General features: G+C 41.6%; 5 protein-coding genes across 9 annotated transcripts; 2 read left to right on the forward strand and 3 right to left on the reverse strand.

Moving 5' to 3' along the window:
- Positions 1 to 165: 165 nt before the first annotated feature.
- Positions 166 to 3,912, reverse strand: MPST (mercaptopyruvate sulfurtransferase). Of its 2 annotated transcripts, XM_054270576.1 has the most exons (4): positions 3,841 to 3,912; positions 3,362 to 3,435; positions 1,348 to 2,000; positions 166 to 734 (listed from the first exon to the last, which is right to left on the reverse strand). In XM_054270576.1, the coding sequence occupies exons 2-4, from the start codon at positions 3,400 to 3,402 to the stop codon at positions 436 to 438; spliced, it is 993 nt and encodes a 330-aa protein (XP_054126551.1). In that variant the 5' UTR covers positions 3,403 to 3,435; positions 3,841 to 3,912; the 3' UTR covers positions 166 to 435. The 2 variants fall into 2 exon arrangements, with proteins under 2 accessions (XP_054126551.1, XP_054126562.1); XM_054270587.1 differs by lacking the exons at positions 3,362 to 3,435; positions 3,841 to 3,912 and adding an exon at positions 2,437 to 2,496.
- On the forward strand, positions 2,620 to 11,295 carry LOC128933646 (thiosulfate sulfurtransferase). The gene is made up of 2 exons (XM_054270639.1): positions 2,620 to 3,227; positions 10,914 to 11,295. Exons 1-2 carry the CDS (start codon positions 2,642 to 2,644, stop codon positions 11,210 to 11,212), a joined length of 885 nt encoding a protein of 294 aa, XP_054126614.1. The 5' UTR covers positions 2,620 to 2,641; the 3' UTR covers positions 11,213 to 11,295.
- Positions 11,296 to 34,696: 23,401 nt separating this feature from the next.
- Positions 34,697 to 49,198, reverse strand: CSF2RB (colony stimulating factor 2 receptor subunit beta). Of its 2 annotated transcripts, XM_054275629.1 has the most exons (14): positions 48,671 to 49,198; positions 47,678 to 47,851; positions 45,414 to 45,543; positions 43,255 to 43,448; positions 42,793 to 42,941; positions 41,739 to 41,910; positions 41,526 to 41,658; positions 41,266 to 41,426; positions 40,230 to 40,375; positions 39,955 to 40,129; positions 38,460 to 38,550; positions 38,124 to 38,193; positions 37,238 to 37,341; positions 34,697 to 36,959 (listed from the first exon to the last, which is right to left on the reverse strand). In XM_054275629.1, the coding sequence occupies exons 2-14, from the start codon at positions 47,745 to 47,747 to the stop codon at positions 35,756 to 35,758; spliced, it is 2,799 nt and encodes a 932-aa protein (XP_054131604.1). In that variant the 5' UTR covers positions 47,748 to 47,851; positions 48,671 to 49,198; the 3' UTR covers positions 34,697 to 35,755. The 2 variants fall into 2 exon arrangements, with proteins under 2 accessions (XP_054131604.1, XP_054131613.1); XM_054275638.1 differs by lacking the exon at positions 48,671 to 49,198 and having other exon boundaries at positions 47,678 to 47,899.
- Positions 49,199 to 51,043: 1,845 nt separating this feature from the next.
- On the reverse strand, positions 51,044 to 90,952 carry NCF4 (neutrophil cytosolic factor 4). Of its 2 annotated transcripts, XM_054274543.1 has the most exons (10): positions 90,155 to 90,952; positions 59,051 to 59,135; positions 57,750 to 57,903; positions 57,373 to 57,443; positions 55,869 to 55,996; positions 54,832 to 54,889; positions 53,164 to 53,262; positions 52,292 to 52,422; positions 52,136 to 52,201; positions 51,044 to 51,361 (listed from the first exon to the last, which is right to left on the reverse strand). In XM_054274543.1, the coding sequence occupies exons 1-10, from the start codon at positions 90,169 to 90,171 to the stop codon at positions 51,133 to 51,135; spliced, it is 1,038 nt and encodes a 345-aa protein (XP_054130518.1). In that variant the 5' UTR covers positions 90,172 to 90,952; the 3' UTR covers positions 51,044 to 51,132. The 2 variants fall into 2 exon arrangements, with proteins under 2 accessions (XP_054130518.1, XP_054130527.1); XM_054274552.1 differs by lacking the exons at positions 59,051 to 59,135; positions 90,155 to 90,952 and having other exon boundaries at positions 57,373 to 57,459; positions 57,750 to 57,892.
- PVALB (parvalbumin) lies at positions 88,816 to 98,797 on the forward strand. Of its 2 annotated transcripts, none has more exons than XM_054274564.1 (5): positions 88,816 to 88,881; positions 89,322 to 89,389; positions 91,315 to 91,447; positions 91,902 to 92,011; positions 97,217 to 98,797. In XM_054274564.1, the coding sequence occupies exons 2-5, from the start codon at positions 89,329 to 89,331 to the stop codon at positions 97,243 to 97,245; spliced, it is 333 nt and encodes a 110-aa protein (XP_054130539.1). In that variant the 5' UTR covers positions 88,816 to 88,881; positions 89,322 to 89,328; the 3' UTR covers positions 97,246 to 98,797. The 2 variants fall into 2 exon arrangements, with proteins under 2 accessions (XP_054130539.1, XP_054130548.1); XM_054274573.1 differs by lacking the exon at positions 88,816 to 88,881 and adding an exon at positions 88,996 to 89,014.
- Positions 98,798 to 105,947: the final 7,150 nt, after the last annotated feature.

Here is a 105,947-nt window from a genome sequence, read left to right on the forward strand (position 1 = left end):
CAGAAGCAGAGAGCAGGATTATGAGGCACAGTTACGTAAGTATGACCATCCTGTGAATGAGCATGATTGAATGTTTTGAGTCAGGGGCTTGGCTTAACTCAATTAATTCCCCATGCTGGCAGCAGCACTCTCTGCCATCCATCTGATAAGGTGAAATGGTCACAGAATCACAGAGGTTAGAAGTGACCTTGAGAGGACATCTGTCCCACCCTATCTTCTCAAGCAGGGTCACCTAGAGCTGGCTGCCCAGAACTGCTGTCATCTTCATCCTCCTAAGCAGCAGCAGGGTAAGGAGAAAGTGCCGAAGCACCGTGTGCGCATGATTGTTATCTAATGCCTTCATCTCAAGACACTTAATCAGGAAAGCTAAACCCATCTTTTCCAAATCCCGTTTCAAGGCAAGCTACGTGCACAGCTGGGAAACAATGCAGCTTATTACACTGTTTTCCCCTTTCCCTCAGAAATAATATTTTCAGGCTGTGCCCGCATGTACCATTCCACCCAGGCCCCGTCGTACACTGCGACATCTGGCTTGCCACAGAGGTAGGCCCCCAGAGCCACATGGCAGGCAGTGACCCCAGAGCCACACGTGGCTACCACCGGCTTCAAGAGGTCCACCTTCTTCTCCTGGAACAGAGTGCGGATCTGCTCAGGGGTCTTCTCTAAGCCAGACTCTGTGAGGAAATCAGTGAAGGGGATGCTCGTTGACCCAGGGACATGACCAGGCTCAATTCCTAGAGAAAAAACAATACAGACAGGAATTGACCTCTATTGTCTGGGACAAGTCTATTGCAAAGCCTCTTCTGTTTCACTGAGAGGAATATTTATTGCTTAGAGTATTTTGTTAAAACAAGTACATTTATTTTTGTTACACTTTGCTTTACTAGATTACTGATTACTCAGGAAGGATGGCTCTATGTGTAACCTTCATGTCACCACATGGGCACAACCCTGCCAAGTTCCATTCTTTCCCCTAGTTCCCTCCACATCTTTCTCCCCATCAGAGCAACCTACACTGATGAAGCCCCTCCATAGACCATTCTGAAGAGAAGAGTAGCACCAGTACTTGAAGAGACCAATGAGAATCTTCGGGGTGTATCAAAAGCTATGTTCCTCACCCCAGACCCTCATGAGGACAAAAAGATACATGACCTCCCTACTGCTGAATTTTCAAAGAGTAGCACTTGCTAGTCAAAAGGGAAGGAGGACAGGTGGACGCACTGCCTGAAGTCCCATCCCATAAAAGACAGCCACTATTTCCTAGCATTTCCTCCACAGGAGTCAAAGTGATGGGCACACTAAATGAAACCCCTCTTTATAATGCCACTGTCTCAGAAGGCGCATTACCATCTCGGGGCTCTGGCTCTACTCCCCGGAAACGTCCTGCAGCACGGGCATCCACTAGTTGGAAGCGACGGGAATCCAAGTTATCTAAGACGTCCTCATATGTTTTCACCAGGGACTTGTCCAAGGAGGCATGGAACTCAGATGGAGCTACCTGGGTTTTCCCAGAGCTAAGTGCATTCCCCTCTCGCTGCCAGTTCTTCAGGCCACCATCCAGAAGAGAGACAGCTTCGTGTCCAAAGACCCGGAACATCCACCATACCCGAGGTGCTGAGAAGAGACCTTGGTCGCTGCCATCATACACCACAACATGGGAATCATTCCCCACACCCAGCTTCCCCACATACTCGGCAAAGTCATTAGCCTTGGGCAGCATGTGATCGTAAGGCGAGGTTCGGTCACTGCACTGGTCAATGTCGAAGAAAACCGCACCAGGGATGTGGCGCTCCTCAAACTCCCGCTTCGGATCACGCTTCATCTTTGGCAAATACCACGATGCATCCACGATTTTCAAGGCCAGGCCAGCTTGCTGGGACTTGATGGCTTCTGAAAGCCATTTTGCAGATACCAGAGCTCGGTAAAGGAGTTGTTGCGACATCGCTCCTGAGTCCTGGCTGAGATTAGTCAATTTCTGGATTCTGCCGGAGTCCACCTGACTGCAGAAGGTAGAGAGTCACAAATTAGAGACCAGTCTTTCAAAAAGCAACTGGACAAAGATGCATTTTGAGATCTGTGTCTGCACCGATGTGCTGGCTAAGCCTACAATGAGGGGCTTGAAATGCTCCAGCCCTGAAAGTAGTTTCCCAGAGCTCGTCCCAAACAACGCCCCGAGCGGGACAGCCACGGCAGTCGTGCCCTGCGCCCGGCCCCACGCAGTTCCTCTGGCCCCATGCAGGGACGCCAGCCAGCACCAACAGCAGCGAGAGCGCAGCGGGGCAGCCCAAGGATCAAGTGCTCGGCGGTCAGGCACGGCCCCACGCCTCTGCCCGCACGGAGAACACCGGCAGCCGGGGCCTTGCGGGGCCCCGCCGCCGCCCTCTGAGAGCCCCCCCGGCTCGGCGGGGCCGCGATTGCCGCCGCTTTGCCCCGTACCTCCGTGCTGGGCCTCGCTGCCCGCCAGCCACGGCCGCCGCCGGAGGGCGGGAGCGCTCCCAGCGGGCCGGTCCCGGCCGTGCGGCCGCCTCCGTGCCGCCCCTCGGGCCGCGCCTCCCGCCGCCATTTCGTGTGTCGGGCCGCGTCGGGCTCTGTGCGCGAGGGGAGCGCGGCCCGGCTGCGGCGCCCCCGCCGGTGCCCCGAGATGGCGCGGCAGAGCCTCAGCCGGGCGCTGGTCACGGCCTCCTGGCTGGCGGAGGCGGTGCGGGCCGGGCGGGTGGGCGCCGGCCTGCGGGTGCTGGACGCCTCCTGGTACCCCCCCAAGGAGCGAAACGCCCGGCAGGAGTTCAAGGAGAGGCACATCCCCGGGGCGTCCTTCTTCGACATCGAGGAGTGCCGGGACAAGTCCTCCCCCTACGACTTCATGCTGCCCAGCGAGTCCCACTTCGCCGACTACGTGGGGGGGCTGGGCGTGAGCAATGACACCCACGTGGTGGTGTACGACGGGGACGAGGTGGGCACCTTCTACGCCCCCCGCGCCTGGTGGATGTTCCGGGCCTTCGGGCACAAGGAAGTCTCTGTGCTGAATGGCGGCTTCAAGAATTGGGTGAAGGAGGGGCACCCCGTCACGGCGGAGGTCACCCAGCCCACCCCGGCTGTCTTTAAGGCCAGGCTGAACAGGGCCCTGGTGAAGACTTTCGAGGAGATGATACAGAACGTGTCGTCCCTAAACTTCCAGGTGGTGGATTCCCGCCCCGAGGGCCGGTTTCGGGGGACAGAGCTGGATCAAGGTAATGGAGGTGGGACTGGCACCTGCCCCAGAATGGGATGAATGTCAACTCTAGACCGGGAGTAACAGCTCCTGACAGCCATCAAAAAGATTTTCCTAATGCAGAGGCATGCCTCAGCCCGACTCATTGATTACCTTAAGGGATCCACAGTTGCACGTTCAGACCCCAGTGCCATCACTGAATGCTTTTGTTGCAGTTGGCTATAAAGCTGCAGGAGGAAATAGCAGAAAAGGGCTGCAGTCATTTGGTTCCAGGATCTCCCATCCCACACCCTGCAGAAGTTTATCAAAATGCAAACATGGGAGGTGAGAGCTCCCAGGGGTTTGTTCAGGGGCCTATCTAAAACCAGCAGACACATAAAAATATCAGTATTCATACAGGCGCCTCTCACCATAATGAGTGCACAAGCAAAAGCCAAGGTTTTAGGTAATACAGTAACCCAAGGGACATTCTTCTTATCGCTCTGACTTCCAGCAAATAGAGAATTTGCTTGAGCTGATTTTTGTTCTTTTGCTTATGTAAGAAAAGTCTGAAGCCTTTAGGAAATGTGTGGGGTGTCAGCCTCTCTCTTTTAGATGCCCCAAGTTAGAGGAACAAAAACTGATTTCATTACCTCGGTGAAACACTGGACACCCAATCAGCAGGGGTGGGAGAAGTCCTGTGCAGTGGGGACAGCAGGTACAGCAGTGTGCCTGAAATGAAATTGAAGTTGGTTAAAGGAGGCCCTTGCTGTGTAATTTAAGCCTTGATGTATCCCAAAATAACCTCCCTTCTGAAAGGGTGTAAAGGAAACTTTCCTGACTGACCATTCAGGAGGCACTCTGGCAATCACACTCCCACCACTGGAGACTTTAACCGCTGGGACCAAAGCCCCTTCTCAGCAGGCAATTCCACTAAACTGATGGGTGCCCCACTTGACTACCTACACGCCCCCATACACACTCAGACCAAGTTTTCTTACCGTCTCGGGCCTGGGTTTTCCTTAGCAGAGCCTCAAAAGTCTGGTTCCTTAAAGCAATTTATTAACAGTACAATAACACAGAAACAACTTGAGCTCGTGCCTCCAAGGAGGGACCTAAACAAAGGAAGCACTGAACTTTTATGCCCTCCCAGTCTGTGTGTGACAAAGTCCTGGCTCTTCCCGCTGAGTCCTCGGCTCCTGCTGTGTCTCAGTGTCCGGTCACCTGGCTGTGCCACAGGTCCTGTGCCCTGTGCTGTGCCAAGGGTCAGCACCAGTTCCTGGCCTCCTGCCTGGGGCTCTCCCAGCCCAGAGCCCAAGCTGTGGCTGGCACTGCAGCTGCACACCGAGCTGCCAGCACTGAATGCGTTCCTCAACAAGGGAATCACAGAAATGGTTGGAAAAGAAAGAGTTTCTAGAAGAAGGCACGGAAAAGCTCAGCAGCAGCTGTTGGGTCTGAGCAGAGCCCACCCTGCTGATACGTGCAGAGGGTTTCTGTGGTCCCCAGGCTGGCTGCCCTGCTGCCCCACAGGTTGTTCTCATTCTGTCCTGGCTGTTCACATGTGTGTGTGTTGCTGTATGGCCAGTTAGTGTGACAGCATGTCCTGAAGTACATTCCTGCATCCAAACTTCAGGAGCATTTGGCTGTAAATGACTGCACACATGGGTGGCCCAGGTGTCTACAGGGAGCCCCTCAACACATTTGATCTGCAGAAAGACAATGTGGAACATGGGAGAGGTAATGGGAGTGATGGAGGAGACTGTGGCTGGGGAAAGGGAAAGTTAGGCTTATCACTCATTCTATTTCTTCTCCTACCACAGCCCATCAAAGTGAAGGTTGAATTTTAACCTCAAGATGTGACTAAAATGCTCCTTGCTGGGAGCTGGTAGATTTTGCATTCTTTTCCAAGGTGAGAGTTGTCACAAGATGACAAATACCACAGACCCAACAGCATCTTCAAAACAGATTTTTCCTTTGAAATGAGTCAGCATGGAACAGCTTATTTGTGGTGGTCCAGTTTTGCTTCCCACAGCAGATCCAGCAGGATAAGCACTCCAGCTGCAGCTGCTCATTCCACAGGAGCTTGACAGCTCTCTGAACCAAGCTAGCCAGTAGCAGCACATCAGCCAGCAGTGGGTAAAAGACAGTGCTTACACCTAAAAGAGCAATTTGAAATCAATGCTGATTAATTGCAGGGGTCATCCAATCAGGAGGACGCAATTTAGAGAAGACTAATGGTCTTCAGGTTAAGGAACTTTCTGCCTTCTCAGGTGATTTCAGTTTAATTATTGCTTCAGTTCTTGACTTCCTAATTAAGTCAATTAATCTCTCCTGTTCTGTGAACTTCATCTCTAGAAGAGGCTAATTGCAGCTGACTCTTTTGCCTCTTTAGTTTTTCAGTTCTTTGTGGTAAGAATTAATTGTCCCCGTTTTACTTTTATCCTTGCCGGGATTTAGACCTCTGTACTGGTTAAGATAAGCCATAATATAGTACTAATTTTTATTTGGTGGGCGAGGTTCACCAAAGTTGCCAGAGTGGAATAAAGTGGGCATCTCTATAGGCCAGGTCTCCTAGGTCTTAAATGCAGGTATTGCTTTGGATGCAAATCTTGGATGTTCATGCAGAGTGTGCAGCAGAAGCCTGACAGATGTGCAGCCCTGACCTATGCACTGAGTAGTTCAAGGTGTCCCTGCACAGTGCTCTGTTTCTGCAGGAACTAACTGTCCAGGGCTGATGATAAAAATAATTACATGATGGTTGCCAGTGCTGATCCTCTCTGGCTGTCGGGCACTGAAAACTGATGAACAAGAATTATAGTTAACCAAATGCATACAGAAGAGTTGTGAATTTCTGAATTCTTTTGCAGACATCTGAGAAAAGAGGTAAAAGTTGCCAGGCAAGGACTCTATCATCTAAAAAAAGAGAGCAAACCCAAAATCATTTAATGAGCTTGCAGGTAGTTTTCTTCTCTTTCTCAACCCTGAAGTAGTCCTTGTCTCCCTTCTGCATATAGAACTCTTCAGATTTTGCCCATTTTCCCAGCTCTCCATCCTGCCTGCCTCAAACATAAAGCTTTTGCTAATCTTGAATGTTCAGTGGAAATGAGAATGAAATGTACATTTTTCTTTCCCCTCTCCTCCAAGTGGATTCTGCAGCTGGGAGTGGACTGGCTTTGCTTTGATCCTGTAATAATACTTGGGGCACAGGAATGGAGAGTGAGAGACTTTATCAAAGTCTGTTTCAACCCACAGGAACCTATGAGGACTTTGAGGGAGCTGGCCAGGACCAAGCTTAAAGTGTTCCTTACAATGTGTTCACGGTAGGTTAGACAAGATCAGTAATTGTCCCTTTTAAGACATACCATTTGAATGGAAGAGAGAGATAAACAAGGAGGCAACAGAGGAGGCAATTGGAAAAGAACTATCTGCAGCCAGCACACTCCAAAGCCACAGGGAGTTAAATATGGGCTGAGCAAATCTTTTATCTTTTTGACATTAAGAAATTCCATCTGGAGCTTTCATCGCAAAGGGAAGGCTAAGAGAGGAGGGGCCATGGTTTTAGATAAATAGCCAACAATAAAAACAATATGTAAGCAGAGAATCAACAGATGTGGAAAAGGGGATTAAGTAGTGAAGAAGATAACATATTACAAGTTATAAATTGTGAGGAAGGATTGCCAGACACCAAGCTGAGTGAGACTTGGCAAAAGGAATTAAATAACAAAATCTTCTGGAACAGAGTGAACAAAAGAGAACAAGGAGAGAAAGAATAAATAAGGTTGCTGTGCAGTTAGCAGGGGTTCCAGGTGGAAGATTATTTGTGTGTGGTCTTGGCATTATACTGAGCCCTGAGTCTGTGCTACCATGTTTTCTTCTCTCCTACGGATAATTCTGCAGAGCAGGGAGAGGGCTAACCAAGAGATATTCCCATGCTCAAATCAGTGAGGCAGATGAGCTCGATCCCAAATATGTGTCAAAAATCAGTCATGTGATATTGGAACTTCATGAAGCAAGAATTTGATACATTTATTCAAAGCATGGTTCTATGGGACAGAAACAATTGTAAACTTCATCTTTAGAATAGGGGATACAGCGCAACCTAGGCAGCTGCTGGTCTTCTACCATGGACAGACTGGGAAACTTTCAAAAAACTCTTCAAGAAAAATTACTTTAAACAAAGGCAAAATTGAGTAAAATATATTGGTAGACTTGCACTTCACCTAAGGGCTTTATTTCCTTGCCAACACAATTGGTTGGCCAGATAAGAGAAATGGAAACATGCATGTCTGGAAGTAATGTCTGATCTTTTCTTCCACCCATTGGAAGCATCTACAAGGTAGAGTTGTGCCATTTGCACTTTATTCATGCTTTGGGCATAACATTAGAGGGGCATTTATTAGGTCAATATGAGGAGAGGGCAAATAGCACAAGTATTGTTAGGTTTTAAAAATTGACTGAAAAGGAGATAAGTGAGATGAGAACAGCATGTGCTGAAAGAAGATCTGTGGGGTTGTAAGTTGCCAGCACAGTCCCATCATTAAGCTTACGTGTTTTGTTTTGTATTTTCCTGAATCATCAAGGCTTTGAACATAGGAAGTTGATACTAAAATGTGCTGTGGGACAGCCATGGGAACGTCTAAATGATCACATGGGGAGAATGATGTGAGGTGCCACCTGCAGATGTATGTGTGTATAACAGTACAGAGAGCAAACTCAAGTGCTTAGTAGCCCAAAACTGAACTGCTTGTGTTTCTCCTACAAGCCAATAATCCACATTTGGAAGCAATAGAAGAGGGTAAGACTTGGGTGAATTGGGTGCTGGAACATTACATGTGATTTAACCTTGGCAACAGCCTTGGCAACTCCTGTTTGCCAACTGTGATGGTAGGAAATGCCACTTCTTTGTCCAGAAGCCTGCTGGACACCTAGAGCTGATTCTAGGGTGGCCAAGACAGAGAAAAGTGTATCTAATTGGCTCTTACTGGGTTTAGGCTAAGGACATGAGGTTGTTGGGAGTGCTGAGGGCTTGCCATCAGTCTGTTGGAGCAATAGCAGAAGGGCAGAAAAACTATTTCGGCCATAGGGCAGTGTTAGCTCAAGGATAAATGGTGTATGGACTGACTGTGATGATCTGAACACTGGAAATTAATGTTCCTCCTCACATGAGCCAGGAGGTACTTCAGTGGGAAGTTTCATGACAAGAATCCACACTATTTCTGAGATGGATGCTTTTTTGAAAGTCATATAAAATAACTGCTGAGGTAGCTGGGGCCCAGGCTCTGTAGTCCTAGGGTTCCTTCCTGGAGTTTCTGATGGTGACTGCATGAATCTGGTGTGCAGTGTCCTCTGTTTCATATGGGACAGGAGCAAATGTATCCTCTCCCCTGTTCAGATTCCAGCTGCATCCAGCCTTGCCTTCCAGTCCTATGTTTCTCTGCTCTTGACCTAGCAGAGAGAGATTACAAAAGCTTCCTCAGCCACTTGAGAGCTCTTAGGCAGTCCAAGCGATTGTGGTTGTGCAGTTTCAGCTCTTTTTCTCAGCTGAACACCCACATATGTGAATAAATGCAGTTTCTACAGAATTCTCCATCTTTCACCCACAGAGTGCAAACACTGGTCTCTGACTCCAGCAGACTTTTGAATCTCTGGAGCAATAAAGTCTCCCTAAAGATCAAAGTCCAAACTGCTCTAAAATGAGTGGGTTTTTTCAGATCTGCTCAGCTCCTACCTGAAGAGTTGTTTAAGGGTGATGAATTGTCAGTCTCCAATAAGAGAGGTACAAACCTATTTTAAGGTGTGTGAACAGTCTAGAGAAGCAATAATGGTCATGATGCCTGGGACACCTAGAAAGTGAATCAATGGCCCAGCAAGCCTCTTTGAGCAAGAGTTCCCTTCTAGTTCATCCTCCAGGAGTTCCTGGTCTCAGTATACTTCCCAGTGCCCTAGGTGGCTCACAGACTTTTCTGTATTGGGGTGATCACCAGGACTGCAGCAGAGCCTTGCAGAAATCCTTTGCTGGAAGCGTGCTTTTCCATTTACTGTGGGAAAGTGGTAGCCTAACCCAGGCATGTAAGAGGCTTCAGTAAGCAGCTTCGCAGTCTGAGAACCATATACAAGGTTTTCTCAGCTTTTGCTTCATTTTTTATTTCCTCTCTGTCATACAGACACTGTATTGATGAGTGAGTTTTGGAGTTCTCTGTACTGAAGTGATGAGCTGTTGTCTTCTGGAACTGGAAAAAGTATGGTGAAACCATCAGTCAAAATACTGCCTCTTTTATTTTTTCTTTTCCTTTTTAAACGTTAGTCCCTGCAGAAGTCAGCAGTTTTTATCCCAACTTCTCTCAGTAATGCTAAACATTTCTGAAGGATGCATGAGGTGACTCCTAGACAACTGTGCTGTATTTTTAATGCACCCGGGGAGGATTAATCAAGAGACAAAGAGGGTCCATCTGGAACAGGAAGAGGACTTGTGAAGCTGACTCAGGGCAGCTTTGATTGTCTTTAGGCTCTGTCTTTGTTCAGCAGAGCAAAAATTCCCTTCAATTCCGTGCCAAAGCCATTTTCCCCTTATATCTCACCATGTCATGTTACCACTCTGCATAGTGATGAAACTGCAGTGTCATTATGTATGATGTCAGTCTCTGCCTAGGTATACTTTAATCATTTGACTGTAACAAAGTCAAATGATTAAACTGCCCCAATCACTCCCATCTCCCGAGACCAGTTATCCCAATAATTTGGGCACATAGATAGCTACCAGTGAAACAGATTACTATTCGTGTGATTTTATTTAGATCTGTCTCATTGGAAGTTCAAACCTAGCAAGGAAACATTCCCTGAAACACATTTTCAGTGTTAATACATAATGGTTTTGGCTCCAGTGAGGCTTGATCCAAAGCCTCTCAAAATGATTGGAAAAGCTTCCATTATTAAGCCTTAAGAGTCTGAATTTGAAGGGTGCGATGCCAGCCTTGTCCATTATATTTTTATATCTGCAACTCTCTAAAGACCTTCTTTTGACATGCAGTTTTGAACTTGCCTGAAGTGGTCAGATACACCAGCAGAAAAACAACCTGTGCTGATTTCATCCATGGAGTAGATAAGAAGTGATACAAAATTTAAATTTTGACTTCTCTAACCCCATTGTCCCAGGATAGCTGCCTCAGAAGTGATGTGGCTGACTTAAGGTTGCTTTATGATTTCTTATTTATTTTTCTGAAATGTGACTTTAAGGTGATGCAGGAATAAACTGTGAACAGATAACCACTTTCACAAATTCCACATACAGGCCACATTTCCTGCTTCTGAAAAAACGACAGTGTGTCACTACACACTGATGGCATACCTGGGGAAGGTTGGAAATGCATTGCTTTATTCCTCTTATCACAGGTGCCCTTAATGCCTTTGTTAAGGCATTGTCTGTGGAGGTTCTTTGATTTCGATCATGTCTAGGGTTTCTTCAGATTTCTACATCTCATTGCTTTCAGCAAGGAAATAGTTTGCTAAATATTCTGGAAGTTTTGACTTCAACAAAGTTGAATAATATTTGTCCTCTTCTTTTTAGCCTAATACCACTTTGCATCTTCATCATCAAGTGGAGCAAATGAGTCTTCTGGAGGGAGTGAGACTATCTGCAGTGATGTTTTTAATGTCTCTTGTGGGTGTCTTTCATCACCTATGTTAATGTGTCCTTGCTCATGTTTCATTTTCTGGTTCACTCTCGCAGGCTTGGAATCTGGCCACATCCCTGGTGCTGTGAACATACCCTTCCACTCATTCCTATCAGAAACAGGGCACGAGAAGAGTATTGAGGAGATCCAGGAAATATTCCGTGAGAAGAAGGTGGATCTCTCGAAGCCGCTGACGGCCACGTGCCGCAAGGGCGTCACGGCGTGCCAGATCGCCCTGGCCGCCTTCTTGTGCGGCAAGCGCGATGTGGCCGTGTACGACGGCTCCTGGTCAGAGTGGTTCCACCGAGCCCCTCCGCACTACAAAGTCACCGAGCTGAAGCGCAGCAAGGCCTAGAGGGAGGGCTGGGTCTGGGGTAACGCGGTCTAGCAGCTGTCTCCAGCCCAGGGTAAAGCAAAAGGGAGCAGGTGGAAGTAAAGAAAATAGCGGTTTGTTCAGATTTTTCCAATTTTTTAAAAAATTATCATTAGGTTTCTATTGAACTTTTGATTTTTGACAATTAATAAAATCTTAGATGATGCATCTGTGAGTATTTCTAATTCTCTTCTGTTGCCTGCGACGTGCTTGTGTTGGGTGGGAAAAGCAGCTCTGCAGCATGAAAGAGAGTTACAGTCTGTGCCTGAAGACATGCAGAAATTCCAGTGTCCTGGTGAAAGATCAGGGGCAGAATGAATCAGTCCAGTGTTAAAATACAGCACTGGGTATTGGACATGGGAGGGCCAAGCTGTGGTTCTGTCATTGACTCTATGGAAGATTTCTTGCCAGCGCACCATCTCCCCATTTGGAATGTGGAAAATGGGGGTACCTTCCATATAGCAACTTGACCCAACCCACAGGGAGGTGCGTTGCTTCCCTGGGGTCCAGGTAAGGGACATCAAAAGGAAATGTATGCTATCAACTGGTATGGCTCACTGATTATTACCCTCTGCTGCTGTTCCAGGTAGGCAGCAATAAGGTCCCAGCAAGAAGGCTGAGGTCAGAGAGCTCATGTTCAGCTTCAGCATTTGGAGATGCTAAAAGATCCATTTCTGCTGAAATACAGTCTTGTTGATTATCATGACTACGTTAGGAAAGTCCCCATGAAATCCTTTATGTGTGACGAGGACTTTTGGGCACAGGTATTTCATGAAATATGAGCCTTTTACTCTGCTCCTTGTGTGGTTTTCCATCAGCAAGGATAACCCTTCTGTAAATGCGTGAAACTCCATGTTTCCTATGGAGCTGGAGCCCAGAGCTCATAGAGGGAGGGAACATTGTTCCCTAGCAACCATCTCTACTCTTCAGCCTTCATCCCACCTCCATACCTGGACTTCAGCAGGACCTCCCCTGCTTCTACAAACCACCAGTCACCACACCAGGGATGATGGACCAGGTGAGAGAGGTGGTTATGGAAGAGGCTTTGCCTCCTGGTACACCACAGATATTTGGATTTTTTTTAAATCAGTTAAAAAAAAGAAGAGAGAGAAATGTCATGTTCACATCCATGGGGCTCTCAGGTTTGGAAAGTCACTGAAACCTCCTCACACTTTGGAGACCCAGTCAAAGGTGGAAGACCTATGAGACCGCTCTTGGCTGCTGGCTGGTGAGAGTGGCCAGTTCCCACACGTGTCTGAGGAGGTTTTCTGCCTGGGAAGAACAGCTCCCTCTTTCCTCAAAGGCTGCATGTCAGGAAAGTCTGTGTTAGGCTATGCTAAACATTTCCTTCATAAAGAATGATCACGTTTAACCCTTCTTAGCTCTTTGATCAAGATATATATTTTCTGATTGGTTGTCTATTGTCCCTCACAGAATTGGTTTAGCAAAGCAATAAGTAGACATACTTCTGTGGTTTCTGTTATCCAGGAGAATGGTGGAATGGCCTTGAAGTCCTTCTTGACCTCAAGGTGTGGAATTCTCTGAGCAGTGCTTTGATTTTGGACCTTCAGAGTCAGAAATAAAATAAAAAAAAAACCAATCACATGCAGTTGCAGTGTTTTTATAATAACACTGACAACAACATCATATACAATTACAAACTAGAAAGTAGGAACAGTTGCAGGCTTTGGTGTCATTTTGTCTGAGAGGAGCTGGGGAAATTATTGATGAAAGGGATTTGGGAAATGAAGACATTGCCTCATTACACAGAAAATCTGCTTTGTTGGAAGAAATGGGAGAGGAGGAATTTCTGCATCAGCAGACTGGAAAGTTCTTCCTACCGAATATAGTAATAATAACAAACAGACATGTTTTTGTTTTAAGTAGGAGGTGGGAGTTAGCACAGCAGTTTATTTAGCAGCAGCTTCCTGCACTTTGATCATGTGTAAGTGTATGGCTCTTCTTTAAAAAGAAAGAAGAGTGATAGAGAAAAGAAGCAGATCGTTCCCTGTGAGTCAGGACTGGCTTCCTCTCCTCATGCCTTGTGGCTCTGTTCTTTTTGTGGGAGAGGTTCTGCAGAGCATGCAGCACTGACTACTGGAGTCTGGCTGATACAGTTACTTCAGCTTCAGGATCCCAATACTGTGTAAAGACTTGGTGCTGCAAAGACTTGACTCAGTGTAAAACCCAAGCTGCTGCTGATTCAAGGCAGCCCTGGTGAAGCACTAGGTTTCCTATCCCATGGGCTGGCACCTTCATTCCCACAACTGCCTCAAGAGCAGAGGGTAAGCCCCATGTCATGTCCTGAGCTAATCTGGCGAATCCAAACATGCATCCCTACCTGATCCAGATCCCATTTGTCCTGCTGCTAGTGCCAGCAGGCTCACAGTTACTGTATTCCACCACTCTGGCGGTACCAGTAGTCAGTTTCTCTGGGTCTGGATTGAAGGCACTTCAGACAGTAGTTCATGTTTGGACTCAGGTGTTTATTATTTTTTATCTGTAAAACAAACACTGTGAGTTTGGCAGCTTTTCATTAGAAAGCACAAAATGGCTAACAATCTCTTGTTGTAAGGTCTTTTAAGACCAAACTATCCAATTAAGAAACGACACCTAGATTATTTTCTCTTTTAACACAATAACTGATCCCAAAGAGCCCGCAATGCTGGCTTTCCTGCCCAATTACAAAATGCCACCCAAACCCATGCCACCCAAGAGGAAAGAAGCAGCATGAAGAAGAAGCCCAGGATGACACCCTGTGCCCTTCATCTTGCTTCCATCCACAGCATACTAAAAATCCTAAAACCTAAATTTCTCACCAGGTGATACACCTACACTACTCTCTACAATCTATTTCACACTTTTCTGGATTCTAGTCTATCTTGAAGTCGAGGAAACTTTCTCCATGAATGAGGATCAAAGTCAGTGCTCCCCAGGGGGTCAGGGCACCCCAGAGCAGACAGAGAAATATTCTCTGTGCCCTGGGTTTCCACACACCACCATGGGCCAGGACTTTGGTTTTAACTTTTCACAGCCTTTGCATGGGCTAAACCTGTCAAGTCCTCCTGGGATGAGGAACACATCCACAAGCAGGACATGACAGAGGGTTACACAGATGTTCCCTCTGCCCAAAAGGCTCTTCTCATCCTGTTTGTCCCATGCAAATGCAATGCCTACAGAAGCTGCTAAGGGAGACTCAAGGACAGATCCAGGTCCCAGGGATTAGTCATAGCTGAAAGAGCTGTGCAGGGGTGGAAATGCCAGGAGTTTGCTGCACTTTGGGAAAGTGGATTGACAGAGTTTCCCTGTTGTTTGTATTTCCAGAAACATCAAGCTCAGGCCAATGCAGCATTAGAAGCAGGACAAAAAGGACCTAAAAACTGTACTGAAATGACAAAAAACTCCTTGGCCTGGGCATCTCTTTCAGATTACCAACAGCTGGATTACAATTTGAGAGTAAATCTCTTCCAAGGTGAGGGGACACACCACCTACCCCTGACTTTCAAAGCTGATTCCATCTATGCTTTGCCAGGGCTCAGGCAGCCACATTGCTGTGGGTAGAGATTTGACCATAGGTAATACTCACTTTCCCTTCTTATTCCTTCCATCCAAAGTCACTGCTTTTCCAGGCTGTGGTACCTGAGGAACTGGAATCTAGACACTCTCATTTTATGTATTCTATCCCTTTCTTTTCTTTCACTATTTTTTCCCCCACAGTGTGACAAGTGAACACAAATCATAACCTCTGTCATCCTGTCCAGAGTTGTCCAAATGGACACCATTTGCATTTGTCCAAATGGACACCAATGGTCCCTGTCATATCCAGTTGTTAGTTACCTCCAGTTCAGTTTCAACGTAATTTCTCTTCCAGACCTTTAGACGTGTGGAGCTCTGAAATATCTTTCCCTAACCTCTGTTTCCAAGGCTCCCCAGGATCCCTCCATCTAAGCAAATATTGGAAACTGAGAATTCATCCAAGAAATTCTGAAATAATTGTCCCTGGTCCTAGATTCTCATTTACCAGCATAAGGCAGATTCCTTTTCCTTATACAGTATGTTCCATGACATACTGTGGGTATTGAGGACTGCATTGTCCTGGGTTTGTGTAGTCACACGGAAAAGAAGGACATCTTTCCTCAGGGAGCTCAAAATCAATATTGTCAAGACAAAGGTGTGATTAAAAGGAAGGTGAAGAGGAAAGGGTTAGAGATTAAAATAAAGAATAAAGCCCCCTCGTGGCTAGAAGTAAAGAGGGGATAAAAAGAGAAGTCACAGTTGGCAACTCTTTGTTAAGTAATGTGGCAGAAAATGAGATCAAGAAGGCCTGGAGTGGTAAGATGGTGGTGATTTTGTGGAGCTGCGCTGCTAGTACCTGCTAGGAAGCTAGTCACATGGATGAGGAGATTCAACAGGAGGTAAGCGGGCACTTGACTGAAGAAAGGGCACCGGGATACAAATAAAGATGATACCTTGCATCACCCTTTGTGTGCATCTCATACTTGAGAATGAAAAGCAGATAACTTGGCAAACACAGGCAACCTCTTGGGTGATGATGATGAAGCTATTTTTCAGCACCCAGCCTCAGACCTGATAGAAGGTACTGCAGTTATCACATGCCTTTTCTTGAGCCCTGGAAACTGCTGGTGTTGCTCCCCTGCTCAAATCCAGGACTGCAGTAGGGTGATTTCTACATACAATTCTTTATTTGCTGTTCATTACAGGTGGCCCACTGAAGATCCAAAGCTTGATGAAAGATTCCTACACCCCTGACATATTTCAGAAGGCAGTCATAGATCCCAGACATTGGCATGGAAGGAGAATTACTGAACTAGGTATGACTTCTCCCAGGAAAAGTACATTGCTGAATTCCTGAGATGGGTGCTGCCGCTGCCAAGGACAAAAGATGAATTTGGGCAGAGGCACGAGGGGAGTAGAAACTGGCATTTTAATAAGACAAAAGCTCTACATCTAGAATAATCCTTGGGGTATGATAGCACTAGGAGGGAAGCTGTAACTGAACTACGATTTCCCTTCTTTTCAGGGAGATGGTATGGGAAATATTTCCTAGAACTTAACTTGCAGAAAGAAATGGAGAAACATGAGGAGAGTAAAAAAGACAAATCCTAAACGATGAAGGTTGAAGATTGGAGTGCATTCAACAATGAGCCTTTTTCTTCCACCATCTAAAAAACCTGCCTGTGAAACCTGAACCCATTGCCTGCTAGCTGGCAACAGCAGATTTGTTCCTGTTGCTTTCTCCCCTCTCTATTGTAAAGTGTTTCTGGGGAGAGCAGTGTGAGATAAGTCTGAATATGTAAACAAGGAAAAAAATCACTTTGTTGTTTCCACCACTGGTACAGTGGGAAGGACTAGTGTGTGATGTCCATACCCTTGCAGAAGCATATGGTGTTGAGAGGAGCCCACACAGAAATTCAACTGCTCAGCTTGTAAGTTTGAGCAGGACCTGTGAGTGGTGTAAGAGGGCAGTGGAGGAAGGGGTGTGTGTTTGTAAGCAAACTCATCTTTGTGAGAAGATTCATGATGCTTTGACAGCTACCCCAGCAGTTCAGAGAGCACAGAGGATGCACTGGGATCCAGCCAGGGTTGTCCCAGCAGCAGAAATGTGCTAAAGCTAATGGAAATTCACCTGAGAAGAGGCAGCATCAGGCTGTTTGTGAAAGCTCATGCTATTTACAGGCCAAGCCAGTGAAAATAAAACCAAAGAAACAATAGATTATTCTACCTAAAGGGAACAGGAAAGCTGCAAGAAGCCTCAGGACTCCTCCAATGCACAAATCACCCTGCAACATGCATGTTCCCTTACTGAAGCTCTCATAAGCCCCACTTGCCCCTGACAGACCTTTACCTAGCTCAGAGGTAAGTGGCTCTCAGAGAGAAGCGTATGTGGCGTGCAGGAGCGTATGTGGGCAGTAAGTAAGGACCACCCAAGGGTTGAATGATGCAGGCTATGCAGGGTCTTTAGTGCTTCCTGATGTGTTTTTCTCACAAATGTAATGGTCTTTATTGCAGACTCTGCCTTCCAGCTCCAAAGTGTAGCAATTTGGTGCAGCAATCACAAAGTACGTTTCTGGGAATAGCAATGCCCTGTTCTTCCCCATCTGGTCCTAAGCTCTCACCATTTCGGAAGATTGATGCTTTGCTCAATAATATGAACTGTTTTGGGACAGAATTAGGATTATTACTTCACCATTGGCTGGTGATTAGATAACAGTATGCTGACTTTGTTAAAGTAGTGAAGGAGGTTAAAATTTAACTAATATGATAATCAAGTGATAATCATTCTCCACCACCAATAATTAACGGAATATTTCCAGGCAGATGTCCAAGTCTTTCCAATTAAGGAGACTGGCCAAATTGCAGCTTGTAGAAACATCCCTGTGGGTTTGCTTTGTACATCAGTACTGAGTGGCTGCTGTCTGAGCACACACCACTCTGGCCTGCCCTGAACAGCACAGCTCTGCAGGAACAGCCGGTTCTCTGTGCTGCACCCAGCACTGATGGCCAATATAACTCCAGGTACATAATGAACACTGTCCTCTGAGACCACAGCAGGTCCTAGTCCAGAAAACGTGGAGCTGAAGAGAAATCTATTGATGTTATGGGGCATATTGGAAGCAGGCAGTTCAGGGCACAGTCAGCTAATAGGCAACACATAATGTGGGATGAATCCATGCATAGATGTAAAATTTGTTCCTACTAGACATTAAAAATGCCTACAAACCATTAGAAATGGACATTAGGGCAAGCAGGCAGACTGCAGGATTATGGTTCAGCTGGAAGCAAATACCCTTTTACTATTCATGAAGGGCTCATTAAGAGAATAGATCAGAAGAGAAATGGACTGAAAGGTCCTGTTGGTGCACCACTGGGCCCAAAATGGGGTATTTGCCTCTTGCAGTGAAATGAAGGCACTGTGTATACCTTTTACAAATGAAGATATTTCATAACCACTTAAATACTATAAAATACTTGGTGTTGTATAAGGCACTCAAATAGGTGACAGCAGTTTGATGATAAATGAACATACCTGTGTCAATCGCCCTTCATCTTCTTTGCTTTCCCAAATGGTACAGCTCAGCCAGGAAAAACCACTTTCAGACAGGTGGCACATGAAAGCTGCAGAGATAACTGAGATTATAGTTTTCAGTAAGGCAGCACAGCCACTAGGGACAATCAATACCTGAAGTCTTTGAGTGCTGAAAAGACTAATTTAGCCACAGCCTTGGCAAGGAGCATTTTCCTGTGTGGCAGAAGTGTTTTAGAGTGCTTTGGATTTCCAAACACATATATGGAAAGCCAGCCTTGGAAGCTCCAGGTACCATGTCAGATGCAGTTAGAAAAGAACAGAGTTGAAATAAGTGCTCATGCTCACAGCAGCTGAAATCTCCCTTCTATCCATTCTTCAGCTCTCAACAGTTCATTCCTTCTTGCTTGTTTTGTGCTGGTGTTGTTCAGAGCATGGGCACTTCCCTACCCATGCTCTGAACTGAGTCAAATTGATAAACCAGCAGAAAATCAATACAGAAGGAAAAACAAAACAAACCAGAAGTTAACAAGTTAACCATTAAAATTTCTAGGAAAAGGACCTTGTTGCAGACAAGGCAATGAGTGATGGGATATGCAGATGTGGGGAAAGAGGAGGAGAAGGAGAATGGAGATGGAAATGGCCTTTCACTGCCTTTTTAATGCAGCAAGAAATTAGTTTGCCTCCACTGTATTGTGTCATAGAGCGCAGTGCCTTGCCACGCAGGTAGCCCGTATTTGAGTGATTTTACAGGGTCTGATCATTGGGTGGCAGCTCTGAGCCAGTGTTTTTATCCGACAGCTCAGAAACTGGGGGAAAAAAAATGAGTTCTTCTCTGGTTTAGCGAAAGCATTCACTGAAATTGCTATTAAAGAACTGTTTAGGTCACCTCTAAAGAGTCGGTGCACTTGAAAAATAATCAGACTACAAGGACTTGAAGTAGAAGAAGCTGGTTTCACCCCAGCTTCTGCAGCACTCTCCTCACAGCTTTTTCTAGTAGTAATGGCTACTTCCCAGTTCAGGTTTATGCATCACTGCAGTTAAAGCACAGGTCATTTTGCACGATATCACTTTCAATAAATATTTCCTATTATCCAAACAATATTTTATTTTTCTTTTCATTTAACCCTCTCACCTCTGCCTATTTCGTGCTTTCCTGAATGATTCCAACCTTTGGTATCTCCACTGTGAATGACTTTGAATGGCTGCAAAAACTCCTTTTAGCATCTTCAGCCAGCTATTTGATTCAATCCTTTGTGCTGTAAACTTGCATGGAAGTAAAACTCAAATTCAGAGCTACATCTATCCTGAGGTAAGCCCAGTATTCCTAAAAGAATGGATACTTACTGCTGATCCTGCCCATAATGGGATCAAAGAGAAATCCAGCACTGCTTGAAGTGACAAGAGATCGCAACAAAAAGGGAGCAGGTGAATTAACTTCAGTGGATTTCACTCTCAGGCAGTTAAAAATACAATTGTGTCTTACATTTGAAGGTATTAAAAACTCTTATTCATGAAGAGAGAATGGTGATTTGAGGGTTAGGAATTACCTGTGGTGCTCCACTTGATAGGGGTAGAGCAAATGAGCCAAGGAGCAAGAAAGGTATCAAACAAAACCAAAATTCAAATGGTGTGTTCCTCAGGGTTCACTTTGTATTTTCCTTGCCACAGACTCCTCTCTGACAGAGCCAAAACTTCCTGGATTGAAGCTGGAAGAGCAGTGACCCGGTGTCAGGGGTGGGAAACAGTACAGGAGGTTTAAGAACAACAACTCCTTACAGATGGAGAATAGGCTCTCTCTATTTGGGCAAAAACAAGGGTGAGGGCTACACTGAAAAATATGCAAGAAGGTTCTATTGCTGATTTTAGCGAACAGGCCTAGAATTTTTATGCTGAGTTGCCATTTTATCCCTCGTAATAACATTCCTTTTCTTTTAAACCCTTGGATTCATTGCTTCTGAACAGGAAAACTGATTATCCAAGCTCATTATGTGCCCAAGTGAAATCATTTTCTTTTCCTATAACCCGAGAGCCTTGAACTGAAATTGATTAACTATTTTTAGAAAGAAGCTCTAGCTAAATCTGACTTCTTCCCCTGCCAATCACACCTATCAAGGGAGTGCAAAACCAGCCTATCTGAATGCAGGTGCCTAGGAATTATGGCCTATCCCTTTTACCAAATACATTAATATGACTAAGAAAGAGCTGGGATTGTTTGAGATCTTTCACCACCTTGAACTAGAAGCTGGAGAGGAGAGGTAGCATTTTTGGACAGAAAATGGGATGATAGTGGTGTTATATTTCAAATTTTTTGTTTGGTTATCTAACACCCCTGCAAGGGGTTTTCTGAATCTCAAGGCTGACTACTTTCATTTTCCAACAGCTTTCTTTAGTGTTCTGAAGACCCTTGCAGTGTCTTCCTTGCTGGATGAAAAGAAGCACAGGACTTGGCTGCTACTAACAGCTCTCTAGCTGGCAGCTCTCTAAGGTGCTAACAGGAGATGCTCTAAGGTGCATGCAGACAGGAGATGACCTAATGGGGTACATTGCCTTCCAGGAAGCCAGAAGGAACCTCTGGCCAAATCTTTTGTACCTTCCTCAGAAGTTGCAAGCCTCAGACTTTTCTGTGACCCAGGAAGAGGTCAACTGTCTACTGCCAACTACAAGTGTCCCAGTTCCAAGATATGAAAGCACAATTCAGCTTTTGAGAAAAATCTATGTTTTTCCCATAAATAAAACAGGGGCAGGGGCCATTCTCTGGCTCTCTGGTAAAATGGCACAGGCTGGCTGCATCTGCAGCCTTGCTGCTCTCCTTGGTCTCCCACAGAGCCTCTGCAGTGCAAAACACAGATCAAGTTCTGTGTCTCTTTTATTCAGCTCAAAGTGCCCGACACACTGTGTTACAGCTGTACTCTGAGTGAAAAAGGATGTGCTTTGCCCAGCCTGGGTGCAAAGCCTGCTGGAATGCTGCTGAAGGACACTGCCTACAGCCTCAGCCAGTACAGCTGTGTCCATGTTGCCCAGTGGGAATTGTTGCTACCCTGTGCTGTCTCCCAAATGGTGCCAGGTTGTTATCTTGGAGAGCACTGGTTGGCACAGGCAAAACCATGGCAGGAGGAGTGCTGACAACAAAACAGTGCAAGCAGTTGCAAGGCAGTGTGTGATACTACATCTTGGCCCTGAATTATTTGGCACTAATAACTCAGGCAATGTGACTGCTAGCATCAGCATTTATGAAGCTCACGAGCTTTCAGGGATATTTTGCAGTCAGTTTTTTAAAATAAAGGGCCCTTGTCTCTTACAAGCACTGAGTGTGAGACTAGACAAAGGGAGAAGACAACAATTTCCAAGAAGCTGCAAACAGCCCCAACTTTCCTTCACATGACTTACAAAAGTACAAATTAAAAAGACCTGACCCTCACTCCTATGAGCCAGATAATTACCATGAAACCCAGGAGTCAATTTAATTTGTATCAGTTTCCCTAACTGCTCTGCAACCTAGGATATTTTCCCAAAGAGAGTGTTCTGGTCACCTTCCCACTCTGTCATAAATTTGAGGCATTATGGACCATTTAGAGCTATTTCTGACCAGCCACACACTGGCTGGGACCAATGCAGCTGTTCTTTGTTTACATTCCACTTTCAAAGTCAGACTTTGCTTCAAGGAGCAGAAAGTATGTCATTTCTAAAGGATGAGGGGGGGTAAGGGAATATCTGGGTTTTGTGAGAGAGAAGTTGTGTTCAGGCAAGCTGGAAGGAATTCAGCCAACAAGGTTTCCACTGCTTTTTATTGAAACCTATTTCCAAAGGAAATGCAGAAGAAGAAAGGAAGCAGTTTTCTATCCTCAGACTTCCATCCAGGGAGATCAAGGACTGCAGCTGCAGTAATTCCTTACAATTTTCATAGGTGTTTGGAAGGTGACACAGGAGATAAATGGGTGAAAATTCTTTGTCCCCCCCATTGCAATGGGTGATACCCATGTGCAGCCTGCTCTTAGCCTAGAGCTAGTAAGGAATTCAAGGATTAGCTATTCAATAATATAACCTGAGAATGTTTTAAATACTCAAGACTAGAGTATTTAAAACTTAGTGGTTCACCTTTATCATTCTGAAACAAGTAGATATTTATCTCTGCCTCCACTATCAAGTCAAATTAGAAGTTGTGGTTTTCTTGATTATATCCATGGATGTGACACACCCAGGATATTGTGAAGTTCTGGAAGTCAAGGTTGTTTTAGACCTTTGTGAGACCTTCAGGTCTATTTCTTTGTTCAGAACCATTTATTTGTTCCTGGTTAATCAGAAGGAAAAAAGCATGACTATCTCAGTATGATGCTGCTGCACTGCCCTATGCGTGGTTGCTGAATCTTTCCCCACTTATATTTTACTCTGTTTCTAAATCAATATTACATTATGCTGGCATACTCCTGTAATTCTTTAAGTGACATGAATAAATTCTCTAATATCAAACACTTCTGCTTTACTCTCTCTTTCTTTTCTCAAAGGAAGATGCTCTCAAAATAACTATTTTAGTTTGGTGGGTGTCTGGGCCCTGAGCACAACTTTTTCATGCCTTCCCTCAAAAGGGGTTTGGCTGCTCATGCTCAAGGCTATCTAAACTGGAATCATCCTGGCTGAGGATCTCCCCACCTTCACTTAGAAGGTGCTTGTAAATTCAGGCCCTTGCCTGAGCTATAGCACAGCCATACTGGTGCCTGGTGATGCACATTGCTGATTGTGATCCATGAGATTGACTTCCTAGCTTGACCTTAGGTCTGGCTACTGGGTAGGGACTTCCTATGGGGTCTGGATTGATGGCTGACTCTCACTGCTCTACATTTCCTGTTACTGTGGGATCACACCATTGTCACTGAGGTCAATGCCTTGCTGTCACCCTCAGCTCCCAGCTCACCTTCCCTCAGCAAGCAAAGCTTGTGACTTCCATAGGATTGGCATTTTACACGTGTACACACATCTGTTGTGCTTGCTCAGGCTAGGGAATACAAAGGAGGGACAAAAGAGAAATGTAACCAGCAGTTGAGAGAGAGGTTTTGTAAGGACTGTGGGACTGCAGAGCTCCTGCAAACAGAAAATTATTTCTGTGCAGACCGTGAAGTCCTTTATGCCTCAGGAACACTTCTGTGGTTTGAGACTTCAGAGCAAATTGCTAATTTTTGGAATGTAATTCAATACCCTAGGGATTGTTAGAGCTACTTTCTCCATTGGCTTCACAGCTGTCAAGTCAATTCATGAATAAAATCTACAGCTCTTTCTCAAAATTAAAACCAAGGTAATTTCTTCCTATTCTTATTTCATGTGTTTTCTTTCCTGCCAATCTCTTTGCTGGAGAGAAAGATCATCTCCTCATTCACTATTGAACTTTTTCTCTTTCCCCTATCTCTTCTTGATTCTCTGTTCCTTTCTCCCTCTCATACTCTCCAATCTGACTGTTCTGTTCTCTTCCTGAAAGGAAGCAGAAGTAGCAACAAGATAGTGCAAGACACATCTAGTATATCTGGGAGGAAACATAAGTCAGACAAACACGTACAGCTTCTGTTTTTCTCACAGTTTGTTTTGCAGAAATAATTTCAACAGAGCTATGCTCTTACTGACATAAGGAAGAACCAGCCTTCTTTGCCAATCTGATTAGTTGTTATCACCACTGTCTCTAGTGTAACACATTATTCTCCACTCAAGTGCAATTATTAGCAAGTCCTGTTACTAAATGTGCTACAATGTGTCTGTGTGCTCTCACAGCAAAAGCTGGGGACAGTGATTGAAAAGGTAATGAAACCAAATGGATCAGCATGCTCTGCTTCCTGTTCTTCCTCATCCTGTAGAGAACCAACTTCCTCCCTTGTCTGGACATAACACTGGTGTCTGCAAGCTGGATACTATGCTAGCTGCAAGACCAGCCCATGTCCTTTTGCCCAGCTCCATCTCTCAGGTTCATCAACAAAGCCTCTTCAGGCCCTTCATGGGACACCAGCCAGGAACTTTGTTTTTACAGCAGATATTAAAGCTCAGAGACACATTCATGATTTGATGAGCCTGAGAACACTCCACCCATGCGCCAGCTGTAAGAGGTGTAGTCATTGTAAGGTCATATTGTAGTCACTGTAGGGTCTTCACCGGGAGGCTTTCTGAATAGAAAATGGATCAGGCTGAAGAACACAGCGGGAAATGGTAAAGTGAACATGGACTGGAGAAAGCAGAGACACAGAAAGTGCTGGGTGATGAGAACTGCTGGGAATAACCACAGTATTGATCTGTGTTTATTTCACTAGTCAAGATTGGCCCCACATGGGGAAGTGGCAAGAAGTCTTCAACATCAGTTGCTGCTCTTAGAACAGGCTGGAGTCTTTGCCTTTTATCAGAATTTTATCTGAGTGTTAGAACTGAAAAAGTCTCAACTGCTTGATTCTGCTTGTTTGTAAATCAAAATGGTCATGCAAGAAAAGTAAGACTCTGGTCTGCAACCTGTGAAGAAAAGTTGGAATTGTTTTCTCATAGGTAAAATTAATTTTCAATAAATATGCTAATTCAAAAGATAGGTCTAAAGGGTTAGGTTTGATGCTTTTAAGCCTCATTAGGCTTCATGCCTTTGGATCAAAAGGGCCTCATAACACTTGCTAAATTTGCAAATACATCTTTCCCTTTCCCTCTCTCACCCCTCAAAAGGAATCACAGCCATTCTGACATAGTGAGCTATCACCTAAGACTTGTGATGGTACCTTTGTCTCTCTTCCTGAGCTGCAGAGGCCTGGTGCTCCATGAAACCCCAACACAGAAGGAAGGCTGGTCAAGCAAGTGTGAGTATAACACAGAAAGCCTAAAAGAGCAGCTCTCCCCAGTGAGAAACCTGTTGTTGGAGGAAATGAGAGTACCAACACCAACTGGGTAATGCTGAATGGGAATTCATTTAGCTGAGCACTCACATCAGTATCAGTGTCCTAGGATAAGCATAACTCTGACTCCTGGTAATTCTCTGCATAGTTTTGCAAAAAGTAAGGGTCTAAGCTGAATGAGAGGACCCTCAGGACCTAAGCAGTGTAGTGTTGACTTTTGTACCCCTTAACAAGACAAAGAATGTGGTAGACATTTAGAAAAACAACTAAGAACATAATTACAGATTTTTTAAAAGCCAAACAAATGCTCTCAGCAATCCACTGCTCTTCTAGAAGTCAAGAGAGATCTCATTAAAAAGTCAGCAAGGGCAAGATATCAGTGAGTGATTTATTGTTTAAGGCAAAAAACTAGATGCCTCGTTAAGCAAGACATTCAACTTTGCCTTTGTGGGTTGTTTTTATTTGGTCAATACATTGCCATGCCCACCAAATAAGCCCACTTGCCTTAGCAAGAGTTCTGCCTCTAGCAAGTCATATGCAAAAGTGAGAGACACCCACTCTGTTTAGCTACAAAGTCACAGAAAGGAGAAAGCTTCCTGGCAAGGAAAACACATTTCAAAAACCTAGCAGCTGAAAACCTCGTGTCCCTCTATCAGTAAACAAACATTTCTCACAGGTGGATTTGCAGAGAACCCGCTCTTCCTTTTTCTTTTCTGAAAAACCTCCATGCAAGAGGGAGCTGAGTCTGTGTTGAGGAAAAGTCACTGTTAATCAAGAAAAATGAATGTGCCCTTCCCTGAGAATTCAAACCCCAAGAACAGGAGCTGAAGTTGTCTCTGCTGTCATGAGAACTCCTGGATCAGCTTGGTTGAGTGCTCTGTTTTTCAGAAACAGCAGCCAAAAGATGGCAAGGAATGATTTTGTCTTTCCTAGCAGCCCAAGGACAGCTTAACCTTGCAAGAAACATCTGTGTCTGAGCCAAGTCACTGTCAGGTCCAAAAAGTCAAACAGGCTGCCAAGACTGGGCTGTTTCAACTCTTGTAGAGTTACTTACTGCTTGAGAGACCACAAGTCCATGGCATTCAGTACTGTGAATCATATGTAAGGCAAAGGATCTTCCCAGTTTGTGTTTATTTCTGGAAAGTTCAGTGCAATGATGTGCTGGTTTGGGCTTGGATAGAGTTAATTTTCTTCACAGTAGCTGTTATGGGGCTGTGTTTTGGATTTGTGCTGGAAACAGTGTTGATAATTCAGGGATATTTTAGTTACTGCTGAGCAGTGCTTACAAAGAGTCAAGGCCTTTCTGCTTCACCCCACCAGTGAGGAGGAGGCTGGGGTGCACAAGAACTGGAACACATCTGGAACAGCTGACCCCAACTGACCAAAGGGATATTCCATACCACATGGCATCATGGTCAGCATATAAAGCTGAGGGAAGAAAGAGAAAGGGGAATCTTTGGAGTCATGGCATTTGTCTTCCCAAGTCACCATAACACTAAGGAAGGATGGAGCCCTGCATTCCCAGGGATGGCAGAGCTCTTGCCTTCCCATGGGACGTGGTGAATGCATTCCCTGGTTTGCTTTGCTTCTATGAGCAGGTTTTGCTTTCCCTATTAAACTGTCTTTTGCTTTCCCTATGAAATCTTCTTTACCTCAACCCACAAGTTTTCTCACTTTTATTCTTCCTTTTTCCATTCTTTTTCCCCTCCAACCAAGAGGTGCTGAGTGGCAGTTGCCACCTGGAATGAAACCACAAGCATTTTCATCACCTTTTGTTCCAATACCTTTTTTTGAGCACCCCAGAATCTCCAACACGTATGAGTAATGGCTGAGTTCCTCTCTCATACAGATGCTGTGCCTCTGCCTTGCCAGCTGTGGTACTAACTACAATTTGACTTTAGCGTAGGTCCAGCTACTAGGTTCCTGATGAGATGTCATAAAATTAAGAAGAACAGGGAAGTAAGTATTTTCAGCATTACATTTTGCTTAACCAATTTCTCAGAACTGTGATATTTTTCTGCTAGTGAGATGTAATGATCTCTTACCAGAAGCTGAACTTTGCTGTTTGTTCCCTTTTCTGTTAATCTGCACTCAGAACCTGTCCTTTAAATCACCATTCTCCTGGTGTGCAATGCTTTCTGAAAGGAAAATTCATTTCCATAAATTTAAACAGTCATGAAACAAAATATTGGTTTTACACAGTGAATGCTGTCTTAAAGGCACATTGTTGTTGCTAAGCCTGATGTGTATAAAACTGTCCCCATTCAAATAGTAGCACTACAGAGTATGTAATGGCACTATTGAGTACTTCATAGTAGCACTACTAAATATGGATTCTACTTAAACCAAACCCACACAGCTGAGGGATTAAAATTCAGGCCACACTCTGATTACATATTTTAATTTAAGTGATAATATCACTCTGCATCAATAGAAGTGAGGCAAATACACTCGAATAGAGACAGTGTAATGTAACATATATTTATCTTTTTAATCTTTGGGGGAAAAAAGGAAGGGGCTGGTGGCATCTAATGAAGTGAGAGGCAGTGAAATCTCTTACGATTTTCTCTAACCTGGACTGCAGTCTCTGTGAAGAGAGTTCTGCAGGTTTGGGCACTGCCTTCAGCAGCTGAAAGGAGCAGAGCTCAGGCAACTTTGGATCACATCCACCACAGCTTCTTAGGAATCAGTGACAGCTGGAAGTGCATCAGAAATTTAAAAAATTAAAAGCTAAAAGACAAACAGAGTAAGCCAAGGAGTGGAATAAGAAGGGAAAGCTACTTGACAATAATTTTCAGAGCATACTGTAAAAATGAACGTTGTACACAGTACATGGACATGAACTTGAGAATGGAGACTTTTCATCATCTTCACATTTCCCAAAGGGCACACATGTACACTTCTCTCTTCATGCTCCTTTCCGAGATTAAAAAAAAAAGGGGGGGGAAAAAAAGAAAAAAAAAGAGGTATGTAAACTTATACTTTTAGTTTCCTCTGAACAGGCAGAAGAATTTTCCCACTTAGATGGAGAGACCTCAGTGGAGAAAGATGAGAACTGGTTGTGAATACCCATGTACTTTGTCTCTTGAAACTTCAGTCACTCATAAATAATTGGCTTTTCTCTTTTTCATGCTTGTTGAACACAGTCGCACTGTGTGTGATTCCAAGCAATACTTTGTTACTCCTCTCACTTAATTTACTCCAATTAGGTCCTGGTGTCCCTAGACACCAAGGATCTGCCTATCAGATGGAGTGTTTCTGCAACAGAGCAATGCTTGGTGAACAAGAGATTAAAGTTCCCTGGGGTGGAACTGAGGCATCTCTGTTCAGCAAACTTGTGCTTGCCTGGAATGTGACAGGATCAGTGACAGCAAATTCACCACCCTGGTCTCATGGCAGAGTCTGGCAGCCCCCTTTACCTTGTTAGCTTGCACTGAAACAGCAGCCTCACTGTGTCAGGATGTACCTGTGCTGGAAAGGCCTGACAGCTCTGGCTGGGAAGGTTGCAAGGAAACTCCCTCTGCAGAGCCAGGCTGTGAAGTGGTGCCTTTCTTCTTAAAGGTCACCCAAAGGGAGTTAACTGGTGTGTTAATTCCCTGTTTAAAGTGAAATCCAGTTAGAGCCTTTAGCAGCATCTTAGGGTAGAGGTTTGAGAAAACTCTTCAGATATAAAGAGCAAGCAGGAGAGATCAGTCTAAATCCCAGAATTTCTCCTTCTCTATTTGCTGAACCTTAGTGAAAGCAGCTTTCATGGGTATATATGAAAAGCAGTGGGCAGATTGTCATAAATTCATAGGTAATCTCTCCAGGGCTACTGGGATGGGCTCTTCAACTAGAAATACTTCAGTAAATCCTTTCAGGAAACACAGAATCATGAGCTGACAAGACACCAAAAGGCCATCTGTAAAGCAGTCAAAAACTTCCATCCCAAAGTGGGACATAACCTGACTGAATAGGTAGACAAGTCAAGCCTTTTAGCTCCGACACAGGACATGAGGATGAAGCCAAATCATTGTTTAAATATTGTGTGGGCATTGCCATATCTGTACAGGCCTACAGGCCATCCACAGCCTCTCTTGCACACAGTGGAAGCTTTGTCAGGCATGTGATGTCACAGACTGAGATCACAGCAGCCAGGTACCCCCTGCTGGGTCTCGTCTCCACCCCCCCCCCCCGAGGATGTCACCTCCCAAAAGGAGATCTGAAGTTACATGAACATTACCAACACTGCACCAGGAGTTATTCCACAGGTACCATGTGCAAAAAAAGCTGAAAGGTGTCTTCTTAAGTAGGATGGGCTCCCTTCAGGAGGAGAAAAAAGGAAAACATCTCCTTCATTTCTCATGACCAAGTAAATACTAAAATGGATAAATGCTTTTACCAGAAAAGACACATGCAGTTGAAAAGATGACAGAGCACAAGGTATCTAGACATTCTCTCAGTATGTGCCAAGAAAAACCCAATGGTTGTGGCCCAACAACAAAGAAACAGCAGGTGAGAGGTTCTGAAAGCAGAGTTTAAACCAGGAGGCTGAAAAAAGCAGTCCTACATTGTAGCATTCTCCAATGGTCCTGCTTTTATACACTCTGTCAGATAAGAGTCTCACTGCATGATTGATTAAACTCTGTGGGGGAAAGGGGATTATATTTATTAGTATCTGGTAACATTTTGAAGCAGATTAAGTTTATATAAGATGGATTCCACCTAATCAAAACAGAATCAGTTCTGCTGACATTTAAGATTAAAGACACTATGAGGCAATTTTAAAATGAAAACCAAGGAAATGATGCCAGATGTGGAAAATAAATTGTTCGGATTGATCTATTTGTGTGGTCTGAAATCACAGAAAGCCTGTGACATAGAAAAAGGGATAGCATAGAAGGTAAGAAAAATACAGAGAAAAACAATAGCCTGGATAAGCAGAGCGTATAAAACTATGCAACCAAATCAAGACAAATGCTTTGGTTTTTTTTTTTACTTTATTTGCTAGTATTAATCTAGCCCCAGAGTCTATTTTTTAGCCACTGTAAATAATTGCTTCTTGGAGTTATTTGTGAAAGCATTCACAAGAAAACAAACAGATTTAGTCCTGAAACATATACAAGATGGAGTACAAGCTGAAACAATGAAAGGCACAAGTACAATAATGTTTTAAGGAAAAACTGGCAAAAGTAAGGCTAAGAAGCTGTTAAAGGATGAAATGTTTTCAGTGGACAAAGGAGCTGTTTAAAGCATCATATACAAATTTTAAAAGTGAACTTAGGCCTTTTGTAAGTCTACCCATGCTGTAAAGGTAGAGTTATTGTAGCCTTAATATTCTGAAAAAAATAAATAAGGCAAGACATGTAGAGAAAAATGACAACTTAGAAGGATCCTTTGCAACTAAATTTTACTGTTTAAGAAAACATATTTACTTTCTTTACAAGCCTTGCATAACCTGTACTATTACTCAATTGGTTTCTTATCATATAAATCTGCAAAGGAATTTAAACATTCAATTGCTGAACAAGGAATTGAGGTAAATAATAAAAGGCATTAGCAGGCCTCAGCATCAGAGTAAAAGAAATAGCAAATACCAAAGCTTTTGAGGAGTACTCAGAGAACTATCCAGGGAACCACTGACCAGTCAGGCTGGTTTTTGTACAGGATGATACAAACTATAAAGAAAAATAGAAATAGTAGAGAAAAAATGTTCTGGAGAAGTATTAGCATCTCTGTGTAAAAGAGACTTGTTTATGCCTCATAAAACTGATAGAGTTCTTGGAAGAACTCCAGAAGCAAACATGCACAGGGTTATCCAATTAATGCCTCACATCTAGATGTCTAAAGAGCTTGAAGTCCCTCAAAAATGCATTTCCAAGAAACTAAGAGATAAAAGGCAGGTTATAATGTAGATTGAAGTCCTTTAAAGACAGAAAATTAATGAGAAAAATTAATGGTTAGTTTTCATATTGGAGAAAGGATTTAAGTGTTTTTTCCAGGAAAATAATAATTCTTAATTATCTGGCAGACCAAGTGGTGAGAGATCTCTTACCTGAGAGATCTGAATGATTGAGAGAGACAATGGGGTACTCCAACCTAATGATGATGGAGAAAACACTAAGCTATTAGGTACAAATGGGATATGAGATTAGAATCATAGAACCAGAGATTCACAGAACGGTTTGGGTTGGAAGGATCCAAACCACCTGCCATGGGCAAGGACATCCTCCATTAGACCAAGCTACTGAAAGCCCCATCCATCCCGGCCTCGAACCTTCTAATGAACCTCTCTGAGCTGCCAGTTTCTTTGTCTTGTCTCTACTGTAAAAATTTCTTCCTTATGTCCAATCCAAATCTATCCTGTTTCAGTTTAAAACTGCTGCCCACTGTCGTGTCACTACAGGAATGAAACCTTGGGATTCCAATGAGGATCAACTGGGCAAGCTTCCATCCAGATTCCTGCACTTAATGCCATCCCCATCCACTTTTATTGCTTTCACTTTGATTCAGAATTGTCTCTTTTTCTCTTAAGCATTGAATATCATCAGTTTCTTCTCCTGTCTCTTTGTTTAGCTTTCCTCCCTGATTTGGGGATTTCAACGAGAATACTTTTGGCCAGTTTTCAGTCCTTTTCACTGCACCTCTTTTCATCTCAGTATACTTGGCTGTAGTCACTCAATTTCAAATTCTCTGGGTTTCTTCAACCATATTTTATTGGATCATATCTCTCTTCCAGAGAGTTTGTTCCCCTTTCTTCCCTAATTTGGGAACACTGCAGTTACAAATGCCATGCTAAGGGGAACACAGGACTACCACAACAGGGCTCCCTCCACACCTTTCTGCTTGGCACCAGCCTCAGCCCAAGGCTGCTTGTACTGCTGCACCTAGGGTTGTGGTTACACCAAATATTCTGAGATGAGTAGAAGTGCATTGAAAAGGACAGAAATTTGCCAAAATTATTCTAATTAAAATCCCCAAATCTGTGGCTAAAGGAAAACAAAGAGAGAAGTCAAGGAATGCAAGGATTGAAACTGCAGTCCACAAAATAAACTCAAAAATGTGTGTCAACAATCTGTAACTTTGAGTGCCACAGAAGGACAAACAGCTTAGAAGATTAAAACGTACTCATCCCAAACCTTTGCAATGTGCACACTGCAAGCAAGGAGCTGGAAAATTTTTTAAAAGGTAATAGGAAAAGCTGTCTAGTTGTTTCAGATAGCTTTACAACTACTTCTCTAGACAAACAAATCATCCTTCAAGAATGATGACCAAATGGTTCCCTACCAACAAGCTGAAAATTACACAACCAGCTTACAAAGGTTTTGGCCTAAATCTGGTTCATGCTGTACAAATTTTTAGAGGAGTTTGGGTTCACCCACTGAACCTCATGGCGAAACATCCATTGTGTTGTATGAGGAGTTGTTAGGGTCAGGGTTGGTACATGTGGAATCCTGGCATTCACCTGAAAGGACTTCTAAGGGGCAAAAAGAAGTATGAAGTCATAGTGTTACTTATTCCCCATGTACAGAATGGGAATTTTTTCAAGGAAATTCCATCTCCATAGTGAGAGCAAAGGGAGCATGTAGGGAGTGAGGAGAAGAGACAGAGTGGAGTTCTATGGGAATAAGATTGTGTGTACAATGTGCTTGTAAACAAGAAACTAGGCAGGGACTGCAGGATGGGTGGGGTTTTTTTTTCCATTTCCCAGCAGAGGTACAGGATTCTCTGAAATTCTCCAGCTACTGTTCTTTGAGGTTTTGGAGGGCTTTCCACCACAGGTTTCTTTTTCTAGCAAACCATTCAGCCCCATTTTCCTTCCTTACACAAGAGAGCACCCCCAAGCCTACAGAAATACAGCAGTAGACCAGTTCAGCATTGACCTTAATTAGAACCACTGAGGTCACAATAAACTTCCTACAGTAGTCTCATGCAAATTCAAGTAATATGTTTCTGGTTAATTAAGATTATGATAAGGGAATAATAAAGTGATTACTTCAGAGCAAGGAAAAATGCCTGCTGTTAAAACATGGGCACAATCTTTTATGTTTGAGTATGCAGTAAGGAAAGGGTTGCAATCATCTCATAACTCGTTTTTTGACTATGTAGGAAACATTGGTGACTCATCATGCAGATATACAGGCTGAGGGGCTGAAGTACTTAGTGAGAAGCCCTACAGAGAGAAGCATGTCATAATTGGCTCCTGAATCATCAGAATGATGATTCCCCTCCTGCTTATCAGTACTTTGCACTGGGGAAGGGAGCAGCAACTTGCCTTTGCACATAACTTTGTGGCTCAAGCTAATGATCAGGAAGTTGAAGACCTGGGACTCATGACTGCTTCTAAGTCTTGAATCACCAGGCTACAGGATTGTAAAATTCTTGTCACCACCCTCACCGCATCTGGACTTCATGCAGAGGAGAATGGAAAATTCATAGGATCAGCAACAGGTGAAGTTTATAGAAGTTTTGATTCCAGTAAGAAGTGGATTCCTCTGGCAGAGATGAGCCATGGATTATGAGCTCTGTTTCCAACGTTCATTGCATATTTTATTTAATGATACTTAGGTGGATATTGAAGTAAGTATCCCGAGAGCAGAAACTCATTGTGCTCTAAATGAATTGTTATAGCTGGAAAGCAAACCACTGCGCAGCTCCCCTATCCTGACAATGGCATGTTACTCTGCAAATTCCAGGCTCCTTTAAATGATAATATCATCTCTGTGGGATCATAACAAATGTGCTTTTATCTGTAAATCCTGTCTCCAAAATCAGCCTCTGCAAATGCCCAGCCAAGTGCAGAGGAGCAGAAGGAACAGAGAGCTGTCAGAGTACTGATCACATCTTAGAGTACTGATGACAATGCAAATGGGCTTTATCCAAAAGCCACTGAGCTGAATAAAACTTCTCCCACTCATTATTCTTCTTGATTATTAAACCCCAGCAATTCAAGGCCCAGCAAAGTGATGCATATCTAAGATATGAATTCAGATACAACATTTACATATGAATTTGAACAGCTCCTTTTAGGATATGCTTCGGTAGAGCACAATTATACAGCCTGGAAGAAGCTAATTGTGCCACTTATAAAAGGCCAAAGAAGAAATTTTAAAAAAAAATCCATTGATTACAAAAGGTCTAAGTTGCAAATCTCTCAAAGTGTTCATCACTATTCTCTATCAGAGGCTGCAACTGCCTGCTTTCTGCTGCGAAGAGCACCAAGTTCAATTTGCACACCTTTCAGATTTAAAATGGTATTTACAAGGATTAAATTGCCAAAAACCCAAATAATTTCACTGTAATTTCTGAATCAGCACAGTCCCATTAACCCAGCAGGAAGAATCAAGTGGCACAAACACAGAACTACTTTTCTCTGTCAAGTAATACAGCAAAGTCAGGAGAAAAATGTCCTACCTCATATCTCGCATAGTTGAACCTGTAAAATTTTTTGAGACCTGAGCAAATGAGCTGATAGTAATTTTATTGTAAACACAATATTTTTAACATATGAAACAAAATACTCATAGGAAGAAATTATATGTTTATTAATACAGATTTTATATTTGAAAAAAGCTATGTTTTTTGGAAGCCAAGTCTACCTTCAGGTCTGAAACCAAAGCCTTTTCACTGATTGCAGAGTAGCAGTTCTGAACAAATGCTCTTACCTTGCACCACTTTCTATACAGCAAAACTGGGAAAAAGGTCTCCTCTTTCTCAACTCTCATTTTTAAGGGAAAAAAAACCAAACTAAAAATCAATTACACTTTAGGAAGAAGTATATAACGCATAAACAGTCAATGAACATAAAAGAAAATCATATAGTACTTCAACGCTTAGAAGAACCACAGCAGTTACAGGCTTGTGCACCTTCCCAGCATCTCTTACCTACCATTTTTTGTTATCTGCCCCACTCCCTCTCACTGAACCTTAGGAGCCTTTGGGTCTTCTTTCAGTAATATTTCTTCTTCCAAATTATTCTCTACAACTTGCTTTATGTATCCCAGTAATGTTTCCTTGTTATCCTCTGAATCCACTGTGATAGACTGGACATTAACCTTAAGAAACTTTTCTTGTATTTCGACAATCTTTTTCTCATTTTTTATTTATGCTTCTATAAGCGTCTGGGTTTTTTTCACCTTAGGCAATACCTATTTCATGCCATATTGGAAAGGCAAAGATACAGAATTTCCTTGATGACTTCTAGAGCTATTTTATAAGTGCACAGAAATTAAACAAAATGGCTTTTAAGAATAGAACTTTTCTTTCCAAGTTTTTCAAGCTTGTCTTCTTCTGATAGTTTTTCAAGCTGTTAAGTCTGCACTTCCTGCCACAAGATTTGCCAAGCAATCTGATATAATTGCAAGATGATTGTGATGTATTACAGGATCATGAGGAGGATAAACTGATCATCATGGATAAGCCAAAAAGTTTAAAAAACACTACACTGCAATATTTGTGTAGTCCTTCAAGCCAAATCTGCGAAGACCCCCGAGAATGACATTGAGCTACTTCAAGTTTTTTAACATGTTAGACTGAAAGCCTGAAAATGGAACTGGTGTTTATGTGTTCCTAGGTTTGAGGGTTCATTTTCACCAGATGGTTGCAACCTCTTTCAGTTACCTGTCTCTTTGGTATTCATTAATATTTACCCATTTAACAGATTTCTTTGATCCTCAAAGATTGCTGCCAGGAAAAGTAATCATCCGATTTCAGGTTTTTGAAGAGCTGGATGGCCTGTATTTTTTCCCTCTTCCACACATCCTTTTCCTTCTCTGTGATGGATTCATCATCACATACAGGCTGCCCAAGTGTTGTCTCATTTTCAGAAAGTTTCATGACTTGATGGTCTTCCTGACTATTATCCATCTTCACACTGGATTTTAGGCTGTGGAAGCAATAATCACCAACCTGGCAAAGGAAAACTGGCTCAGTGCTCTCAGGGTTTAACACCACCAAGTTACCTTCTGACAAAGGCTGCTTTCTAGGAATACCATTTTCCTTCTGTAAGACAGGCAAAGAAATCTTTGTGGGCTTTGAATTTTCACTGAGACCTTCAGGCAGAGTAAGATAGTCACCAAAGGTATCCAGGTGCAATTCAGGAGATGAGGCTGGTGCTTGGCCTGAAACTGGGATCGTGACACCATTTTTCCCCTGAGAAGACTCATGGCAAGAGTGGTCACTGGGAGGCTGGGGCTGCTGTGAGCCACAAGGTGATTCCTCAGCTGTGACAAGTGGAGGATGGGTGGAGGTGCTGGCCGATGGCAGTACCAGGCCGTCCGTGGTGATGTACTCCAAAGGGCACTGTTGAGGAGATGTGGTACAGCTGAGAGCCTTTGGAGAGTTCTGCTCCTCTGTTCCCTTGTTGGTGCCTTCCCCGCAGGATGGTGAGGCCTGTGAGACCTCTTCCTTGTCACTGAGGTGCCGCATCATTTCCTTCTGATCTGGGAGCATGTCCCTTGGAGGAGCTGCTTCTGGCTGCTCCTGGCTCTGTGGGGCCTGGGGAGAGTCTTCCCTTGGGAGAGTCACATACTGAAGGGAAACTGATTTCTTACTGAGTCCCACAGCCTCCATTTCCAGGGTCTGGTGTATGTCAGGGTTAGAGGACACCACTGGGCTGTACAAGTATGGACCATTGAAAGCAAAGCAAGGGATTGCTGTGTGGGAAGCAATACTTGCATCAGCACTGTTTCTCCTTGAAATGGGAAAGGAATGACCAGCTCTCTGACTTGAGCAGGCAACTGGGGCATGCTCTGACTCATTTAAAGCATGGTATGAGTTCTGTAGGTCAGGTGTAACAGGGGAAACATCTGTCTTCTTAGTCTGCCCTTCAAGGCACTCAGCCAAAGTCTTTGCCGGCCTGAATGTGGGAAAGTTAAAAGTTGTTCATGAGAGAGATTATTGTTTTAAACACAAAACATAAGCCAATCTTAGTTGAAAACACACATAGCTACACACAGGCTTAGGAAAAAAAAATTCATGCAGATGCAGCTACCCCTGTAATAAAAAATTGAATCTCCTCCTCAAAAGCAACTTGTATAGGATTTTTAGTGACAGAACATTTGATTATATTCTGCCATGATGCAGTGAGGTCTTAGAAACCATCCACAGTGTCACCATCATGTGCTGTTTACTCACTTGTCCAAAACTTGAAGGAAGCTAGCCTGCTCCATCTTCTCTGAAAGGTTGTATTTGTTGAAGTCCAGCTGGTTGCTTGTTGGCCAACTCCCCAAATGTCCTTTCTGAAAATGAAAAAGCAGACATGACCAAAGAGCAGTATCTTACTGGCAGTAGAAACAGGAATTGTACATTCCCCATGGATGAAGAAAACAAATAGAAGAGCCTATAGCACCTGGTAACAGGGATACAACTTCACTAATACAACTCAAAGGTATGTTCTCCTCTCCAGAAGATGGTTTCTTCAAACCCATATTGCCTTATCACTGACCTGACTACAAGTACTCAGTAAGCCAGCTAGGAAAGATGCCCTCCTAAACTTGATATTTGTGAATGGAGGACCTAAGGGATTTGATAGCAGGTAGTTGTCTTGGCCAAAGTGATCATAAAATGATTGAGTTTAACATTTTCAGAGTAATGGGAAAAAACAAAAAGGAACAGTAGAGTTACTACTCTGGTCTTCAAGAGAGCAAACTTCAAGCTGTTCAGGGAGCTACTTGGCAGCGTACCCTAGGAACCTGCTTTTGAGAGTTAGTGAGCCCATACGTGCTGGGCAGGTTTTAAGAACCCCCTTTTAAAAGCAAGGCGCAGGAAATTTTTAAGTACTGAAAATTTTTCTACATTGATTTTAAATCACAGTTGTATTGACAAGCACAGCACAAGGAGGTCTGCTAAATATAAGAGCACTGTTATGTTGAGTAGGACCAGAACTTGTAAAAACAAGTAATAGATAAATGAAGGTATCTGTTAATTGTGGACTAGAAAACAAAAAGAGCTCTTAAGATTATTGGAAGTCCTGAAAAAGAAAGAGAAATAATTAATCCTTCAAAGTACAGTTCCCTCTTACCCCCAGATAGCCCTGGATCAGGAGACTCTTGCTGGGGTTTGGAATCTTTTCTTCCCACATTTTCTTCTTCCTGCAGCAAGAACAGTTTTCAAGATTTGCTTCTCAATTTGCTGCTACCAGAAAAGGCTGCACCACACAGAGCGTGCTGCTCAGCACAGCAGGGCACAGCCAAGGCAACGCCGCAGCCCCACCCAGCTCTCTTCCCTGCACAGCCATGCTCAAGGCTGCCCAGCAAGGCCCATCTCCACACAGACCTCTCCTGGGGGACAAGAAGTGCCTCAGACTTCATGCCACCCACATGGGATGTTAAGTCTCCCTGATGCAATGCAAGCCTACCTGAGGAAATACTTATAGCTGCAATAAGCAACTATCAGTGAAGCGATGATGAGAGCTGGGAGCATCACTGGGAGAACCACAGGTGGCAGAACTGAAACAGAGAAAAGAGAAAAATCTATCCACCTGCAGAGTGACTATTTCCTGCAACAGGTTTTTCACTCTGGCCACTATTCAGGGAATTTGATATGGGGAGGAACGGGATCATAGGGCCTTCAAACTGTTGGAATATCTTCCAAAGTGGGACAGGCCAAATGTGCCCTGAACAGCACACTGCCCAAAGGAGTTCATTGTTTCCTTTACTGATTCACTTCTTAGCTTCTACTAACATCAGAATTAAACATTTTAAGCTAATGAAATGATGGTTATGAACCTAACTCCACTATGAACAACAGGCATGGCTTCAGACATCTTAAGCCTGCCTGACTCTGCACAGTTCTGAGGAAATGGGGTCTCAGAGATTTTCTGAGAGCTCCCCCTGCCAACAGCCACAACAGCACACTATTTTCTTCCTGAATACGTGTATCAAAATTTGCTCACAGTATAATCACTACAAGCTTCGTCAGGACAAATCATGCAAGATCATATTACTTTGGGCAAAAGACTGTATGATGGCAGACATTCTGCCTCCAAGTCCATAAACAGCAAAAACATGTAAAGATTTTATCTCCAACAGACTCCATTGTGTGTTTTACACAACCTTACAGTCACTCTGCTAATATAAAAAGCTGATGTCTTATCTTCTATCTTCTTAAAGTATCAGGCTCTTTAGTCACTGACAGCAGAATGGATTACTGGAATCAGAAAATAATTATAATCTTTTGGGCAGGATGTCTTTGATTCATTCTCCACATGGAAAACTTTATGGTTAGTTGTCACAGACATCTTTTCATAAAAATCCTTTCTTTAGGATTTTTCCCTCTTCTGGGAAGCTGAGACCCCAGAAGAAGAATGTAAACAATGGTTATCTGCTGCTGTGAAATGCAACAGGTGCACCTGTGATTGGCCCATGTTGCTTGTGTACAATTAAGGGCCAATCAGAGACTGAGCTTTCTCTGGGACAGAATCAGAGAGAGCTCCCTTTTTTATTGATTCCTTTTCTATTCTTAGCTTAGCAGCATCTGAAGTTTTCTCTCTATTCCTTTTAGTATAGTCTTAATGTATTATATATCATACAATAATAAATCCAGCCTTCTGATCATGGAGTCAAGATTCTCGTCTCTCATTTCACCCTGAAAAACCACTGCAAGCCCAGTAACAGTTAGTTGTACTCACCTTATGAAGGCAATCAAGAAAGAAGCTTAAAAGGTCATTCACTTCCTTCCCTAGCATTGTTGATGTACTGCAAGGATGCAGGCAGGGTAGCTGCCTTGGTAAGTGACTCCAGCTAGGCCATGGCTGCACCTTACTCCAACCCCAGCTGAGACGATGTGTTATACTAAAGAGCCATCCCAGCCATTAGCAGTCCACCAAAACCTGACAGAAGCATGGAAAGTACCATTCTCAGTCTTCCAGGTGAACTCCTCACTCCATTCACTCCAAGGTCCCTCATAGTCTGGAGACTTATTCACCCTTGCACGCATTTTCCCCCTATATTCTGTAGATGCTGCCAGCATCTGCAGGGTGAAGATGAAGGGAGGTTCATCATTGCTGATATTTAACACTTGGAGAGTCTGGGGAGAGGGAAGAAGCACAAATGACAGAGGTGAGAAGAACTGTCTTTCCATTTAACCAGTGAAGAAATATCCATGACTCCTGCACTTTGTAAGTTACCTTTTCATATCGGTTGTTTTCCCAGTACTTGACTTGGTATCTCTGTGGTATGAAGTTGTACTTCAAATTGTGTTTTTTCCACCTTAGTTCATACTCTTGGTTCCCTGTTGCTGTTACTGACACATTTGCAGGCGGCAGCACCTGGACTGAAACACACTGAATGTCTCAGAGCACTTACCAACCTACTGGTCTCTTTCCACATTGTGAATAATTTCCTGGGACTGAAAACAAGGTTGTTTTGTGCAATGTAAAATGGCTCAGCTTTTTAACACTTCTTAACTCTCTGCATCTTCATTTTCTAGTCAAATACAACAATATTAATGGTATACAAGAGTATTAAATAACAGAAAATCCATACCCATGAATACTGAGAGTGCTCCCTGGGTACAGAAAAGCATCAAAGCGATAGTTGAAATATCTGTACTTGTCCACCACATTTCCAGAAATTTTCAATTCTTTTGGAGCTACCTCCTGATATTTTCACCCACTGCAGGAGCTGCCCTAGTTTTAGAGTTTGAGAAGTCACCCAAATACCTTCAGATACATGTGGGGCAGAGATAACTGAACTGGTACACCTCAGTGGGAAAAGGATTCCTACCTCATCCAGGGTTCCAGGGGCCATTGCACAAACCCACAAGAGCTCACTGACTTCTTGAGAAATCACATAGTGACACACTCCTACTCACTACAGATACCTCTCACCACAGTGCCCTGTCACCTGGGACACTCATGAATGTGAATCACAGAGAAGTCAGCAGGATGGCAAATGCTCACTGAGAAGCTCCAGGTCACAACCTGGACTTCTGCACAACAGTTTCCATCACTGTCACCTTCCTCAGAGTAGCAAGTGCCACTGAGGAACTCCACACCTACACTCCAGAGCTCTGACCTGATACAGTCCCTTTCTTCATCACTGATTGTTTCTTCCACTTCCCACTCACTTTTCCTCAACACCATTGTCCTCAGCCCCACTTGCTCGGACAGGCATCTCTCCAAGAAACAAGAAGGAGAAGCAGGAAACAACACAGGAACTCACTGTTTTTGTGGGCTTCAATCATCTTTTCCTCTGTCTTGGCCCGGACAATTACATGGTACTGGCTCTGGCTGCTAGAATTGCTAACAGGGATCTCACAGCTCTGGACCACATATAGGGTGTTGGGCAAAGTCTTCTCATGCACAGGAGAGCACTCCTCTTCTCTGAGGAGAAGAAAGAGGATGAATGGGAATCAGGGGAGTCGGACAGGCAGAAGCCCCATGGGAGAGGCACAGATACACAGACATGGACAGAGCACATACTGTGATTCTGGGGTGGCCCGGAAGAACAGGCCAAAGAGGACAGAGGTGGTGATCACTTTCTTCACTTCCCAACTGCACGTCAGACGATCTCCACCATTGAAGAGGCAGCGAAGGTTCCTGGGCTGAAGGCCACCTTCAGAGAACACAAGTGCAAGGTTAGTGACAGGAAAGTTCTGGCTTCTCAGTTTCCAGTCCCATTCCCTCCCATGCTACCTTCAGGGGTCTTCCATGACACCTCCGTGCTCCACTCGCTGTACTGCCCAGAGAAGCTGCTGGCCTGGCCTGGTCTGGCTCGCACACGGGCAACGTAGCTGCTCCCTGGGACAAGGTCCTCAGGTCTGAGACTGCACTGGGTGGTGCTGGAGAGCAAGAGTGAGGCAGCTTCCTGTTGTTGGGAGAGAGGAAGGGGTGGAGGAAATTGGGACATTGGGGATGGAGAGGTGCAGGGAAGACAGGGAAAGAGTGAGAGGAGGAGTGGACTGCCAGGCTGCATCTCCAACAGTCCCACAAGTGCGATGGTCCATGCACATGGTGCCATGCACTTTCTCCTCACTGCCTCACAAGAGGGCTCCAGCGTGTGCTGCAGCACAGCTCAAGACAGGTGAGGCATGGCTACTGTCAGGCACAATCTCCCCCCACAACAAGTAGCAAATTCCTGCAGTTTGCAAAGTCCAGACTGTCTTCAGCTCCAGCTACACATGTTCATAGCACTGCTCAGTGCAGAATTATGTGGGAATCTGGCCAAGATAATTCCCTTAAAATCTAAAGATCAGTCTGACAGGTACAGAGCAGACACATGTGCAGATCTAGGGAAATGATAGGGCAAAGGATATGGACTCCTAAAAAACCAAAAAAAAAAAAAAACCAAAAAAAAAGAAAAACCCAAAACATATCTGTCTCAAAGGGGGAGCATCTTCAAATGTATTTTGCTGCTTTCCCCATTGGAACCTACAGCCTCCTGTTTGAACATGATTTAATTTAGTTTAAGAGGGATTCAAATACAACTCAAATCCAAGTACAATGGTTGGGGTTTCTTTGAGTGGAGAAGATATCTTTGCATTCAGTTCAGGAAAAATGGCATTTCACAGGACAAGTCACTTGCTAACAGAAAGAGAGCCCCTTCCACCTGACCCAAAACAACACTTGTATCTGTTCACATTCATTGAAGAATGGAAAGACCATTCATTTGCACAACTTTTTCCACCGACTTTGAACTGCCCAAATTGGTGCAGCCCAAATCAGGACAGCTCAGCTCCTCTGCTCTTACCTCCCAGGACTCCCACTGCCGCTTGTAAGTGACTTCATAGTCCAGTGCACTGCCCAGCCCCTGGCTTCCATCAGCTGTTTGCCAGGTCAGCAAGAAGTCCCCTGATGTCATTGGGCTGACTGAGAGGTTTTGAGGTGGGAGGGGCTGAACTGGAAGGTGAAGGTACAATGCATGAGAGGAGATAATGAGGAAATGACACAAAGAGGGGAAGAAAACATCTAGGTAAGCTTCCCCATTTCCAGAGTATCTTATCCCTGACAGACCAGGTACCTCCTGCTTTACTAGCTCCTGAGATGATACCACATCCAGCTGCTCTCACAAACTTGCTGCCTTCTCTCCCTACCCAACCCTCGCAATGTGGAGCTCTTTGGCAGTTTTCACAATTCCAGATGAACAGCAAATACATTCTCAAAAATCCTTAAAATTCATTGGGAAACAAGAATTTGGTATTTTAAGCCTTACCGTTTTGGAAAAGATCAACATGCAGTTCTGTTTGATTAACATCTGTTCCGTTTTTAGGCCTGAAGCCATAAGTATCCTTTATCCCTATTCCTAAATAGTCTGTAGTCCTGCGGCAGACCCAGTGCACAAACACGTCTGGAGCTTCATGCAAGTCATTTTCTGTCTGGCATTCACAAGACATGTTCTTGTTCTCCCTGTGAACAGAGAAAGTGATCTATGAAGATCGGATCCAAAAACCTCTAGTTAGTACAAAATTAAAACCTGAAACCAATTTCAACCCATCCTGTTGTTATAATTCACTAAGGCACTTATATCCTCTTCTCATTGTTCCTATTAGTCCTGGTTTGCATCAGTTAATACAAGAAACATTTTTTACACCAGAATTTTGCTCCCCATTTCAAAGTCTTGCAGCAGAATGTTACAGTACCAGTTAATTTTTGTTACTTTTTAGCCTAGCTCTATGTAATCTCATATTTTTAGGTGAGAAACAGTATGATGAAAATTTACGTCATCTAAATATACCTTTTACTCAGAGTTAAAGGCCATAAAATTTCTGATGATCCTAAGCTGCTTTAAGACTTTCATTTTGCAGTACCAGAAAAACACTTAGAAAAAGACTCTCAACCAAAATGTACTTCTGTATCCTTAGTGGCTCTGTTCTGCCAAGGGACCTTAAGTATTCATTAAAGATTTCATCCACAATGTTAATCCTCCTTTCAGATGGCCTTTCTCCAGGCCAAGCAGCATCATGAAAATTAGAAACATTTTTTTAAACTAGGCATGAGAGGATAATCTTTGTGTGGTTGCAGTAGCCTTAGCTGCTGGAGAGATGCGTTGCTTCTTTATGCACCCTGTGGAATTTTGTTTGTGCTTATGGCTTCATGCCCAGTATATTATCTTGTTCCAGCTCAGATGAGAAATATTAAGTTGTGAATATTTAAGGCCAAATAGTCTCTTCCAGGACAGGATGGAGTCTTCTAGCCAACTATATGTCAGCAAGCATTATTCAGCACTATTGCTATTTTTATAAGTTGGGTATTAGCAAGGAAACCAGGGACATTGCTGAAGTATGGATTGGACACTGCAGTGTGTGTGTAGCCTTAAGTAAAAGAGTCAGTCCAAAGGGTGTGAAGCTCTGAAGTTATTTCTATCTACTCACCAGCATTACCTTACAGTTTGGGGTTTAGTCAACTATTCTTCACCTATGAGCTGATCTTGTTTAATTGTTGGCCATTTTGATTTCAGCTGTGTGACTGTCCATGTTTAACACCTGCTTGTCTGATTCCTTCACCTCAGTTATATTTCATGATCCACACACTTCATCATGTAACAATGTTTTAGAGAATCCTCCAAAAGTTCAAGAAACTTTATAGTAGTATTTAGCCTCAAAGTCCTGTTCCAAAGTTCTTTCACTGTTTTCATCTACTTTTAGGTCTATTAAATTCCTACTTGTTTGCAATAAAATCAAGAGTTCTTAATTTTTTCTTTTCTTCCTGTATCTCCAGACTCTAAATAATTTTCTTCTCAACTATCCATCTTTGCCTTCCTCTCTCCCTTAACTATTCCTCCATTTCTGTCCTTTCTTATCCTCACCAATAATCCAGTCTGGTGATTTGGTTCCCTTTTGAAAAGGAAACAAGTGTGACAGAGAGATACTGTCATAAACACACCAGTATCTCTTGGAGAAAAACTGATGGCAGAGATAGAGAACATACCAGCTCTCTATCTCATAAATATACAGTCTACACATATTTCTCAAAAGTTATCAAAACCACATTCTCGATGCTCCTAAACGAGCAAAAGGACAGGGGGAATATCTCCTCCCTTTAGGGTTACAAACAATACTCACACTTGTTCTGATACCTCCTTCTCCCCTAATGCTGATTATTAGCAGCCTATATGCCCCATCTTATTTCATATCTATGATCCTACAATAAAATTATGGAAAATAATTGTAAAGGTGATAAAAATATCTCCACTGGCATAGCTTACTCATTCCTCTCTTCTAGATGAGGCTCAGAAGTAGGTATAACTTTTGCTTAATTAAAAAAGAGTGTGGATGTGCTTTCTAAAAACTTGACTGCATGTCCCCAGGATTCCAAGTTATGGCAATTTTCCCTTTGGACTTTTATCTAGCTCAGCACATTTCAGGTACTTACATGTCAATATTATCCCTTTGGTAAAGAATCATAGGAATGAGGTCATGAGCCTCTGAATGCTCCATCCATGTGCAAGTCACCTGTGAGTTGTAGTCACTGTAGCACTTCAAGCTTTTCATTGGGATACTCTCTGGGAAAGGAATTCAGACAAAGAAAAGATGCAGTGATTAAAAATATAAATGGTGAGAGATGAGATACAGAATGCATGAGGCTCTGATAACAAAAGTCTCCTCTTTGCACCAGAAAATCCTAGACTCATAGAAATGTTTGGGTTGGAAGGCACCTTAAACATCATGTAGTTCCAGCCCTCCTGCCATTGGCAGGGACACCTTCCACTGCACCACTCTGCTCAGAGCGCCTTTCAATCTGGCCCTGAACATCTCAGGGATGGGGCATGACTCCATGAATATATGTGCAGAGTTGGGACCGCTCTGCACATCTCCACAACACACAAGTGTCCAAACCAGGCTACAGCTTACAACAATTTAGTGAAATCGTTGTGCCTGCAAGGCATACAGTTCTAGCCAAGGGATCACTTTTCAAACACTGAGTATATCCAAGGATTAGTAGATACCATGGTCAGCAGACATACGGTGATCATTTCCTACTTATGTGTTGCTGTGTGAACTTTTTTGCTACTAACTTCCCAGTAAAGTTTGTAATGCTAGAAAGGTCTATTTAAAGGTGAGATACTCTGGGAATAGCCTTGCTATGACTCAGAAGAATGTCCAAACTAATTTGTTGGAACTAGATTTATGATCCAGAGATGGCCAGACCTCTCATCAAGGATATTTTTTTTTAAGTTCACAACTGTGAAGCTGAAAAATACAGACTATCTCTGGCACATGCACTTTGAAGCAAGCTGCTTTCTTATCCTTCCTGATTTTCCCTGAAGGCAATATCCATGCTGCACTATTGGGCTATTGCACCTTCAGGTGACAAAGGTGCATACATGAGTGTGCTCTCTCAAATAATATTTCTCGATGAGAGCTATAATCAGCTTGTTTGAGGGGCTTTTTACCTGCAAAAACCCATCAGAACAGAATGCTCTTAGGAAGCATAAGAGGGACCTTACTTTGATCTTCTACTGAAAACCAGTACAAAGTTCTACTGCTTTCCTTGTGCAACCAGAAAATGGAGCATCCCACATAGAAAAGGATGTGGAAGTGTCAATGTGGGGGTAAGGCTCAGAATGCCAAGAACCCAGTCTGACCTACACTTCAGAGACCTCAAAGGAAGATATCTGTAATTAATGCTGGGCCAGGCAGCACAATTCCTCCAGCCACTGCAGACATGAGCATCTGCATTAGAAAAGGTAGATGTCCATGGAGCACAACTCCTGATAACACTCTTTTTCTGCTGTCTCTAGGATGGCTATAGGCCTAGTCTTGTGGCAGGTATGGTGTACTTCCTATTCCCAGCTCTGTGAAATCAAATTTGGAGGCAGGGGAGAACAGAGCGTGGGAGGAAAAAGGAAAAAGGAAAAAGGAAAAAGGAAAAAGGAAAAGAGAGGAGAGGAGAAGAGAAGAGAAGAGAAGAGAAGAGAAGAGAAGAGAAGAGAAGAGAAGAGAAGAGAAGAAAAGAAGAGAAAAGAAAAGAAAAGAAAAGAAAAGAAAAGAAAAGAAAAGAAAAGAAAAAAGAAAAGAAAAGAAAAGAAAAGAAAAGAAAAGAAAAGAAAAGAAAAGAAAAAAGAAAAGAAAAGAAAAGAAAAGAAAAGAAAAGAAAAGAAAAGAAAAGAAAAGAAAAGAAAAGAAAAGAAAAGAAAAGTTCTCATTGTGTAAGAAAGGAAACACAAGCAATGGATATGGCAGATGGTCTCTTTATCTGTCAGCTATTCCAGAAGAAGAAAATCAGGTCATCTGGATTTTGCTCTTGGTAACCCCCACCACACTGTCTTGTGTCTGGCCACATGTCTCTACTCCTGTGCACCATCTGAATTATGCACTCATTTGCAGTCCTTCATTTTCCTATGTTTTCACTAATTATCAGGGTCTATCCCTCCTTCCATTCACTCATTATCCAATCAGCTTGTTCATCTCATCCATTTATATAGTATTTCAACTGTCCATACCACCAACATACAACTGATTTGGCTGCACATGCACCTGCTACATGCTGGTTTTATCAGGATGTCTGCTCTCTTACAGCTTAGAAAACAGGAGAGGAAAGCAGAAAAGGAGGAAGAGCATTAGCTGAAAGAAGGAGACATTTTAAAAGAAAGGCAATAATGGAAGGATGAAAGAGAATATAAATTTGAATCTCACCTTGAATGGCTTGAACATGGAAGACCAAATACAGATACAGCAGCAGGATGAAAATCTCTTTTATGTCCATATTTTATATCCTTGGCACACAGGCTTGATCCTAACTCAGAATTTCAGAGTTTTCATTGCCCACTGGCCACTCTCTTTCCCTGCTTACTGTGGAGCTGTTTGTTTCTGTTTCACATAAAGAGAAGTAAAACTGAATAAGGGAACTTCTTTAAGATCATGTTGAAGTGACATTCAGGAAGAACTTCTACCAGGCATTTCTTGTAGGACAAAATTCACGTCCTCACTGTGTGTTGTTGCAATGCAAGCAGAGAATGAAGTAAATGTACATTTCCAAGGAAGTGCAGGGATTTGGTCAGCTGAGCAGCAACAAGACAAAAATCCTGATTTGTGATGAGAACTCATCCTTAAAATTAATTTCATTCTTCTGCTCTTTATGCTTAAAGCCTTCCTAATGAACCACAACAGTGGCTAATTTCCTTAAAAATATGATCTCAATGACACAGTTCCTAGGAGCTATAGTGGATGAATTTCTATATTCATTCACTTTGAGAATTTCCTTGAACTTTTCTCAGGGCCCCCAAACAAGTTGCAAATTGTAGACAAACTACGAAAGAAATTAATTTAATTTTTTCCTGGTGATTGTAGAGACTAAAAGTAGATTGAGCAGTTCTAGGACCATGGACCACACTGTGAATTTAAGTAATTCTGGTCATCTCTCATCACTCTCTCAAAATCATAATACACACATCTACTTAAGTACGTTACAGATCTGAGACTTTTTCTACTTTAGGGGAGCATGAAAAAAACACTTTTCAATTCCTATTGACTTTCAGATTCCCAAAAGCCACCTCCTTGGACTGGAAACAGCTGGCTGAGCCGTTGAATAATCGTTACAGCTAAGGAATCCCCCAGTAACTCACAGGTCCTTGTATGAGAGCAGCCTCTACCATTATGCTTCCCCCAGAAAGGAAGCCATTCCCTTACCTGAATCCAGGGGTGTCTGTGAGGCAGATGATTCAACCTGATGGGGAACTCTCCCTGTCCGGCACCATCCCCCAGCACCAGAATCCTCTGATGCAGATATCAGCAAATCCACACTTGCCTAGAACTGGAGACAGAAGTATAAACCAACCACAGGATTTTCTTGGCAAGTAAGTCTTCAAATAACTACTACATCTTTTATGAACCTCAAATGCCACTTTCAGAGAAGCTAACACCCCCCTTTTCAAGGAAAGTCTGTGCAATTGCACAAAATAGGAAGTCTGTACTTCCTATTTTAGCCCCCAAAGCACGCACTTAGATGGGACTGTTGGGTTAACTGGGAAGGGAGGGAAAGGAAGTTTGTCATTGCCAATCTATGTGTTAGTAATTACCAGATCATGAGACTTATGTATTTTAAGAAAGATACAGGACTGACTGCAGCAGATGTGAGAGAGATGAAGAAAGAATTTTCTGTTTTTCACTCCAGTGTTGTTTCACTCCAGTGCTTTGCTCTAGAATAGACAATCTTCATGGCAGGGATCTCTCTGGACTCTTGTTTGTACATCTGTATTGGGGGAGAGTGAACTACCTTTATCTCTGTAACTCTTTAGTAATATTTCTAAGTCTTACCCATTTCAACAACAATTAATAATAAGTTATAAGTACTGTAGTACAAAAAGAAAACAAAAGGAAACTGGTGAGAGTAGTTGATCTGAAGTTATCCTACATCCAAGGCAGCCTGATCTTTTAATCCAACCATAAAACAGCCCAGTAGCCTTCAGAAATAAGCATTAGGAAAGTTAGGCAGTCATAAGGGAGAGACATGCTCAGGTTTGTGTTCTCAGGGATAAACTATGGAGGCTTATATGAGTTCCCAGACACAGAATATAACTGGCAGAGTCTGTCTATCCTGCACTGTTACTCCTCCTCTCCATCCCCATGGTACTGACCAAAACCACAGGTAGCACAGTTATTCTCTCATCAGAACTGCATCAATAAACAAGCAAAAAAAAAAAAAAAAAAACAAAAAAAAACCAAAAAAAAAAAAAACCAAAGAAAACCCCCTACTATGTGTGTGAATAAGGGAAACATGTAAAGTAAGACAAAGAAAATTGAGAATATCTGGGGTAACTGTGTGTGAGAAGGTGTCCATATAAAACCTGCAGACAGTTAGGGGAATATGTAACTTGGCTGGATGGGAAGAATTTATTTTGCATTGCAGTTTAAAGGCAGAGGGGGATCATCCTGCCCTGATTTTCAAAGGCCAGTGTGCTTATGTTCTTCCAGCACCTTTATAAAAGAGGACAGTTGCTTCCTAGCAGACATTTTTCCTCCCTATCCCTTCTCATTGAAAATGTTCCTCCATTTTGAGACAGACATGCTGAGTTGCTGGCTACATCACAGGATCCAGCTGTCACTGAAAATCCCTGAGTGCCACTTTCTCTGTTGAACTCCAGGAACAAGTAACAAAGAATACTGCACCCCAGAAATTTTGCAGTCCATACCTGCCATTAGGCTTTAAACTTACAATGCATTTTCTTATGCATCACAACATGTAATATCACTGACAAAATCATTGCTGTTACTTCATCGCCTTTCTAAACTGCGTTGCTACAATACCTCTGAAGCAGGAAGTTACATTTTGTAATATTTTAATAAAATAATGTCAAGAAGCCCACCCCACCCAAAAAAAACCCACTTGTAAATAAAAATGGACAAACTAATATTTAACTTTATTTGTTGAAGAATCTGATACAGTAATTTCTTGTTAGTTCTACTTTGAATGCAGTGTCAGAAAGCAGAAGATAGAAAAGAAATTGCTGTTTCAGTAGGATATCCTACACATTTTCCTAAACATGAAAATAAGTAGATTGTACTAAGGTCTAAAAGGAAAACCACAGGTGTACTAGGTTTGATTCACAGAATTCAATATACAATGATCAGTGGAAAAGAAGAAAGTTAAGATGGGCTGCAATTTCTTCACTGAAATCCAAAAAAGTTTTATTGATCCTCCTAGGACAAACTCTGAACACCCAGTCAGACTCCAACATGAGAGATATAATTACACAATGGCCCACAAAACTTCAGATCAGCAAATGAAGAGAAATTTATGGGAGTCTAGAGAAAAAACAAAAGCTTATGAAGACATTCTGGACAAAAAAAAACTAGTCTTGGGAGTGAGAACAGAAACTAGAGCAGGTCTAAGGGCTCAGGAGACCTCTATTGCAGGCTGACACTGACTTGCTTTGTAAACATGGCCCATGATTTTATTTCTCTATTACTCACTTTCTCTGGTCTCTATGTAGATTGTCTGTATTGCAGATGTGTGCTAAAAAGCTGAAGAAGTTAACCAAGTACAGATTTTACACTGAAAGGTAATATATCACTAAAAATTACTCATTTCAAGGACACTTCAAAGACATTTTGAAGGAAACTGCCTGCAGAGAGGGATATCTATATAGCACTTATATTGCCCCTACTGCTTGAGCAGCACCTGTTCCTGGACTAGTGTTGTAGACACCCAAGTCATCTTTGTGAGTGATGTGCAACTTCCAAGGGAAGAAGTGCTTCTCAGAGGGACTTCTTCTGCTCTGAGACACCATGAGTTCAACATCCTGATCGGAGAGCAAGCGGATCAGGTCGCCTTCAGGGTCCCGGTAATTCAAAACAATGTCTTCTTGGTTAAACTCCTGCCTGGGAGAAAAGAAATGGATTGATCCCCAGAAATCAAGGAATGCCTGGGAGGTGCTACATGATGAATAATATACTGACAATCTAATTAATTTTAATAAAAGTCACACAAAACCTTGGGTATCTTGGCCTTCTTGATACAGCAGTACTAGAAATCATATAGCCACATTCATGCTGTGTTGTGTTTAAGCTAAGAAATCTACCAGAACCAAGAACCATTTCCAGTAACACCACATAAATGGCACAATTACTCTGTGTGTTTGGTAGAACTACCCTGCAAAAGAGCTGACTGTGGTTACCACCCACTTTTGCCTACTTATTTTTGCTCTTTCTGAGGAGTATAAGAATATTAGAACAGGTGTTCTATTACCAATATTTACTAATATTTAATGTTCTAAATTGTTGATGTTCAACACCAGATTAATCTAGTTTAACAAGTATTAGAAGGCCATGTCCTACATCCTGAAGAAATGTACTAGACAAAAGATGCTTTTATGGGGGTATGGCTCTTATCATAGTACAAGAAATGGAAATTTCTACCCATCACAATTGAGTCAGAAGTGTGTGTCATTCCTTAGTCATTGACAATCCCAAGAAGGACTAGTGTCTGCACAGATGACCCTGGGCCAAGTCAAAGTGTAACTTCTTCAAGACACTTGAAAAGTATTTCATACACAAAACATGGTGCTGACCAAGTAGAACGTGGAAAATCTCAAACCAGAATGAACTTGACAAATGTTTAAGCATCAAATATACAGCCAAGTGCTTGCATTGTACCTCATCAATTCCATTAGATCTTTGAATGATGGAATGCTGCTCAGATCCTCTTCCACTGAGATATCCCTTTATATAGAACACATATAGTCATTACATATCATGACAAGAGAATTGGTGTTTCTTCATCAGCAAACTTGAAGGCTATTTTGTTACTACCTGATGGTGCTCACAGTCTCATCATAGTAATAACAGCGAACTTTATTAACCGTGTCTTCCTGCTGTGGTAAATCTTTTATGATCTTCACAAAAGCACATGGGAAAATCCCAGTGGCACCATCAGCAGTTCCCTGGAATGACAGGAAATGTTAGAATCAAGAAAACCATGCTATGTTGGCCACATGCAATAAGTTCTGGAATTCGATTAGTTTAGATAGAAACAACAGTAAGAATTTTTCCACTATAATCAAGAAAAGAAATTCTATGGAAGTGACCTGATGGCATCCCTACAAAAAGATTATACAATTACATAGTCAAATACCAGGCAGGGGAGTGAAACAGTGTGTAAAAAATGCAAGTCAGATGGTTAGCAAGGAAGGCTGTGGTGTTTGAGCAAGCAGAGATATCATATCAGCAAACACACAGTATGTTCCCCTCATCCTTTTTTCAGAACACTGCTGCATTACCCAAGTTCTCTCTAATCAGGCTGACGTGTGTTGTGGTACAAAGCATGAAGCATACATCAACTCACCCTGGGGCCAGAAACCAATTAATCGCTGAAATGGAGTTTCCATCTCCTTTCTGTGGCCTTTCTGTGTTCTAATCACTTCCAAAGAATTTAAAAACATTCCAGCAGAAGCAAATGCAAATGAAAACTGAAGTCTGGAGGGCAAAAATTTTGTAAGCTAAAAACCATCAAGGAACCAAACAATTACTAATTTGGAATCAGGGATTTAGTTTTGACAGTAAGACCTGATTATGATACAGTTTCTCCTTGAAAGGAAGAGGCAGGTCACAAGGATCAGAAGAGCCCTTTCTACTCATATATTTCAAGGTATGCTAATAATTCAGTACTGCTATTGCAGTCTTACCTCCAACCAGTCTTTGTTTACTTTGCTGAGTAGATAGATCAAATCTCCTTTCTGGAATCTGAGTTCCAGTTTATTGGTTCCAGGAAAATCAAACAGTGCCTATGGAAAGTAATAACCTCAAAATTATTAATTCACAGAATTACAAAAGCAAATCTTTCTTGTGTTGTGTTCTTGAGGAGAAAGCATAAAGCAGCAAGACAGCGTGCACTCTGTCATCACATATGTATTTCTGGGATAAGGTCACATATATTTGACCGTAGCTTGCAGTTCTCACAATCTCTTCTCCTACTCAACACACACAAAACTGCTTTGAAGAAGTAGTGAAAGCACTAGGATAAACATGGCCCTGAGAGAGCTACATAAAAGGATTCTTAAAGTGACAGAACACTGAGCACCAGAGAGATCAATATACATAAGTTGAAAGTACTTAAGAGCAAGTAAGGCAACAGAGCTAAAGCCAACTAACAGCTTGAAATCCTGAGAACTCAAAAAATATATTATTTTTCATTGCAACTTTTAGATTTGCTGCAAAGTACCACAAAGAGCCTTTAAAATTGCAAAAATGTTGTGTCTTAATTTAAGGGTAACTAACTGTTGCTTTTACATCTAGCTTCCAGGTCTGGATGCTGAACTGGGAGATGTGGGAAAGCTTAGGAAATTGACGTGTTGTTGAAATGGAACTTAGATGACCTCTTCAGGGGAAAAAAAAAAAAAGGAGGCAAATACATGCTTATCATCCTAACAAAAGGTTGGAGAGTTAAAGTGGTTGTGTTACCAAAAATACACATCTCCCCCATTGTGCTTAGGGAAACATGGTCATTTAAATGGTCTTAGAGGAACAAAAATGAAAAGGTGCTCTTTATTCTGTGTTGCAATTTTTCTTTTGGTCTTGTTAATGCCAAGAGTTCTCTTAATAAAAACAAACAAAACAATGCTTCTATTGTGCTAGTGTCTACTTATTAGTCCTTTCAAAAGCCTTTTTTCACCTATTGAAAAGTTCTGGTAGGTATATTCAATACTAATAAATTAATAGATAAAACCCAAGAGATATGACTGTTCCAAGACCTGTCACTCTCTGTGTAAAGAACAAAAGCAACAAAACTCAAAGCAGATGCCTGGGGATTTTAATCTTATATGGCAAATCACATGTTTCAGGAAGCAAAACCCTGCTCAGACAAATACTGGTTACAAAGCAGTCTCATGTGCTTAATACTGAGAAAATATACCACAAAGACAAGAGTAAGGGCATTTATGTTACAGAAAATACATTTATGTTATAGAAAATACAAAAATAAGATGCCTCCCCTGCAAAGCTTTTAAACATATGCTGAAGACACTGAGGCTGAAGCTTATGCCTGTTTTAGATTTAACTTATGGGTGGCACCATGCAAATGTGGACCATTTGGCAGTAAGCTGTACATGTCTCAGTTTTGAATCTCCTGTCATTCTGATTTCACCATAGACCTTCTTATTACTCAAGAGATGAGGAACAGGACACCTCTTTCCATCCTTTGTTTCATTCTCTGTTGTTAAAATCAATTGTTTTTCTCTGTTTATTTCACTTTCTTCCCCCAAGCTCTAATTGAAAATGGCAACCTGATGGATGAGGTACCACAGTAAACCAGAGTTTAATCTCCTGTCCTGTGACAGGTTGTGGAGAGTACTCACCTCAGCCCGCGGAGCTGCGGTGCGGTCAAAAACAGGCACTTGATCTGAAACACTCTTACTGCAAAGAAATGAGACAACAGGGAGGAAAACATCTTTCTAAGTCATTAAAAATGCTACACAATCAGTAGTGCAGTGTCTGTGTTTTTACTATTTGAGGGGCATGTAAGCCATAGATCACTGGAGAAACTGCATGAGAATCTGTGTGCAACGCTGAAGAAAATAAATATGGATGCAATGACACTGCCCTAGTTCTCTCAGTTTCAGTGCAGAGCAGCAGCAATCTGACGGTGTCTGCTCCTGAGAACAGATGGAATTTTCAATACAGTCAGTATTCTGGACCTCTCTTCCACAGCACTGCTCAGTCCCCCTACTCTGCCTTCTGGGCATCATTGTTTCTAGCATTTATGGCATTTAGTTCAAACTCTGCCATCATACACACATGCAGTTTTTGCACTGTTTGAGGTACGTGAAAAGGAAGCACGCCCACCTTTGTAATGCTGAAAGGAGAATTAATTTATCTGAAGGATAATGAAGTATGACATCTACTTAGCAGTTCTCCAAAGGGGTGTCAATCTGCTATGTAGGACAGGCCCCTGTTTTGACAAAGGATGGGAACAAATTAAATATTCAGTTTCATTTAGTATCTGAACCAGATCTCACTGAATTCAGTGCCAAAACTCACACTGACTTCAGTGGTGCGAGCCTATGTCCTTAAGCTTGGCTTGGATATTCTGCACATTGTAATAGAGATTACCGTTAAAGAAATACGGGCAGATAGAGCTGGACAGTATTTTTAAAAACGCAAATACTGTCATTTTGGAATTTTCCTTTAATCCAAGTACCACATCCACTTAAAAAATCTGAGATTACTGAAAACAAGAAATACTCTGTGTTCACTCCACCACAAAGACCCTCATATTAGGGATTCATGGATTCACTTGGAAAACACAGTGGTGATCCTCATCTATCTCTCCCCCCAAAACTGGACGGCATCTCTTCCATCAAGCAATGCTGCAAAAAACATGTCAATCACTTACACTCGGCGTGTCCGTGGGCGAAGCCGTCTCAGTCTGTGAGGCACCTGCTCGCCATCAAAGGTTGAGTGGTAGAAGAACAGCCGAACGTCCTCATCCATCAACACCCAAGCAGGGAGGCAGAGCAGGTTCTGTGCCAAGAGCAAGCAGGAAGCAGAGTGTAACAGTGGGAGAGACCAATTCTCTATTTATTTACATGTAATAAATATGCCTCTCTGACCTACAGGATCATGATGGATATTCATTACTGCCAGAAATCTCCCTCCTCTCCTTTCTCACTCAGCAGGACACAGCTGAACAGCTGACAGTCTTTCCTCTTTACTCCTGGAGTTGGCCAATGTATTGCTTCACGCTTTTTGTACCTGATTTACTGCAGGAGTAAATTGCTTTTTGTTTTTCTTTTCAGAATATGAATGACTGTGGAAAGAAGGCAGTCTGAGCCAGTGCTTCAGACTTTTACTGATTTGAAGTTCAGGTCTTCAGTTAACCTGCACACAAAGAATATCTCTCCTTGATGTATGCTGCATCTTCACTGTAATTCAGGTACTCTCAGAAGCCCACCTGTCCTGATTCTGGCTGGGAGAGAGTCAGTTTTCTTCTTAGTAGCTGGTACAGTGCTGTGTGTTGGATTTAGCATGAGAATAATGTGGATAACACACAGATGTTTTAGTTGTTTCTAACTACTGGCTTACTTAGTCTAAGCCAAGGGCTTTTCTAGTTCCCAAGTCCTGCCAGTGAGGAGCTGCACAGGAATCCAGGAGGGAGCATGGCCAGGAGAGCTGGTCCAAACTAGCCAAAGGGATATTCCATGCCATAGGACATCATGCCCAGTATGTAACTGGAGGGAGTTGCTCAGGAGCCACAGATCACTGCTCAGTGGGCACTAGGCATTGGTCAGCAGGTGGTGAGCAATTGTAAGGTACATCATTTGTTTGTTTTCTTCTTTAGTTTTATTTCTCTGTATTTTTGGTTACCTCCCTTCTAATTACAATGATTTATTAGTATTATATTTCACTTTATTTCAATTATTAAACTGTTCTTATCTCAACACGTGGGTTTTACCATTTCCCAGTTGTCCTCCCCATTCCATTAGGGAAGGAGGGAGTGAGCAAGAGCCTGCATGGCACTTGATGGTGGGTGGGGTAAAGCACAACCCACCCACCATTCTCCTAATCCCTTGGATACACACAACAACTCTGTATTCATGCAGCACCTGGAGAGTCACCATTTCCTCACACATTTTGGGGGGTTCTGGTAAGGATGTCTATCTGTATATGAAGACAGAGAGTGACCCTTTGTGAACTGCATACTCCAGCAGAGCCTACAGTCTGAGCAATCTGGGGAAGAGGACTTCAGGTTGTATCACAGTGTAGGCACTTTGTCTTCAGAAAAGCAGAGCAGAGAGAAGCAGATACTTAGAACCCAAAAAGTACTGTCTGCCTTAGCTGATTTCAATGTAAGTATCTGCAGTAATCACTGCATTCTTTACTTTAAAATTAAGTTTTACCTTCATATAGACATTTAGGATAGGAATCCTGTTCTCAGCAATTTCCTTTTTGGCACCAACAAAAACTTTTCCTGGAAAATATAAAACCTGTAACAGTTATTGAAGAAAAAAAAGCAAAAAATAGGCTATCAGAGAAATGAAGCTGTTCAGGAGGAAGTAGAAGCTGAAAATAAATTTACATCTTTTCTAAAGGATTTTAGGTTTCTAAATGAACTTTACTACAAGTGAAGGGGCTGTCAATGGAACATGACTTCTCTGGCAGCCACAGCCAGGAATTAGTTCCTTGTCACAACTACTTCTCTCACTGCATTGCTCCTTAGGGCAGCCTGGAGCTGAAAAGCTGCTAATTGTGCAAAGGTTTGGTACTGACAGCTTACCTGGCAGTACAGGGAGTGTGCAGGTAAATGGGCTGTTACTGCTGTCTGGCCCATATCTCTCCTCTAGTTTGGTGTGCAGGGCATAGAACTCACGATAGCGCCGGAAAATCAGGTATCTGCCACCACCTTTAAGCTTTACTTCAATGACAAACATCTGAAACAGAGAAGAGGGATTCAGGCTGATGTTCATACTTCTAAATACTCACCAACTGAATGTGAGGAATAAAATAGAAACATAAGATCTGTGCTCCATTAGTGGGAATATTCTCTTAGGAGCAGAGAGGAAAGCAAGCCTTCAGTTAAGCATCTGCCAATTCATGAACTAGGATATAACAAGGTATTTGTGTGGGTCACGCTTGCATATCAAGCATGTCCCTGTGGCTAATTTATATTATATAATCTTAAAAGGAAACATGAAATTACTAGATTCAACTTTATGCTTGCATACTTTGCCTCAGTGACAAGCAAAATACATTACAAAGACAAACACAAATATTTTACAATAAGATGCCTTGGACATCTAAATCTAAAGACAGACTGACATTTAAATGAATTGATTTTCAGAATTGAGGCATTCATACTTCTTTTTTGACTTTAATGTACACAGTTGCAGAAATTATTGTCTGACCTCCTTCAACCACTATTTTATTTCTCTTTTGACAAAATTGCTTTGCTCTAAAGGAACTCAACATTTCCACGCACTGACCTCTGAGTCACATTGCAGCCAGATCCTTCAGAAAACATAAAGACAGAGCAACCAAATATCACTCTATTCCAGAGAAAAACCTGAATTCTGCAGTGGGAAGGGTTTTAAGAGCAATGTCTCCAGAAGTCAGACTGAGATGGGCATATTCAAACCTTCAGAAAATCTTAGTGCCTTTCCCTACTATTCCCTTCCTGTGTGCTCTTTCGTGTCTTAATATGCTTCCTCCTGTGAAGATGGGAGCATCCTAACTTGCCAGTACCGCAGAATAATGAAGCAAAACTCTCCCTTTCTACCCTCTGAGTTACTTTCCCACTATCTTCACCAATGATACAGCACTCCAACAGGAAACAAATCAGATATTAGGAAAAATTAGGATGTTAGAGGATATCCCCTATACTTCATTCAGAAAATAAATTTTTAGACTGAATCTGGGATAACTATACTCCATTCCTGAAAAATAAAGCACTGAGAAGTCTTCCACATGGAACTACTCACACCAAAAAGCAATTACACCAGATTAACTGCATTTTGCTTCCCACAACCAAACCAGTCACTGGTGAAGGCATGTAGAGGCAGGATAAATCTCCATTCTTACATAGTAATTAGTAAAGCCTTTCTTCTCTTCAATATCTGCAATATTAGCTGAAACAGGTACATCATCTGGAAGCTGGTCAAAATCACTGTGAAGCAAGAACAGAAGATTTAGGTTACTGATATTGGTAATAGCCTTAGAGATGTCCTATGTCACACAGAACAAAGATAGGCAATATTACATTTTCTAATATCAAAACCAAGATGTTAGAAACTCATGGTGTCATTCTCTTCCTCTGGAGGTTTGATCTTAAGATGTCAAATTTCAATAAATTCAGCATAAAGCAGTGACCATTGAGAAGATTAATTATGCCTGAAAAATATCCCTCTCATTCCTAGGCTTGCTCAAGGAACAGGACTACAAAACAAACACTTGAACTGCTAAGCTTTTCCTGAGAAATGTGATCAGCTGTGGATGCATTCTTAATCCTTCCTTAATCTAGGAGATTTACAGAAAGAACTCTGCATCAGTGGATCCTATCTTAAGGAGATCATTATACATCATGATTTATGCTGCTATTATTACTGCATTACTGTAAAATATAGGAAACAGTTCTGAGAAAAGAGCTTGTTATGCAAGGTGCTGTAGAAACTGACAGCACAAAGCTAAATCCTAAAAACTTTATACTCTGTGCAAGATGCATAAAAAATACCACACACATATAAGAAAAGAAATAACAGGATAAGCACAAACAGAAAAAGAACAAAGAAACAAAAGCATAGTATTGTTCTACATCAAAACTATTGGTGCCTACACCAGCTGTCAAAATGTTGTCAAGTTTTCTTGACGACATCACAATAAAGCAAACTCTTAAAGAGGCTTGAAAAAATAAGGCTAGGCTATCAAATATTTGGAGAGAGACCTCCCAGTCACAGCAGGTAAGGTTCATCACAGAATATTTGGAGTTGGAAGGGACCAACTTTCAAAGATCACCAAGTACAACTCTTAATGAACGGCCTGCACAGGGATAGAACATACGACCTTGGCATTTATCCCCCAGTCTCAGCAGATAACCTGAAGCAAGCACAAAGATACTTGTTTGAAAATCTCAAAAGTGTGTGAAGGAACTCATGTTAGTAGGCAAGGTTAGAATAAGCTTGGCAGATCCTAGAAAGAATTGGATTTGAAGTGAGAAGAATCTCTGCAGGAACAGAGATTACTAACAAGCAGCCATATGACCACACAGTCATGTTACTGGTCTATACTGCCCACACTACAAAAAATGCATGGATTGGCAGATGCTTTTTCGTCTGTGACCTTCTCCTTGGTGCAACAGCTTTGACAAGCAGCAGACAAATTCACCTTTGCTTCAGTCCTATAACTCATATTATTTATATTAACAGCTGAGTAAAAAGCATCTAGAATGGGGAAAATAGAATAACAAATGAGATAAAGAGAGACTTCTAAAAGGATCATCTAAGAAATCCCAAGCTGACAAAATGTTAAATATTCTGATAGTACAAAAAAAAAAAAAAAAAAGTGGTAGCTGTCTCAGTTTATTCTGGTAGGAGAATATCCCAACCAGGGGCTTCCACAAGGCGTAGCCCATTTGAAATGCTGAAGCAATGATGCAACATCTTGCAATAGTTTGCTGTACAAGGAAAATGCCATGAATCAGCACCACCCACAATACTGTAAATACTACCCCTTACTGTGAAGAAGGATGTGGTTATGGAGAGCAAGAGATATAATTAGTCATATCACAAACACTCATCATAAACTCCAGTAAAAGGGAAACTTGTTTTGCAGCTATAAAGAGGACAATGACCCACTATGTCCTAGGTTGTGAATATTTCCCACAAAAAGAAGAAAGTCCACACCAGCAAAAGAAATGGTCTACTTGACCCTAAGCAGCCTAATAGTGCGTAAGTTACACACTGTTCTGATAACAAGAAGCCTTTTAGAATCACCAAAGATGCTTGCATCCAAATTAACCAAACAGATCAGGAGTTACATGAGGCTTGTGGGGAGGCAGGAGTAGGCTATATAACACATTACCTCTTTTCTCGCAGCTGTCGGGGAAGAGACATGGTTCTTCTTAAATCCAGATGACTAAGATCTATTCCTCTACTTCTTGTGCACTTCCTGGTTTAATAGGATGAACACAAAGTCAAAGTAATTCTCCCTGCATGAAACAAGACTCCTTTGCAAGGCCTCAGAGATCTTTTTTTAATGTTTCAGTGTCAGACGATTTCTGCTGTACCTCCCCACCCCCATGAGTTTGAGGAAGTATCAGGGGGGAAACAGTAATAAAGAGAGACTGCTCTGTGATGTCTGTCATGTCTCAAAACTGCCACAATTGAGAAACTGAAAGCCCAAAAAAAAGCAGAAACTATGAGCCACATATTCCATTGTCCACTCTTCACCAAAACATTTGCCTCTGTTGAAAGCCAGTATGAGTGGGCTCAGCAAAGTCTGTTTTGCCTCAGCTAAAATGTCCCCATATATACCTCTATATTAATATTTGTAAACTAGGATGAATACTTCTGATCCCTTCTTGAGGCACTGTGATTTCCAAGGATCCTCCTTTTCACAGACCAAGAGCCAGGAGGTGGAGCTAAAGAATAAATTTTAAAATGGGAGCAGAATGTATCACCAGAAAAATCAGCCGTGTCAAACACGAGGGCATCGGGCACAGGAGATGAGATTTGAAGGACAGATCAATGAAAGTAAGACAGGAGTCCTTTAAAGGCCAGAGATCTTTTTGGCTTCATGTGCTCAAAACAACCCACATTTGCCACATACAAAGACAAGGTAACGGCTTGCCCTGGCTTTTACTCAAACTGTAGTGACAAAGCATTTATATAACATTAGTTGACAATCTTTCAGGAAGAAAGTGATGAGGAAACCATGATTTCTTAACAATATGGCTAAGTTGTAACACAGCTTATCTGCCTTAGTCAAAAACTGTTATGTGCATCCTTGCCTCTCCATTTCAGTCTTTGACTGTCTTCCATTTTTGTGTTCAATATATATTTGCCTCTTTCTCCTCCTTCCGCTGCCAAGAACAAAAATTCCCATCTGAATGGAGCAAAAATCAACCAGCATCCTTCAAAATAAAACTCTATTTACAACTGTAATCATCAGCCTTGAGAGTAACTGCATTGCATTGAATTTTAATGAAGTAAATCCTTCACCCAGCTCCTTTCCATGGCACCATAATAGAATTTGAGAGGGGATATAGTGTCTCTTGATCAGAAGAGACCAGGAGAACAAAATTCTGAACTGTATTTTCTGAGAGATCTGCTACTCCACTACATATCATAGCTTTGACAAGAAAATCATATAAAGGTTATCCTATTTTTTTTTTCAAATGTCCTGAAAGATAATCTAGATATATTGCAGGTACATCTTTTAATAGACAGAGGATATTGCACAATCCAAAAATATATTTTCATTGTTTATCTAGGGATGTGACTTCTTGAAAACAAGTTGACAGAAACTCTCAGACAAATTGTCTATGCAAATGTTCTGCTGTAAGATGAGTACAGCAAACTGAAAGCAGCTCAATTCCACTACTCTCCACTAGAGATTACAGGTAGGAATAATACTAACCTGACAGAATAATGCTAAACCTACTAAGAATGTTTATGGTTCTGCAGTATTTTCTTGTTCTGAACTCAACCAGAAAAAGGCCTTGCTTTTCTGACAAAAGGCAGATTTCTACCTCAGATGAGTGGATAACTGATTTTTTCGAGGGATCACCAAGACTGTGAGACTAAGATTGGAAACACTGTTTTGCCATGTTCTTCTGTGCCAAATCAGTGCGTCAACTACCACATGCTTTCTTTCCATTTCTACTATCGTGCTACTATAGTAGAAATAGCAATTTCTTTTATTTGGGCTGAGAAAATAGGCTGTCTCTAATCAAATACACATGCTTTCTCTGTTCAAATAATTATTTCATGAATGAAATAAATATCCATTACAAAACTGATATCCTAACAGTACCTATGTCAAGAGATATGCCTGCACTAGGAAAGTACCAAATTTTATCATCTGACATGGCCAGCTCTCAGTTTTGAGAAAACCCATCCACACACTATGGCTGGCACGGTCATTGTGGTGCTGTGCACCAATCCAAATACATGTGCAAGAGAAGAGAATGCAGGAATTCATCCAAGTGCAAGGAATATAAAACAAAAATTGGTTCATTAAAGGAGACTACTAAGAGAATCCTCAGATGACTGAATCATGACCATATGCTGCCACCACTATATGCCTCTTCACAGTTCACAATCTTCTCTATTATTTTGGACGTGCCTGTGAGCTGTGAAACTGTGGCCTTCTGTCCAATGCACCTGTTGTTAGAAAACACATGTACAAGGATACACAGCACCGTGGAAATCTGACAGTATCAGCTAGAACCAAACAACCAAAGCAAGTGAGGAATTCTAGTGAGAAATAGGAATGCAATCCCAAATCACTAGCGATACATGAACCACCAATAAAAGATAAACCAAAAAATGTAGCAGAAATACTCAGCTGAATCAAGTTTGGGTGACAGCACTACATACCATGTCTGCTAGGGCAGCAGCAACTATATCATTTTGCTTATCTCTATGGAATAATGGCTTCTTTCTGATGCACCTGATCTTACAAAAGTGCAATGTACTTATGCTCAATCACCAGCCATAGAATAAATCTTTTAAGTGATAGGAGAAAGTGAACAAGAATAATATGGTTAAAAGATTCTGATCTCATCACAGATTAATCTGCAAAGGAAGTAACATTTAGCCATAACTGCAAGGAAGCTGAACATCAAATACAAACACATATGGCAGAGTTGGCTTTCAAGATACTTTCACTCAACCCATTGTTTTCAAAGGATATGTGGAATATTTGTTTCTGTAGCATACACATCATTAGCAGTTGGATGCCTTGACTCCTGTGGTTGCTTGAGACTGAGCTACAACTGTAATAACACTGATTTGGGAAGTGTTTGGGGATCTTTTCCATTTTTCTTTAATAATACTTGTACAGACCACCAGCTTTATGGAATGCTTTAATAGACTTTTACAATACTTATTTTCAAATACAGCCATGTATAAGCTAGCAATTATTTTTATTATAGTTCATGAATAATTAATTACAGTTCTGTAAAATTTCTGGACAAAAGTTACATTTGATGAGCTATTAATGTCTGCCTTGTAATCTTTGGAGCACTTCTGCAGGTAGTGCTACAAAATCCTTAGGATACAGTTGGCACAATGGTAACTAATAAGACTGTTTCTTTCCTCTATGCTTTCAGGACAGTTGAAAAAAAAATTAAAAAAAATAAAAAAGCTGAAGTTGTCCTATCTTTCTGAACTTGAAACTTAAAAAAAAAAACAAAAAACAAAGAGGGCATAGGTTGAGCTAATTTGTTTTGTATTCTTAATTTGATAATGGTTCAATTAATAGTGTCTGGATGTATGGATAGTCTCCCTGTCATGCATTATGTTGGGATTTAAAAAGTCACAGGAGTATGGATTGATAGAATTTAGAAATGTTCTTTGAATTAAATCTGGACAGTGTTTCCGTGATTGCTTTTTTAGGGTGAAAAGTAGCTAGTAGGTATCTGCAGAAAAAGACTCTTTTCATGCCCTGCTGATATAAACACAACTAAATAATCCATCTTGGGCTGAAGAAATTTAAAGGTCAGCATCTACCACTGTTCCTGACAGTGAATTTAATGGTGTCTTTTCCAGAATAAATTATTACTCAACACGAAAGAGGTTTATAGAACCAAATCTTAAGGAAAGAGCACCATTTTTTAAAATTACATTCTTCTCAGAATATGAAACTAAATCATATATCTGAATCCTGGCTTTTTCACCTCTACTGCTTGAGCAAAATAAGGATTTCAGGGGAAAAAAAACAACAACAAACCAAAAAGTGATGTTTTTCTTTTGACATTATCAGTTATTTTGGAAATATGCAACCAACAGTGCCATTCTGAGATTTGATAGTTCATTATTTAATAGGCAGATCTCTCCAGCTTTTCTTATGCAGAGCAGTATGACAAGCAGTATTATGATCTTCGTCTCAGTGGAAAACAATTCTTCTTTTAAAATAAACCTGCTTCCTTTGAAATATATACAGGATTTCTTCCTGATAGAATAGAATCACTAAGAATGGAAGAGTTAGAACATGTTCATGTCCTTCATGAACAATGGACATTTTGTTCTTGCAGAGCTCAGGTGGATATTTGATACCCAGGACTAGACAAAGTGAGAAAAATGGAAGCTCAGAAACAACAAGAGAACATTTCTTCATCCAGATCATATATGATTTCCTGGATAAAAGAGGTAAATAAGGAAGAAATAGGGCAGAGCTTGTCACTGCTATTGTGCATGACAGATGTGGGCTGGAGGTGGAGCCCTGTGCTCCAGTCAACTTCTCCAATGTCAAAATCTGGTAACTCGCCATTGCAGACAAAGAAGCAGGAAAGTTCCATTCAAGCACTCCCGAGAGAGTTATGCCTACAACCATCCCTCCAGAACTTTAAAATCTACTTTTAGTGCACAGCAGCAGTGCACCTTTGTGGCAGGATGGTTTTTGTAATTCTTCTAATCGTCTTGAGAACCAAAAATTTGTGTAAGTGATTGCTACTCAAGGCAAAAAAATTCTGCTTCATCTATTTCACAAGTTCAAAAGACCTGTTAAAGTTACTCAAAAAAAATTTCACTGAAATTCCCCAAATGGCAAAACAGGGCTGGGATTTGCTAAAATTTGTACAGTGATGCATTCAAATCAGCCTACACTGTTCCTAACAGTTTAATTTTCCTATCCATTTGAAGAAATCCTGTGACCAAATTCCTTTTTACCTTATTTAGGAACTTAAGATAAGTGCCTGTAGTTAAGTGAAGTTTTCTGAAAAGTGAAGAGAGACAGGCACCACTGGCCAGTAAACAAGACCTCAAGCGGGCCAATTCTCCCTATGAAGGTTTTATGTGTTTCCAAGGAATATACATGAATTATGAAATGACTATATTCCCAGTTTTGTCACCTCAGGTTTCTAAAGGTAAGGTAATAAATCTGTCCCTTGCTGTGGACCTAGTTATTACTGGTACAAAGGTACCTTCTCATTCGGGACTCAGCTATATTTGGATATGCACTTTTACACTGGTATAATTGTCTTTACCCTAGGGGAGTTGTACTACTTAAGATACACTGATATAGTAAAAGAAGCACAATTTTCTGGTGCAGAAATATCCAGTCTGCTCCTTATAGAGAGTTTATGGCTCATTTTCTAATGGTTCATAAATTGGGACGATATTCCTTAATAAAATCAGGAGGCAAGAGGGCAAGAGATTAGGATAGGCAGGCAAGTAGCAAACAGAGAGGCAAAAATAGCAAATTTTCAAAGTTCTGTTCTATCTATTCCTCACAACATATACTTACAGCCTGCCTCACCTGCTGCCTCGTCTACTGGCCTTTTATTATCTCAGCCTTCATTCCTTGAAAGATAAACTCATGGAATTAATGCACCAATTAACATTTCAATAAGCAATTAAATCCCCAATCAGTGGCTGAACTGTGCATTTCAAGTGTGGAAGACTGGAGTTTATGTCTCCCATACCTCAAACGGCAGAAGGCTGCCTCTTTATGTGAAACTGGGTCTGAACAAGAGACCTCTTAATTAACTGCCATAGCAAGTTCAGCCCCTGCCTTGCTGTGTGTAATTCCTTCTGTCCTAGCTTTGCCATCTGTAAAATAGGGCTGACTAAGACTTTTCTCATGAGGGGGGAGGTGAGAAGGAAAAATGCTCAGCAGAGGTATAATTCTTGGGGAAAATCAGGTAAGAAGTGGCAAACTACAACCATTATCCTTTGCAACCCATCTGCACTCAAAATCACCTGCAGTGCAAACAGAAAACAATACAAAAAGGTTGCTCTTTAAAATGTGCCAGTAATGCTCTGATGCCAGGCCTTAGAACAGATTCTCAAACCTTCAGAAAAGACTGTAGTAGCTAAATTATCACATATGTTAAACAGCAGTAGCCAACAGGCCTGTCCTACTACAGAAAAGAACAAGGAAAGGTATGAAGAATAACTTTCTGCCCAGAGTGCTATTTAATCTTGGAATGCATCATCGTGCTTGTGGATTGCTTCAATAATCTGAGCCAAACAAAGGTACCGAAGAACTTTGAAGCTGTGATTTCAAGAAATCAGTATATGGAAATGGTAACAGCTTAGGAAATTCTCTGTCTTCACATACTCTTGCTTTTTTCCTGACTCGCAGGATGGCACACCTGCAAAATACATCAGCTAACTAAGCCAGCTGTAAAAACAGTTTTTTAAGCCACAGATCAATTTCTCAGCCCAGCTCACAGCACAGACATCAACACGATGAGGAGAATGAATGGGGAAGAATACATTAAACAAGCACTGCCTGATAACTTTGTCTTGCAAAAGCATTCTGGTCTGACAACACAATGAGTGCATGTGTGTGCATGTACAGCCCCAAATGACTCATTTTGTCTCCTGACAATCCATCTCCACATGCAGATACTAATGCAGCCTCTTTCACCCATATGCTTCAGGGCAATCTAACAATGGTGTGGCAAGAATTTTACCACTTCTATGATGTATTGAAGAAGCCAAAACACACCCCCAAACCATGACCTATGCTGTAATAGTTTTTCTGAATGAGACAGCAGCTACTGAGTTAGTATCTACAGAACACAGCTCCTGAGTAGCTTCTCCTCTCTCCTCTAGTGCCTTAGCCCTCTTTGTCACCACTTTATTCATTTGCCACCACTTTATTCATTTTTCCAGATTTCACTACAAACAACTTGTACAAGCTGTTGCACGATGTGAATGCAGTGCCATAACAGCGGGTTTCTCACCAGGAATCATAACACAGGTAGGTGGAAAAGAGGGTAGAAAACTGTATGGCAACAGCACTTTTTCATGATTGGAAAGTGTTTTCCTTGTGAAAAGGCAAAAATAAAACCTCAAAATAAAGGAAAAGGAGGAAGTGAAGGGTGGGTGGGTGGGGGGGAGTAAAAACCAAACATGCCTGTGACTAAGACATACAATAAAATCTATTTACTACCCAAATAATTCTTAGTGCAAACAAGGTGGTTATGACACTCTCAGATATGTCAGCTGAAAAACAGTAAAAGGTAGAGGGGGATTGATGTCCTGTTCCAGTTCTTTCTGTTCCACATCTCGCCTCTTGAGTTCTGCTGAATGTGACATTTTTCCCTGGCACCTAATACACAGAACTCTGCTGCTAATTTTGTGCACAGAGTTCTCATGCTGTGTAATTTGAGGCCAGAGACTCCTCCAACAGCCTGCCAGACGGAGTGCACACCCTTCAACACTGCTTCTGCTGCAGAGAAAGGGGGGATGGGACAAGGAAATGAGCCAAACAAGAAACAAGAAACAAGCTTCCAAACTTGTCCAAGATGTTTAGCCAATTTTTGGCTCTTAGATTTATCAGGGATCTATCTCCAGCTCATCCTGTCCAGTTTGTCAGAAGATGCATCCAGGGGATTTGCCAGCAATTGCAAATACTCAGCCAACTTAGGATGCACACTTTTCCTTTTTTTCCCCATATTAGATTCTGTCTGGCTGCTCTAAAACTAAATCAGGCTGTTGGCCACAAGGGTCTTTCAGTACTGCCCTGATGAGATAGTACAAAAACTGATTTCTGCAATATTATAATCAAGGATTTGAAAGAGAATCTGTTTGCTCTTTCTCCCCATCTTGGTTAACATCTTTGCAACTCACAGAGATAGTCTTTACTGTAATACATTCTACTAAAATGAGAATGGTCAAGTAATCTTCAAAAGATGGGCTGATGTGATCAGTAGGGGATTGAACTGGATGTCTTCCCATTAACTAACCAGAAAAAACAGACTCCCATCTTTGCCTCCAGTGCCTTTTAGTGGGATCATCACTTCCACACTATTGAATTAATCCATTTTCAATACTACTTACTTCTTCCTTGGTGCTGATATTGCCAGAAGGAGAACACTCCACATCACTCTATTTTGTCCACTCCAATCTTCTTTCTCTTGACTGTATCACAAACAGACAGTGAGGGGACTGCTGTAGGATTAAAAAAAAAAAAAAAAAAAAAAAAAAAAAAAAAAAAAGAACTTCCCTAACAGAATTGTATCAGTAACTTCTTTTACTGTAAACACTTTATGTCAGAACAAAAAAATATAATCTGCACTGCCTAAAGATTTCTTTGGATGGTACAGCATCATCCTCACTAATGCCTCTTCTCTGGCAATTATTTTGACCAGCAGTATCGAGCACAAACCTAGTCTGAAAAAAAAAAAAAGGAAGGACCTCAGGTCCTGCTGTACAGTGAGTGCTATGATAATCTACAGACCCATCTGAGACCAATTTAAATCTTTCTTTAGAATTTGAGAAGAGCTAGGACATCTTCTGCTGTTCACCTGCAAGAGAGCATCATGATCTTTGACACCCAGAGAACTTTCTTTGAACTTTCTCTGTAGTTCATCTCATTGTGAAGTACGTGCCTCTGGAGAGAGAACAAGGAAGGGAAGGCCGGGAAGAGGAACACAGTCCTTTATTGTACATCTGGGAAGTGGGATAAACCAAAAATTATACATAAAAGTCAGATAACTTCATAGACTGATTTACTTCAATCACTAACATGCTCCACTGAAGAAAAAGGATGGAATGAGGGAAAACATAGGGGCAATGCACAGCTGACAAAAAGAGTAACATAAAAAGTAAAAATAGGGATGTGTGGAAACAATCAAATGTAAGGAAGAATTGGGAAGAATCTCTCCTTTCTCTAAAGAAATGCAGTACATTTCCAAATTTGACCCACATGTGTCTGGCTATCTAATTTATGAAATGTGAAGCTGACCACCCAGAAGGTTGGCTATAAATTAGATCTCTTAGATATGCCAATATGATTTATATTAGGAGCTAGGAAGGGAAAACTGATGAATCCTGACCTTACCCTCTGGGGAACTGCCTGGAATATACTCTGTTGGTACCTGAAAGTCTGTAGATGCCCTGAGGTAGTAATATTCCTTGCCAAGACCTCTGCATCATAATAGGTAATAGATCAGAGCCTTTTTTCCTCTGTCTGACTGCATGGCTGCCTAGAACAACTACAGTCTCAGATCCACAACAGTTGCAATTCTGCTGACTAAGTTTTACTCAAATCCTTGCTTTTTCCTCTTCTTTCATAGATCTTTGTTGTTTAGCCTTTGCTTCTCTCTCTATACTTCCACTTTGGTTTGCTGGGGATTTTTGCAGTAGCAGAACAGTAGCCAGTAGGTCAAGAGTAATTATTTTTCTTGTCTAGTAAATGCTTATCAGGCTGTATCTGGAATACTGGAAGACTGTATCTGGAATACTATCACTCAAAAACAAAACAAAGAATGGCAGTCTGATAGAGCTCAACCAAGGACAAATAAGGCTGGAGCACACAATATTCAAGGTAAGGTTGAAGTAAATGACTTAGTTTAGCTTAAAAAGGAAAAGACTGGGAGGGAGATATAATTGTTACTCCAACTAAACAAAGTGAGATTAAAGAGCAGACACAGCTCGACTCTTCTCCTAGGTGGACAATGAAAGGACAGGAGAGAGAGTTGCACAAGCAAAAAAATCTCAGTGGAGATAAGAAAAAATAATTCAACATGACACTGGAACAAGGGCCTAGAAAGACTGTGGGATCTCTATCATGGGAAATGTGCAAACTTTGACTAGACAAGTTTAACCTACCCTTTATATTAGGTCGTCTTTGAGCTATTCATTGCATATATGACATCTGGTGGCCCCTTCTAACCTTACTTATTCTATGTTCAGATACCAGATGCTATCTTCAGACAACCAAAGCCTCCATCAGAATTACTGGCCAGCCAAGACAATCTGCTTGACCTAAATTAAAATCTCTCAGGCATTTGGCAACCATGAATGCTTCAGACAGTTTATGATATGGTGCTGTAGAATTAAATTTCTTTTATCAAAAAAAAAAAAAAAATTAGATGTGTTGCAGTGTGTTGTAAACTGTTTTAAACTCCCGGGTCCCTTTCCCAGGTGTGCCTATATGCCTCTCCCTTCCCCCTCGCCCCCTTGCTTAGTGAGTCCTGTCAATCAGGCTTAACATTCCAGCAAGGCGTCGTGTGGTTGGTCAAGTTCAAAAGATGCCCCTATGCCCAGGGGTCATTGGCCTATCTAGGTGTCATCCCCCCCTGAGACCCAGCCCCTCTCACCTGGTTGGGTGGCTCACCTGTTCCCTCCCCTCCTCCTGCCCCGGGAGCTTAAAAAGGTAATCAGACCATGCGGCCGAGATTCTGTTGGAGCAGTTGAGAGATTTAATGGCCCAGTGGGGTGTCTCAATTGATATTCCAGACTCTCCACAGCATTTTTGTGCAGCAGTCATTGAACAACAGCGCCCCACCCAAAAACTGAAGTGGAAAACAGACAAACCAGTTGATGTGAAACAGTGGCCACTCAGTAAACAAAAAATAAAGGTGCTTGAAGAACTAGTGCAAGAGCAACTAAAAAAGGGCCACATTGTGGAGACCATGTCCCCATGGAACTCTCCAGTGTTTGTCATCCAAAAAGCTGACAAAAAGAGATGGCGACTCCTCTGTGACCTCCGACAAATTAATAATGTAATTGAAGATATGGGTTCTCCCCAACCTGGTATGCCATCCCCAACAATGCTTCCCCAAGATTGGAAATTAGCTGTTATTGATATTAAAGACTGTTTTTTCCAAATCCCCTTGCACCCTGATGATGCACCGCGTTTTGCATTCTCGGTTCCTTCCATTAATATGGAATCCCCTATGAAAAGGTACCATTGGACCGTTCTTCCTCAGGGACTCAAGGTCTCTCCAGCTATCTGCCAGCGGTATGTCTCTTCCCTGCTTTCCCCAGTACGTGCAGCCACAGAGAAGGCCATTATCTATCATTATATGGATGATATCGTTGTGTGTGCCCCCAATGATGATTTACTCACACATGCGCTTGACCTAACGATCGATGCATTGATTGTTGCAGGGTTCAAGCTCCAGGAAAAGAAAATTCAAAAGATGCCACCTTGGAAGTATTTGGGTTTGGAAATTGGAAATAGGACCATTGTTCCTCAAAAACTAGAAATCAATCCAAGGATCAAGACCCTTGCGGATGTCCACAAGCTGTGTGGGTCTTTGAATTGGGTAAGACCATGGCTCGGTCTGACTAACGAAGACCTTGCCCCTCTTTTCAATTTATTGAAAGGGGGAGAGGACCCAGGTGCTCCTAGGTCTATTACCCCAGAGGCACGGAAAGCTCTAGAAAAGGTTCAGATTGCAATGTCCACAAGACAGGCCAACCGATGCCGGCCTGACCTGCCATTCAAATTTATCATCCTAGGTAAGTTGCCACACCTCCATGGAATTATTTTCCAGTGGGAGGAAAAACAAACACCTAAGGCAAAGAACACACCAAAAAAATGACCGGGACCAGAGGGACCCTCTCTTGATCATAGAATGGGTTTTCCTCAGTCACAAAAGGTCCAAGAGACTGACAAAGCCTCAGGAGCTGGTAGCAGAACTGATCCGGAAAGCAAGGACCCGGATCATGGAGTTAGCAGGATGTGATTTTAAGTGCATTCACATTCCAGTTGAGTTAAAATCAGGTCAAAATACTATGAAAATACTGGAACAATTGTTTCAAGAAAATGAAGTGTTGCAGTTTGCTCTGGATTCCTACTCAGGACAAATTTCAGTAGCGCGGCCTGCTCACAAATTGTTTGAACAAGATGTTCAATTTACTTTAAAATTGAGACGTGCTCTAAGTAGGAGACCTTTAAAAAGGGCTCTGACTGTCTTTACAGATGCGTCCAGGAGGTCCCAGAAGTCCGTTATGACTTGGAAGGATCCTCAAACCCAGCAGTGGGAGACGGACATTGCTGAGGTGGAAGGTTCACCTCAGGTTGCTGAATTGGCTGCTGTTGTTAGGGCTTTTGAAAGGTTCTCAGAACCATTTAATCTGATTACAGACTCTGCATACGTGGCAGGAGTAGTATCCAGGGCAGATCAAGCAATTCTGCAAGATGTATCTAACATCGCACTTTTTGAATTGCTCTCAAAACTGGTAAAGTTAGTCACTCACCGAGAGCAAACATTTTATGTGATGCATGTCAGGTCACACACTGACTTGCCAGGGTTTATCACTGAAGGCAACAGAAGGGCAGATGCTCTTGCTGCACCTGCAGTGATGGCCACTCTCCCAAATGTTTTTGAACAGGCAAAAATCAGCCACCAGCTTTTCCACCAAAATGCACCTGGCCTGGTTCACCAGTTTAACATCACTCGAGAACAGGCCAAAGCGATTGTGGCCACATGCCCAAATTGCCAACAACATGCACTCCCTACAGTGAGTACGGGAGCAAACCCAAGGGGACTGAATAGTTGTGAACTGTGGCAAACAGATGTAACACACATACAGTCTTTTGGACGGCAGAAATATGTTCATGTTAGTGTAGATACCTTTTCTGGAGCGGTCTATGCTTCTGCCCACACAGGAGAATCATCTATTGATGCTATTAAGCACCTCTTACAGGCTTTTTCTTTCATGGGCATCCCCAAGGAGCTGAAAACTGATAATGGGCCTGCTTATAAATCCAAGGAATTCGGGAGCTTCCTGCAGCAATGGGGAGTAGAGCACAAAACTGGCATCCCCTACTCCCCTACAGGTCAAGCCATTGTAGAAAGAACTCACCGTGATATTAAAAGGGTCCTGGACCAGCAACAACAGGTTCTGAAGGTGGAACCTCCCCACATCCGGTTATCCAGGGCGCTATTCACAATCAATTTTCTGAATTGTTCTTTTGGCAGCCTGAACCCACCCATCCTACGCCACTGTGGGGGGAGCAGTCATAGGTTAATGAAAGAAAAACCTCCGGTTTTAGTAAAGGACCCTGAGACTTGGAAAATGGTGGGACCTTACAAATTGGTTACTTGGGGACGTGGATATGCCTGTGTGTCCACCCCCTCTGGTTTAAGGTGGGTTGCTTCCAAATGGGTAAAGCCCTATGTTCCCAAGGTCTCAGAGAAATCTACAGAAGCACCCCAGGTTGCTCATGCTGCCTGGAGAAGAAAACGCCGCACGCGTTCTCTGGAGGAAATTCCATTTAAGCCTCCTATCTGGAATAGTTTGTAATATATGTTTGTTTCAAGTTTTTGTACCAGTTTAGATCCCACTGTTCGTGTGTAGCCTCGAGATGCCATGAGACCGAGCCTGCTTCTCGTCCTACTCATGATCATCCCACCTGCGATCTCCTGCATAGTGCTGCAGCCCAAACCACATATGGACTACCTTGACAAAGGTTCTCAGACATCAACAGAGAAACTGACAACTGGCTGAGTGGACTGTTCAATGGCTGGGGACTCTCGGGCTGGTTGGGATCTATTCTGAAAACTGTGTTTTAATGCTGTTTATTTTAGTTATAGTTATTGTAGTTGTTAGCATTGTTTTTGGACTAATCAAACGCATGGTTCTCAAGTTAATTTCAAGCTTATCTCCCCCTCCTGAGGTCTACCATTTGGAAGCCCTTAGTGCTCCAATGGATGACCTGGAAGCCTCAGTGGAAAACACTGACCCTCCTGTAGAGGAAGAACTGATTTACCAACCATGGTTTGGCAATCATTCTGCACCACAAACACAGCCCTCTTCTTTTTAAACAAAACTAGGGGGAGATGTTGCAGTGTGTTGTAAACTGTTTTAAACTCCCGGGTCCCTTTCCCAGGTGTGCCTATATGCCTCTCCCTTCCCCCTCGCCCCCTTGCTTAGTGAGTCCTGTCAATCAGGCTTAACATTCCAGCAAGGCGTCGTGTGGTTGGTCAAGTTCAAAAGATGCCCCTATGCCCAGGGGTCATTGGCCTATCTAGGTGTCATCCCCCCCTGAGACCCAGCCCCTCTCACCTGGTTGGGTGGCTCACCTGTTCCCTCCCCTCCCCCTGCCCCGGGAGCTTAAAAAGGTAATGAGGCCATGCGGCTGAGATTCTGTTGGAGCAGTTCCCCACGTTCAGACCTCTGTAACCTTGGAATAAACTTCTGGACATCAAACCCTCCAGCAGAATCCTCTCCTTTTTCTCTTCACCATCGCCAGAAGCTCTTTCTCTTGAGGTAAACGGAGTTCACAACAAGCCTGGACTTGTTCAGTGCCCAGCTGCAATCTCCAGCAGCCAAGGTATCTCTGGGGTGGTTACACCACAGTTGCTGCCTTTGGCCCAGCAGTGAGGGTCAGACTGGCTCAGGCACCATCTAACTGCTAATATTGGGATTATTATTCCAATAGAGATGAACACACGTTTCCATAAAATTAATACTTCTAAAATCATTACCTTTAATAATATCATAGTAAAAAGTATTGATGCATATTCTCAGATTGGAAAGAAGAAGAAATCCACTGATCTCCATGCCTTGCTCATACTTCCTGTCTCGTTCATCTGCAAATTCTTTTCTCCTTGATCACCAGCTTTTCCCACCTCACCATTTTCCCCTGGAAATGGTGACATTTTTCATCCCTCCCCAAGCCCATCTTCCTCCTCAACTTACTTTTCTCTTCACAGAACCTTTTATTTCCTTTATTGATCCCAACCTTTGTCCGTCTAGCCTTGAACCTCTGAGCTGGAAAATAATTCCTCAAGGCACCTCCCCTAAATAGCAGCTAATTATTTGGCTTTGGGCCTGCACCTGCTTCGTCAGCTCTCTTGTCATCAAGTCTATCAAGTGTGTGGGGAAGCTTTGGAATGACCAAGAAACCTATAAACTGACCTGGTAATCCCAGGGAAAACCTGGTCTGCATTAATGATACTTGTAAAATAATCAAGAGAGCTTGAGAGATGCATAAAGTACCTTTGAGCAGCCTTCCTCAAATGTTCTCTAACACTTCAAGTATCTGCACTAATTTTATTAGTAACTAACACATTTCTTTGGGTTTTCTTTTGCCTTAGTAGTTTGTCTCCCACTACTCTCAGTCTCTTTATTGCTCATGCTGTGGCCTTTAGACATCATGAGCCTTAGTAGAAGAAATAAAACAGTTATAACATTCACCATGCCTGGCATGCTGACACAAGGAAACAAAGGATGAAGAAACATTTACACAACTTGAAACTGGGCTCTTTAGGCTGTTAACTAGTGAGCAGTCAGAAAGGCTGTGGAGTTTTATAAATAGACCTGATTCAGAGAACAAGAATCACAGAAAATAACACTTTCACTGAAGTACATAACTCCAACTGGTATTTTAGAGATATAACTTGAAAAGTCGGTGACATTTTGGTCTCAGTTACAGAAAAGTTACAGTTCACATATTTTGAATGCAAGACATGGGGCTTACCAGTCCACCTACAACATCATGAAAATATACAAAGAGTTTATGAACATAACAGAAATTTTATACTAGAAAAACTGTTAATTTATCTCCTCTTGAATCTATATTCCGATTCATCACAGCAGACCTGTATTTCTAATCTGAATACTTTCTTTTCAATTGTTGTTGCAAAACACAAAAAAATTTGAAAACAAAACACACTTGCTTGACTTGGCAATACAGTTCACATTCTTACAGATGACTGTCTTATGCTTTCAAAGTCTATCAGATTTAGCTAGGCTAACAACAGACACTGCTTTTACATATAATCCTTCTGCAAATCTCAATAAACTCTTTGCTGAAATAATAGCCATCCAGCTGCTAAACCCACAAGATAATTAAACACTCTATGAAAGGACATTTCTTTTTAAGCAGATTGAAATGTTATCAAATTATGACTCCCTCTTAGTTTGAATAATAATTATTCAAATACTTTTTTCTTTTTAACCTTTTCTCATGTAAGTTCTCTCTGAGGCCCTTGGGCAATAGAAAAACTAAAAATGTAACTGTGTGATAGCAGAAGGCTATGTGAAGAAGGCAGGAAAAAAAGGCATTAAATAGTTACTTCATTCTCATTTAAACTCCAAATCTAGCTTCAGAGGGACTGTTCATAGTCTAAAAGTTAAGGGTAAAGAAGACTTTATCCTTAACTTATCCAAGTGCAAGATCACACTGCCTTTGGCATAAGAATTGTTTCTTGCTATGAGACATCTAAGTACAATACTTATAAAAGGCTCCATTTAGAGTGGGATCTAGAAAATTTGATGCAGTATAAAACAAGAGAGAAAGAGCATCTAGGAAGAGAAACTTCTAGTAATTTCCAATAAGTCTATTCTCCAAATAAATACCTGAATGAGTTTTCTTGTACTGATTTGGTTCGAGTCTCCATTTTGACTGGACATATGAAATACTGCTTAATACGTTATTAACCACAGAGGAATTGAAGAAGGTGTGGTAGCCTTGCTTAAGAATGTACACTTAAATTTATGCTGACAAGGAAATCCAAAGAGTTACAAACATGATAATTTATTTTAAAAAATCAACAACAACAAAAAACATAATGGGGAAAATAAGTCAACAATGGCTATTTTTAAAGGACTAGCAGACTATGTAGAACCACAGGAGAAGGGTGTTTGCTATATACTACTGACTGCAGTCAAGATAGCCCCTCTTTCACTTTGGAAAGGGAACTCCCTTAATCACACGTTTGGCTTTCTTTCTCCAAGTGTCTATATCTACAAAAATCACTTCTTGCCCAAAATCTACCTATTTATTTCTCTAAAATATGACTGTATGGTGTGCTACCATTCTAAGGGAGAGTCTAGCAGATGTTTTTGTTTTGCTGTCTCATCTTCAGGCTCCTTTTAAGGAGCTATTAGTCTTCCCAAATCCCCCAACTAAATTTATCAGCAGTTGTTTGCAGCCAAGAGTTAAGCTAAATTAAACTTTGAAATCCCTGTACAGTGTATCAGATGCACTTCTCTTAGGGGAGCAGAAAGTTCCAAATGTTCCGCTTACCAAAATGTGCAAGAACTATGTTTTTCTCTATAGGTTTCTCAAAGCTTCTACATATTTTTCACGATGACCACAATTTCCCTGATTTTATAAGAGCAGGAACTCAGCTATTGAAACAACTTTTCATCTAACTCTGCATCAGGTATGCACTTGCTCTTTTCACATAGGTACATACTCTCCTCTACAGGTCTAGATTATGTAGGGAGGAGAAATGTACATATACACACACACACACACTCTCTCACTCTTAGGTTAAGGCTGCAGGCGTGCTTGAGGCATCTGTTCCAGGAGACACTCACAGTGAAAAGGTATTTATCTACACCTCTCTCTCTCAGCATGTATGTATCCATTCCCCAGCCTTCATCCTCACACAATCATTCCCTTGTTTGCTTGTCTCACATACTCATAAGTACTTACTAGAACAGATATTTCTCCTAGTCTTAGTGAGTAATAAAATACACAGTGCTTTAAAAGTTTGTATGTCAATACTTGGTTAGCTTTGGTGACCATATTTGATAATTCCTCATTCCAGAACTGTATTCTTCTGTGGTTCTTCCATGTCAGAAGATGGACAATTATGTGTCCTTACATGCACGCACACAAAAAAAAAACCCCCAAACCAAAGCAAACACCACAACAACAAAAAACCCCTCAAAACAAAACCACAAAACAAAACATAATATGACAGTCCAGTATGTACTCTTTCTTATAAAAAATAAAAAAGCACATGCATAGAATACGGATGCTTAAGAAGAAACAGCATAAGAGACAAATCTTCTACCTGGTTTTGCCTTTAGATTACAATCTAAAACATCAGTAGTTTTCATCAGTCACTGATATCTAACAAGAGATCAGTACCCACATAGATTTATAGTGTCAATGAAACTCCTAACCAATTGGCCTTCTCTCTGCAAAGTAATTATTCAGTGCTACTAATTGATCCCCATCACATTGCAGTTCCTGAGAAAAGCTCTAGAACAGGACCATGGTGAAATCTCCATTAAAAACACCACAAGAGTCTCAATGACAACTGTGGAAAATGGCTCAGACCCTCAAAAGACATCTGAGTTGAAACTGCAGCTCTCTGGATGTAAAAGCAATTCTTGCAAACCAGGTTACATTAAACTGGTGAAATAAAAACAAACTTCCTCTCCCGAGACTTCATAGCATTTGCCCTGAGGCCAAATCAAAGATTTGTTCACAAAATCATTTGTCTATCTCTTACACCAGTTTTGGGGTTTATTTCAGGAGAGAAATTGTCTGTGAAAAGTGTGATTTCTGCTGTCTTTATTCCCATGGCTACTAGAAACTGCTAGAAAGAGAATTGGGCACATCACACAAAATGTCAGGTTAACAAATACCAACATAACAGCTCAGAGAAAGAGACACTTTATCACACCTTCATCCTCCCATATCACACTAAAAGAAAAGGGAAAGGAATCAACAGAAAACTAGCCAAAACCATGAAAGGCGATCAAATACATCCTTCAGAAACGTAAGCTTATCTAAAAATAGTATGAAAGGTTAAGCAAGTTTTACTTAGAGCAGTAATAAAGGTCTTTGTAAGGGATTTGCACAAGTTTTGTGCTGTTACAGTAGCATCTGTCTTCTCATTGCTGGAGAAAAATTGTGGCAAGGATTTAGAGCATGTATAACCACAGAGAGGAATCATCTGTCATTCCCTCATAGGGCATTAGCAAACTTTTGCTCTCCTGGGAGAAGGAAGAGCCCCACTCTTCCCCCTGTCTCTTGTGAACACAGCTTTAAGCATTTTTTCAATATGCTTATGAATACAGGCTTATGAATAATGTTAATAATTGGAACAAATCTAGTTCTATTTAGAAGGGGTGAAAGAAGCCCAGCTGAAAAGAGACAATGTTCTGTGCAACAAACAGGGTGAATATGGTAGTAAAGAAGGAGTCAAGTAACAAACAAATCCTCTGTGTGAAAGGAATGATCTCTTTGCTCCACCCAAGTGAAACTGCTGTTACAAGCTATACTTGTCATCAAAAATAAAAGGATGGTCCATTTTGGATGATACCACCCCAGGACAGGATGTAACATGCAATTTCTTGTGCCACTATACTGTGTGGTCTCATGTAAACAGTTGATTTGTTGGTGTTTCACTTGCCTGCCCTTTAACAGGAGAAAGTCCCTAGGCAGCCAGGCCATAGTAACAGAAGACACAGAAGCACATCACCTCTGAGATCAACAAGGTTTTTAGTATGCCCTGGTATTTGCTTTTTCCTTCACAAATTACAGAACAGAATTGTCAACAGAAGTGCACAAAAAAGAACTGAGATTATAAATTTCAGAGGAAAAATGCTGCCAACCAGCACATCACTTGTGTCTTACAAGTCTCTGCAACATCCACAAGCTAGTTATTAATGATCAATTTTCTGAAATATCTCTTCTTCTTCAAGACAGAAGCTTCTGTGTCCAGTGAAATCAAAACTCAAAAGGCTTGGAAGGCTATTGCCTCTTACAAACAACCATCAAAATACAAAAGCCTGAGCCTAAAGTGATGATGCATCTCTACCAAATGCATTGATGCTCTACTTCTAGATTACAACTTCTCTTACCTACACAAGGCATATACACAAAATTTCAAAAGCAGGAATTCAAAAAGGCCCTGCAATAGGATGATTTCTGCAAGAGATTACCACCATGAACCTTTTGCAGAAGGAGAAACAATACAAACATCCAAGCAAAAAAATATGCCCATGATGAGGATCAATTCAGATCCTCAGATGTGCAAAATATAAAAAAAATAAGTTTCTATAAAAATGGTTAGTCCAATAAATCTATTTCCTTTTTGCAAATCATTTTTAAGTAGTAGGAATAAACTTTTTCACTTTCATAGGAAAATAAAGAAAACCCCATACATAAAATTATTAACAATGTGATGATTATCAGAAGGAATATCTAAAAGGAAATTGTAAGTTGAGATACAGTGGAAATGGCAGGGGAAATATACTTCCCTTAGGAATATGCCTGTGACTCTTTCTTTAGTATTTTTTTCTCCTGAACAAGGGATAAGGATTTTAAAGAGATAAACTCAAATTTTCAATTTGACATTTACCTGAGGGGATCCCAGGTGAGTGCTGCTGGATGAGCTAACACTTGAATGTCTGTCCATTCTCTTAAGAAGTTTAGAACAGGTAGCCCGAGCAGAGATTTCCTTCCTGTAGCCTTCTATTTAGGCAACCTAAAGATTGGAGAATTCAGTGTTTGGGTCAGATTCAGACCGTGAACAACATGGAGATATTCTTTTAGTGCAAATAAGATTGTTTTGTGTGTATTTGTTTATTAACAACTGTACTGATGCTGTTCAACTCATTTCATCAGAGTGACTGAAACAGCATTTCAGAATAATGACTTTTATTTACTGTCATTCACCTTAGCTGGATTCAAATCATCACTTTAACTTAAGAGGATATCTCATTTACCAATTGTCTAAATGGAAAAACTGTTTTCTAATGAAATATTGACAATAAATAAACAGCTGACACCACAGTGCTCCTGTTCTGGTAATAGTTATAGACTTCCTTATCTAGGAATTTACACTTGGGATGTGTTAACCCAAGTTAACAGCATGGGTTAACCCATGGGTTAACCCATGTTAACCCATGTTAAGCCATGACTACTTTGCAAACCTTTGACTTTTAAATCCATCTCACTGGGCACTAATATCTTTGAAATTAATTGCAAGTGCATTAATTATTTTTAAGGGAAAAAAAGACAAGAAAAAGAAAGGAAAAAATAAGAAAAAAATAAGAAAAAAGAAAAAAAAACCCAACAGATTAATCAAAGAATGACTATCAAAATTTGGGTATACCATAGGTTTCCAGCTGCTAAAACTGAAGTCCAATTTCCCCAAAAGCTGTTTACCCTGATCTAAATACTCTGACTGTTCTCCTACCAGCAGCCTAGTATAAATAGGAATAAGTAATGAAACCATCTTTCTGCTGTGCTGGTTTTTCTGGAATATAACCCCTGTGGTAATAATTACATGGGGCTTATCCATCCCAGTGTGAACACCACCCAAGTGTCAATTATGACAAATGTCTGATACCCACAAGTGTCTGTTGTAAAGAAAACCAACTGTTTCCATTCTCTTAACCTTGGGGTCAGGGTTTCCCACTGGGACTAACAGCTTTTTTTCCTGCTGTAAATATCCATTTGAAGTTGCTAGGAGGTGTTATGATACACAGACCTACTCTTTCAGCACTTGCTTTTTTCTTCTTTGGTAATTTGAGCCTAACTCTCACCAGGGGTTTACACCTATCTCTGGGTTTTTATTTGTATTATCCCCTCTGGGTGAGACATTTCACTTTCTTTTCCACACCATTTGCAATACAAGCTGGGGAGTCCCCAAAGCCCATTGGTAGCATGGACTAGTAGTGACCTATTTCATACCTCTGGGGTATCTCTTGCAGCTATTTGCTATCTTCAGCTTTTGAGACAATTATCAGAGGAATGGAAAAATCAGTAAAAATGGAACCACTGAGCTTAGATCCTTGGAATACAGACTTTCCTCAGGCAAAGCCAAGAATAGGCCATTGAAGAGGAAATTAAAATTAGTATGTACAAAACAAAGGACATTTTCAGTAATGTAAGCAGTGACAGTGGACATGGATAAAAGTGTTTGGAGGAATGTAATCACAAGGCAGTCAGATTACACCTTCCCCTTATCCTATCCCAAATCACAACCATTTTGGCTTAGAAACTTCACAAGCTGGATGTGGCCTGTACGAGTTTCATAATTTTCAGTGGACCTCTCTTCCATGAATTTGTCTATTTTCCTCTCCAACACATAAAAGTGCTTATCATCATAATATCCTTTGCAGACTAAAGGTTCAGGTTGGTCATTTGGAAGAATTTCATCCCTGGAAGGGTGGTTAAGCATTGGAATGGGCTGCTCAGGAAAGTGGGGGAGTAACCATCCCAGGAAGTATTCAAAAAACAACTGGATGTAGCACTTAGAGCGGGTAATGTTCAGTCAAAGCTTAGACTTGATGATCTTGGAGGCCTTTTCCAACTTTAATGATTCTCTGATTCTCTTATATCTTTAACAAATAAGGAAAATCTATGGGGAGCAAAAGATGGCTGGCTGCTGTCCTTGAAGACTGAAGTTGCTCGTCACAACACAGCAGACATATGAGATAGCAGCAGGTCAAGCTTCCTGTTTTAAGGTGCTATGCTAGTGCTGTGAATATACCATCCCAAATTTTGGATACATTGGCTGATAGGAACCTGGAGCACCTTATTGCAGTTATTTATATGCGGTGGGAAAAAGAAAAAGAAATTATAATGGATGAGCATCCCCCACTCTGCACTATACATGTATCCCAAAGGGGAAACCCAGCCCTAATCTTTTTCTGAATGAACCTGACTGAGATGATAGTAAATATGCAACCACATTACCAAAACTGACAAGTGCAGTAACACAAACTTTCTCTCTAAATTCTACCATTTCACGTAGGTGAAATCTCAGGATCTCAGTGAGCCACAACTCTCCACACCTTCCAGCTTCAGGAAGATTTGTACGAATAACCTAGATGTGTCAGATTTTGATTGTATTCTTCTTACCAAAAACAAAAATCGCAACAACAACCCCCATTTTAATTAATTAAATACTTGACACATAACAAAGACCTCACTATATGCCAAATGTCATCAAAAATCTGCTTCACTCTTTGTAAATAAGCCTTAGTAGGAACTAAAAGGATAAGAAAGGATTTCCACTAATCAGGATTGCTTTCACATGGCTGAATTACACAGTAGAATCTCAATGACTGGCCCTGCACTTGCTCTCCTTTCACCAGTGGACAAATGCAGTCATTCCAGTGGCACAGACAGAGATGGAAGTCACAGTCCATTAGCCAAAAAGACAGTCCTACAATCCTTATCCTCTCTAAGCTGCCAAAGGAAGGTTAAAAAGTTGTTCTGCAGCTACCAAATGGAAATGAAGCATGCAGCTAACAACCATGAGATACTGGTATCTCTAAACCAGAATCTAACCCTGGTACTACACCAAGGGTTTATAATATGAAAAAGGGGGATGCAAACCCCACAAGACTGAATTTAGCAAACAGTATGCGATGACTTATACTGTTCCAAAGGAAATGAAACATTTGGTTGAAACATCTGGACCCACAAGAGCCAGCTACTTCACACTGTAATTACCACCTGCTCTGAGCCAGGGCATGCACACAGTGTTTGTGAGAAAATAACAACGCTGCTGAAAAGTAGCATTACTTCCCATACTACTGCAGTACACTGAAAATGCAAAAACCACTACAGGAAGTGTAATAGGAAAAACAATAAGAGAAGACAAATGATTGAATTAACCTTTGTCATGTTTGATTCAATAAAGCTGCCTCTTTAGAAATTATCTAAAGCTGATGGAGTACTTCCAATTTATCACAGAACTCAGCATCTAAATTATATGGGCAGTAGAGAAATGTTTTTAAATACTCCTATCCTATACATACCTCAATTATCTTTCCTCACTTCTAGGATCAATTAATCAAGCTAGAAAAATCTGAGCTTTTGCAGCACCTGCCTTTCCCAAAAGATGATTTCCATTGTATCACAAAACCTTGGTTGCTTTTTACCTAGGAAATGTTGGGTTTGAGTGCTGAAACAGAAAAAAAACTTTTTTTTTTTTTACTTATAAATGTACTACAGATAAATGTAGTGCGTAATCCTTTATAAAATGTTTTCCCTTGCCAGAAAAACATTAAATATCAGGAAACACGTCCCCAAATGGATTACAGAATGGCAAATACATTTCATAGGCATTTTTATTGTTGTTATTATTGCTTGGCAGAGTAAAAATAGAAGTATCTTCAAAGGTGTCTTTCCCTAGAATAGGCAATGCAGCATAAAGAGAATTTATATGCTGAAAATGTTACAGTCAATGTATTATGGCTGTATATATAGGATCTTTTCATTTATAATTCCCCATCTCTCCCAAGAAAGCTCAGGCTGTAAATTTTTTAGACTTTTACAGCTCCTTGCCCAATGGGGCCCTGGATGCAGATTTTGCATGCCCCTGTAAGTATGAGCAATCAGAATTACACAATTGAGTTTGTTGTTGCCTGCAGGAAAAAAATTTCTGACTTTCTTCAAGGCCAAAAGGTAAAGCTGAATGTTGTAGCTGTAGGTGCAGGAAGTAATTTAGTAATCTTCTGTTTTGTTTCAAGTAGTATCTGTCAAGGCTAATGAAAGAAAAGGGCAAACTCCGGAGCCTATCTTTGCTTTCCCTCATGCCAACGAGGGGGTGACATCTTCCTATTCCCTTCGTCAGCAGAGTCCCATCTCTCAAACTGAACTTCCTAATGCATTGTGATCTCCCCGATGCCACTTTTATCCAATGTATGATTCATGGGCCTCTGCAAAACGTTTTCCCTTGCCAGAAAAACATTAAATATCAGGAAAAATGTCCCTAGATGGATTACACAATGGAAAATAGGTCTCAATGGCATTTTCATCGTTGTTATTTGCCTATTTGTCCCCTTAACAGCTCACTTGTACTGCTTGTTTCTCCCCTTAACATTCAAGTTTCATGCAGACCATCAGTTTGCCAATGTAATGGGTTTTCACAGCCAGGGGAAGGTAAGTGCCAAGGATTATTAATAGCGTTCCTCTGTTAGTTAAGGGAAAGATAAATGTGACACCACCAACAAAACTCCTGAATATCTGATACCAGTGAGGAGTGGGTATCACCTGCCGAAAATAGAAAGAGCGACAGAGATTATATAAGTGGGGTTCCTACCCCGAGTTCCACCTCTTTTTGACCACCTCCCTATCTAACACCTTTTCAAGCGTGCTTACAAGAGATCCAAGAGGTAAGTAGCAAGAAAATGCTCAAATTTCCGCAGCAAAGGTGGATTCACCAGCTTCGGGCAAGAAGCGGGATCTGATCTTCGCAGATAAGGGTATCTTCTATCACTTGGGCATCATTCCCCTTTCCATAAACAAAAGCCCAGAAACAAAGAGATGCAAATCTCTCAAACATTGAGGAATCGCTTCCCTCAAAGGAGACTCCAAATGAGAAGAATAGATCATTAAAAGGAGTACATAGGTGAACTCATTGAAGGGGAATAAGAAGAAAAGCAGGGGAGAAGGTGGAAATGACAAAAGTGGGAAAGGGGAGGAAGAAAGTGAAAGAGAACGAGAGCAAGGACTCCCGAAGAGGTTTTACTGAAATAGCCAGCTGTGAACCAAAGACAAGCAAAACCACAAGATCCAGAACACGTCTAGAAATGGCACCTCTCTTTCTGCACAGATGACTGTAAGCGATGGGATGAAGTTGCTCTCTTTGGTGTGGTCACCAGGAAGCTAAAGGAAATGTGTCACCCTTTTTGCAAAGGACCGCCGCCTTTCTGCTTCAATTGTTGATGTGAGGGCTTCGTGCTGTTCAGGAAATTCTCACTGGTTTGCTTTTGGCAAGGGTGGGCTGATTTCTACTTAATTTATTTGGTCGTTTACTTAGTAACAATATCATCATTCTGGTGTTGGTGGAATGGGGAGTTGATCTACACAAAAGTTTTGGTGCAGACAACTTGGAAATCCACGATGTGTATGTTGCAAATAGTTTGGGCAGGAAAATTGGCAAAATCTCAGAGATAAAGGAAAACGCGTCATTCATCTCGCAGGGATGATGAGAAAAAGATGAAGGGTCGAGTGAGAAACTGTCAACTCGTGAAACACCTTTTTTATTAGAATAACAGTGTTGACTGCAGGTTGGTGGTTAAAAGCTTCTGTAAATTTGCTAGCTGTCCTTAAAGAGAGACACTGCTGAGGCTGGAGCCGGGCCTCAGCCGCTCCTCCAAGGCAGATCCCAGCTGTCCGCTTCGCAAACCCTGTGACGCTGCTTTCACCTTTCTGGCTGTGGAGGGTAGACACGGCTTCTGAGCTGGGGGAAATGTTATTTACGCTCTGCAGATGGCTCCACCTGATCTGAAGCCTCATTTTTCAGACACCTCTCACTTTTCGCCTCCACAGCATGATTAGGCCGTAGAGGGCTGACAGATCCGATGACGGAGGGAAAGCGGGGCAGTTCGCGCATCGTTAGGGATGCGGAGGGAGCCGCCCGGCTCCCATCCCCAGGACACAGACAGGGAATGCGCCTCTGGCCGCTTTGCTTGGCATGAGGCTACTTAAGCTGATCGGCGTCTGCTAGCACAGCGGGCAGCGCTGAGCATCGCCTCTGCCAGCCACCGACTCGAGTTACCCCCGAGGGCAGCCGTCCAAATGCGCTCTGCCTTGTCAGCAGAGCGGGGCTAACCCCGAAACACGAGTCACCCGCCAGGAGAGCATCTTCACTGGCGGCTGGGCAGGTGCGTTCCTGTTTGTAGGGACCTAAAAGGAAGCTCCTGGCTCAACAACGGGTTTGTAAAAGATTCCTAAGAAAGGGAAAAAAACTGCAGAAACTGAGGCCCAGCTCCTTTTCAGACCACGCCGGTGCCGCACGCAGCAAAGCAGGGAAAGCAGAGGGCGATGTAGCATTGGGCCGGCGGGGTCTGCACTGGCAACAAGAAGAGATTGTCCTCTCTTCCCTCAGTTAAGGAAAGGTAAAGGGACGTCAATTTCATAAGATATGGCACGCTGATCTCGAGCAAATGGCTGCATATATTGATAGGTCTGCACTCATCCTACGTTTAAAACGGACTAACAATAGGGTCCTAACGCTGAACTCTGCTAAAGCAGGAGACCCCGATGCTCCGAGTGCGGCCTTTACCACACCCTCCCACCTCCAGCTCCAAAAAACCGGGGGCTGCTGAGTGAGAACGACCCTTGAGAGAAGGTGCGCAGAGCTCTTCTGAGGCACTGCTGTTTATCTCGGTCCAGCATCCCAGCTCTCAGCTCCCCTTACCCTGTAGAGCAGGGAAGGATGCGTTCAGCCTAGGGAGAGGGACTTGGCTTCACCATCCATCTCCTTGTTTGTCCTTGGAGAAAACTAAGCATCTCTTGCATCTCGGGAAATACACGAAAAAGGGAGGCCGGGGGCGGGGGGGAGAAGTTCCAACGAGAGAAAAACGTCAGTCCCTTCCACAATGAAGAGATGACCTTTAGGAAAGAAAAGGAGAAGAAAAAAAAGCGGGGGAGGGGGGACACCCCAATGTCACCCATTATAGCTTACCCATTATAGCTGAACTTGGGCCATGGAGGAAAAAAAAAAAAAAGGAGCAATTATATTGACAGCACAACCCGAGGTTCTGCACAAGCCGCCCCCTTTTCGAGGCTGCTCTCCGGCGGCCCCATTCAGAGGAGAGGTGTGATTGTGGCAGCGGGACCGGGCCGTACCCGTCGATCGCGCCCGGGGATGTCGCTGCCACCACTCTGTCCTCCCCCGTCTCTCCTGGAGCAGCGATGCCAGTACTCCTGCAGAGATCTGCCCTACTACTGGGCCCTAACCTTGGCTACCTCCGCCTAATGGCTCCTGCCCAAACTCTGAGAGCAAGTTGGACTTCTTGCCATATTTTATGTGAAAAATGGGCACAGATTCTTGGAGAAAAAAATAACCCTAGAAAACACATTACAAATCCTAAATGCTTTCTTTTTTTGATGCTAACGGGAAGTGCCCGGTCCTGCCTGAGAAACCCACTACTGCACAGGAGCTCCTCACGAGTGCGTTGTCACCTCGCATCTCGTTGTGCCATACCCTATCGCGGAAGATGCTGCAGCATATTGTGCATTACAAACGGGATCTGTAGGATTCGCTGGGATGTGATAATTAATTCAGTGAGGAAGATGCTTAATATGGACTGGCCTGAAAGAAAAAAAGGTCTAAAAGGAATATGTGTGTGAAGGGGAGGGGGAAGGGAGAAGGGGGAGACGTTTAAAGTGGTTGAACGATAAGGCAAATGTTCAAAAGCTACATAACATTTGCTTCCCGACCTCAAGAGTAGCTTGAAGCTTGGCATATGCTGCAGTTCCTTACTCATCACCGAATATAACTGGTAAAGCTCATTCTGACTTACTAAATGAAAAGGCTCTGCTCTGCACCACTAGTTTGTCCACTGCACCCGAGGACTTGACCTTGGCAAAACTCTTTCTCCAGCCGGTATCACAGCAGCCCCTGGCACCGCTCCAGTAAGGCTTAGGCTCCAGCCTCCCAGGGAGCGACCCCCACCTGCGTCCTCCCCCACCCCAGACCCACAAAGGCAACCCCCAGTGCCCCCTCTTTAGCTGAACCCTCGCGTCTGTGGACTACTTGGTGCTCTGCAAACGGGAGAGCGACAGCCCACAGTACTTATCCACGCAGAGCTATAGAGCTGGCACGGGTCCAGCCTTTCCCGGTGTGCCATCCCCACACAGCACTGCAGCTTTGGTCATATGAGCAGAAATGATGAGAAAAGCACTTTTTAATCTTTTCGCACTTGCTTCCCTGTTCAAACAGTTGCAGGATGGCTATGACTGACTTGCTCAGCGCTGAGGATATCAAGAAGGCTGTGGGAGCCTTTTCAGGTGAGTGCTTTTTTCCTATTTTTTTTTCTTCTCTCTTTTCCTCCTTTCATCTTTTCAGGTTAGGATAGCTGTGCATTTATTTCAGCTATGGGAAGATTAGAGGAACTAGCTAGACAAAATTTCAAATGAGGATGTGTTTTCAGATGTTCAATGAATGCCTCTGACAGGTTTATAAAGTACAAGGCTGCATCCTCAGCAAAGTTGTCCTGCACGTTACAGAGGCGAAATATTTATTTTTAAGGAAAGTAAGCAGTAACTGCGGAGAGACTTTGCTTCTACCGAGAGGATACTTTCAAAGGGAAGAAACCCCTCGCCAACCAAGCTGCATTATATCTTGGTGTGGGATAGAGAAGTCAGCAGTGGATGTCAGCAGTTTCCCACTCATTCCTGAAATTTACTTTCAGATGTTACAGAACTGCTGTTTCCCATTTCAAGGATTTATGAAACCACTCTGTACTTTCTATGCAGAATCCCCGGGTGGGCTATGCTTTTCGGGATGGACAGAAGGCAACAGTAGAGCACGGGTGCGGGTGCACTGCTCGACTGCAGGGGCTCCCTGCAGGTCGAATGGCTGCAGTGGTCCACACTCCCCTTTCACTCCTCCGGGTATCAGATGTTCCCTACCCCTCTCTTTCATCGCGACCCCCAAAACTGACAGCAAGCCCTCTTCGTGTTTACAGAGATTCAGGTAGTTAAGGTTGCTCTCAAAGAAAGCCAGAAATCCTGCTCCGGGATGCACGTTATCCCCCCCCCCCCCCAAACTACCTGGCTGACCGCACCATCCCGGAAGCCGCCTCTGTCAGTCCTGCTCTGTGCGATGACCTTCCCAAACAGACAGAAGAGCAGGACCCGCTGAGCCCGCCTCAGCTCACAAGCCGGAGTCAGAGGGAGCGACAAATTGCTTTGCTGGATCCAGCAGCTGTTTTACTCATTAGCTTCCATTGTTCTATGGCCATCCCCAAGTCCCGCAGCAGATGCAATTAGCAGCAACTAATGACAGATCTCAGGCAGATCACGGAAGATTGAGCCTCCTTAATTTTATGTAATAGGAAAATTTAACGCGGCGGGAATAAGAATGCATGAGGAAAGAAAAAAAAAGTCCACCGCACGTTTTGGAGGTCACTGTATAGTATTTCCAATCCACATCACAGTTGTTAGGCTACCTGGGTGGGACAAAAGCGGGTGCGGTGAAAGGACAAGGGAGGTGGAGCAGGTAAACTCGGCTCCGATTTCAAGGGCTCTGGGTTGTTTGTTTTTTTCCTCCCCGGAGACAGCTCCTCACAAGGTCTTGCAGGCAGCGCGCCGCGCAGCACTCCCTTGCAGTGTCTGAGCTCACACACCACGATTGCACATTCCTTCAGCGGTTAAAATGGAACACTGATTTCTAGTAAGTCTCCATGAAAAAAACCCCACCAAACAAACAGTCAAACAGTGCTCTGAAACGCTTCTCGCCAATGCTTGAGCAAGAGCTTTTTTTTTTTTTTTTCCAGGGGTGGAAATGTTAAAAAGTGACAGCTATGTAATAGTCAGTCTGTTGTCAGATGTCTGTTCTAGTGTAAAACTTAGCGGGGGGGAAAAAAAAAAAAGAAGGCTTAAGGCACTGAAATGAGACCAAGCACGTTAGACCTCAGCTCCCAAAGCTCCCAAGTCTATCACAGACTTCTTGTGTGACCTTGGGCAAGTCTCATCCTTCTGTAGTTCAGCTCTTCATCTGCAAAATGGAGACATTGCCTTTGTTTATTTCCATTAGCACCTGTGAAGCACGCACGATTACACTGAGTACACTCAGCTCCTACCGCAGCTGGGCTCCACTGTTCCTCCCAGGGCAGGAAAAACAGCAGCATGGAAGAAAACCACGGGTATGTGTTGGTGTGTGTGCTTCAATGACTTTTCTAAACAGTTTTCTGCTTCTTCATCTCTTATAGCGGCTGAATCTTTTAACTACAAAAAGTTTTTCGAGATGGTAGGATTGAAAAAGAAGAGCCCAGAAGATGTGAAGAAGGTTTTCCATATTCTTGATAAAGATCAGAGCGGCTTCATTGAAGAGGAAGAATTGAAGTAAGTAAAGTTACATCCTTTCTCAAATATCCCTGCTTTAAGACTCTAATTTCCTGTGGGTTATTTTTACAAGACTCTGGGCAGTAACATACAGCTGAAACTCTTGAGTATAGCATTTGTGTGCTATGCCAGTTTTTTGCTGAGCACATGAGCTGAGGAGTGTTGGAGATAGCTAGTTGCCACTTGGATTGCAGGATCCCTGAAACACATGAATGATCAATACCTTACAGGTAGTTCTTCAGCCAAATGCAGTTTCAGAGTAAAGCACTTCTGAATGTTAGAGAAGGTCAACAACAGAAGACACAACGCCAGATTCCAACTTGTGTCTCGAATCAGTGGTAAAAATAGATGCGAAGTGTAATTGTTCTGTGGGAAAAAAAATCCAAACTAAAACCAAACAAACAAGCAAAAACTCCAAACAAACGTTCTTTTACTTTCTATGCCTCCTCCTTAGGTTTGTCCTGAAGGGCTTTACCCCAGAAGGAAGAGACCTATCAGACAAAGAAACGAAGGCTCTTCTGGCTGCTGGAGATAAGGACGGTGATGGTAAAATTGGCGCTGATGGTATGTAATTAGAGGAGTAAACTTTGACAGTAACCATCGAATATTACCCTTACACACAAGAACTGAGGAAACCTAGGAATCACTGTGACCTTCTGAAGGGCACAATTTGGGTTTATTGAAATGCCAAGTCCCGCTCCATTTGCTGCACCTTGCATGGAAGCGTTAGAGGAAGAGGAGCCGAGTTGTGACACTAGAGGGGGCAGGAGCTCACGGAACCCGGCTGTGGGTCGGGCACTCCGCAGAGCAGGACTAAGCACCAGCCAAACTCCGCTCCACTTATTGTAATTTGTCTCTTGATAGCAGGGAGTGAGAATCAGGACACTGCGAGTTCAGAGACCGAGGCTTGACTATAAAGCATGGAAAGAATAAAAGCTCAGCGCCAGCATTTTTGCTCGATGTTTAGTTAGCAGGAAAGTAATGACTTTGCATGACTTAGCAAGGCAATGCTCTTAAAATTCAAAGTACACCCATTTGGCTACAGAATTTCTATACAATAACAGTCTATCCAGCTTATGCTAGTGTTTACGTGGGTCTTAACACCTAAGAAAGCTTGTCAGTCCCTTTTACTGCATATGAGAAATACAAGAAAAGAACAACTTTTCCTCTCACAGCATTGCTTAAAAAGCTAGTGCTGTTTTCTATTCCCCCTTGGGATGAATCAGCTTAGCCCACACACAAAATTTCTCCTTTTTCCTCTTTTTTTTGGAGGTGACAGTGAATGAAACACACTGAAGGAGACAAGAAGAGATGCAATTCTAAACTAAAGCTTTCCTCATTGAAGGAAATACAAGTTTGTGGCCCGAGTACTAAATCACCTAGAGAGCAGGCAATTGCTAGGGTTTTGACATATCAATAAGCCATATCATAAGTAGAAATCTAAAAAATACCTAAACCCTCTCATATCTCTCTGTGTTACTCAATCTCAGCAATTTAATAAAATGTTATCTCAAAAAATAGGTCAATTAAAAGAGAAATAAAAAGCAAAATTAACTAACACAGTCTCCCAGCTTAGAAGACAATACACAAAATCAGCCATTGACATATCAGTCAGGAGATGCACACTGGCATATCAGTGACTATGGCCATGTCCCTAGACCAAAGCCTCTTAATTTTCTCCAATCATCACTTTATAATGGTTTAGGTGAAGCTTCTGCTAAACTTCAGCACTGCTGCTGAATCCAGCGTGGGTGTCATTTCTTGAACCTTCATATTCATATTTATTATACAGATCTTCTTTATACACACTAAAATTAGTGATAGTAGTACTAAAATCACTGAGCAAGTTTTTCAAAAGAAAACTTAATTCAGGTAAGTAAGCTTACAGCTGATCCACCTACCTCATAGCAGATACATTTTCAGCTATTCCAGAAGGCTGCAAATCAAAACTAGTCTTAATTGGAATAAAAGAACAATATTGCATAATGATTTTGGCTTGTACAAGAAAATACAGCATTAACCTTCATATTTAAGACTACCATAACTTTTTCTTTGAAACAGTGCCTGAAACCCAGTACATTGTAATAAAGCAATATGAAATGCCTCTTCTCCTTATCTCTTTCTTCTGCAGCTTTTACTGTTCCCTAACTTTGAAATGGAAATACTCTCTGTTTACACTTTATAATGAGAAGAGAATGATGTGCTTTTTTCTTTTGATTCTTCTGACCATATCCCTACCATACAACACTAGCAGTTTCTTTTCCATCTCTTAAATTGACTTTAACAGCCAATTTTTATACCAGAAAGGCTTGAAATACATACAAAAGTTAACAGCTGAGACTGTAACCAAAGGACAAAGAGGACAGATACTTCCCAGCTTTTCCTTTGGCCCAATCCAATCCAATAATATAACTGCATATGTAAATAAAATGTAAAGTCACAAATGTACATCCCATTCATATGCAGTATTGTGATGCTGTATTTCTGTTGCAAACCAATTTTGTTTCCCTGCAGCTGAATTGTCAGGCATCACCTCTACCCCTTGTTTCAAACATCAGCTTCCTAAATAACTAAACAATTGCAAACAAGCAGCCTTTCACAGAGGTTAATGTTAATTCTCCTGATGGCCCTTGAATGCTGTCCCTCAGGAGCCTGCAGCAGTTGTAGGAACTGATCTTCAGGGATTTTTAAAACCACAGAGACAACGAGCTCAGATGCATCATCACAAATATTAACCCAACCCAATCAGCCTTCTTCTAGCTGGGGTCTCACATTACAAATTTTCTCTCTTTTCTTTCGATTCTTCTTTAAACCTTTTCTCATTCCAGCAAGACCATTCGGCTCTGAAATAGTTTCAGCAGTTTACCTCTTGTCCAATCAGTTTCAACTTGAGACCATGAAGCAGTTTCAAAGAGCTGAAAACTTGCAGCCATTTCCTGTAAGACCTGATCATCTTCTGTGCAGTGTCAGACCCCCTCCACATTCCACCAATGTGGTCAGAAGATGATGAATCTGAAAAAAATTGCAGGTCAAGACCAGGTTACCTCATAACACAAGCAACCTTAGCTTCTACATCGGGCTGAAAAAGGATGCTGAAGCAGCTCTACTAGCTTCAGGAAAATATTTATAAGAAAGATGAGAAAAAAAAGAGAAAAATTCTAGTCATAATGTTGCTTTAAATCTATTTTGTGTATTAGCATTGGACGTGAAGCTCATGCCTTTTAGTTTCCTGATATTAATAGACTTGAGAAAGTACATAGAGAGCTTTCAAAGATCATGCACTGTGAGCAGCACAATCCAAATTTTTATCCCTGTAAATCAGAATGTTGTAAAACTGTGGCATTAAACATGCAAAATAACAACTATTAAGTCATGACCTTGCCAGATGAAAGCCATAAAAACAACAACAACAAAAAATATTTGGAATTCCTTCTTTTCTTATCCGGCTTTGTCCTCTTCAATCTTCTAAAATAAACTAGCATAAGTCATTACTTATAAAGTTTCCTGAACAGATTTCTGTTGTAAAGAAAATGTAAAAACCACAATCTGATGAGAGAAATCACAAGCCTACAACATGTCCTCTGTAATCATGTCTGTCATTTCAGTAAAATACTAGAGGGCATGCATTAGGCTGGTATATAGTACTAAACTGTACTGAACACAGTGTCCTCTCCTTTTAAGTCAGAGCTCTGACACAAAACAGCTAGTAAATTATTTTACAAGACAAAATGGTCTAAATCCTTGCAATTTAAAGCCACTATTTGTTCAAAGAAAGACATAATTTTGTTTGGAAGGGTAACTCCAACTGGAAACAAGGATGTAGTAGATCACAAGGATTCCCTCACTAACAGGCCAGAGGCAATAACCAATTACAAGGGACTGATATACCCTGCCCTATCTCAGAAGTTTTGCATATATGAGGACACTTTGTAACAATGCTTCTACCAGCCACCTGTGGTTGGACTAACCTTCATACAAAAATGAGTAGTGAACTAATTTAGAAGATTATTCAACTGGAACATCTTTGAAATATTTAAAATACATTGAAAATCCTGGGAAAAGTGAAATTGTTGCAATTACTCAAGAAGGAGTATTTTATGGTTTGCTGGCTATCATAAAGTACCTGTAAAATATATTGCTATTAGGTGATAATGACACATTCAAAATGTACTATAGAAAATATTTGGCTGCAAGTCTGAATAACCTTTTCCAAATATATTCTGTAGATACAAATTATCATAAAAGGTATTTAATTTGGCTGTAATAAGTATGACAACTTGTTTTAACAGTATATGCATAGTTAGTTTTCCCTTTTGGAAAGGTTTGATCCATTGCAGTTCATGTTTCTCTCTGCAGGACATATTGACACAAAGATTTATTAATCATGGCCTTTCTCCTTTTCTGACCAGAATAGCTGGGGTTTTTAGCACAAGCACTTCATGTTATCTCTTAAATTCAGTTTGCAACACTTTCAATCTACGTACTCACCATGTACAGGATTTATACGTGTTTTGTGTTAAGTAATCTGCATCACTAATCCTAATTTGGATTTACATCTTTCAAAACGATGGATAAATTTGGAATTGATTTAAACCCTCTGACATTTTTTATTTCTCAGTCTGGTTTGTCTGCATTTGGCAACATATTTTTTGGACACGCTATCACAAGTGCTGTTTGCACACAACAGTCAATTAAGATCTCACTTGGTTAGAGTTAAGCATTTTTCAACGGAACACCAGAATATTCTTTAAAATGCCTAGTTTTAATCTTCTATCTTTTTCAGTTGCCAGACTTTACTCTTCATTATGTCAAACTTCAGTATTTTTTTTCTTGAGCCTTACAGATGACTCCCTCTCCTATTTGCCATTTTCCTCTCAGCTGATTATGTTAAACCTATAAACCACTCTCTCTGCATATCCTCTAATCCCTTTATCATCTTTGTTGCTCTTCTTGGGATTCCCTCCAGTCTGTCATTTTCAGTGCTCTGAGGCACATACAGCTGTGCAAGGCATTCTCGTGTGTTACTCTTCCAAGGTTAGATGGAGTTAGGAATTATAACCAGTCAGCCATTCACCAGGATACAAATGTGCCTTTTCCACGCTTTATCTCCCTGCTGAAATGCAGTATATATACTAGAGCATAGAATAACCCTAAATAGCAGATAGATATGTTTACGTAAATATTATGGATGTATCACTAATAAAAGGCACAGGGTAAAATCCTGGCTCTCTGACACCACAGGAATTTTCCTCATTCTTACAACACAGTCAAAATTGCTACATAGGTTGGTATTAGCCTTCTGTTTTTGTAATCTGTCATTTTCACTCAATTTACAATTACAAAATTGAGTTTAAATGCAATATAATTATAATATGGGGCACAAATACTTTGAAAGACTCATTAGTGATTCTCTTTGCCAAACTCTGATATAAAAGAAATTTATCTCACTGCAAGATTAAATTTCTAGTTCTTGCCTTCATCCCATTGAGATTTCCAAATAACCGAGAACTAATCAAGTTCTTTAGATAAATAGTGGTGGAAGTCTTACAGTCTGGCATGTATAGCATTTCTCCCTTATTCTCAAAAAATCCTTTCATTTCACTGTAAGATTTCCCAAATCATACTTTCCCTTTAATTAACTTGGATTTCTTTACTCTTCTGTTATTGTGACGTTTCTGCTGCACCAGTGACTCTGTATTCATTGTAATATGCTTCCTCCTTTAAATTTTAGTTTTTAAAATATTTTTAAAAATTCTTTCTTTTCTCCAGAATTTGCAACTATGGTGGCTGAATCATAAAGGCTTTGACCAATGCAAACCCTTCACCCATCCTTCACTGCCCAATTCCAATCACCTCCTGCTGACTGCTTTGGCTCCTGTTCTATTTATTTATGTTATTTTATACTCCAGCTCTGTTCTCCGCAATCCTGCAACTCTGTAATTGTGCTGAAAGACACTGTTAAAATAATAAAGGTCACATCAATCTGGGCTTTCTTCTCTCTCACTACAACTTGTTTCTTATTTCATGTAGGCTTGGCACACGCTGAGAGAAAATGTTACTCGTTTTTTTGCTGACATCCCTGCTGCTTTATCCCTAGCCAGGGTAAAGTAGGAAGAAATTTTAAAAATTATTATGGATAAAACACGCATATAATGAGTCATTCAGTCCAAGTCCTGAACTGTGGCAAAACTGACTGCATTATTTTTAAGCCATCCCTGCTAAATGGATGCATACTCATAGCCTGGAAAATCTCTAGTGATGGAAAATCTCTAGTGATGGCAATTACCCAACTTCATTTGGCAGTTCATTCTTTCAACTTAATCAGTGTTATAGCTAAAAAGTATTTCCTAATATTTAAACTATATCTCCCCTGCTGCATTTTGGTGATCAGTAAATTGATTGTCATCTGTATCATTTGTTAAATTTGCCCAGTGCAGGGGGATTTTTGGATAAAATCTTTGACAGGAATATCAGCTGGTGCCAATCATACATGAAGATAACTTCATAAACTATTAAAAAGCAGTCACTTCGGAAACACAGGGTATGCTTACTTGCAATGTTACACAACTATCTAGGACAGGAAGAATGGCATACTCACAAGAAATAGCAATATGAATTTCAGGAAAAAGAGCACCAAGATTCAGGTGTGCCACTGCAGTTGATAATCCCACTGTAAAAACAGTAAATCAGAAAATCTCATCCAAAAAAAATTATTCTAAAACTTTACCAGATAAGTGAATATCTTCTTTGGAGTTACATATAGGAAACTGACAATTATGCTAAGGAAATGATTAGACAAGAGTAAGCCTATGACAGAGCTCAACACTTATTTCCCAAATCCTGTTCAGCCACTTAGGCACCAAGCTTATACTTTTTAGCTGTGTTATTGGGGGGTGTTTTGCTTTTAAGCAAAGACAAAAGCAGGGGGGAAATCTTTTCAGGCAACATCTCCCCGACATCTTAACAGAACATTGATTATTACTGCAGTAAAAAGGAAGGGTATTTTCCATTTCTGTATTCCAAATTATTCCCTGCAGCAATAATACCTTATTCAATTAAGACTTATTATCACCAATTTAGTGGAGACAACAAGATAAGGCTGAAGCCCTGTCATCATCACACTGTACAGAATACCATCCTCTGCCCTAGCGATTACCCAATGCTACTCGGGAAGCCAATAAACGTTCCTAAAGCCATTTTAGATCCTCACTCTGTAGTAACTCGCAAGGAAGACTTTTTGCTGAAAATGCTGTGCGTTCAAAAGAAATCCTTTGGTTTTGCACACTGTATATACGGTTCTGAAGGATGTATTGATTTTTAAGTATTCTAAATAAAGCAAATGAAAACGGATTGCAGTGGAGCGAGTTTATTTCCTGCTTTTTCTCGGCAGCTGCTGACCTCGCGTGGCAATAAAGCCTCATTACAGGAGCACACAGGGATACCGAAAAGGCATCCCCGCTACTGCAGCAGCCAGAATGAAGGTCCAGGGAATTCGAGAACCACATAAAAGCTGCTGTAAAAACAAAGCCCTTTATAGTCCCTTTCTATTCTCTGAAGCTGCAAGGATTTGTATTTTAACGCCTCACTGGATGGCACAAAAGCTGAGATTTTATCCAGGGCTTTAGCAAAAAAAAAAAAAACCAATTAAAAAAACAACAAAAAAAACAAACAAACAAAAAAACCCAACAACAACAACAAAAAAACAATAGAACAAATAGCAAATAAATAAAGCCACTAGAATACCCCAGTGATCCCTGCTTCAGTCTTTCTTCATGTTGTTACCTCAATCACTCTGGAGCAAGCAACACTGAGTGCCTAATTTGGCCTGAAAAATTTCAGCCATATAGTAATGGAGAAGGTGAAAAGAAATGTCCTTTATTTTCAAACTGAAAAACTTGCAATGGGTAGAGAGACCTCCAAAATACTATCTCTACTTTTCATGCTGACAGTATAAGATATTCTAAACCTGCATTTGATTGGTTTATTCAAATATGCAACTGGTATACTCAGATCCTGTATTCTGACATGTTATACTCTGAATTCTCAAAGTCTCTATTTAAACACACTTTTTTCCCCAACTGCATTTTCAATTAAAAGTTCAAATTTCAATATGCATCTATCACAGAAAAAAGAAAACTCAAATACAAGTGTAATATAAGTAAATTTCTGCCCAGAGACAAAATTACTGTTTTATCAATTGCCATCAAACTACTACTTTCCTTTCACTGCTGGATCTTCAATGTTTCTCTTAGACTCTTATTTTCCCACACAAATTTCTTCCAAATCCTCTCCAAATCTTCAACTCTTTCATTTCGAAATTTTTAAAAATTCATAATTTTCCTTTTTGTTGGATGTTATCTAGACATGACTCAAAACAGAACAAACAAATGCAAAATTTGAAGTTACAATAAAATATAAAACATTTCATATACAAAATAATAAGTTATTCATTCTCATATTGCTCTTGCCATAATGTCTTTGAGACTGTCACAAAACCGCTGTAGGCCCAAAGAAAGCAGAATTTGCTACAAAATTTAATCAGGCTTTCTGCACAGTGTGGATTACAGTATGCTTGAGAAATACAAAAATCCACACTACCCTGCAATTTACTGTTTCATGAAGAAAGATGTTTTAATTTTCAGATGCATAAGCAAAGGAGCAAAATTACATTTCTCCAAGAAACATTTACCTTAAATCTCTTAATTGCCATCTTAAATCTTCTCTGCCCTGAACAGTAAGTGCTCCATAATTTTCTTCCCTGTTGTAATACAGTAGAAGTTATGAAGAAAAAAAAAAAATACTTCAGCCATCCTGTTGAAGACAAATTTTTAAATAATCAGTACATATCCTTTACTTAGATTCATATCCAATGGTTTCCAATGAGACACAATTGAATGACAAAAAAAAAATAGGCACTGCTTGTTCAAACTGGTATTTTGTATTGCTAGAGAAGAAATTGCTTGCTCTGAGCTACAATTCAAGAGGAAGAGGAGCCAAATCCTCAAGTCATAGCTGAACCATCACTTCCTGACAAATGGCATTAGCATTTAACAGAAAGAGTTTGCATTAGCAGACTGTCACCAACTCTTAATATTTCTCCAATCACCATTACTAAATCCTTAACCAACAAATGCATAATTGTTTGTGCTTTAAGGGTCCTGCCAAGCTCTTAATGGAGTTTCATGGATCAGCAATTTTCCACATGTCTTATTTTGGGAATCAATGGACTGGAGGCCATAACACCTGTTCACCTTGCAGAAGCTGAGCTAGGATTTATATTTACAGTCTATCCACCAAGTCCTGAGATCAACACTGCCATTGCTTCCACATGTCCTTCACTTTATCAATGCAAAAGTTGTTTGTTTACTTCTTTGCCTTTTCTAACTAAACAAAATGTTTTTGAAGACTGGTAATAGAGTTCATGTTTCCCTTTCCTGCAACACACACACAGTTTTAGTAGAGCCTCTGTGCTACAGTAGCTAAACATTAACAACATTCTGTTCAAAACAGAGTTAATATTGTTATGGAATTACAAACTGCAGCATTGCACAATATTTGCAACAAGTCTTGTCTTAACAAAATAACATGAAAAATTGTGCCTAAAGGTTCACTGAAGTCACAAACTAGCCCACAAATTTTTTATTAATGAGCATAATGTACATAATAACTTCATTTTACTCTAAAATCCTAGATTGAGATTTAAATGGCTGGCTGATAGAGAACCCATTCTTTTAATTGTAAAGCAACTTCAAAGAGAAGTTGCTTTACAAATAAGAAAGAGAAATTATAAGGCATGCAATAGCACAGCAAAATCCAGCAGTGGTTAAATTACATGCTGACATTCTTGTTCTAACCCCACTCAAGAGCCACAGCTAGCACAGAAAGAAGAGCAGTGGCTTTAGTACAGGCTGGTGTTTAAATACCTCCTCTAAGTCCCAGACTCTCACTGCTAACATGGGCTTGAACCTGAGTTCCTGCTTCTTCATTGCCAGCAAGCATTTTACCTGATTCCCTTTCCCAAAGAAATCCCTTCAGAAATCCCAACACTCTCTAGGGCAACAACATTTAAAATTACATTTCTCCTGAACACAGGAAAGTGAAGCCAAATGTGTCTAAATAGGGTTAGCTGTCTGCATAACAGATCAATCATTAAAACTTTTTGGACTGTAGGATCTCCTAATGTGGGAGAATTACTTCACAAGGGAGAAAGTGCCTTTCTGGTTAGTGCTTTTCTGGTCAATAAAGCAGCAAAGCTTAACAAAGGTTGATGCACTTTTAAAGACAGAAGTTAATATAAATACGAATACTAGAGGCCCTTCTCCAACCACCAGAAAAATAGAAGGAAGTGCATGAGCTACCCCAGTAAATGGATTAGATGACCCAGATATAAATACTGAAAGCCTATGGAACTAACAGGAAGACCTTTGCTAATAAGCCTATAGAATATGCAGCTAGAAAAGATATTTCTTTCATAAATTCATTCAGTCTCCCACCCAGGAAAATCTAAGTGAAGAGATCTTGTCAGTGTCTGAATCAGCTTGTTCAACTCCTACTGCCACAACAGTTTTTAACTCCAGGAGATGCTTTGTGAGGTTTATGTACAGAAATACAACAGAAATACAGTTGGTTTCGCTGGTATTACAGTAGCACAACACTGGCATTAACTTGGGCCTTCAGGTGGTAAGAACATGGCAATTCTCTATTACTGTGCATTTAGATAAGACATCAGAGGAAAATTCTTTACTGACACAGGCTGCCCACAGAAGCCATGGATGTGCCACTCCTGAAAGTGTTCAAGGCCAGGTTGGATGGGGCTTGGAGCATTGTCTAGGGCCATTTGGGCTGGAATGGGATGATCTTTAAGGTCCCTCATTGCATAAACCATGCTATAACTCCAGTCGGGTCATAAGGGGTGCAGGACCAGAGGCCAAAGGCTTAACCATTGATTACTGGAGGGAAGGCCCAAGATGGCTGAAAACTCAAATGGTTCAGAGACATTTTCAGGTTTTGGAAACACTGCCTGGTAGGATTTTTTAAAATTATAACATTTAAATTGTTAATAAATTCTACTCCCTGTGTATTCACAATGCAATGCAGTTTTAAAAATGTATCACTAGAAAGATACTAAAATACATAAGAAATAGCAAATTATCTCACAGTTATTACTGCTTTATAAAGAGGAATAAAAATTATGAGGCTGTGCTAATTTTATGCTTCATTCTGCAGATGAATGAAGATTTTCTGTCTTAAAAACATTTGCATTCCTCTCCTTTAAAGCAATTTTCAATTTTGCTGGATACAGCACAATTGCATCTACTCTTTCAGCTGCAATGGGTTGTTGAAATTGAGCTATTGCCCAGCACCTGCTCTTAGTCAGACAGCTGAAATCAGAGGTTAGGGGAAAAAATAAGATTTTTTGTCATTGTAATGCAAGTCTCCTTTTAGCTTTGCTGCAGTCAGTGTTCAATTATGTTCTGTAACAACCTCCATTACTAGAGCCAGTGTTTTTCTGTTCTCTCTGCATATATTAACTTCCTTGGTCACACGTGAGAACCTTCTTAGCAAAGCAGAGTCTTAAGAAACATTTGCCTATAGACTTCATGAGTCTCTATCTTTTTTGGGCTGTTGAGAATCCTAGTGTTCAAACGCATCTTCATTTTGAATGCTCCAAAGGTAACTGATACAATAGAACTTAAATTATCTCCCAGTGAAGGTCTGATAGGTCAAAATTAACCTGAAATTCCATCCAGTCTGTTGAATACAAAGCGACGAACAAGTAACAATGAAAGGCTCCCACGTAATTTTTATCCTATTTTTACAAGCTCTGAATCCTTCTCCCTCAGAATTTTTATCAGTTCACTGCGTAGCCCAGAAGTTTAAAGCTTCATCAGAAGCAGGAATCAAGACCCTGCATCTGTAGGGAGAAAGCCTACAAAGATTTTGACCAGCAAGGCTCAGCCACAAATGGGAAGGAAGTAGCTGGTGTGAGCAGCTACTGGGAGGGCAGGAGCAGGCACTTTGCTTCTGAAGCAGGAAGTAAATGGACAGAGAGCTCTGAGACAGAGGTCAGAGGGTGAACATTGAAATTCAGGGTGTCAGGAAAAGGAAACACAGAGCAGGAAGTACTGGCATAATTAGAGTGAGGATTTGAAAAGCCTGGAGCGGAAGATATTTTATTATAATAAATTGACCTTGAAAAGAAAGGACATCATTAAGGTGAAAAAGTTGGTGCCCAAAAATTTAGCCTGTTATAAAAGGGATGAGAATAGAAAACAGAGCATTGTAAACTCTTGAAAATTTAATTAGGAGTCTCAAATATTTCTCTTCTCTTGCCTCCATTAAACCTCCAAGTCCTGGAGTCACATGGTTGAATCTTAGTTTTCAGCAAAGGGAAAAAAATTTTAGCTGTCATGCCTGCCAAGAAAGCCTTGAACATTCAAAGCCTAAAAAAAATAGGATATAAACCCAAACATTAACTTACATTTTTTAATAAATCTCATTATTTGAATGCAATCTGTCTTGCAGTTCTTAACATAAGATATAGCATTAGTGAAAGCCTAGCATCTGCCTTCTAAGCAGACAGCAGCTAAAGATCCAAAAAAAGATCCCCAGCTGCTATCATAGTCATCATCAGCACATAATGACTGGCATGCTGGAATTGTGGGTAGCTCATTTAAAGCTGTCACATATTCATGCACTCTCTGTTTGACAGATTAACCCCTTCCCTGGGATGCAGGAGCACGCTTGGTGCTCGCTCCCCAGCACCCCCTGTGCAGGAGAGCACGGAGGTGCCTCCAGTAACAGCGCTCACAGCTGGGAAGGTCAGGCCACACAGCAAGCCCTCAGTCTGTCACAGACACTGCCCGTGGAGAAACCCAGACAACTTTCTGTGTGGTGTTCCAGCTCCCTGATCAACAGCCCACTATCTGCTGCTTTGGGGAGTGATATTAAAAATTAAATAAAGATTTCAGGGCTTTTTCCCGGCACTTTTTCAAGCTTCCATGTGCGCGAACAAGAAAATAAAGATTCAAGCTGGAATTTTTCCAGACGTATGCAGAACAATTACTCTCTGGAAATTCTCTTTATCTTCACCCTTGTGGATTTAAATGCACCCTTGAGAAATCTTTCCCTCCTTTCACATTCATGAGAGGAGAGGACATAACAGTTACAATCAGCATACTCCAACCAAGTTGTAGAGGTACCTACCCTACATTTAGTAATTTCCCACTCTCCATTGATGCCACAACTGCCATCCATTTCTAACTTCCACTCTCCCAACGGAGTAGATCAGAAACAAATGGCAGATATGCCAGATCAGTCAGAAGGGCTGTTGTAGCTGCCAACAAATCCTTTGGCTGATTCAACCATTTTGTAATCATCTTACATTTCAGTGCACCGACTCTCAGCCAAAAAGCCTTCAGATCTGTGCCTCAGCCCCCACCACAAAAGAGCAAAATCTGAAGACCTGAACTATAATGGTGTTATCAACAGAGCTAGAGAAAGCATCCAAATTCTCACTTCTGTGCTAATAGCCCCACTCTGAAGACAAATAAAAGCTGGGTTTGGGGGATGCCAAATGAAGTAGCCCTCAAAATAGATGGAGTATCTATTTATTCCACCGCTTGGGGGAAGTGTAAAGAATGGAAATCTACAATAAAATTTACACATCCTTTCTTGCAGTTTTCACAGCTCTCCAGACATACCAGTAAACATTCATAGTCAATCCTATAAGAATCTATGCAGATTTAAAAAGCTGCATGAACTCTGAATATTCATTCACAAGATACTTCTGAAGACATTTTGTCACACTGTTCCCTTTTAGTAACATAGGATTTAAAAAAGAACTGATGAAATACTTTGTATTTAAGAGATTTCTTACAGAAAGACCTACTAATTCGCTTTCCTCAACATTAATGCCCTCCTGAGAAGCACTGCTTACTCCAAAGAAAGCTCCAGTTCTTCCTCAGTAGCTTTTATCAGGAAGCAGGTTCAAGTTACAGGTTGTAACCTGCTCAGTTCTGAACACATCCAGAATGTTTCCATGGATGGGTGAACAACTGTGAAAACAAGTCCTAGTAATATTAGTGAATTCTGCCTCAGAAAAAAACCCACTTTTTAACAGGTATGCTTGGTGAAGAAGATAATGAAGTGACCCTGACAGAACCTGGAACACCAACCACACCTCAGCCTAAAAGACCGCACAATCTCAGTTTAATCCCCATTGCAGAGCCTTACCTGGTGTTTGAAATTCCCTGCCACTCCTGCTGAAGATGCAGCTCCACCACCGCTGCCTTCTGCAGCCGGATGAAATGCGAGCCACACACGGCACACAGACACACGTGCAGTTTGACTGCTGCTTTGCAACCACTACCTAAAGGAATGTGACTTCAAATTTCAGGGGTTTGTGGCTGGCAAGGAAACTTTGCCTGCTCACATGAAAGAAGGGGCCCTTCCCATTCAAAATAATCTTGTTTCATTTGAGGGAAAATTTAAATGTGTG

This window comes from Melozone crissalis, unplaced genomic scaffold (genome assembly GCF_028551555.1).
Source record: "Melozone crissalis strain CALT ecotype California unplaced genomic scaffold, PUWL_Pcris_2 ptg000004l_1, whole genome shotgun sequence".
In the NCBI taxonomy this organism is placed as follows: domain Eukaryota; kingdom Metazoa; phylum Chordata; class Aves; order Passeriformes; family Passerellidae; genus Melozone; species Melozone crissalis.

What these genes read in the sequence shown, in the direction of transcription:
- LOC128933646 (XM_054270639.1), top strand. Translation starts at nt 2,642, where the DNA reads ATGGCGCGGCAGAGCCTCAGCCGGGCGCTGGTCACGGCCTCCTGGCTG. An exon ending in GGGGACAGAGCTGGATCAAG is followed by an intron (nt 3,228 to 10,913) that starts GTAATGGAGGTG and finishes TCACTCTCGCAG; the next exon opens with GCTTGGAATCTGGCCACATC.
- MPST (XM_054270576.1), bottom strand. Translation starts at nt 3,402, where the DNA reads ATGGCACTGGGGTCTGAACGTGCAACTGTGGATCCCTTAAG. An exon ending in GCAACTGTGGATCCCTTAAG is followed by an intron (nt 2,001 to 3,361) that starts GTAATCAATGAG and finishes TACCTTCTGCAG; the next exon opens with TCAGGTGGACTCCGGCAGAA. An exon ending in AGAGCCAGAGCCCCGAGATG is followed by an intron (nt 735 to 1,347) that starts GTAATGCGCCTT and finishes TTTTTTCTCTAG; the next exon opens with GAATTGAGCCTGGTCATGTC.
- CSF2RB (XM_054275629.1), bottom strand. Translation starts at nt 47,747, where the DNA reads ATGGACATAAAAGAGATTTTCATCCTGCTGCTGTATCTGTATTTGGTC. An exon ending in GGCAGTGGGAGTCCTGGGAG is followed by an intron (nt 41,911 to 42,792) that starts GTAAGAGCAGAG and finishes TCCCAACAACAG; the next exon opens with GAAGCTGCCTCACTCTTGCT. An exon ending in TGATCCAGGGCTATCTGGGG is followed by an intron (nt 37,342 to 38,123) that starts GTAAGAGGGAAC and finishes TTTCATTTTCAG; the next exon opens with AAAGGACATTTGGGGAGTTG.
- PVALB (XM_054274564.1), top strand. Translation starts at nt 89,329, where the DNA reads ATGGCTATGACTGACTTGCTCAGCGCTGAGGATATCAAGAAGGCTGTG. An exon ending in GGCTGTGGGAGCCTTTTCAG is followed by an intron (nt 89,390 to 91,314) that starts GTGAGTGCTTTT and finishes CATCTCTTATAG; the next exon opens with CGGCTGAATCTTTTAACTAC. An exon ending in ATTGAAGAGGAAGAATTGAA is followed by an intron (nt 91,448 to 91,901) that starts GTAAGTAAAGTT and finishes CCTCCTCCTTAG; the next exon opens with GTTTGTCCTGAAGGGCTTTA.
- NCF4 (XM_054274543.1), bottom strand. An exon ending in CACACTCCCTGTACTGCCAG is followed by an intron (nt 57,444 to 57,749) that starts GTAAGCTGTCAG and finishes TATATTTTCCAG; the next exon opens with GAAAAGTTTTTGTTGGTGCC. An exon ending in CCGCAGCTCCGCGGGCTGAG is followed by an intron (nt 53,263 to 54,831) that starts GTGAGTACTCTC and finishes TACTTTCCATAG; the next exon opens with GCACTGTTTGATTTTCCTGG.